Genomic DNA, 139,830 nt, shown 5'->3' on the forward strand with positions numbered 1-139,830 from the left:
GGCAGGCAAGTGCAAGCTGCCGTCCCAGGAGCCAGCTCAGGAAGGCCCTGCCACTTACCCACCTTGCTCTCAGGGGGGCACAGCTGGGCTGACAACACGGCACTTGCCACCAAACTTGACAGCCTGAGTTTGAGCCTCCAGTCCCACATGGTGGCTGGAAAGAACCGATTCCCACAAGTTGTCCTCTGATATCTACGCACATACTAAGCACATGTTTACCCATGTACATACACACACACACACACACACACACACACACACTCCAACCGATCAATAACTAATTTTCTCAATTGAAGAAAATAAAAGAAAGAAACAAGTGGTAGGTTCAGGGTGGTGATCCCAGTCCACACGTGCAGGGCACAGGCAAGCCCTGGCTTGTGTGCAGAGATGCCAGCAGGGTCAGGCAATTAACGAGACAGCGGAGGAAGGCTGCTACGGCTGACCACAGCACTGCACGGGCAAATTATACCACACATGCGCTCCAGTATGCTTGGCATAAACGACACCCGCTCCTCCTCACCAACCTACTCACCTAGCGACTTTCACCTGAGCAATAAAAACTGTTATTGGCCAATTTATTACCAATGGTTTCCCACCCAGGGGAAGACCACCCAGGGCCTTCCCGTGGTGAGCTGTTCTCTCAGCTCTGCTACTGGAGACATCTATTTTCTGATAAGAATCAGTTTGGGATCATTACCTGAAATTATGACATCAGGGACACCGGCAAGAGGATTTACTACATGCAGATAATTTGTGCCCTGGCCCCCAGATGACAGTGGAGATTACTACGGACTAAGTGACATGCTGGCATCTTCCTTCAGCCTGTGGGGTCTGAGTCTTAGATACCCAAGGACGAGAGGTGGAAAAGAGGTGGGTGGGAGGCTTCATTCACCCATGGAGACAGGGAAGAAGGCCGGGTGTGAAAGTGGGGGTGGGGGAATGGGGAAGGGGAGAGGGTGGGGGGTGCTGAGGCTGAGCAGGTGGAGTGTACAGCAGTTCAAGGAGGCCACACATACATCCTGGCTACCAGGCTGGCCTCAGAGAAGACAGCTCTCTGGTCCAGGAGGGAAGGGCCAGGGGCTGAGAAAGTGTCTCAGGTGAGCATCTGTGGCAGAGTGAAAAGAGAGGGTGGGCTTAGGCCTAGTCCCCCTCATAGGCCTGTGGCTGAGGGAGGTGAGGACCCCAGAAACGCAGGCCTGGATGCTTTGAGCATGCCCACTTTTGGCACATGCCCCACAACGCTGAGGATGGGGGTGGGGGATGAGTACCTGGGAAGAGGTGGCCACCTACTCCTCCTCCCCACCCTCACCATGTCTTCTGCGTCAGTCAGTTCTGCATACCTGGTGATCCCCCTGGGGACAAAGTGGCAAGTGTTCTAGAGAGGAACAAAGGCAGGCCTAAGGGAGGGTGACACTCAGCTCCAGGGAGCGGGAGGTGAGGAGGCCAAAGCCAGCATGCTGCAGAGCCTCTCTTCCCTGGAGGCCCTCAGAGAGCGCATTTCGCATTTCGCTATCTTTCTCAGACAGAGCTGCATTCCTCACATTCTCTGGCCCCCTCTTTGGTTTTCAAAGCCAGAAATATAGCATCTTACACAGAGGTCACATGCCTGTCCTGTGCCATGGGGAACCCACCAGGCAATCCAGCATAACTGAAAAGCCCAGTTAGTCAGATGCCACCTACAGTGTCAGGGGCTTGTGGCCTCCATGTCTTCAGGGGACGCTCTTCAGCTCACAATGGCAGAGCAACCACAGACACTTAATAAACACAGGACCCTGGCCAGACCGGGAGTCTGGTTGTGTCCTAGGATGGCTCCCTCCTTTGGCTCCACCTGCTTGCTGTTTTTAGGAGGATGGAGGCCAAGGGAGCTATGTGAGTCTTGGGGGACTCAGAGGAAGGGAAGGGGGTGTTCTCCAACCTCCCCAAGGAGTCCTGAGGACTGTGTGGCAGATATGTGCTGACATCCAGGAGCTCCCCCACTTCCTCAGGGCTTTTGTCGGAGGTGAGCTGTAAGAATGTTCTGGACCAGTCAAACACACGCTAGGGATTGAGGTGGCAGGGATGCTCTCTCTCGGCATCACAGTTGCCTGGGGCACAGGGGGGTTAGGCAGGGGAGCCGCTGTGGTCGGAGTGCCCCATCCTCAGTCATGAAGACACCAGGATGGGTTGCTGTGTGGCAATGTCCACAGCAAATGTCACCAGCTGTCCCAGGAGTGTGGCTTTTGCAGACGTTAGAAAGTTTGGAGAAGTACAGCAGACATGTGTGGCCCGGGAGATGGCTGTGTCTCAGACGCTGCCCCTCTGCCATGTGGCCATCGCTGGGGCATGCTGCTCTTTGTAAACTACTTCCTGCCTTCCCAGAGCCCACGGCACCTGGTGAAGTGGCAATGGTGGATTTCCCACGTGGGGCTATCTGCCCTCCTTACCCAGTGTGCCTAGCTGGCCAGGAACACTTAGCAGGGAAATGGCAGGTAAGGGTACACTTGGCAATGTCTGCAGACCTTCTCTGGTTCCTACAGTTGGGGAGGGCCAGTGCCGCCGGCCTCTAGTGGACAGAAGCCAGGCATTGCTTCACGCCCCCCCAGCCCCGCCCTGAAAGTCATTAACTCCCCCAATACACTCAGAAGACAGGGCCTCTCTGTGTAACAGCTTGTTCCTGAGTTCTTTAGAACTCATTTTGAAAACTGCTGTCCTTGGAGGGGCACCTGAGGGAGGAGCACATGCGTGTCAGGGGGGCTCACACCTCTGTCCTTATGCTAATGGGTGTCCCGAATGAGACTGCTGCAGTTTTCCTGTATGAGCCTTGGCACTTCCCATGCCCAGGAGTCATGGCCTCTGAGGCTCAGAGAACTTGGCTTTCTCTCAACAGCCACACAGGCCAACTCCCTCTTCCAACTGGCAGCATGGCTGACTAGGCTTCTCTCACCTCATGTATGCTGGAATTTTCTGGAACCCAGAACTTCACGCATCTCCGTTCTCAAGCAAGCGAGGTTTGCTTTTCCTCGGTTCCCCTAAATGCCTAACCATTTCTGGGCTTGTAATTGTAATTTTTTTCCCCTCTGCCTCTGCTTCAGCATTCTTGAGTACTGGCTGGTTGCTCAGGCTTCTGGTTGGACATGGTGGCGCACGCCTTTAATCCTAGCACTGGCAAAGGCAGGTGGATTTCTGTTGAGTTCAAGGCCAGCCTGGTCTACAAATCAAGTCCAGGACAGCCAGGGCTACACAGAGAAACCCTGTCTTAAAAAAAAAAAAAAGAACAATTCAGTAAGGGGAGAGCTGCTAAGAAGATGACGGGGCTGGGATGATGCAAGGTGCAGAAGACGGGACAGGAAAGAAAAAGAAGGGGGCCACTGTTGTGTGCTGCCCTGGCCGCAGGGTCACGTGACAGGTGGTAAAGTCACTCTGTTCTGGCTCCCGAATGAACAGTGTAGCCTCCTGGGAAAGCCCTTCCTCAGCATCCAGAAGCCAGCTCAGGAAAGCGGACACACTGTGGCTTGTGGTTCCTTTTAATCTTCCCTGAGAAGCCACGGTTAACACAGCAGCTAAGAGTGGCTCCCTGTCAGCCTGTACCAAATCCACCCAGGCCCCTTCAGATGAAGCGCAGGCTCAGAACAGACAGGGCTGCTGACCCGGGATAGCACACTCCGAGAGTGCACAGAGCCTGTCCTCTTCCAGTGTCTCCTACAGTCAGCTTTCTTGCCCCTCGTTGTCACTCTCCAACATGGCCTCACTCTTGTCTCTTCTCACTCCTCTCCTTCTTCCTTTTATTTTTGAGGTTTGGTCCCACGAAGCCCAGGCTTGCCTCAAACTCCCTGAATTCCTGATCCTCCTGCCTCCACCTTCTATGTACTTGGATTGCAGGCCTGTGCCACCATGCCTGGTCCTACATAGGGCTATGTCCTCCAGCCCACACTGCTGCCATCTTCAAGAATTTGCCTGGGTCTGCTTGCCAAGGGTCATCACAGCTGGGCTTGTAGCCTCTTAGGTTCCCTCTTGGAAGGAAGGAGTGGGAAGGTCATGGGACCCTCGTCTGAATATCTAGACATTTCTTCAGCCAGATGTATGCAATTATACCCCAGCTGCCCTGGTGTCAAGGCCGCTAGGGACAGCTAAGGGACACAGGTGGAGAAGGACTGGGGGACGGCGACACCATCCACGCTGGGTACAGACCTATCATGGCTGCTTTAAGGTCACCCGTGTGCTGGTAACCCCTGACCCACACTCAGTAAGTAAAGTCTGATAGACCCAGTCTCCCCAGTGCAGCTGGTGGAATCGCATGTTGGTTTGTCACTGGGACTGTGAAAGGAGTGTTCCAGTCTCCCAGGGAAATTTTAGCAGCACCTGGCTACGTCTGTCCCTGCTTTTTAAAAATATTTTTAAAGATTCATTTATTTATAAATATGAGTGCTAGGAGTGTTTTGCTTACATGTATGTCTGCATAGCACATCCATGCCTGGTGCCCTCAGAGGTTAGAAGAGGACACTGGATTCTTTGGAACTAGAGTTATAGACATATAAACAGTTGTGAGCTACCTACCATGTGGGTACCAGGAACCGCACCCAGAAAGAACAAGTGTTCTTAGCCACCGAGCTACCTCCATCCTTGCCTCTTAATGGTCTTTAAATTTAAGTACACTTGAAACAATTACTGGTGTTAAAATTTATTTTGTCGGGGCTGGAGAGATGTCTCAGAGGTTAAGAGCACTGGCTGCTCTTCCAAAGGTCCTGAGTTCAATTACCAGCAACCACATGGTGGCTCACAACCATCTATAATGAGATCTGGTGGCCTCTTCTGGCTCTGGTGTGCAGGCAGAAGAGTGTACATATAATAAATAATTTTTAAAAAATATTATTTTGTCTGCCAGGTGGTGGCACACACCTTTAATCCCAGCACTCGGGAGGCAGAGGCAGGCAGATCTCTGTGAGTTTGAGGCCAACTTGGTCTGTAAAGTGAGTCCAGGACAGCCAAGATAACATAGTTTTGTCTTGTAAAACAAAAGCAAAATTTTATTTTGTCTGCCTGGCTTTTCATTTTTTAATAAAATGCCTAGCATTCTATGTGCCTTGGCCTTGATAATAAAGCTTAAGAGTAGCTGCCTTCTACCGTGTGTATATGCCCCAAACAGGATTTTCCTTAAGACCACAAGCCAGTGGAATAATGACATGGGGACCTTATGGCACTCTGAGCAGATTCTCAGAGACCTTAACCTGACTGTACCGGCCTGGCCTGTGTCCCCACATGTGGCCCGTTAATCTTAGTCCCTACTCCCTGTCTCTGCTTCTGCTCCATGTCCCGTGTGCTGCCTGAGAGTCCTTCCCCTGGCCCTGGCCCTCCTCTCTGCACTGTGACCCACTCCCTCCCTGGGATGGGAAAGCCAGCCCTCGCTCTCCTGCCCAGCTACTGGCTGTTCAGCTCTTTATTAACCAACCAGAGACGATGGAGAACGATTTTTCCACAATGCAGAGGCAGCAGATACATCATAGAAACGCCTACATCAGACTGTAGCCAGGCCTCTGGGCACTGAAACCAGCATCTGAATACACGGTGCACACGGCCATCCCCCAACATGAACACCTTAGTTAATCCCCCCCCCATGCATCGACAACCCTAATGGGGATCCCTCTCTCGCTCTCTGGGCGCTGACTGGACTGGTGGATAGATCAGGGCCAGTGCAGATAGCGAGTGGCAGCCACAGGGAGGAAGATGAGAGCGGGGAAGCGCTCCCTCCTCCACTGAGACCTCCGTACAGGTCCTCCCACCGCCCACCCTCTTCTTCCTCTGTTCCAGCCACTTTCTGCAAATCAGCCTTCCTTCCCCACAGCTCTCACGGCTCCCCGCTGCCCAGTCACTACGGAAACACCTTCCCTTGGGGCTCGGTGTCCAGCGGATCCCTAACAGGTGCGCCCCAGAATGGAAGTGAGGAGGAATTACTCTCTTTCTGAAGAGACTGGAGCGCAGGCCAGGCAACCTCGCAGCGTACAGCATGCTCGACAGCAGTGCTGGGCTCGGGGAGGCCCCTCCCCCTCCATGGCTCTCCATGACACATCTCAGCTGTCAGCCTCCCTCTGATCTGAACTGATCCTGTGACCAAAAGGACAGAGGTGATGATGCTGTGATTTCCGAGACGAGGTCATGAGGAGATCTGCCGTCTCTTCAGCGATCTCATTCTGGGATGTTCAGAGCCTAGCCGTAATGCTATGCGCAGCTGTTGTCCATGCACACGCCACAGTGTGCCCATGCACCCATGCACACAGACAACCAAATTAACAAATGTAATTTTAAGAAAATCAAAAGTGACTGGATTGACCTGGGTGTGGTGGCGCACGCCTTTGATCCCAGCACTCGGGAGGCTGAGGCAGATGAATAGCTGTGAGTTCGAGGCCAGCCTAGTCTACAAAGTGAGTCCAGGACAGCCAACGCTACACAGAGAAACCTTGTCTCAAAAAAACAAAAAAAAAAAAAAAAAAAAAAAAAAGTGGGGGGGGCTGGATTACATATGGGTCACACTATTAATCCCAGCACTCTGGAGACAGGCAGGCAGATCTTTGTGACACTGAGACCAGCCTGGTCTACAGGTGAGTTCTAGGCCAGGGCTACACAGGTCAAAAAAGAGGCGGGTTGAGCCAGGTGTGGTGGCGCACGCCTTTAATCCCAGCACTTGGGAGGCAGAGGCAGGCGGATCGCTGTGAGTTTGAGGCTAGCCTGGTCTACAAAGTGAGTCCAGGATGGCCAAGGCTACACAGAGAAACTGTGTCTCAAAAAACCAAAAAAAAAAAAAAAAAAAAAAAAAGAGGCGGGTAGGAGGGTGTTGGGGTCACAAGTTTGAAAACCACTATTTTGCATGGTCCCTTCAAAGCGTAATGACCTTGTTTCTTCAGCCCTCCGGACGCTGTCTAAGATAAACCCACCAACTATCAGCTCCCTGAAAACTTATCCTACCATGTCTTCCCTCCCCAGCAAGGCTCCTCATCCCTGGAAGAAGGTGGCAACTGCAGATTATGGCCCAAGAAAGTGGTGTGAAGGCGTAAGACAGTAACAGCCCAGACCCTTGCTATGTGCACAGAAAGAGGAGATGAAGGCCCAGCTGTGAGCCTCCGTGGGAGGAGATGAAGGCTCATGCTGAGTGAAGTGCGCCCCTCGAGGCTGTGCACGTGACAGCGAGGCCAGTGTAGCTCATCAGCTCTCCAGCCTGGACGACTTCGTCCTCATCCTATACGGGACCTTCAGAAGCCTCTACCCACCTTCTTCCTCCCTCCCGCTCCCTTCAGAGGAAAGGGGCTACATGTGGGTCTGAGAACTGCAGGGGCTCTTGCCCCAGACTTTCCAGAAGGATCCACAAACAACCTGGCCCTTGTGACAGGCAGACAAACCCAGGTTGGTCACTCTGCTTGGCAACAGGAAAACCTGCAGGCTGTAAATGGCAGGGAAAGGGAAGTGGAGCCCACAAACAGCTCCTGGACCCGTTGAACATCAGAGATTAAAACAGGGCCAGGTTTCCCCTGCCCCCAGCAGGGACCCACCACAACCCTGCCTGCCAAGCCATCAGGACAATGGCCGTCGAACCCCCTGGTGCGCCCCTTCTGAGAGCTTCTAGAACCTGCCAGGCATCCTGAGAACAGGGAAACTGTGGGGAGCCCAGAGCATTGTTAGACTATGCAGAGGAGGAAGAGCCCTGTTTCTGACCTGAAGACCTGGGGGCGGAGATTAAATGGCTGTGTCGCATCCCCAGAGCACACATGATGGCGCACACCTCCAAGTCCAGCACTCGGGAAGGGGAACTCATCTGAGTGTGGGCTCTAGACCACCCTGGCTACACAAACCCAGGCTCTGACTCAAAGAAACCAAACAGCAACACATCAACTGCATAAATGGACGAAAACGATGAACGGTGTCCTGGTGGCCCAGGATCCTCTGTGCCCACATGAGCAGAAAAGAGTGCTAATTTAGTCACTCAACAAACTGTGACTCCCCTCTGGCTGGCAGGCACTCAGACACAAGAGAAAGGGTAAACCCCTGTCGCTGCAGAGTATCTCCAACACTCCTAAAAGATCTACGTAAGCCGGACACACTTGACAATTACCTAGTGAGTGCCCACTACACGCTAAGTGCCTGGTGCAGATGCTATGACAGGCACCTGTGACCAGGGACTCAGCCTGGTGAATCCTGCAAAAGCTAGGACCGTACGAGGCCTGTGGCAGGCGGCTAGACACGGAGTCAGTGAAGCAGGCTTACCTTTACCGCACGTTCGTCTTCATCTGTCAGTGAGCAGAAGCTGCTGAGTGAATGCCACGTGCATACCCACACCGCTGCACGGTACTGCGGGGCAGAAAGGAACCAACATCGGTGACCAGGCAGTGCTGGGGTCCGAAAAGTGTGCTAGGACGTTCTAAGTGGACACCCAGTGGGACTCAAGAACTAGTGGTCCCATATGATTGTGAGGGTGCGCACACGCGCACACGCGCGCACACACACACACGCGCACATACACGCACATGCACACGCGTACACACGCGCGCGCGCACACACCCCTACCTTGGAAGGCTGTCGATCTCAGCCTGAGTCAGCATATATTTCCCAACCCTGGAAGGATCCTGCACTTCCCAGCAAGCCAACACTGGCTTTGCTGCTCCTACTTGGGTGGGGCACAAGGAACTAGCAAGGTGAGGAAGAGGTGATGCCCAGCACCCTCCAGCTCGTAAGAGGGAGGCCTTGTGTCACACCCCAGTCACCAGCTCTAAGTTAGGAAGGCCACGGGAGAAGATGCCTGAAACCTGATGCTGGAGGCCTGACATCCTCCAACCAAGTACCTAGCTGCCCTCTGACACCCTGGAATCCAGCTGCTACGGCAAGCCACCCCTCCCCTGCCTCTAATGGCACACAGACACGCTCAGCAACATCAAACCATCTCCAAGAAACAGCCACGGGGCAATCTGGGACGACATGGCACAGGCGAGGGCACCAGGCACAAGGCTTCGGACATAAGACAAGCCAGGTCCTGGCAGGACAGACAAGCTTGTGTGGCTGCTGGGTAGGGAAGAATGCTCCCAGTGGGGACAGTGCCATGAGGCTAGTTCTGGCATTATCAGACAGATAGACAGACAGACAGACAGACAGACACACACACACACACACACACACACACACACACCCGCCAGAGGCACCAGAGGAGGGCACAAGAGTGCACCCACCCATCCCCTAATATGCAGAGAGAAGCACTCTGAGGAGGTGGGCCTCGACAGCACAGGACTCAGCTGAAGCCGATGGAAGGCACAGACGGGTCTCACACACCTCCTGAGGGAATAAGCCTCATTGTACCAGGTCATGCCGGGCTCAAGCCCTGGGGACAGCTTGCACAACAGGTGAGCAGCTTGTTCTGTCCAAAACAGAGGTCTACCAGCTTCCCAGGCTAGTCTCCACACCAACCATCCTATCAGGCCTTTGGGAAGAGGGTCAGGGATGGCAGGTGGAGCTGGGAAGACGTACAGCAGCTGCTTTCCCTGGGTGGCTTGAAGCCCACACCATAGAAAAGCTCCCAAGGCCGGGCAGTTGTGGCACGCACCTGTAATCCTGGCACTAGGGAGGCAGAGGCAGGTGGATCTTGAGTCCAGCCTGGTCTACAGAGTAAATTTCAGGACAGCCAGGGCTACATAGAGAAATCCTGTCTTGGAGGAAAAAGAAAAAAAAAAAGTCGCCAAACACAGCAGAGGGTCAGCCCCGTAAACTATGGAGGTGACAGGCGATGCCACTACTGTCCACCTCATACACTGACCACAGGCACTGACCCTTGATCTGCAAAAATCACCAAGTGGATGCACCCAAGGAAGCTGATTGGCCAGTGTTGCTCGGCCTTAAAAGGCTCTACCAGGGCTGGCCCTGAGCTGTGCTCAAGGCTCCTACGTGCCACCTCAGCACAGAGCACAAAGACAGGACAGCAATAGACTGCTCAAGGGTGGTAGGTAGGTAAGGGACTGGAGGTGGCTCAGAGGTTAGGAGCATTTGTTACTCTCGTAGAGGACCCAGGTTTGGTTTCCAGCGCCCATGTGGTGGTCACCATCTGTGACTCCAGTCCTAGGAGATCCAACACCCTCTGAGGGGACCGAGTACACATGGTACACATGTGGTGCAGACATAGATGTAGGCAAAACACTCACACATAAAAGAAAATGAATAATGAAGTCTGGCAGAGGCTCTGGGGAGCCAGAGACCCAACTAATGATTGCTAAGCACTTGACTGTACCCCCTCAAAGATGACCCAGGTGGGGTGGTGTATCCCAGCCAGCAATACCAGCACTCAGAAGGCAGAGCAGGAAGACTGCCATTAGATAGGCTAGCCTAGGCTACACAGTGAGCTCAAGGCTAGCCTGGACTACACAATGATACTGTCCCAAACCTAAAAGGGGGGGACAGCTAGGAAGTGGTAGCGCATGCCTTTAGTCCCAGCACTTGGGAGGTAGAAGCAGGCGGATCGCTCTGAGTTCGAAGCCAGCCTGGTCTACAAAGTGAATCTAGGACAGCCAAGGCTACACAGAGAAACTGTCTCAAAAAAGGGGGGGGGGGTAGAGGGGACAAGATGGCTCAGTGGGTAAAGGCTTTTGAACCTGAGTTCAATCCCTGGAACCCAAATAATAGAAGGAGAAAACCTGACCCCTCCCCCAAACTTGTCCTACACACTCACACAAACAAACAATGTAAAAGAGAGTTGCTGTTGTTTTCAAACCTTGAGAGATGTTTTTCATAGGAAGAGAAGATTCCTTCTAACCCTCTCCACTCCACACACACCCCCGTTATTGCACAGCGGGGGGGGGGGCATAGGAATCAGTGGAGGCGAGACACCGCAGGCCAGCCACAGTCCTACGGCACACGAAGATTACAAAGCTGTAAGGTCTGGTCAAGCTGGTTCAGTTGGCTGCCTGCTGTGGCTCCAGAAGGCTGCCTGTTCTGTGGCCAATTCTGTCTCAGTGACAGAGTGTGTGATCCTCAGAAGAGGAGACCTAGAAACCTGGTGCCAGCACAACCACGGGCTCCCGCTTCTAATATGAGAGTGGGTCACATTTCCAGACTCTTCAGAGATCAGGTGGGGTAAGAACAGAAGTGTGTTCTCTCCCTGAGGACGGATCCAGGGGTCCACAGCCTACGAAAGGGGCTCAACCACACACACACACACACACACACACACACACACACACACACACACACACACGAGACACCACCCATGTGCCTGGAAGCAGCCAGCTCCTGTTCCCAGTTAGGCCTCGCTGGTGCAATCCCACAGCCTGCCCAGGCAGAGAGAGACCACACCTGGGCAAAGGGAACGTCAGCTGCCTCTCCCAGCCACAGGAAGTAAAGCCGCCCAGGAAAAGGAAGGAGAAAAGGCGCCAAGGGACCATATCCAGTGACCAACATGTGTAGCACATTCTGTCAGTGAAAGACAGGAGAGACACACGCAGTGGCTGGTCCAAGACATCAAGACTAAAGGAAATAGATGCCCAACATCCCCAGGGCTATCAGTCCCACAGTCCATTTTTTAAAAACGCAAACAGGGAGAGGGAAAATGTATTCTGGAGCTGGTGAAGTGGCTGAGCAGGTAGAGGCGCCTGCCCCCAAGCCTTGAGGACCCGAGTTTACTTCCAGAGCCCACAAGATAGAATCAGGGAACCAAATCCCAACTCCAGTAAGCTGTCCTCTGACCTATACACACCTACAACCACCCCACATCCACAAATAGATGTAACTTTTACACACACACACACACACACACAAAGCATCCAAGAGACAGTACAGGGAGGAAAAGACAAGTTGAAGATCACTGTCATCCCTGGGCAAAGGTTCTGGAGAATTCTCTTAGCTCTATAGGATACGGCAGCACGTGGAAGGGGGGGAATGCGGGCAAAGAGAGCTTTAAGTGACACGGTTTAAATAGGCTCCATAACGTCCCAAATGAATCCTGTTTCCTGGAAGGGGAAAAGAGTTACATGAAGCCTCCGGCTACCGCTGGCGCACACCCAACTCAGAGCCTCTCTCCCCAAGGGTTCCTGGAAGTCAGACTCGTAAAGGGGAAGCACTGTAAAGCTGAGATTACAAGGGCCTACCAACTGGACATGCCTCCCACTGCAACGAAGCCCATCGCGCATCTCTGGGCTGTCCCCGAAGCAGAGGCAACCTAGAAGCGAACTGGTCAGGCGACAAGAAGTGAAAAGGACAAGACTCCTACCAAAAAGAGCAGAGCCGGGCAAAAGCAGGGCCTCTGCGGGTAGCCAGGATAGAAGAGGCTCCTCGTATAAACCAGACGGGCTCACAACATCCTAGGGAAGATGGGGAGGGATCGGTCAACCGCAGAAGCTGGGGACGGAGACGGGAAGAGAGGGCAATGACCCACAGGGCAAGGATGGGAAGCTGACGAGTGAGGCAGGAGGGAGGCACTCAGGACGGAAGGGTTCCATGAAATCGGGGAAGGGGAGATGGAGCCACGGGACCCCAGAGGGGTCAGGGTGAGTGGGAGGAGGCAGGGATCCCGGCTTGGAGCAGCCACAGGGGTCTAAGCATTGGGTACCCCGGCGGCGGCGTCTCAGGGCGCAGGCCGAGCGTGGACAAGCCGCGGCCCCGCGGAACGTCGACCGAATCCCACCGTCCACCTCGCCCCGGGCCGCGCTAACCTCTCCCGACCCAGCACGGACCTGTCCCGGCCGCCTCTCGCGCCGCCGCCGCCGCCGTCCCGCAGGCTCCGCAGAAAACCCCTGCTCCTGCCAAAACTTTTCCCATTAATCCCCAGCTCCGCCGCGGCCTGCGGCGTCACACGCTCCTAGCCCCGGCCCCGCCCCCGTGCCGTGACGTCACCGCGCCGCTCCCACCCACCTCCCCCCACTCCCGACCCCAGCACTCGCCCCGCCCCCTTCCGCCAGGGCAGCAGCCAATCGGCGCGCCGCCTGGAGCCGGTCCCTTGATTCCCATCGCTCCGCCCACCACAGCGCTGCCCCCTGGTGCGTCTACAGCGCCCTCTGCAGTCAGATGTGGGAGCGGCAGCTGAGGATGGCGCTGCGGGGGCACGAGCTAGGGCTAGTCAAACGAGTCCAGCAAGTCTCCCAAAAGGAAGCTTAAAGCTAGAAAAGAAGGTAGAGCTACCACATCCTCCTCACGCTTCTGTGACTTGAAGCAAGAAGCAAAGCTAAGGGAGGCGGAGTAACAGGAGTAGAGACAAAATTTAATTTTCAAAAAAGCGCGAGGGTGGGGGAGGGGGAATAGGGGGAGACCAGGGAATGAAAATACATAAACAGAAGCTGGGCACTCCGGGAGGCAGAGGCAGGCTGATCTCTGTAAGTTCGAGGCCAGCCTGGATCTACAAAGTGAGCGCAGCACAGGTAGGGCTGTTACACAGAGAAACCCTGTCTCGAAAAAACAAAAAGAGAAAAAAATAAATAAAAGAAAACATATACACAGGCACATACATTTAAAAAACATTTACCCGTTTTTGTTGTTATAGTTGTTTGTTTTTCAAAACAGGGTTTCTCTATGTAGCCCTGGCTGTCTTGGACTCACTTTGTAGACCAGGCTGGCCTCAAACTTACAGCGATCCGCCTGCCTCTGCCTCCTGAATGCTGGGGTTAAAGGCGTGCGCCACCAAGCCTGGCACATTTACCTATTTTTATATGTGTGTTTTGTCTGCATGTCTGTCTGTGCACCACACGTGTGCGGTGCAGCAGAGGCTGGAAGCCGCCGTTGGAGCCCCAGGAAGTGGAGTTGCAGATGATGGAGAGCTTCCATGTAGGTGCTGGGAACTGAAAAGCAGCCCCCTGCAAGGGCAGCAAGCACTTGTCACCACAGACCATCTCTCCAGCTTCCCAATTTCATAATTGAAAAAAAAAAAAACCAGAAAACCAAAACTGGGTGGCTTGTTTGAGGGCTCAGCAGGTAATCCTGCTTTGCCTCCAAGCCTGGTGACTTGAGTTCAGTCCCTGGGCCCCACATAGTGGGAGAAAAGAACTGCCTCCCGAATGTTGTCCTCTGAACTCTCCACACCTCCATGTGCACACTTGTACACACACACACACACACACACACACACACACACACACACAAAACAATGTAATAATAATGTTAAAAGGAAAAGAGAAAGAACGGGGAGTCCTGGTGACACTGTCACCCCAGCACTCAGGAGGTGGATGAGGAAAAATAGCAAAGATTCAAAGTCATCCTTACCTAAGTAGAGAAAGTTGTAGGCCAGCCTGTGCTATGCGAGACCCTGCCCCGACAGGAAAATAAAGTCAAAAAGAACTTTGCTCCCTCTTGAGATTTCTGTCCCTAGAAATTCATGGGCCTGCATCTTTTGTCCGCCTAAGTCAGGAGCAGCCTTCCCTGGGAGAGGAAATTCTGCTCTTGCCTAGAGGAGAGACCTGTCATCCCAGCTCGCCCCTTACCATATATAACACATACCATATATACCATATACACCATATATACCACATACACCACATATACCATATATACCATAAGGGGGTATGTAGCCAAAGGCAATCTGGCAGGAGCTGGTTTCATCATCTTGGAAGGAACAGAACTTGACAGGCAGGAACAGTCGCCAGGCACTCCCTCCTCTTCTCCTCCAATACAGGTTACCTCTGCCCTCTTCTGGCTCTCCTTACACCACATTCTCAGCTGATTCCCACATCATTTCTTTCTGCTGTGCGTATGTGCGTGCGTGCGTGCGTGCGTGCGTGCGTCGGCTTGGAGGAGAGATAAGGGTGTTGAGTGTCCTCCAAGGATATATTTCCACATTGTTCCTGAGGCAGGGTCTCTCGTTGACAGGAGCTCTTGTTTTGTGGGAATGGTCATCAGGCAGTTCACTGGTCTGGCTCTGCTCACTGGCCTGCAGTTAGAGGGGTGCTCAGACCCACGGCACCCTGCTTTTCCTGCACGCTGGGATCTGCGCTCCGGCCCCCCGCGCCCTGCGTGTGCATCAGGCACTGTTGACTTCCGAGCTGTCTTTCTAGCTCCTTCCCCCGCCCCCCACCAGACAGAGTTTCTCTGTATAGCCCTGGCTGTCCTGGACTCACTTTGTAGACCAGGCTGGCTTCGACAGAGATCTGCCTGCCTCTGCCTCCTGAGTGCTCGAGTGCGCCACCATGCCAGGCTCTCTAACTCCCTTTTATTGCTTTGGAAATGAATTTGTATTAATTTGTTTAGATGTCACCTTCCTTGTCCTCTGAGGCTGCAGTAAAAATGGCTGTGGAAGTCAAAGATTTATGCCTTTGTTGTTGTTGTTTGTTTGTTTAGATAGGCTCTTGTGTGGGGTCTCTGGCTGCTCTTGAACTCCTGACCTTCCTGCCTCCACTTCCCATGGGCTGGAATCCTCTTATGCCTAATGACACTGAATATAGAACAGAGGGCTTCCTGCATCCTAAGCAAGCACTCTATGGACTGAACTACATCTCTAGGTCTCCTTTGGATCCCCCCCCCCCCCCGGGCCCCCCAAAAAAAAAAAAAAAAAAAAAAAACCAAGATTTCTCTGAAGGATTTTAAAAAATATATTTTTGTTAGTTTTGAGAATTTCATACTTGCATAGTTTGTATTTTGACCATATTCACCCTCAGTCCTAACTCCTCCTTTTGTTGTTGTTGCTGCTGCTGTTTGAGACAGGGTCTCTCTGTGTAGCCTTGGCTGTCCTGGACTCACTTTGTAGACCAGGCTGGCCTCGAACTCACAGCAATCCACCTGCCTCTGCTTCCCGAGAGCTGGGATTAAAGGCGTGCACCACCATGCCTGGCTCTTCCTTTTTTAAAAATTATCTATCTGTCTGTCTGTCTGTCTGTCTACCTATCTAATGTGCATTTGTGTTTTGCCTGCCTGTATATGGAATTACAGACAGCTGTGAGCTGCCATGTGGATGATAGGAATTGACCTGAGATCCTCTGGTAGAGCAGCCAGTGCCCTTAACAGTTGAACTACCCCCCCCATATTGTATTTATTGTGTTTGTGTGTGTGTGTGTGTGTGTGTGTGTGTGTGTGTGTGTGTGTGTGTGTGTGTGTGTGTGTGTGTGTGCGCGCGCCTTGCAGGACTCAGTCAGTCTTCCCACCATGTGGGTCCTGAGGCTTGAAATCAAAGCTCAGGCTTGGCAGCAGCGAGCACCTTTACACCCTGAGTCACCTCACCTGCCCCCATTTGGTTCTTAACCACCCCACCTGGCCTCTTTTGTGTTCTTAATTATTCTGTTTATGGGCTGGTAAGATGGTGTGGTGGGTAAAGGTGCCTGCTGCCAGACCTGTTCATTCCTCTGGACCCATATGGTGGAAGTGGAGAACTGGTTCCTTCAAACTGTTGAATGGCCTCCACGCTTGTGCCACGGCAAACTTGCTCCCTTCCACAAATACATAATTTGGTCAGTCTGCTTCTGTTACTTGAATCACAACCCTGACTGAAACAGTGTCCCCCAAATCTTTCCACTGGCTAGATTTGCCTTTGGGCCAACTAAGTGGGAAAAACAGGCCCAGGTTTTTATGACCCTTTGAAGAGAGCCAGGGATCTCAGCAACCCAGACCTGCCCAGAGATGCCCAGAGAAGTGTAGTTTGCCAGAGTACCCTACTCAAGGCGTTGCCAGCCTCTGGCCTGCAGGTGGCGCTGGATCACTCCTCTTCCCCCCCTAAGACACCTGTGGCACTGCGGGCCCATGTCCCCACCCATCCGTACACAGAAACCACACAGAAGGACATCTGAAACAGAACACACTCTCCTCTCAAGATGTTGGACAGGATAGAGTTATTTTTCTAACTTTGGGACTAAAAAAAAAAAAAACTAAGAAATAACTTCTTCTGCCCTCTCCCAAAGTGTCCCTCAAGATAACATTTTCCCACGATGCTCAAAATTAGATCACATTCAGACATCATATGCTCCACCTCTCCCTGATATGTCATACCTCAACCATGCCCCACCACAGAACACCGAGGAGCCCGGAAAAGACTCCGCTTTACCACTGGAGAAACTGAGGCACAGGGGGTGGAGTCTAAATTCTTCACAGGGCTAGGGATGTAGGAAGGCCCCAAGTTTCGTCACAGCATGGCAAGAACACAAGCTGGCCTTCACCACGCCCACACCCCAGCACTGAGGAGATAGGGCAGAAGGAGCCGGGGTTCAGGGCTAGCCTCAGCTACACAGTGAGCTCCAGGTCAGTTTGGGCTATAGGAGATTCTGGCTCAGTAAAAAACCTTCCAAATAGCAAACTTTATCTGAGGTAAGGTTGATGATCCAGCCAGTCATGGTAGGACTACAATACATGGTAGTACATGAAATTCCAGCTCTGGGAAGGCTAGGATTTTAAGTTCCTAACCAGTCTGGGCCATAGAGTAGGATTTTGTCACAAACAACAACAAAAACCATAAGATTTATAAACCTAGTAATCAACTCAACTGTCTTAGGGTTTCTTTTGCTGTGATGAAACACCAATACCAAATAGCAACTTGGTGAGGAAAGGATTTATTCGGCTTACAAGTCTGCAGTATTATTCCTCATTGAAAGACGCCAAGACAGGAACCCAAGCAGGGCAGGGACCTGGAGGCAGGCGCTGATGCAGAGGCCGTGGAGGGTGCTGCTCACTGACTTGCTCCCCATGGCTTGCTCAGCCTGCTTTCTTATTGAACCCAGGACCACCAGCCCAGGGATGGTACCACCCACAACACGGTGGGCCCTCCCCATTGATCACCAATTGAGAAAACACCTCACAGCTGGATCCCATGGAGGCATTTCCTCAACTGAGGCTCCTTCCTCTCTGATGACTGCAGATGGCGTGTCAAGTTGACATGAAACCAGCCAGCACATCAACCAATCAACTCTGCCTACCTTTAAAGAATCTCTGCAATCAGGTCTTCCTTTACCATTTTCCCCTCTTCTCTGTCTCTCTCTCTGGATTTTTTTTATTTTGATTTTACTTTTTGGGAAAATATGTGGGTGAGTGGGTGGGTCTCACTCTGTTCCTGGCTGTCCTGGAACTCACTCTGAGGGCCAGGCTGCCCTCCTAGAGATCTGCTTTTGGTTTTTATTATTTCCCTCCCCGCCCCCCTTTTTCTGTTTTGTTGTTTTGTTATTGTTTTGAGACAGGGTTGCACATGTTCCGGGACACCCTCAAACTTCCTCTGTAGCCAATGATGTCTTTGAATTTCTGGCCCTCTTGCCTCACCAGGCAACTTACCATCATCGTGTGTGTGCACGCATGCACATCCACAAGGACAAGGTCGGAGGACAGCGTCCAGGGACCTTGAACTGATTTTTTTCCTGGATAGTTTATTCTGGAAAAGAGAATGGCGGGTACAGGGGTGGCCCGCCTTCTTTCGGGAGCAGAGAAGCTGAGATTGAAGGCGGGAGACAGTTTCAGTAGCTGGAGCTTGGGAACTACTAAACTGATTTTTTTCCAACACTTTGCACTCTATAGATTCCGTTTTCTTTTTAAAAAAATTTTTTTAAATTAATTTATTCTTGTTACATCTCAATGGTTATCCCATCCCTTGTATCCTCCCATTCTTCCCTCCCTCCCATTTTCCCCTTATTCCCCTCCCCTATGACTGTTCCTGAGGTGGATTACCCCCCCTTGTATATGCTCATAGGGTATCAAGTCTCTTCTTGGCAACCTGCTGTCCTTCCTCTGAGTGCCACCAGGTCTCCCCCTCCAGGGGACATGGTCAAATGTGAGGCACCAGAGTACGTGAGAAAGTCATATCCCACTCTCCACTCAACTGTGGAGAATGTTCTGACCGTTGGCTAGATCTGGGTAGGGGTTTAAAGTTTACCACCTATATTGTCCTTGGCTGGTGCCTTAGTTTGAGCGGGACCCCTGGGCCCAAATCTGCCTATCATAATGTTCTACTGGTAGGTTTCTAGGACCCTCTGGATCCTTCTACTTTGCTATTCTCCCATGCTTCTCTCATTTAGAGTCCTAATAGGATGTCCTCCCCTCTGTCCCAGTTTCCTGGTAAGTGAAGGCTTTCGTGGGACATAGATTCCGTTTTCATTAGAAGAACATTAATCCATCAATCGTTACCTGCTTCCAACAGCCAACCTGCGCATGCGCGTACATGTGCACGCGCAGAAACAGAGCAGTGGAGCCCCGGGCGGTCTCAACTCCTATTCCCAGCGGAAGCTTCCCTTGGCTTGTTTGGTTTTTCCCACAGCACTCGGGAGTTTGGACTTCAGCACCCATTCGTCAGGTCTGCACCCTCTCACCCTGGCAGCTGTTTCGTGATGCTTTAAATGTCACAGACTTCCTTGAAAGAGCACAAGATGCACTTACAGGAGCTGTGGACTTTGCCATCAGGTAGCAAGCGCGCTCCAGGGGGGCAGGAACCCCTTCTGGATACCAGCTCACCCTGAGCATAAAGGCTGGCCCTGACTCACCGAATTCGATGAGGGGCAGGCTTGTGCCTCAGTCTCATCAATGTCACCTTCTTCTAACCTCACCATACCCAGTCATGCGTCACATTTATCCAATCCATTTTACACAGCTTCCTCACAAGGAGGCCCGTGTCCGGCATCGGGAGCAGTGTTGAAGAAGATAATATCCTTGTTTTCAAGGACCTCCAACGTTTAGTTACACATGCTGTGACATATACAATGAAAGCTGAGGCTAGCTCCCTGAGGCAAAACTGCAGCGGGTCTTCCTGGGTAGATTACCACAAGTGAGGGTTCGTGAACTTGACCCCCCCAAAACTCACGACGCAGGTCGAGGGTGACACGGTTCAGTGAGCAAAAAGGCGCCTGCTGCCAGGCTTGCTGACTTGAGTCTGATTCCTGGGGCTATGTGGAGACAAGCGACGCCTGAAAGCTGTCCTCGGACGCGACGGTCACCATGGCGTACACGCGCGCACACACATGCACATATAATATTAACTCCTGGATATGGCTAAGCGCGGTTGTGCCTACCTGTAATCTCAACCCTTGACTTGGAGGCTATCCTGGGCTATAGAGTGAGATCCTGTCTCAAGCAACAGCACACAGTTTTGGACAGCACCCAGAGGCTGGGAATGAGGAGTCCAGAAAAACACCTGCATTTTGGAAATCCCATCCAAGCAGCAGGAGTGGAAGGCACCGCTCCCCCTCCCCCCACCCCGCCCCCAGGGAAGCTCTTATTTAATTAGGAGCTGACAAAGACTGGCATAAGGCCCTGGCCAGCAGACATAGAACCACAGGGGTAGGCTAAGTGTGATGACCCTGAGAGTCCAGTTGACCGGGCTTGGTGAATTTAAACATGCAGCCAGATAGAGGGTTGAAGGAGGAGTCTCTGACACCAGCGACTGAACGGGTTTTTTTGGTTTGTTTGTTTGGCTTATGTTTTGGAGGGCTCACTCTGTCGTGGCAGGGAATGGGTGGTGAAGCAGTTGGTGGCTTCCCCCAAGATGCTTTTTACATCCGGGCAGGACAGGAAGCAGAGAGCATAGAGTGACCCAGTACCCAGGAGAGTCCCACCTGCTTGCTAGAGACTCTCTTGTCTGAGAGAATACGGGATGTAGCAAGTTTGGACTGCTTTGGAGGAGCTATCCCCCATCTGCCGGAACCTCTATCACTGTAGTTATACTGATCCAGCACTTAGGGGAATGAAGTCCTATGTGGGTGGCCTTGAGGCACACAGCAGATGCTCAATAAAACACTTCAGAGCCTAGCAATGATGATGCTTGCTACTGCGCATGCTCCTCACAGGCCCGCCACAGCGGGACTTCGGTCGCCTCCGTCAACCAATGAAGTTCACCATGAGAAAGCGGCACAGCCAGGTTCGGCCCACAGTACATGCTCCTTACCACCTCGCCACACCTACTGTCTCTAGGAAGGAGGGAGGGAGAGGCAGGAGCAGCCGGCACATGGGGGGCAGTTTTATTTGGAAGAAGGCCTCCATGATTCGGTGATAGTCTGAAGGGATAATGACCTTTGGTTTGTTCGCTTTTCTCTCCCAGCCCTGGTGACAGGGTCCTTGAGGCGGAAGCACAGAGTCATATTTTCAAGTATGAATATCCCACACATCCTCCACGGTCTGGGCCTGCTAAGAATGGCAACCAAGTCCTATCCTCGGACTGGCTTCTGGTCAGCAGGTGGTAGCACCAGGACCTTACCAGAGTGGGCGGGGCCACCCACAGGCCCGCGGCGGGGGGCCGGTCCGAGGAGACACAGCGTCGGAAGAATGAGGGGTCAACAGAGGCTAATTTTCTGGCGCTGGATCCCGCTTATCTTCCTGAGAGGCAGAAGCCAGGGCAGGGGTCTCACCCCCACCACTGAGGGACTTCTGTTCACTGCTGTTGGCCGATAGGGTTCTGCTGCCTTGGGAACCCCAGCGGGTCAGGCGCTTTAGAGAGGAGTCCCGGCGGGCAAGGGCAGAAGGCTGGAAGCCTGTGAAGGAGCTGCTGGTGGTGGGGCGCTTGTCTGGCAGAGAAAAGGGAGGCAGGAAGGAGAAAAGTGAGTCGGGGTAGGAGGAGTGAGGCTCTTGCCTCAAGCCTGGGAGAGAGGAGGTCTTTGGCCTTCAGTTCCACCTTTGTGACCCAGGAGATCTGGGCAGCGCCCCCTTTTCTCCCAAGACAGGGAAAGCTCACCTCCGGGCTCAATTGGGTGCATGAGTCTGTTCATCTGGACGTTCCAGTGTTTCACATTGGTGCTGGCCTGGCGCAGCTTCCGCTGGGCAGCCTGTAGGGCAGGGTGGTGGGAGTGGGTTAGAACTGCCGTCCATGGCGGTGGGGGGCTGCTTGCCCCAAGAGTCCGATCACCTACTTATCACCTCCCTAGGAAACTCCTGCAAGGCTGGGCATTCTAATGCTAGCACTTGGGGCATGGGGGAGGAGGGAGCAGGGCCTGGGCTACACAATGAGAGGCTAGCATGGACTACATGAGATCCTGTCTCAGAAAAGGGAGCCTGAGAGACGTCTCAGGGGTTGAGAGCACTTGCTGCTCTTGCAGAGGAACCAGGTGTGGCTCCCAGAACCTTCTGGGCAGCTCATAGCATCTGTAACTCCAGTTCCATGGGATCCAGTGCCGCTTTCTTCTAGCCTCCCAGGACACGCACATTCACATCACATAAAATACATTGATCTTTAAGAAAACAAAAACGCCAGGCATGGTGGTGGCGCACGCCTTTAATCCCAGCACTCGGGAGGCAGAGGCAGGTGGATCGCTGTGAGTTCGAGGCCAGCCTGGTCTACAAAGTAAGTCTAGGACAGCCCAGGCTAACACAGAGAGACCTTGTCTCGAAAAAAACAAAAAACAAAAAACACTTATAACTCTTATCTACAGATGTTCAAACTCCAAGTAACGTACAAATTTAGGGCTTAAAGGTGTCGGAGCAGGAATTCTTCACCAGTCAATAGGACTGACAAAGGGTGTGTTGGCATTTACATACTAACTGCCATGCATTAGCTTGTTTCATTGTGCTAACAAGAGTTATGTTTCCTCTCCCGGAGGAGAAACTTCGGACAGAGGTTAGGCAGTTTGTAGGCGGTAACGCAGCCAGCTGAAGACAATGAAAGTTTGAAGAAAGGTAGCTCGGCTCTGGGGTAGGCGCAATGACATACTGGCCTCTCCTGCTTCTACCGGTTCCCGCCAGTGCCTCACCTCCACGTCCTCGTCCGCCCTCTGTCGGTTCTGCCGCACCTCCTCCAGCTGCTGCTGGGCGCGCTGCAGGGAGCGGCTCTGCAGCGCCATCTCCTGCTGCAGCTCCTGCTTCTCCTGCTGCGCTTGCTCGATGTAGCGCTCTTGCTCCTCCTTCAGATGCATCAACTGCTTCAGCCTCTCCTCCTCCTCCTCCAGGAGCCTGCCGGGGCACCGGGGACACCTCAGAGCTGAGGAGGGAGGGTCCGCGCAGGCGCCGGCGGGAAGGAACCCCAGTCCTCGTGCCTACCTGGTCTGGGCGAGGCGCACGGCCTCCTCGTCCCGCCTAGCTTTCACCTCCAGTTGCAGGGCTTCCTGCAACCGCTGCTGCATCTCTTCCAGCTCCGCGATGCGCTGCCGCTGCCGGGCAGCCTCTTGCTTCTTCAACTCCATCTCAGCCTGCATAGAGGCGCGGGCCTGTGGGGAGCGCAGAGCAGGTCAGGGGGGCACTGGAGGAGAAGGACCCGCTCCTGGCTCCCCAGCCCCCTGGCTCTGCCTGGTTGTGGGTATGAAGGGTCTTTTGTTCAGGTCTCCTGATCCGACCTGTCCAACAGCCTGATACCTCAAATTATTCTTTCCTAGCACTGGCCTTAGAAACAGTAATTAGGCGCCTGCTGGGGCTGTAGCTTGGAGGCAGAGGGCTTGCCTACTATGCCCACAGCCCTGTGTTTGCTATCCAGCACCTCACACAAAACAACACGTTATAATTACATGTAATTAAACATCATAGTGTGTTATATTACAATAAAACAACATATTAAATGAAGGTAAGCCCTTCCTAGCTCCTACCCTAACAATTATAATCCCATTATGGCGGGTGTCAGGGACTGCAACTATTATTATTATTATTATTATTATTATTATTATTATTATTTTGATTTTTCAAGACAGAGTTCTCTGTGTAGCCTTGGCTGTCCAGGACTCACTTTGTAGACTATGTTGGCCTCGAACTCACAGCGATCCACCTGCCTCTGCCTCCCGAGTGCTGGGATTAAAGGCATGCACCACCACTGCCCAGCTAGGGACTGCAATTATTACAAAACCCAAAAGTTACTGAACTCTTCCCCCCACTCCCCACGAAACAGGGTTTCTCTGTGTAGCCCCGGCTGTCCTGGAACTCTCTGTAGACCAGGCTGGCCTTGAACTCACAGATCTGCCTGCCTCTGCCTCCTGAGTGCTGGGATTAAAGGAGTGAGCCACCACTGCCAGCTTTTTTTTTTTTTTTTTTTTTAAGTTTTTATTGTTTCATGGGCATGGGTGTTTTGGCTGCATATATATGTCTGTGCACAACATGTGGACAGTGTCCACAGAGGCCAGAAGAGGGCATGGGATCCACTGGCTGGTTATGAGCTGCAGTGTGGGTGCTGGCAGTCCGAGCTGGGTGCTCTGAGAAAGCAGCCAGTGCTCTTAACTGCAGGGCTATCACTCTAGCCCCACTTTGTTCTTTTGAGACAGGATCTCAGGTAGTCTAGGCTGGCCTCCCACTCACTAAGTAGCAAGGATGACCTTGAACTCTTGATTTTTCCTGTCTCCACCTCTTCAACAGATTGCAGGTGTGAGACACCCTGCCTGGCTCTATTGAATTCCTTACAACCGTTTCTTCACCAATCACCAAGAACAGAGATCTAGATACTGATACACACTTAGTGCGTGTCTGAGCTCATACAGCTCTGAAGGTGGAGGCGTGCTGGGCGCACATGCCACAGCATGCCTGCGGCAGTCAGAAGGCAATTTTGTAACCCCATCTTTTTGGGGTTGCAGGAAGAGAACGCAGGACGTTTGTGCGACAGGCGCCTTTGCCCGCTGAACCAGCTCTCTATGGCCGAGAATTGAGTTTTCTCATATTTTAAATTCAATTGTTTCTTGTGCCCTCCACGTGCATCCTACCTACCAATCCTCCCCAAACTGGTTTTGTTAAATTTTAGTTCATATCTAGATTGATTTCATTCCAAACGACTTGCAATCACGAGATCTTCAGCAGCTTCTTTGGCCCAAGTCCTGCCCCGGGAAGAGGTTTCTGGACTAGCTCCCATTCTACACCAGGGGTTTGCCCTAGGATATACCCACTGTTCCGGCCCCACCCCACCATCCACTAGGCCCCACCCACAACAGCCTCCACTCTATGGGCTCTAACGTTTGTCCAGGACCCACTCCAAACTATTCCCCTCAGACCCCCTCAGGCCCGCCTACAACATCCTTCCGCCTCTAACCTCCGACCGGCCTCTAGGTTCCACCCTATCTAGGCCCCTCCCCTTCAGACTGTAGGTCACGCCCTATACCTAGGCTTCATCAGGTACCTAGGCCTTGCCCTGGTCCTCTTCCCGTCACGCCCATATCATGACCCCTCCCCTGACCACGCCCCCAGGATTCTCGAGTCCCACCCCCACCCCGCCCAAGGCTCCACCCTGTACCCTAGTTCTGCCCCTAGTGCTCGCCCCGCATCTCAGAATTCTCCGGCCCACAGGCTCCGCCCTCTGCCTAAGCCCCGCCCCTCTGGACCAGGCTCACCTGCTCCGCCTCCCGCAGCTGGCCCTCCAGAGCCTGCTGTAGCTCTTGATGCTGGCTGCGGCGGCGCTCCTCCTCCTCCTGCAGCAGCCTCTCCGCCTGTCGCTGCGCCTCCTGCAGCAGCTCCAGCTCTTGCAGCTTCCTCTCCTTCTCCTCCTGCAGCTGCTGCAGCCGCAGCAGCTCCTCCTCCTTGGCTACCCGGCGCCTCTCCCGCTGCTCCCGCTGCTCCCGCCGCTTCTGCTTCAGGTCCTTGTGCAGCGACGTCTTCCCCTCAGCCTGCAGCCGGATGGCGGTCTGGATGGCTATGGGCAGAGTGGCACGTAGTCAGCCCGAGCCCAGGCCACCAGCGTAAAGGGAGTCCAGGGGCCACTCAGATGAAACGACCGAGGTCCAGCTAGATCAAGGCCGGCACTCACCGGCCGTCCACTCCTGGCGCTGGCGTGTGTCCGAGGCGCTCATCTCATACGTGCGGCTGGCAGTCTTCACACAAAACATGCAGCGCTTTCCTTCGCGGTCCGGAAGCACCTAGGAGATGGCCGGGCTGGGTGACTTCACTGAGATGGGGGCCACACCTGCCCCAGCTCCTCCTCCTAGCTGACCATCTTCTATGGGACCTTTCTCACCGGGCCAGAATGCAAGGTCTGGGACAGATGGTTAGCCCCGGGATGTGTGTATGCCATTTTCATCTTGGTATGTCTCCACAGCTGCTGATTTCCACCTCGTCTCTCGAATGTTACTTGCTCTTCAAGGTTTTAGGGATAGTGGTAACACAGGGGTGTGTCTGGCGCCCTTGCCCTCACTAGCTGCCTTCATTAGCCTTCCTTTTCTTTTCTTTTTTTTTTTAAAGATTTCTTTATTCATTATTATGTGTACAGTGCTCTGCCTGCCTGTATGTACATCTGCAGGCCAGAAGAGGACACCAGATCACAGTATAGATGGTTGTGAGCCACCATGTGGTTGCTGGGAATTGAACTTAGGACCTCTGGAAGAGCAGGCAGTGCTCTTAACCGCTGAGCCATCTCTCCAGCCCTTTCCTTTTCTTTCTTTTCCTTCTCCTTTCTTGTTTGTTTTTCAAGACAGGGTTTCTTTTCTTTTTTATTTTTTAAATAAAAGATATATTTATTATTTATACAGTACTCTGCCTGCCACAAGAAGCCACCAGATCTCATTACAGATGGTCATGAGCCACCATGTAGTTGCTGGGAATTGAACTCAGGACCTCTGGAAGAGCAGACGTTGCTCTTAACCTCTGAGCCATCTCTCCAGCCCCAAGACAGGGTTTCTTTATGTCGTCCTGGCTGTCCTGGATCTCGCACTGTAGACCAGGCTGGCCTCCAACTCAGAGATCCACCTGCCTCTGCCTCCCTAGTGCTGGGATTAAAAGTGTAGGCCACCACCGCTTGCCTGGGTTTTTATTTTTGAGGCTATGTGGCCTTGGCTGCTAGTAACTCACTATGTAGGCCAGCCCTGGCCTTGAATTCACATAGTTTCTCCGGGTGCCAAGTGCTGGGATTAAATGGTGGGCCACCACTCTCGGCATACATGTTTAATGTAAAAACAACAAGAAAAAAAAAAAAAAAGCCTGTAATACCTGGATCCCATTGGTGAAAATATCTGATGATGTAACTGTTGAAAAGATTGGCATTTCCTCAAAAGCTAGAATAATCACACGGCCCAGTGATGGTGTTCCTATCTAAGCAAGCACCAGAGAGAAATGGAAATATACCCAACAGAAACATAGCCAGAGCCGGCGGCGGGGGCTGGATCAGTGGTTCGGGAGTTAAGAGTGCTTGCTTCTGTCTCCTGAAGATGGTCTGGGTCTGCTTCCCAGCACCCACACGGCTACTCACAACCATTCTTAACTCCAGTTCTAGGAGATCTGACTCCTCTTCCTACCTCCTCGCGTTCTTGAACACATACATACACTCAGGCACACATACAATTAAATGAACATTTAAACGTAAGAGTCCAGTGCCAGCTGGGCGCAGTGGCATATGCCTGTGATCCCACAACTCAGGGAGGCAGAGGTGGATCTCTGTGAGTTCGAGGCCAGCCTGGTCTACAAGGCGAGTCCAGGACAGCCCAGGCTACACAGAAAAACCCGTCTCAAAAAACAAAAACCAAGCAAGCGGGCCGTGGTGGTGTTGGCACACACTTTTAATCCCAGCACTCGGAAGGCAGGGATAGGTGGATCGCTGTGAGTTGGAGGCCAGCCTGGTCTATAAAGCGAGTCCAGGACAGCCAAGGCTACACAGAGAAACCCTGTCTCCAAAAACAAAAAGCAAGCAAGCAAAGTGCCAAGTGTTAGTTACTTTTGGAGTTGTTGGCCAATGGAGTGCCATGACAGGTTATTGGAATTCGTCTTCAGAACCTGACAATAAGACACACGTTTGAGCCTTAGGACACAGCAAAATCAAGCTGGTATGAACCTGGAAGCTTCATCTCTATTGGCTAGCTTTCATAGTGCTGTAAGGAGCATGATGCTGGCCCGAAGCCTCCATCAGCCATGCTCAGCGGCGAAGCTTTCAGGTTACAGTAGGAAAGCACACCCACTGGGGGCAATAGTGGTGCGAACGTCATGGGAGTGACCAGTCATGTTCTAATTAGCTCCAAGTCCCACTTTAAAGGGTGAGACTCATACCTGACACCATTATTTGGCTACCTACAGCTACATGGTCATAAGCCCTAGAGGGGACTCCACTGCGGCCATGCTGCTAAACGGACAGGGTATTAAACTGACTCCTAATGACTCAATGACTCATTCTTCCCATAGGCCAGTGCATCTCTCATCCCTCATTGAAGGAGCTTCTGGTCCCAGTAGATGGTGCCAGAGAATTGAGAGGGGTCAGGGGTCACCTCAGAAGAGGGCGGGAAGACTATATAAGCACTGAGGTGGCTGATGACTACGAGACTACGAGGAAACATCGTTTTCTGGACATGGTAGAGCCGCTGCACAGACGAGCTCACAGCAGTGGTGACAGTGTGTACACAACCTGTACACGCCCAAGCCAGACACAGTCCCAGTACGGAGAGCAGAGGTGGGCACACTCTCCCAAGCCCAAGCAGTGGGGCTACTGGCAATTGTTAGCTGCTGGGAGAGGAAGAGCCTGTTTTCTCTTAAGAGTCAACCACTCTCACAGCCAGGCGGTGGTGGCACGCGCCTTTAATCCCAACACTTGGGAGGCAGAGGCAGGCGGATTGCTGTGAGTTCGAGGCCAGCCTGGTCTACAAAGAGAGTCCAAGACAGCCAACGGCTAAGACAGGGACGGACCCTGTCTTAAAAAAGAAAAACAAAACAAAACAAAACGAAAACAACCCAAACCAAAAATCAACAGCAACAACAACAACAAAAACTAAAGTAGATAGTTCCTAAGGAATGACACCCCAGGTTAAACTGTGGTTTCCATATATATGTGCATGTACACCTACCAAAAAAAGTGCAAGTAGCCGGGCAGTGGTGGCACATGCCTTTAATCCCAGCACTTGGGAGGCAGAGGCAGGAGGATCACTGTGAATTCGAGGCCAATAGTCTAGTCTACAAATCGAGTCCAGGATAGTCAAGGCTACACAGAGAAACCCTGTTTCGGAAAAAAAAATGTACAAGTGCATCCACAGAAACATGCGCAAGTGTGCACACATGCACAAACACACACACAATCCCAGTATTTGAGAGGTAGAAGCAAAGGAATTAGGAATTCAAGGTCAGTCCTGACTTTGTAAATTCAAGACCACACTAGACTACAAGAAACCCTGCGTCAAAGGAAAACAAAACAAAACTGGGAAGATCTGCTGTGGAGTGTAGCCATGACTCATGGCCTCTGAGCTCTACCGAAGTCTCATAATCCACCAATGATTTCGCATCTGCTTGGTGGCTTTAGTCTTTTTAAAGTGCTGACGCTGGGCTTGTATGGCAGAACACCTGTCAGTCATGAAGGAGACCCCAGGTTTGACCACTTACACTAACAAAAGGGAAAAAAAAATGCCAAGGTGGATGAGAAAGGTCTCAAGGCAGCCATTCTGTGTGTCTGAGCTACGCAGGCCTAATCTAAGCGGAAACGCCACAGTGATGTTCTCTTTTCCTCTACCCTTGCTCTTGACCCCCTTGTCTGCACCCTGTGCCCTCACCTCCACACAGCAGTGAGCATCTAGGGGGATGGTGCCTCTCTTCTCTTTGCAGTCTTCACTCCCAAAGTAGCAGAGGCAGCTGGGTTGCAGCTGGAACCAGCGCTCCGCCCAGTTTCTCCTCAGGTGCCCTCGCTTCCACAGATAGCCCTGCGGCCAGAGGCAAGTCAGTGAGTGAGAAGCCTCCCCGATCCCAATGGTCCTCCCAGAGCTCCTGGCTCGGCTGACCTGTTTTAGGATGTCTTGGATGAGCTCCTGGTAGACTTCTTGGATGGCTATGCTGAGGGAGTCCCGCCCCACACCCCGCAGGCAGCGGCCTGAGTTGAAGAGCTCCAGGAACTGCCAGACGCTGAGTCCCCCCGACGTCTGCACTGCTTGGGCATCCTGGGCCAGCAGCTCCTCCAGCTCGCCCAAACTCATCTCTAAGCTCAGGCTGCCCAGAAGCTTCTTCAGCAGATATTCAACCTGGACGGGGGAAGGGAGGCCGGGTGACGTCAGCAACCACTCCATGGGGCGGAACAAGGGCTCAGGGAACCAGGAGAGAGGATTGGGGGGGCCCTGTAACACTAACCGCACCCAGACATCCTCGCTCTTCCCTGTCCTAAGACCAAGTCCTTTCTGCCATAAACTAGAAGTAGGATCATGTTGGGCTTGGTGGCATATTCCTTTAATCCCTGTGCTTGGGAGGCAGAGGCAGGCAGATCTAGGATCATGTTGGGCTTGGTGGCATATTCCTTTAATCCCTGTGCCTGGGAGGCAGAGGCAGGCAGATCTTTGTGAGGTGTTTTTGGGTAGGGCAGGGGGAGGTTTAGACAGGGTTTCTCTGTGTTGCCCTATCTGTCCTGGAACTTGATCTATAGACCAAACTCAGAGATCCACCTGCCTCTGCCTTCCAAGTGCTAGGATTAGTGGTGTGTGCCACCATGGCCTGGCCAAGATCTCTGTCAGTTTGAAGCAACCCTGTTCTGCGTAGTATGACCTGGTTTTGATAAATTAATTAATTAAAAAAAGAATGGGGTCAGGTAGAATTTGAGAGGCCAACCAGAGTGGCAAGTCACAGCGACAGAGATGGTATAAGAAACCTCTTACCGGACTGGAGAGATGGCTCAGAGGTTAAGAGCACTGTCTGCTCTTCCAGAGGGCATGAGTTCAATTCCCAGCAACCACATGGTGGCTCACAACTATCTATGATGTGATCTGATGCATACTGTTTACATAATAAATAAATCTTAAAAAAAAAAAAAAAGAAAGAAACCTCTTACCAGCCGAGGATGGTGGCACATGTCTTTAATGCCAGCACTCGAGAGGCAGAGGCAGGCAGGCAGATCTCTGTGAGTTTGAGGCCAGCTGTAGCGTGAGTTGTAGGGCAGTCACGGCTATACAGAGAAACCCTGTCTTGAAAAACAAAGTAAACCAAAAAAGAAAAATAAAAAAGCCGCACATGGTAGTGCATGCCATTAATCCTAGCATTCAGGAGGCAGAGATTGTGAGTTCGAGGCCAGCCTGGTCTACAAAGTGAGTCCAGGACAGCCAAATCTACACAGAGAAACCCTGTCTTGAAAAACCAAAACACAAAAACAAAACAAAACAAAAAAAAACAAACAAAAAAAAAGAACACTGCTACCCAATGCCCTCAACTTTCCATATGACAAAAACCAAGGACAGTGTGGTAAGTGACTCACTTTGAGTCCCACAACAAGTGAGAAGTGGCCAGTGCTTCATTTGGATTTCTGATTCTAAAGCAACCCCAGGCCCCTGAGACCCTTCCCTGTGGGAGGGCCGTGGGACTAGGGCTGGGGGGTGTAAGCAGGGCGGGCACAGGAAACCATGGTGTAGGAACAGGAAGTGGTGGTTGGGGTACATCCTGCTGCAGTTTGCTCTCACAGCAGCAAGAGCCTTCCTACTCTCTGAGGGGCCCCTTGCCCCAACTGGCAGGGACCTGATGTCACACTGGCCCAGCAGTCTTGGGAAACTCTCTTTAGGGGTGCCATGGGGGGATGGGTAGTAGAAGGCATTAGTTCAGACCTCGGAGTTCCTCCAGAACTAAGGAGGCAAGGCCCAGACTCCTGGTCTCTTCCCCCAGCATGCCCTATATCTTTGGAGTCTGTTGGGCTCTCCAGTCGAAAGAAAGAAAGAAAAAGAAAGAAAAGAAACAAAGAAACAAAGAAAAAGAAAAGAAAGAAACTAAGTCTGAGGCCAGACTTGGTGGCCCACCTTGAGCTCCTCCAGTCTGCATACGGCTCTCCTTTATCTTTTTTATTTGTTTTGTTTGCTTTCGGAGACAGGGTTTCTTTATATTATCTTGGCTGTCCTAGACTCACTTTGTAGACCAGGCTGACCTTGAACTCACAGCAATCCGCCTGCCTCTGCCTCCCAAGTGCTGGGAATTAAAGGCGTGCACCACTGCTGCCCGGTGCCTCCCTTTTTCTTAAAGCACCTTCCTAGGTAACCACGCGCCTAGTGCTGCTGCTGCATCAAATCCTGCTGTTGGACCCAAATGCTCTTCTTAAACATGCTCTGCTGCCGGGCTGAGCGTGTGCTGCATTTACATCACTGCAGAATCTGAACTTATTTCTCTCCCCCCTCGAGAGCTAGCAAAGCCCCCTGATGGAAGCGTGGTTTTGCTTCTCCTGGAGGAAGGCACTGATGCTGTGATGTGGGCAAATCTCAGGGTCCAGAGAGAGCTAGGCGGGGACTAAACCAGCATAGGGTGCTGGTGAAGACAGGGGCCATGGGGAGACACAAGGACACCCGGGCCCTGAATGACTCAACTCCTAGGTCTGACGTCACCCTTACCTCATCCACAACCATGACCAGTGGGTACTTGTCCTCAGACAGGAAGTTGAAGAGACACCAGAGCCGGAAGGCATCCTGATTGGAGAGCAGGCTGTTTCCGTTGCTGTCGGTGCGGTAGTTCTTCTTGGCCGTCAGCGTCCAGCACAGCTCATCAAAGTGCTCCTTAACGAAAGCCCCCTCCTCCACCTCCCACCAGGCCTGCGAGTTAGCCAGCTGGCTTCTTGGGTTTATCTAGAAACCCCACTCCCCTCTCCTGCCAAGCCCAAGGCTAAACTCAAGCTGCCTCAGGCACTTCACCAATATCTCCCACCTTCACCCCTTAATTTCCATGGCAACTGTGAGACTAGTTTCTTAGCCCAAGGGAGAAAAGAGGGAAGCCCCCAGGGGGGACAGGATAGCCAAGGGCAACCTGCACGGGTGGTGGTAGGTGAGAAGAGGGGGGGTGGAGGTCAGGGTGGGCTTTGGCCCGGAGATGGCGAAGCTAAGACAGAGGACAGACAATAGGGCACAGGTGGCTGGGGTATCGGGCAGAGGTTGAGGAACAGGGTTAGGCAGATTGGACAGAGATGGGAGTTTACTGGGAGGCGGGGTGGGGAGTTGGAATAGAAAGCTAGGTATTAGGGTGCTGGCGAGGGAAGCACCTTACCTTGTCTAGGATGTACTTGTTGAGGTAGGGCATGTAACCTTGACTGGACACAGGGCCATCGTCATCATCCCGGAAGTGCTCCTCCAGGGCCACAGGGTCATGGGGGATGTGCAGGACAGTGTACAGGTTGTGGGACAGCACCTTGGACAGAGCAACAGTTCACTTCCCTGCTCTACAATATGAGACCTTGACCGAAAGGCTGACTCCACCTTGCCCACCCGTCCATCCCTACCCTGCCCTAGCTGAGTTCTCCACGGGCGCCATCCCATCTGACACGCCCGCACTTTGCACCATTCACAGCAAACTATTCGTGTCCCCAGGTGACGGATGAGAAACCTTGAGGGCCCCCCTCACCTAGGCCACAGCCCCTGGAGGACACCTTCCTCGCCTTACTTTGTTACTTGTTGGTAGCCAGGACTTGGAAGCTCCCGGGGCGGGCGCTCAGTGAGTGACCAAATGGGAGTTTGGGATTCCAGGCTTGTATGGTAAGAGGCTGCCCACAAATGCCAGGCTATCTGCGGGGAGGCAGCAAGCGGGCTGTTCCAAGGCAGGACCCTTGACTTGACCACTTTTAATCAAAGCCTAGGGATTCAGGATGCTATGTGCACCCAGGGGAGTCTGATCTGGGACGGGAGCTAGGGAGGGCTCAAAGACTGCTCATGACAAATGGCCGTGAAATGGAGGAATAGGAGTGACAGTAGCCATGTGTGGGGGTGGGCACAGGCTGAGCAGATTTATGATGCTAAAACAAAGGGGTTGAGGTTGGTAAAAAAAAAAAGAAGGGGAGTGGGGAAAGTGGCTTTGGAGAAACTGTTACATTGTTTAATGAGACAGTGGGAGTGTTTAAAAATAGTCACTTATTGGGTACTGCACAGTGGTGAACCTTTAGTCCCAGCACTCAGGAGGCACAGGCAGGTGGATCTCTGTGAGTTCTAGGCCATCCTGGTCTCCATAGAGTTCCAGGTCAGACAGTAAGACCCTGTCTCAAAGGCGGGGGGGGGGGAACCCACTATTGTATACTTGCATTCCCTATGTACCAGTGATTTAAACTAACTTTCTTTTTTTTTCCTTCTTCCTTTGTTTTTGCTTTTTGTTTTTTGAGACAGGGTTTCTTTGTGAAGCCTTGGCTGACCTGAAACTCTGTGGACCAGGCTGGCCTCGAACTCACAGAGATCTGCCTGCCTCTGCCTCGTAGCCACCCCTCCAGGTGCCCCACAGACCATTTTAAATGAGAGCCTTACTTATTCCCATCTGCTGAGTCTCTCCTCCAAGTGCCTCCTCCTTGAGGATGTTTCCCGCAGAGCCCCAGCCAACCAACTCCTTTCCGGTGAGGGGAGGGGACAGGAGAAGCCAGGGACCTTCACTTTCTGCTTGTAGGGTCCCTTCATGCTCTGAGCCTTCGTTTTGTTTTCAATACAATGGGCCATAGCTGCTGTGGACCATGAAGCACACAGGATGACAGAGAGCCAGGCCCAGAGTTGCACACAGTGGATGTGAGTTCCTGTCCAGTGTGGAAATACTGAGAAAGCTGGGGAAATGGGGGCTTTAATATCCTACTGCCAGAGCATGAATATACACACCACATACACACACACACCACATATAACATACAACACACACACATAACACAACACACATACACACACACACCACACATAACATACAACACACACACATAACACCACACACACACACACACACACACACACACACACAAACACCATGTAGTCAAGGCTGGCCTTGAACTCACATTTAACCAAATATAACCCTGAACTCATGATCCTCCTGTCTCTACATTCCAATGCTGGGAACACAGGTAGATGCTGCCATAACCGACTAAATTAGACATCTTTGTGGTGTTCAAGAGTCTATCAATTTAAAATTGGATGTGGACTGGAGAGATGGTCCAGTGGTTAAGAGCACTTGCTGCTCTTCCAGAGGACCAGAACTCACGGCTGCCTGTCACTCAGAACATTAACTCCTCTCCTGGCCCCTGAGGGTTCCCACATTCGTAACTACACACATCATCATCAGTAATAAATTATATATACTAAAATTGGTTATGATGTTTGACCCAGTATTTCATTTCTTTTCTTTCTTTTTATTTTATGAAGATTTACTTTGTTTATGTTATGTGATGTGATGTGTGTGCCTATGTGTGGATGTACGCTCAAAAGTGTGGGCCCCTCAGAGGCCAGAGGAGTCACCAGACATCCTAGAGCTGAAGTTACAGGCTCTGAGCCATCTGACATGGGCGAGGGGAGTCAACTTTGTTTGTTTTTCTTTTCTGTTTTGTTTTGTTTTGTTTTGTTTTGAGACAGGGTTTCTCTGTGTAGTCTTGGCTTTCCTGGACTAACTTTGTAGACCAGGCTGGTCTTGAACTCACAGAGATCTGCCTGCCTCTGCCTCCCAAGTGCTGGGATTAAAGGTGTGCGCCACCACCTCTGCCAGGCTCATTTCTAGGTCTTAAATACTGGACTCACAGTTGTGAGTCACCATAAGGTTCTAGGAACCAAACCCAGGTCCTCAAGAAGAGCAGCCAGCGCTCTTCAATGCAGAGCCATCCCTAAGGTGTTTGTCTGTTTTAACATTGTGTGTGTGTGTGTGTGTGTGTGTGTGTGTGTGTGTGTGTGTGTGTGAGAGAGAGAGAGAGAGAGAGAGAGAGAGAGAGAGAGAGAGAGAGAGAGAGAGATACACACCTCAGAGAGCTCAGCAGTCACTCACATTCAACACAGATCCAGGGAGGCCATCAACTGAGCTCTGGGGAAAGGGTTTGGCTTAGAGGTTCTTGTCCTGCCTGGTATGGTGGCGCTCGCCTTTAATCCCAGCACTTGGGAGGCAGAGGCAGGCAGGTCGCTGTGAGTTCAAGGCCAGCCTGGTCTACAAAGCAAGTCCAGGACAGCCAAGGCTACACAGAGAAACCCTGTCTCAAAAAACAGAAGACAAAAAACAAACAAACAAAATCTTATCCTTAAGGCATGGGTGTGACACCCAGAAGTACAGGAACAGGAGGAGACAGCACATAGTCATTTTTTGGAGCCACTTAATAACTAGGTGGCATGACCGGAATGCTTAATGGTGCATTTTGTTTTTTTAAAATCTATTATTTTAACAGCTCTTGTCTGAAGAGCAGAGGAAAACTCATGGTTCTCTTCTTCCAACAGGCAGGTCCAGAGATCAAACTCAGGGTGTCAGGCTTGGCAGCTGGTACCTTAGCCGGATGCACTATCTCACTAGTCTACCAGTTTGTTGTTCAAGTCTGGACCATATACTGCCTTTATGCCAAAGAGTTGAAGAGGCTCCCTCTCTGTAGCCTAGGCTGGCCTCCCACTTCTTCTACCTGTGTCTGGGATTGAGAGTCAGTACCATCTTGCCTTTTGTGGGACTGGCCTAACAGAAAGTTGCTAGTCACCATGTAGGCCCTCTGCAAGAGCAGCCAGTGCTCTCAACCACTGAGCCATCTCGCCAACCCATTTCTCAGAGGAGCTGACCTCAGACTGCTAACCTTCCCTAGGCGTGTGGGGGTGGGGTGAGGGGGAGGGATCAGGCAGAGGAGGAAACAGCAAGGGTGGAGCTGAGCTGGGCAAGAGCTCACAGCAGATCTCAGTCAGCCCTGGGCCAGGAGGTAGGGACTCACTATTGGAGCTTCATAGGTGAGGAAATGGAGGCTCGGGAGGAAGTGACTCGCTCAGGGTCTAGCTCCGAGGCCCCTTCTGGGTCTCCATGGGAGCAGGTGAAACCGAAAAGCCTGCCCCTCGGTGACCTACTGACTCAGAGTTTCCAGGGGTGGGGTCTAGGTGTCTGTTTTCCATACACTGTCATCTGGACTCCCTCACTCACCCCTTGGCTCCTTGGGTCTAGAAGGTTCTGCGTATCTACCCTTCCCTCTGTGGGTGTCGGGTGGAGCTCTTCTCCCTGGGGACCCAGGTCCAGGGAGAGGTTGGCTGTCATGACAACACTGACCACAAGAAATGGAAAGGTCTGTCTGCAGTGCCCAGCCTTCAGATCCTGGGCAGGAGACAGAGGCACGCACACAGTGGGAGCCCATGAAAGCACCAGGCAACGACCTCATAAGGCATAAGTAATCTCTCTTTTAACTTTTCTTTTTTTGAGACAGGATCTTAACACTGTAGCCCAGGCTGCCTCAAATTCTCAACAATCCTTCTGTTTCATCTCCTGAGTGCTGGGATCATGGGTGTGATCTCCGTGTAGGTTCCAAGTCGTCCTTTTAAAAGACACAGCCAGGCATGGTGTCACAGGCCAGCACTTGGAGGAGGCAGAAGGATCTCTGTGACTTTGAGGCTAGCCTGGGCTACACTGAGTCCTGGGACTAAAGGCAAGATACTATGAAGAGAACTCCCTGTCCCCAACTCCTAAAGGTTCAATCTGAGTCCATTTGGGCAGGAGAACTCTTCTTATTGCTTTATTTTCACTGCTCACAGCAAACTAGACAAAACCCATTGTACTTTCTAAGGCAGAGGGCCTGGGAGAAGAACAGCTCAGCAGGCAGAGGCACTTGCCCAGGCCTGACCGCTGAGTTCAACCTGAGACCTGATGGAAGGAGAGAGCTGGCTTCCTAAGATGTCCTATGACCTTTACATGCACAGTGTGGGCCACATATACCTACACACATCCAGCACACAAGTAAATGCAACACAATTTAAATAAATAGCTAAATAAACAAATAAGAGCCTGGCAGTGGCAGCAGCAGAGGCACACACCTTTAATCCCAGCACTCATGAGGCAGAGGCAGGTGGACCTCTGTGAGTTCAAGGCTAGCCTGGTTTACAGTTCCTGGATAGCTATGGCTACACAGTGAAACCTTGTCTCAAAAAACTGAGTAAGAAGACAAACAAACAAAAACCACCACAATACACCCACCCCCTCCTACCCACCCACACTCCGACCCCCCTCAAGAAAACCAATAGGAGACATTATAGAAGAAATTGTGCTTCTCCCCCCACCAGCCTTGTATTCTCTAGGAAAAACAAAACCATTCTTCATCCTTTGGACTTGTTTGCTTGTTTTGTTGTTGTTTTTGTTTTTTGAGACAATCTCCGGAGTGTCCTGTGTCAGCCCTAAGTACTGGACTCGCAGGTGCACGAGCACAGCCTCATGGGATTTTCCCAACCCTTCCTTCCCTTCCTCTGGCCGCTATGAGCACCCCTCAGGGTGGAGAGGCAACCCACAGACATAGCTCGACCTGGAGGGGTAGTCTCCTGCCTGCCGCTAACAGAGGGCACAAAGGCTACAACCATATTCATAAGACCAGCTAACCCTCCGCTCAGTGCCACGTCTACAGAAGACAGGGTGAGCCCTGCTGGTGTATCTGTCTCCTCGGCTTCTTCCTCCGCCTCCTGACCACTTCTCCATTACTCAGCTGCCTCTCCCCACCTCCAGCACTATCATTACTTCCGAGCCCAGCATCCACCTCAGTGGGCCTGGGGAAACCCACCCCTCTCATGCAAAGGCCCTGACATTTCTGCCTCACCTCCACATGGCCCAAGACTCTCAGGGTTAATTTGAGAGTGGGCAGTTCAGGCAGATGTGACATTTACTGTTGATTATGTGTGGCCAGCGATATCACTGCAAGTGGGCTCGGCCTGAGCTGTGAAGTGCAGAGTTAAAGGGTACACATGCCCAGAGAATCTTCCCCAGAAATATTCAACCTGTGGGGATGGCGGGGGTGGGTGGGGGTGGAGAGTGGTGGGGTGGGACTGGGGCCAGTCAGAAGTTGGGAGGCCTTCCTGACTGATCTCACACACACACACACACACACACACACACACACACACACACACACACACACACACAAAAAGGGAACTATTTAAGGGTTGCACCCTCTGCACACAAGGCACACAGAGAGCCGGGAGAGGTGTCAGAGGTCACAGACATAGAACATAGCATCTCGGAGTAAGAAGCCATGTGGTGGGGTATTACAGAAGGAGGGTGGGAGGGAGGTGGGTGTGGGGCCCAGTGTCTACAGGATTGGTGTTCAGATGATCCAGTGTCCTTTCTTGGGTGGAAAATTCAACTAGAGGACATGAGCTGGGTGACACAGAATGGAAGGGTTACCCTGCCTCCCTAGGGGACCATGGGTGGTACTGGATTCTCTTTCCAGGGGAAGAGGGGCATTATCCGCTAAATGCTCACAAACCCAGCTAAGGGAAAGCCTGGGACAGATCTAACCGGAGCATCTAAGTTCATAGGACCCAACTCCAGCAATGCGACGGAGGTGGGACAAGCCTATCCTGTTCCATTTGCCTCCCAGGTTTCCTGTCTGGGTCATTAACAGTGGAAGTTGTGAATACACCCTCTTTTGAGGAGAGAGTGGGAGGAGGGAGAGACAGCCTTGCCTCGTGTTGGCCTTACAGCCTCCAGTGGGGCACTTGATTAAAAAAATTTACAAGAGTGACTAGATCCCTAGCAGGGTCAGAGAATGGGGTGACCTGACACGTTGGCTAACTCTCCTGGGAAGAAGACGCCTACTCAGGGATGAGAAAGGGTTTCTTCGTCCAGGCCTGAAGGCTTTAAGATGGCAAGAATGGGAGAAGTGGAGGTGGGTGGGAGTGGGGTTTGAGGGGTGGTCACTGATGGGGCTCTTCCAAGCCTGGCTTCCTTCCCTCCCCTCGCCCAGCGTGAGGTCTCAAGGCAAAAGACAGGGCTTGCCAACCAGTTGTGTTCCTGAGACCGTAGGTGGAACAGGATGGTGAGCCATGGGGCAACTTTGGCCATGGTCCCCCCATAGCTGATCCACATTACTGGTTCAGTCGCTGGCTTGCTTTGCAAATGGAGGAGGCTCTTGGCTCCAAAGGAAGTCGCTGGCAAGCACTAACTGTCTTTCTCCAAAGCTGTGAGGAAGCCACAGGGAGGAGCAGGGTACGTGCCCAAGCTTGACGCCGCTGGGGAGCCCGCAAGACGCTTGGGGAAGGGGCCTGGCTACTGACTCTAGGAACCTCACGATGCCACCTCTACTGTCGTCGGGTTAGGGTACCTGGTTCTGGACAGTGGCTCTGATGACACAAACCTGGGGCCTCTGGAAGCGTCCACTGAGCTACGTGGGCTCTGTTACCCTGTGTCAGCACTCCACCCAGGGCCAAGGCTGCAGGGTGGCAAGGTGCTTCCATGGCTTCCACGGCTGACTCTCGGGGGATGGGAACCGGTGTGGTGGAGCGCCTCCCCCAGGCCCCAAGGATGCCCCTCACCTTGAGTTGGGACTTGGAGACCTTGCCGCTCTTCTCCACATCCAGCGCTGTGAAGGCGTACCAGACGGACTTTAGCAGCTCCTTGCGCAGGGCCATGGCTGAGGCGCCCGCCCCGGCCCAGGGGCGGCTCTCACACCAAGATCCGGTTTCAGGAAATGCAAACGGCTGCAGACCGCAGAGAGGCCCGGGTGCAGAGTGGAGCGAGAGCTCCACCTGCCTGCTCCCTGTGGCTTCCAGGGCTGGCCTGTTGCTCTGGCCATAATGTGTAGCGGATGTAAACATGTTTTTTGTTTTGATCCCAAGTGTGGGATGTAAAATAGACTCGCATAAGGGTGTACGGTGTTTTCCCGCTGAAAACAGATTTGTGAGAGGACAGGTGATGTCTGTACACTGGAAGAGGAACCGCCCTCTTGTGGGGGGGGACGTGGTCTTTGCCAACTGATAAACATCCTAGTACGGACTCTGAGAGGATATGTGTGTGTGTGTGTGTGTGTACACACATATACATATATACATACATACACACACACACACACACGTGTGTGCCCCAAACAAGAGGCTTTTTGGTTTTGACTCTTCATCACTTCCCTTCAAGACGCTCCTAGAGAGAACTGCTCCACGGACCGCTCCAGATTCCAACTGCTGCTCTGGGCTCTGGCTGTTGCTCCGGGTTCCAGCAGCTGCAGTTACAGTCACCTTCGCTGAATTGCTGGTTTACTGTTGAACTGGTCTATTGAAATCCTGCCGACTATGCCAGTGGAATCGCTCCAGGGAACTGAGTCTAAAAAAGAGGTCTATCTCTCCCGTTCCCATTAACCTCTCTTCCCTCCTGTCTAGGGCAGGTGGGTTGGAAGGGAGATGGAAGCATTAAAGAGCCCAGGCAAAGCAGGGCTGGGAAAGGTCCAAGTCTACAATACTGCCTGTCCCACTCCCTCCAGGGGACCAGGGGAACCTTCCCAACACGGAGCCACCACTTTGCCTGGCCCTGGCTCCTTCGGCACAGGTAGCCACTTTTGAAGCCTCCTTGTCTCAGAACCTTGCCAGGCTCCCAGTGGTGGCTCAAGAAGAGAGAAAGCATGCCCACCCTGGCCTGTCCTGACTCAGAGGGACACAGGACGTGCCCCTTGCTAAAGCTGACCACATGGAAGAGCCTGCAGAAGCTAACCCAGTCTATTCTTAGCAAGATGGCCAGTTCCCACCTCACAGAGCTGTGTGGATGCCTGCGGCTGGACATATAGAAAGCAGTGGGCTTGGGACAGGGCGTTTCTTTTAGGGCCACCTAGCAGGATCTCAGTGCTCTAGCCAAGCCAAAGAAACCCAACTGGAGAATGAGACCAGCCGCTTCTCCAGGACGGGGTGACTTGGCACTGTGGTTTGCTCTTTCCCCTTCCCTGTGCCTGGGCTAAAAGAGACTTCAGAACACTGCCCACTTTGCACCTGAGCACTTGAAGATATCGGAGCCTGTATCTAAGCATACAGGGCGACCTTGACAGTGAGGTGACCTTGGAAGTCACGGCAGGGACGGAGCCCTCTTCAGCAATGCCTTCGCTTACCCCAGTGCAACGTCCACACCGATTGGGACGTACTCACACCACGGTGGCCACTACATTTCAGGGAGGTCTTGCTGAGACTGACTCTGGGAGGCTCCCACCCTCAGGGGAGCAAGCCCAGCCCCTCTCCTTCCACAAGGCAGTGTCCAGAGATCATGGGAAGTGGAGTATGGAGGCACACACTGTAGCTCCTCACCTGAAGTTTCCAGAGCTTAGGTTGAGTTTGAGGCACCCAGGCTACAAAGCACAATTCTGTCTCAGAAACAAACTAACAAAAGTCCCCAAACAGCCAATAGCAGCTGTGAGCTTCCTGGGTACCTGGTGGGGGTCTAGGGGAGTACACTTGGCCCTTGATGTTCTGGCTCTGTCCTCAGGTGGCAAGAGTGGGCTGAGGACCACTAAAGCCTCACATAGAGAGAGGGCTGGGAAGGGAGGAGGGCACCCCAGTTCCTATAACGTTCCCACACATCTGTGGCCAGACTTACAACTGTTCTCCATGAGGTGCGGCCAGTGTCTGTCCCATTGTGGCTACTCTGGCCTCTTCTCAACGTCTTTGAAATCCCACACCACGGGCATGGATGTCCTGCCCCCTTACCTGGGCCACAGAGCTGGGATGTCAGCGCTGGAGGATTGGAGTGGTAGAACCTTGGTGAGGTTCCCTGCAATACGCTCACCCAGGGCTTTGTGTGTGGTGGGGTGTCTGGAGAGGAAAGGCTCAGGCTCCATTCAGGGAAAGCAAAGCAGGAGACGCAGAGTTCTCTCGGCCCAAGCATCCCCAAGGTCACTCTGTCTCTGTTGGCATAGGTGTGGGCAGAAGCTACCAGCCGCTTTTGGGGCTCACCTCTCCCAGGGCCACCTCCTACCTGGAGCTGTGGAGTGCTGCCTAGCTGCTGGGCTGTGCTAGGGAGGCAGGGTGCATCTCGGCCAGGCCTGCCACCAGGGCCCAGCACTGAAATGACGGAGGAGCCCACATGGAAACTTGCAACTTTTATTAAATACTCATTCCCCCGTTTGCCGCCACCACCCAGAGCAGGAGAAAAATAATTATCAAAATAGAATTAAAAAACCAAACCACAAAACAAATGGAACCCAGTCCCCAGCAGTCTAGGTGCAGGCCACTCTCTGTCTCTCTGCCACAGACAAGTGAGGAGCCACTGGGGAGCCATGGCGCAGACACCGTTACTCCAGCCACAGGCCCCTGAGAAATGAACTCTGACTGTGGTGGCAGGAAGTCCCTGATGCCAAGTGGCGAGGCATGCCCCGGGAGATGGTTATTGCTGGGAGGCACGGGGCTGAGGAGCTGTTGGCCTTTTCCCTGGTGACCAGTCAGGGTAGAGGCCTGTCCTTGTCCACCTAGTCCTCCTCTCCCTGAGAAAGAGAGTGGACAGAAGCCTGAAAAATGTTCTCCCAAGGGAGGGAAACAGGTGTCTGGGGCAGCCTGGTAACCAAGCTGGATGTCTTCGGCACCAGTGCCCGCTGCCTGGTGCTCATCTTGGGTATGGCCCACAGTCCTTCCCTCCAGAGGCCATTTTCCTGTTGCCTTCTCACCCTAGAGGCCGAAGTGGCCACCATCTTGGGGTCAGCCACAGCCAGGGCCCCAGGAGGCAGGGCTGCCTGTGAGCGTGCACCTTCTCCAGCATGGCATGGGAGCCGGTCCTCTTGGGCTCAGCAGCCGCTGCCGGTGGTTTCCAGGGTCACAGCCCCTTGCTGCATGGCCGCAGTGGCTACACTTATGGCCTCCTCCAGCGTCTGCTGTTCCTCCAGCTGTGAACAGGTGCAGGAGGGAGCAGTGTAAGATCTTCCTTTCTGTCCCTAGAGGTGTGTGCGGTGCACCTGTTCTTTTCTTGTTTTTGTTTTTCCCAAAACAAGAGTTTCTCTGTGTGACCACCTATGCTGTCCTAGAACTTGATCTGTAGACCAGGCTGGCCTCAAACTCACAGACCTTTTCCTGTCTCTGCCTCCCGAATGCTAGGATTAAAGGCCTGCACCACCACAGCTGCCACTACCACTACCTGGCCTCACCTGATCTTATTAGGGCTTCTAATAGAGGGAACTCCTGATAAAGAGTTCTATTATGCCAGGCACAGTGGTGCATGCCGGTAATCCCAGCACTTGGGCAGGCAGATCACTGTGAGTTCAAGGCCAGCCTGGTCTACTAGGAGAGGTTTGGACAGCCTGGGCTATCACACAGAGAAACCCTGTCTTGGGCATTGGGGGCTATGGCCATAAAACAAACCAACAAACCCCAAAACAAAACCGGAAGTCCTACTAGGTAAAGCCTGGTAGGGCGCAGGGTCCGCTGGGAAGGTCCTTACAGAGTGTGCTCCAGCTTCCTGATCTCCCGAGTAAAGAGAATGACTCAAGCAGAAATGGCTTCAACCACAGGCCGCTGCCTCAGTCACCCCCAAGGCAAAGGGCTTCCCCTCTGCGCCTCTGTCAGACGTGTGGGGGCAGGCGAGGAGGATCTCCTTCACCAGATCCGCACCTAGTCCACCTGGCCCCACTGCCCTTCTGGTCAGGAACCCCATTTCCTCCTCCTCTTCCTACCCACCTGCACTGCGATGTGGGTTCCGTTGGCTGTGGCCAACAGCGCCACCTGCTGATGGTGAAGAGACGCCACGCTTGACTCCTCAGTCACCAAGGTCCCAGAGGTAATGATTGTGACCTGCAGACCCAGAAGCAGAAGACCTTCCACCCACCTGCAGCTCCTATCCTCTCCCCAGAGGCTGGGAGCCACACAGAAGGGACCAGAGGACGTTACGGGGGTCAGACTAAGTGGTCTGGGGTTCAGAAGTCATCAGGTTGGAGTTTTTCGTCAGTCTGCAGGATTTTCTGGAGGTTGGCCCTGTGCACAGTAAGGCAGGCAGACAAGGCCAGCTACTTCCATCGGCCTTTTGTGCCTGTGTAGTTTCTGAAGCAACTCGCCTAGCCTGAGCCTGAGCTGCCGTAGCCCCGAGTGGCTGCAGGCCACCATGCCTGGCCTGCACACTGTCTGGAAATGTCTGCAGAAGGGTTGTGGTTTTGGTTTTGTTGTTGTTGAGACAGGGTCTCTCTGTGTAGCCTTGGCTGTCCTGGACTCACTCTGTAGACCAGGCTGGCCTCGAACTCAGTGATCCACTGCCTCTGCCTCCCGAGTGCTAGGATTACAGGTGTGAATCACCACACCTGGCTTTTGAGGGGGAACTTTAAAATTTGGGGAGGGGACTGGGAATTGAGTCTAGAACTTCCCTTATGCAAACAGTAGCTCTGCTACTGAGCTGTATCCCACACCTTTCCTGCTGTAGTATGAGACAGGGTCTCACTAAGTTGCCCAGACTGACCTTAAACTTGTGCCCTCCTGGCCCCCAACCCCCACCCCCGCCTTAGCTTCCCAGTAGCTACAATTCCAGGCCCATACAAGGAGGCCTAGCAGGGAGACTTTTCATGGTGACTTTGTGCCATGAGAAGTCACGGTTGCTTTGGTCTGTACATTTAACGCCCACCATGAGAAGGAATCAGAGAAAGAGCAAACTGCCTGATCATACGGGCTGAGTCTGGGTGCCATCGGCGCTGACCATGGTGACCGTGTGTGTGCCGGATGTGGCCAGCTCATCCTGGTGACTGGGGATGGTGAGGGTGGTGTTTCCATGCTGCGCCACCACACTGATGGCATTCCCCAGGGCCTGCAGGTCTTCCGGGGACAGGCTGACCTGCCAACAGGAGGGATTTAAGCTGGAGCACCGGGGAGGTCCACCTGCTGCCCTAGATGAGCTACAATCAGCTTCTGGTCACAGGGAGGGGAGTGTTGGGCCGGGGACAGGCACACAGCACAGGGCCACGGCCACAGAGAGCAGTAAGGACAGCCCTCTGACACACGTCTAGTCCCCATTAATCTGCCTCTGTGACCTGCAGCACGCAGTCAGAATCGCCATTTATCTTATCTTTCTGATCAGTCTGGAAGGAAGAGGCACACGACAGTGAGGTGTGGCCGGCAACACTGGCAGACTCCTGGCTGCCATACCTCATCATACACTGACGAGACCCTCTTGAGCACATGCATACCATTCAGATGAGGAGGCTGAGAGGAGCAGGGCTTGGGTGACACACCAGTCCCCTCAGCTACAGGGACCATTCTGAAGTTGCCCCACCCATCCCCAGGGGCCTCTACCTGCTGGGTACCATCCTGAGTGATCAGAGCAACCTGAGGGGCCCCATCCTCCTCCGTCACCATGGCTACTTGGGTTTGGATGCCATTGCTCTCTTCCTTCACTTCCGAAAGGTAAGCAATGTGGGCTCGTTTGGGTGGTGGGCTTTCCTCAGCAGCAGAAGCAGCTAGGAGAGGAGATCCTGGGCTGTCACTTGCTGCCAGCCGCCGGGAGCAGTCCAGTGGCCCCTCCCCGCTTTCCGCCCCCTTACCCTCCAGCTGCTGCTGCTCATACAGGGCCTGCTCGCTCTCCTCAGTGGCCTCCAGCTCCCCGTGCGTGCTGCGCTTGTGCATGGCCAGGGTGGAGGTTTGCCGGTAGGTCTTGCCACAGCTGCTGCATGTATAGGGCTTGCAGTGCGTGTGCACCACGTGGTGTTTGTACAGGCTTGAGTACTCGGTGAAGCGCTTTCCGCAGCCTGGCACCGTGCAGACGTATGGCTTCTCCCCTGGGGACACTGGGCTGTGAGGGGGGTGGGAACTGGGGCTGGCAAGGGGGAAGCCAGGGGAAAGGACAGGGGCTGAGAACTGAGACTGTGTGGCAGGAGTTGGGGAAGATGGCCTGTGGAAGACAGGAGGGCACGAGAGTGGGACCTCTGCACCCAGAAACAAGGAAGAAAGAGTAAGGCCAGGCTTAGAGACGCAGAGTGAGGTAGGGCACTGCGCTGTTGGGGTGTGGTAAGAGGAAAGGGTAGTGGGGCAGAGATGAAGTGTCGGAATGAGAGAAATGAGGCACATGGTTGAGAAACGCCGTGAAGCTGGACAGGGGTGTGACGCTGGATGAGTAAGGACACAAGAGTCATATGCACAGTAGATGCTCGGAGGGGAGGAAGGTGACATTTCACTCTGGTTCTTCAGACCCTGGCCTCCGTCAAGAGCTCAGTGGATGGGGAGACCTCAGAGGGGTATTGAAGTGTGGCTAGGAGCTGTCCAACTCTATGGGGCGGGGCAAGACCTGAAGACTAGACCCAACTACCAATGGGGAACTGCTCACGGTTGGTGAGATAGCCATCTGGGGTACCCACCCCAGCCCAGCCTGGAGTGGCCAGCAGAGAAGGGCTGGGGCTGACAGGTGGCCCAGATCAGAAGTCTACATAAAAGGGGTCTGGGGTGTGGGGGAGGGTGGCCCTCACATGCCAGTTGGCCCACCTGTATGGATGCGCACGTGGTTCTTGTAGTTGGTGGCACTGGTGAAGCCACGGCCACAGTGGGGCTCGGGGCAGGTGTAGGGCCGCTCGCCTGTGTGGGTGCGCACGTGCACCTTGCGGATATTCGATGTGGTGAAGGAGCGGCCACAGCCCTCAAAAGGGCACCGGAACGGGCGTTCACCTGTGCAGATAGGAATTTGAGGGATGGCTCTGGTAGCTGGGCAGAGTGAGTCCCTATGGATGGGGTGGGGGGGTCCCACTTACCTGTGTGGGTCCGGACGTGTTTCTGCAGGTCTCCTGAGGTCTTGAAGGCTTTGCTGCACAGCTCCTCTGGGCACTTGTATGGTTTCTCACCCGTGTGAGTACGGACGTGACTTTTTAGCCCGTAGCCTGTCCACATATGGTGGGATTTAAGGCGAGCTGCCAATGGAACCACGTCCCTGACGGCTCTCTATCCTAAGTGAGGCTCCAGGGGCCCAGGACAGCTTCTGTCCCACCCTACCCAGGAAAAGCCCACGGTGCCCTGTGACACTTTCCAAGGCCAGATGGAGACACTCCAGAACATGAGACTCAGGAATCTTAGAGCAGCAGGGCCTAACGTCCTTGTTTCACAGAGGAAACAAAGGCAGAGAGGCCACAGCCCTGAGGGACCCACAGCCGGTGGCTACCAGAGCTGCCATGCTGCTCTACCTGTGCCCAGGCCTCGTTGCCTTTGAAGAGGTTCCCAAGTGGATCTAGAGCCCTTTGCCCACAACTGGAAGCCAAGCTTGTCTTCATCCAGCTAAGTTACCTGTTGCAAAGGCCTTTCCACAGCTGGGGAAGTCACACCTGTACGGGCGGTCACCTGTGTGAGCTCGTTCATGTACCTGTGAGGAAAAGCAAACCCATAACTCAGTGTGGGATGGGGCTGGGCTAAGTTCTTGGGTCCTCTTCCCTCCCACACTGTTGTCCCAGGTGACATGAGGGCAGAGCCAGGCAGAGAGGAGGACAGGGCTAAAGGCCGCCTGCCAGCCCTTACCTTTAAGTGATGGGCAGTGGTGTAGAGGCGCCCACAACCCTTGTAGCCGCAGCGGAAAGCTCTGTCTCCAACTTGCTGCCCTTTGCCATTATGGGGAGCTTGGCTGTCATGCAGAACCTGAGGAAAAGATCCTGGTGTCCCTCTGTGCACTCCCTGAGGGGTGAGGGTGTCCCTCTGTGCACTCCCTGAGGGGTGAGAAGGGAGGAGACAAGCCCAGCTTGTAGCTTGAGACCCAGCGAACAGACTAAGACGGCATGGGCAGCAGCAGGGATGTGAAGAGCTCATGTGTCCCACACGAGCACAGGGCAGAGAATAACTTCAAGTGGTGTGAGGCTTTACATCTCAATGCCCGTGCTTAGAGGCACTCTTCCTGCTGCACATTCCAAATGTCCCCCAACAGCTTCACCAACTGAGGGCCAAGTGTTCAAGCATTCCTATCAGACCCCACAGCATGGCACGGCTCCCTGTGGCCAAAAATACACCAGTCCCTTGAGCAACGTGTTTAGAACTGGAACTTCTTTGAAAACTTATTTTTATTAATATATAATGTGTATCTTGTCTTTGCTACTTTGTGAGTTCTCTTTCCCACTCTTTATCCCTACCCCTACACCCCGCCCATCTCACCCCTATACTCCCCCACTCCCCATCACCCCATATCACTACATATGAGAGAGAGGGATAGAGCGGGAGAGAGAGAGATTCTTGAATCTAATTTCTTTCTTGTTTCTTCTTTGAGCATGAATACAAACAAACCATGATCCCCCTCCCCCAATGGCCAACCACCAACCCCACCTATGGGGTCCTAGCATTCATGTATCCTCTGAAACGTTCCCAGGACTCCAAATGTCACACAATCGCAGAAAACGATCTGCAGCTGGCAAAATCACGCCTCTGCTAGAGCACGAGGCAAATCACAATCTGCTACTGCAGACAGTCCGAAGCAGCCCCACATCCCCACACCTGACATTAAAGCGAAAACATGTTCTTATAATATCCCTGTGTTGTTTTTGGTTGGTTAGTTTTGTTTTTTTCAAGACAGGGTTTCTCTGTGTAACAGCCCTGGCTGCCCTGGACTTGCTTTCTAGACCAGGCTGGCCTCCAACTCACAGAGATCCACCTGCCTCTGCCTCCCAAGTGCTGGGATTACAGGCATGCGCCACCACACCTGGTTTTTTTATTTCTCTGTTTTTAAAGAAACCAAAATTCCGGAATTCTCACTACAATAAAGTGTGTGAGAAAGTACATTTGAGGCAAACAGAGACTGACACGCAAGCATGCTATATGAGAGTCGGGGCTGGCGTGCAGTCATGGTGCCGCCCTTACGGGTGAGGGAGGGTCCATGTTACAGGGCTCTAGCCGTATCCCCTGGATAGCAGGGTGTGCGGGTAGCAGGGCTGCGTGGAGCTAGGTTGAGTTAGAACCCCCACTAACCACACACACCTAGGAGGCTGGGCTGCAAAGCAAGTCTCCCAGTAGGAGATCCTGCTGAGGAGCAAGCACAGTGGTTGAGGGATTGGTGTCATCAGAGCTGAAGTGATTTCTGAAATCACCTGGTCCCATTCAACTTGGATCTGGGAGGCTTCACCCAAGGCTGGACCAGGTAGCGTCAGAGCCAGCATTGACCTCAAGGCTCTTGCTTTAACTAAAGCTTAGGTCTCTGGCTCACACTTGGGAGGTATGGGCCAAATGTGGTAAGGTCAGTGCTTCCGTTTAAAGAGATATGAAAATTTCCTCTGTTCTCCTACAGCTTAGAGCACTGACCCCTCCCAGCCTGCAGGTTTACCAGTATTTGGGCAACTCTGTCCCAGCCATCCAAGGCTGTGGGGTCCAGCCCACTGTGCAGGCACACCCATGGCTCACAGGTTGCTGTCCTCAGCAGGCAGAACCACAGGTCCAGCAGAGACTGGGAGAACCAGGGCCCTTCTCACCAGGCCTCACGTCCCAAGGATCCCAACTGCTCTGGTGCACACGCCTGCTCCCTGCCTTCCAGGCTGATCTTCCCATGTGACTGAGTAAACCTCAGAGAAGCAACAGACACACAGCACCTTACTTCAGGAGAGGGGCAAATAATGAAAAGACACCGACAGAGCTTTCCCAAAGGCCAGAGGGTTGCCAGCAGCAGCCTACAAGGGGCTGGGCCTGAACTCCTGCCACAAAGAAGCACTGTTCCTTCCTTACAGCAGCCTTCCCTCCTCAGACAGCATAGACAAAGCTAAGTGCACAGCTATCTCTGAGGAGTAGTGGGAGGGAGCTGGGGTAGAGGGGCTGAGACGAGGGTAGCCCTGGTCCTGCCCAGGCATAGGCCTGTCCAGTGCTCTCTAGAGAGGTGGAGTCCTGTGTTTGGTTTTGGTTTGAGATGGGCTCTTGTGTGGTTCACGATGGCGTCAAGCTCCTGTCTCCACACGCCAACGGCTAGAATTCCAGGCCGGCCAGAGAAGTAGGGTTTGAGAGCGTCAGGAGGTGGTGCTCACCTTGCTTGCATGCTGCTCCAGGGCCACCACTGTGTCTGTGCGGAAGCCTTCTTCATCCTCTGCTGCCATGTCCTCCAAGCCCACCTCTGTCTGCACAGCCAGGATGGTGCTGTCCGATGGCACAGGCACGGGATGATGGATATAGGCAGTGGAGCCATCTTCCAGCTGGACAGCTTCCAGGGCGCTGGGGTCATAGCCCTCTACAGGGCACACGAGGTTAGTCCTGATGCCACACAGGGGAGACCCAGCTGAGACCCTGACTTTAGACCACTTGCGGTGAGCACACCAAAGGGCTTTCAGTGTGCGGTCTCTTCAGACGCCCATTGTGGTGACTTCCTCTCATGAGGACACTGAGTGGGACTCGTTGGCTCCATTTTCATTTCAACCTAGGTTACCCCACAGGCTTCCTGCCCAGTGGCTCCTCTCCTCGGCCCCCACCCGTTCACCAGAATCTCTAGTCTGAAGAGCGGGCGCACTCTGCCTTGGTTCCTGTCTCGCAGGCCTTGTTCTGGTGGGCAGTGGCTGGATGTCTTCCTTGTCAGGTCACCTCCCACACCCACTCCTGCACAGGCTGGTCCTGGCTGGAGTGCCAAGGCCAGCAATTGCTCTTCCCCTGGCTCGCAGCTGTTCAGACTGTGGACAGTGACCCACACATGGGTCTACTTAATTGAATGTGGGACCTGTGGAAAACTGGGCATCACCAAGCGTTTCTGAATATGCAGTGGCTGAAAATGGATTCAAAACAAAGCGTGCAGTGAATCTGAGGTGTTTCTGGGAGTGGCTAGTGGTGCTCACATGACCTTCCTGCAGGCTCAGTTCTGAACACACAACACGCACCGCGTGTTCTGCTCTCCAGCCACACGACACAAGGCAACGAATGGCGTCTGAAACACCACAGACCAGATCCTGTGCTATCATTAGCAGATTCCTGCTCTTACAGAACCATAATTGTCTAACAGAAAATTAATATAATGTCTTTCTATTGTCATCGCCAACAAGTACCGGATCAGTTTACTTTTGGACTGCATTGTGTTATAAGTTTGATTTTTTTTTTTAAGTGTAGTTTGAATTGATTTGAATCTCATAAAGATTTCTCAGTGAATTCTGGCTTGGGACGAGGACAGAATTTCCAGCCCCCTTTAAGATGGCTCCACACACACTGCATGGTGTGAAAGGGCACTTAGTGTCACTTTACAATCATTACCGATACCAGTCACTGAAATGTTGAAGATGCTGGACATCACGCACCCATCATCATCCTGTGGTCCAAACACTCAGTCTAGAGCTCAGTGCGCAATCTGAATAGTTGTCTTCAATAACAGTGAAATCAGAACTGCCAAAGAACTGGGTTCTTTTAAGATTAAAAAATGCATGACCCAGCACTCGGGAGGCAGAGACAGGAGGATTGCTATGAGTTCGAGGCCAGCCTGGTCTACAAAGCAAGTCCAGGACAGCCAAGGCTACACAGAGAAACCCTGTCTCAAAAACCAAAAAAACAAAACAAAACAAAACCTGTACGTGTATGTATGAGCGCCTGCGTGAGCTTCTGTGCATCACTGGGAACACTGGGTCCCCTGGAACTAGAGTGATGGGTAGTTGTGTGCTGCCTGACGGTGGGTGCTGGGAAGCAAGCAGTGAGGGGTCCTAACTGCTGTCACCCCTCCAGCCCAGGAACCGTCAATTTCCTTTTGATTCATTCTCAGTGGCTGTTTATTTGTATAGAAGTTTTACATAACTACCTGTCTAGGGCCATTAAAATCTCTTGTGCAAAAAAAGGGGCGAGGAGGTGGACAAGCTGAAGCAGCCTGGTTCCCGGTGAGTGGCTCCCCAAGTCTGCTCCCTGTGTGCAGCCAGTTCCTCCCTGACAGCCAGCCTGTACTGAGGAGGGCCCTGTCTGACGAGGCTCTGCTGTGATGCTCCAGCACCAACACAGTGCCTAGTGTGCACCTGACTAAGCGACTGTTCTCTATTATGGTGAAAACCTTGCTCTTGTGGGTCTCTGAGACAGCCTCGTTCCACAGCCTTGGTTTGCCCAGAACACACTAGCACAGGCTGCCCTTGACCTCCTGGAAATCCTGCCTCAGTTTCCCAAGTGCTGGGAGTATAGGTGTGAGCCACTACCCGATTAGGACGATTCTTTCCCCTGCCCTCTTGGGGGGAGCAGGTGCACGGCTGTTCTGAGGTGAGCGTGGTGCGTGTGCTCACCCCCAGCCTCTCCCGCTCCCTCCTCTTACCCCACCAGCATGAGGGCCACTGGCCCACCTTTGGGGGTGTGGTGTATGTAGGCCATGCTCCCATCCTCCAGCTGCACAGGCTGACCATCTTCAAAGGAGAAAGACTCTGAAAAGAGAGCAAGGCCAGCCATACTATTGTGGCCTGGGACGGGCCTCCGTGGGGCAGCCTGGCCTCCCACCGCACAGGGGGTGCTGGGGCACCTCACCTTTCTGTATCGTCACCTGGTGAACGTAGGCTGTGGTCCCGTCCTCCAGCTGGATCACCTGCCCTTCAAGCAGCTTCTCTCCTGGGGAGGTGGAAACAGACGTAAGCCAGGCCTGGCCAAGGTCTACGGCACGCGTGCCTGCCACAGAGGATGCCTGCTTGAGTCTCTGAATCCTTGCTGTGGCCTAAGCATGGGCCACACCCACCGTGTTCCCTCATTCACCACCTCTTAAGCCCCATTCTGGAGGCTCTGAGGGAAACCAAACCAAACCAGCCTGCCATGGAGTAAGGAGCCATATGTGTCCCTTCCAGTCGCCCCCTGAGGAGCAGTTTCCTTAATTATTATAGCCATGCCTGTGAAGACGTAGACCTCTAACCTAATAGTGGGGTACTGAGATTGAGCTAAATGGAGAATGAAGAATGTCCTGACATCAGGGGCGATCCCAAATGCTAACAAATTCAGAGACAGACTAAACTAACAAAATTAAAACGTATTTCCTCATTTCCCCCTGTAACAGTGAGCCCAACCCTGGGGCCTCAGCCAAAGCAGCTTTGGCATGAACAGTGGGCTCTAGAGCCAGGGCCAACCTCCCAAGTGTGGAGCCCAGGCCCTGACTCACTGTGTGGCCCTGGGCGATTTACCCAGCCTGGGCCTCAGCTTCCTGTTCATCTTCTCATACTGTGAGAGCTGAGTTCGCTGGGAGCACCAGGTACATGGTTGGCCCCCCATAAGCTTCAGGGTTCACTCTAGTAAGTCCAATGGGCAGTTTGTTTGTTTTTGTTTTTCGAGACAGAGTTTCTCTGTGTAGCCTTGGCTGTCCTGGACTTGCTCTATAGACCAGGCTGGCCTCGAACTCACAGTGATCCACCTGCCCCTGCCTCTCGAGTGCTGGGATTAAAGGTGTGCGCCACCACGCCTGGCTTGCACCTAGCTTTTAAAAGATTTATTATTATGTATACAGTGCTCTGCCTGCATGTACACCTGCAGGTCAGAAGAGGGCATCAGATCACATTACAGATGGTTGTGAGCCACCATGTGGTTGCTAGGAACTGAACTCAGGACCTCTGGAAGAACAGGCAGCACTCTTAACCACTGAGCCATTTCTCCAGCCCCTGCACCTAGCTTTTTATGGGGCACTGACAGTTGAACTGGTTCCCATGCTTATGTGCTAAATGAGTGAGCCATCTGCCTAGCCTAAGTGTGATGATTACTGTGTTATGTCTTACCTCACTGTCACTTGATCACATTTCCTTAAGTGATCGTCACCATCTTTAAAAAAAAATTTATTATAGTGTTTTGCCTGTATGTACACCTGCACACCAGAAGAGGGCACCAGATCTCACTATAGATGGTTGTGAGCCACCATGCGGTTGCTGGGAATTAAACTCAGGACCTTTGGAAGAGCAGCCAGTGCTTTTTTTTTTTTTTTTTTTTTGGTTTTTCGAGACAGAGTTTCTTTGTGTAGCCTTGACTAATCTGGACTTGCTTTGTAGACCAGGCTAGCATCGAACTCACAGCAATCCACCTGTCTCTGCCTCCCAAGTGCTCGAAATAAAGACGTGCACCACCGATGCCCGGCTGCAGCCAGTGCTCTTAACCTCTGAGGCATCTCTCTTAAGCCCCACCTCCACCCTGATCTGAAGCGTCTCTGGAGCCAGGATCTTGCCATGTAGCCTATGCTGATGCAGTATTTGCTACCCAGGCAAATGGAGATCTCAAAGGAAGGTAGACGCTCCAGTTCATGCAAGAGATGTGTTTGCTCCTTTCCTTAGAAGTTTCCAACTTAGGAACTTGAGGCCTGTAAGTCCGGAGAAACACCAGCTGGCTTCTGCTGACATAGTCATCTGCTGATATTTCCCCATCAAGGGAACCCCCAAGCTCACCCCTAAAGGGGAGCCTTTTGCGGTTCTGTTATATATTATATGGCATGATTATACACAGCACAGTTGTGGCTCATCAGTTTTATAGTTATCCATAACCTTGAAGAGCAAATGCTCTCCTGTTTTGGAAAGTTCTGGAAACTATAGAAGGACCTACTGGGAGAAGTAGGTCCCTGAGGTCACGTGGTGTGTGTGTGTATGTTCTTTTTTCTTTGGCTCTTTTCTGCCTCACTTCCTCCTTCCTGTTTGCTGTCTCCCACAACTCAGAAGGCCCTGTTTGCCATGATGGTCTCCCCCCAAGCACATGGGCCCAATGACCATGACCGCCTTAAAACCACGTGCCACAGTCACTCTTCTCTCTTTTGTGTCATTTCTGTGCGGCATCTCATCACAGCAAAGCAGAAGCAACTCACACAGAAACAGATGCCAGAGGAGAGGGATGTTGGCTGTGCCCTGACAGCGTGGGTCTGAGTCTTGGGGACTCTCTGTGGGAAGGCTGTGAAGTTTGGAGAGGCTGCGAGAAGACGCTTAGGCTGCTTATGCAAAACTTAATGAGCAGTTCTGTGGGAGTTCAGAAGCCCGGGGTGCCAAGAGGAAGTGGCCAGTGGAGACCACACTCCCGTGGTTTTGGAGGGGAACAGGGACTCTGGTAGGAAAGACACTGGAGGGCCATTCATGGGACATTCTAGCAAACAGCATTGTGCGTGTTCTAAGATGTTGAGTAATGCCAAATTTATTTATTTGTTTGTTTTTATTTTTTTGTTTTTTAGACAGGGTTTCTCTGTGTCGCCCTGGCTGTCCTGGACTCACTGTGTAGACCAGGCTGGCCTCAAACTCACAGTGATCCACCTGCCTCTGCCTCTGAGTGCTGGGATTAAAGGCGTGCGCCACCATGCCTGGCTAGTAAGAATGAATTTATAAGTAAAAAAGTAATTACTCTGATGGAGGAAATTTTTAAACGGTATTTGTGTGTGTGTGTGTGTGTGTGTGTGTGCGCGCGCGCGCGCGCGTGTATGTACATGAACACACACGCACGCACACACTGCAGTGTGATGGAGGAGAGGAAACAGACCAGAGAACGACGGAGAAAGACATAAACACGGGTGGAGGAGGCGAAGACGTAACTTCAGAAGAGAAGACTGGAGAACATGGCTTCTGGGTCAGACAGCTCACTTTCTTGTTGTTTTGCTCTTTGAAAAGGGTCCCACTTTGTAGCTCAGGCTAGCCACAGCCTCCTGAATGCAGAATTATAGGCATGTGCCTGGCTACCAACCGTGCTTATTCACTGGCCTGTTGAAAGCTAAGCAGGAGAATGAGCAGAGTTCTAAGGAGCAAACATGGCCCCACCTAGGAACCTTACATTCTTTCTCTCACACACTGCACCTGAGGGCAGGACTGACAGGAATTCACTGGAGAAAACACATTCTCAGGAGAACAGAGACAACAGACAGTTGTGACAGGCCTCCCAGAAACCCCACTACCTCAAGAGCTCACACACAACATCTAGGGGAGGTCTCACATCATCATCAAGAAGCAAAATTTTAGGCCAAGCATGCAATCCCAGCACTCTGGAGGCAGAGGCAGGTGGTTATGAGTTCGAGGCCTGCCTGGTCTACAGAGTGAGTTCCAGACAGCCAAAGTTACACAGCGAAACTGCCTCAAAAAACAAACAAACAAAACAAAAAAGAGAGAAAAAGAAAAGAGAGAGAAGGGAAATCTTTCTTCCTTAAGTGAGATATCAGTACACAGGCGTCTGAAAACTCACAATCTGCAATGCTTGAAGTCCTACCAAGCTTTAGGTAAGGAATGTGCAGGATAAAGTCCAGGCAAACATTCCAACCCTAACACATGCCTGCATGGGGGATGCCTCATCGTTCTTAACGCTTTTTAAATTTTATTTATTTATGTTTTTTTGAGACAGGGTTTCTCTGTGTAGCCTTGGCTGTCCTGGACTTGCTTTGTAGACCAGGCTGGCCTCGAAATCACAGAAATCCGCCTGCCTCTGCCTCCTATATGCTAGGACTAAAGGTGTGCACCGCCCCGCTCCACCCCCGGCCACCACCTGTTCTTAAGTACTATGGCGGATTGTTTTACTGTTTAATCTATAGCTATAAGCACAAGGGCATGGAGATTTGAGGACATACACTACAGAAGAATCTGTTACCTATATGCAACTCCCATTTCTCTATGAACCTGGAATGTTGATGTGGCGCCCACTGGGTGGCCCGCTGCACCCAGGGTATTCTGTACGTGGCAGAGACTCAGGACGGTAGCCCGGTGCCCACCCGTGCTTCACTCAGAGGTGAACTGCCTCTGTCCAGGAAGCACCGTGAACTGGAACGGTGGTGTCTAAAGCGGGAGGCCTCATTCTCGCCACAGATGTTATTCTAAGAGTTCCCTTTTCATCAGGTGCACACAGAAGACACCCTCCCGTGCACAGCGGGCTGCAGTGGGTGGGGCCAGCAGGCAGGAGAGCAGGGCTGGCCAAGGGGCAGGGTTCTGAGGTCCTCAGCAACACTCACCTTTGACAGCTTGCTGGACGTAGGCTACCGTGCCATCACTGAGGGTCACCGTCTGCAGCCCCAAGCTTTCCATGACAAACTGCCACTTGTGCCTTCAGACATGAAGTTGGCTTCTGGCTACCACTGAGCTCAGAGATTTCCTTCTGGGTCACCAAGCTGAGAAAATAGACAATGTCATATTAACAAAAAGTTTCACAGCTTCCTCTGGCTGCAGGCAGTTAATGAGGCCAGCCAATGACACACAGACACGTTTTCAGAGAACTAAGTTGGTTCCTGTGGAAAGTGTGTGAAATACACACACGGAGTTCTAAATGGTGGGTACAGAGCCATGCCAGTCAAGCTGCTTATGAAGTAAAACTCTGCTGATCTAAAGCCTTTGAAACTTGTGTCCTGTTAGAGCTCAGCCAGCCGGCAGCCTGGCACACTTTGCTCATTCATCACCTGCTGTGTGCTCGGACCCGTCGGGCCACTGGCACTGTAGACACCCTCAAGGAACAAGTCCTTAACAGCACTCACAACACCCCCATGCCAAGGACAGTGCCTCCACCCACCCAGCAGCGGGTCACCCGAGGACTCTCCTCCTGAAAGCCAGTCTACTTATCTCAGGCCTCTTTTCTAACAGGCCGTGAGCACCAGGACAAGGAAGGGCTTTAATCAGGGAGGCCGGGAGCAGGGCTCACCTGCTTCAGCATGCTGTCATGAAACCTGTGTCCCACCCAGGGCTCCTCTGGCTCTGGTTGCTCCAGGCCCGCATGCTGTACGCTGTGATGGGAGTAAACCCCTACGCCCTAGCAATGTGGAGCAGGCTCCGCGGTGGACCCCATACTGTGGCCTGTCAGGAGCCTGCAGCATCTGGTCTAGTTAAGACTCTCTCTCTCTCCCTCCAAAGAGGCATATTCCTTCCTCACACTTACTGACGACCTGCAGGGAACTACCTGCCTTCTGCTATGTGGGTCCCAGCTATCAGTCTTGGCTACAAGTGCCTTTACCCACACAGCCATCTTGAGCATCCTGATAGAGATTCTCCCAGCCTGCCTGTCGTCATCTCACAACCCCAGGTGATACTGTTTTCACGCTGATGTACCCAGAGGGTGTTTTCATGTCACACAGCACATGTACGTGGCTTGAGGCCAGAAGTGACAGGTGAGGGCCTTGGCAGCCTCCAGGACTGAGAACATCAGTATCTCGTTGTGACCACAGTCCACCTGTGACGCGCTGGCTGTGATGCTCCATGCCAAGCCTGCCGTCTTTACTAGAACAACTCACTCACCGAATGCGCCACCTGCATCGGCGTCTCTACACTCTGGCACCATTATGTTGCTTAGTTTAAAGACATCTTATCTCTTCCGAGTGTGTGTGAGTGTGTGTGTGTGTGTGTGTGTGTGTGTGTGTGTGTGTGTGTGTGTGTGCATGCACGCATGTGCACATGGGCATGTGGAGGTCAGAGCACAACTTGAAGGAGCTGGTTCTCTCCGTCCACCACATGGGTTCTGGGGACTGAACTCAGGTTGTCAGGGTTGGTGGCCTTTGTCCGTGGAGCCATCTTGCTGGCCCTATTTTCTCTAGTTCATAGTTTAGTCCTAAGACATCAAATAACTTGCTCAGGGTTGTGCCCACTAAGTGTGAGAGGAGGATGCACACGCACCACCTGGTACAGAATGAGAAATCAAGTTCTCTATTAGGCTGCCAAGCGCAGAGACTCTCCTGGGGGTTAAAAACCCTGAGGCCACTAAACTCTACTCTTGTGGAATACCGGCCTATATACATATTTTAAAGCGGTTATCTAAGGCTGCCTCGGAGCAGAGCACACAGGAACTGACACCTGAGCCACCTTCTCTAGAAGTGACCCACCCTGGCTCCCATCTCTGGTCCTGACTTGTCCTGGGCCCCTCTATAGCCCCCAACTCCCATCCTCTTGTTCGGAGGGAGATTTTTTTTGTAACCCATTTTACTATAACTACAGTGAGAAATAAGGACACATAAAAGACTTGGTCTAAATACAAAACCGACCACAGGTTGAAAGGCAGAATGGCCTCCAGCTTCCTCGGCTGGGCTTGTAGCTTCTACAGGGACAGGTGGTTTAACTCTGGGTGTCTGCTCTCCCTGGAGTTCTGCAGTCAGATAACCTTCGTTCTAAACCAGGCACTATCTCTTAGAAGCTGTGCAGCCTGGGGCATATGAATGACCCTCTCTGAGCCTCAGCTACCACAGCTGGGTCAGCAATGACATTGCTTCCTAGGTTACTGTAAGGGTTACTACTGTACTGTTAGTCAGCACAGTGCTAGCACATGGCAAGCAACCCAGAACGGAGGCTCTGAGAAGGGAGGTGTGCTTTTTAGTTCATGTCCTCATGAAGGGAACGGATGGTTCCTGCCTTAGTTTACCTCTTTGTCTGCCTCCTTACCCGCTGGCCCTGCTGGCCCCACTGGCCTGTCATGCTGCTCAGGTTAACACATTGATGACAGACACACCTTAATGTATGCCAGGCACTTCTCAACGTGCTGGTGGGCACTGATCTTTTATGAGGAGGCGCACACAATCCCTTGCAGATGAGGCTACTGAAACTAGGGGATAAAGTGATCTGCTCAAGGTGCCAAAGGTGGGCTGGCTGGCCGAGGTGTGGGTGACCACACTTCCTACTGACAGAGTACAGGACTGCCAGGACCCAAAGCAGCCCAGCTTCACCCCAGCCTTCTCGGTCAGCCACAGGGGATGGGGTGGGGAGGGGTGGGGTGAAAGAGGAAAAGCTAGGAGCCAAAATGACCTAAAGAAACCCAAATCTACCCTTCCTTTTCTTCCTCTTTTTTCTCTTACCTTTCTCCTTCTCTTCCTTCCTTCCTTTCTTTTTTAGTTTTTTTATGATTTCTCTGTGTAGCCCTGGCTGTTCTGGACTTGCTTTGTAGACCAGGCTGGCCTTGAACTCACAGAGATCCGCCTGCCTCTGCCTCCTGGGTGCTGGGATTATAGGCGTGCGCCACCACGCCAGGCCCCATACGAGTCTAAACAGAGCATCAAGCAAAAACTGAGCCCGTGCTCCCCACCAGCTGCTTAGCCCAGCAGGCTAGTTCTTTGCCTGCTGGTCCTGAATGGAGGCTGAAGAGCCTGGCTTGCTCCCTCTCTCTCCTCAAGCCTCTGGGTCACACCCTGGAAGCAGCTCCCGCCTCTGAGGCCATCCTAAGGCTTGTGACTTCCCTCTTCTTTCTTTCTTTTACTTGAGATATGGTCTATGTTGCCCAGGATGGCCTTGAACTTCTGTGCCTTCTGAAGCTGGGATTACAGGTCTGTGCACTGAGTCTTGGGGCATCAAGTCTAAGGGGTGAGAGCCTTGACTGGTAGCCACCTGCCTTTAACCTGTAAGCTGCAACCTCCGTTCCTTTCTGTAATCGATGGCTTACTCTCAACCCGGGCAGGCAGAGCAGAGGCTGTCTGCACAGTTCCTGCCTACACTGGGCACTGCAGACTCTGAGGTGAACAGGGAGAGGTTTACCAACTCTGCAGTGATCTGACCTGGGTATGGTGAGAGGCAGCGGGGAGGGGGAGTGGGACAAGAGTGCAGATAGAAGGCCAGACCTAAAGCAAGCACTCATGGCTTCCTCAAAGCAGCATCCAGCCAAAATCTGTTCACTCCACTTTTTCAAATGAATTTAACCCCCATGTCATGACGTGTTGATGCAGTGCCTACCATAAAGGCACCAATTACAGACACCAGGGGAAGCAAGCTTCCGAAAGCCTCACAGATGCGTGGATTGTCTCTAGGTCCCTCCACAGAGCCAGCGCTGAATAAACTGTCTGCTCAGAGTAGACAAATAAAGGATGCGAAAACCAGGAGACAAAGGGCACACGTGCACTTGTGCTCGCCACTCTGCAAAGGTTTAGATCTGATCTGGTCCACAGCCAAACTTCTCACAGATGACAAACATTAGCCTGGAAGGGACAAAGGCTGATGGGGACACGGGCAAAGAAATCGGAAACAGATCTGGGAGAGTGTTGGTAACAAAATGACTCTATTTGCTACTACAGAAAAGGACTTCAGTGCACATCAAGACCCATGCCTATTCTGCGGCTGTCTAAGCGATGAAGAGAAAACAGGAAACTACCAACAGAAAATTGCACCGCTCAAAGCATCATGCACACATCTCTGCCAAAGGCGTGCTGGCTTTAAAAGCCCAGCTCCTTCTTGCATGGTTATGTGGCTGCTGAAACTGTACAGGTGAGAGCTAGTCACAGTGAGCAGGCAGAGTTCCAAAGGACAGGGAACGCAGGCCGTATCCTCACAGAACAGAACCCAATTCATCTAAGACAAAATCTTAGTTACACACTTAGTTACACTAGGTGGATTTTAACACCTAGACTTATGAACACCCAACCCCGGTGATCACGGCTCATGGTGATCTTACCCTCACTTTTAGTTCAGGAAAGTCCAGAATCATTTGGAAGATTATACTAACTTTGGGTGGAAAATTTGAACCAATAAGCAAATCAGAAGAGGTACGGACTAGGGAGTAGCAGAGCATGCCTTTAGTTTTATTTGTTTAAAAAATTCCCATCCACCCCCCGAGCCAGGCAGTGGTGGCACAGGCCTTTAATTCCAGTCTAGGAAGCAGAGGCAGACAGATCTCTGAGTTTAAGGCCAGCCTAGTCTACAGAGTGAGTTCCAGGACAGCCAGGGCTATAAAGAGAAACCCTGTCTCAAAAACCAAATAAATAAATAAACATAATAAACAAACAAACAAATTTTTTTTTTTTTTTTGGTTTTTGGAGACAGAGTTTCTCTGTGTAACAGCTCTGACTGTCCTGGAACTCACTCTATAGACCAAGCTGGCCTCGAACTCACAGAGATCCACCTGCCTCTGCCTCCCAAGTGCTAGGATTAAAGGCGTACGCCACCACACCCAGCATATATACATATATATATTTCACTAAACATAAAGAAACTGAGCCTCACCCACTACCAACTACCATTCACAGTGTTAGAAGGCGCTCACACACTGTAGCCCCGTGAGCTACAGTAACAACCTGCTACAGTGCACCCACTACCAACTACCATTCACAGTGTTGGAAGGCGCTCACACACTGTAGCCCCGTGAGCTACAGTAACAACCTGCTACAGTGCACCCGTGGTGCAATAGTGGCCAACGTAAGGGAGAAGCCACTCTGCTTCTGCTTTGAGCATCACCTTTAATCCTAGAACTCAGAAGGCAGAAGCAGGTGCATCGCTGTGAGTGTGAGGCCAGCCTAGACTATACAGCAAACCCAGGCCAATCAAGATACATAGCAAGACCTGGCCAAAACAAACAAACAAAGCAGAAAAAAGAAGAAGAAAGATAAAAAGACAGAAAATATTAGCAGACAATGATCAAGGTATTCACCTGTGGCCATCACTGCCATTTTATAAAGACAGACATATCTCATCAGCACCAGAAAGGGCGGGTACCCCATTAACACACCATTTCATCCAGACATCAAAGTGGGGCAACATGAAAAATATTAATAAGGAAGAGAAAGTAGTTTTCACCTTCAGAAGGAAACAAAGCCAACGGATAAAGAAGCTTGTTAGGAAAATCAATAGTTGGGGACATTTTTGTTTGTTTTTTTGTTTTTTTGTTTTTTCGAGACAGGGTTTCTCTGTGTAGCCTTGGTCATCCTGGACTCACTTTGTAGACCAGGCTGGCCTCGAACTCACAGAGATCCGCCTGCCTCTGCCTCCCGAGTGCTGGGATTAAAGGTGTGCACCACCATGCCCAGCCTTGGGGATATTTTTAATTAAAAAGGCTATAGCATATATTAAAAACATAGACACAGCCAGGCATTTTGGCGCACGCCTTTATTCCCAGCATTTAGGAGGCAGAGACAGGTGGATCACTATGGGTTCGAGTCTAGCCTGGTCTACAAAGGAGTCCAGGACAGTCAAGGCTATCACAGAGAAACCCTGTCTCGAAAAACCAAAACCAAACCAAACCAAACAAACAACCCCCCCAAAAAAAACACAGGCACACACTGGGTGTGTTAGCTCATACTGTACTCTTACAAGGTGATACAGGAGGGTCCCCAGGACTCAGGGTCGTCTGGCCTAGACATAAGCAAGGCCACAGAGACCTATCTTGATAAAACAACAAAGGAGACAGAGGATTCAAAGAGACACCTTAACAGAAAGATGTACCGGAAAGCCAGCTGGCACTGAAAGGCCATAAGAAGGGTAAGCCCACCAAGAAGAGACTTGATACCCTATGAGGTCGCCCTCAGTCACAGTCACAGGGGAGGGGAGTAAGGGGAAAATGGGAGGGAGGGAGGAATGGGAGGATACAAGGGATGGGATAACAATTGAGATATCATATGAATAAATTAATAAAAAATATTTTAAAAGGGGCTGGAGAGGTGGCTCAGAGGTTAAGAGCTCCGCCTGCTCTTCCAGAGGTCCTGAGTTCAATTCCCAGCAACCACATGGTGGCTCACAACCATCTATAATGTAATATGATGCCCTCTTCTGCAGATAAAGCACTCATATGCAATAAATAAAATAAATAAATCTTTAAAAAAAATTTTAAAAAGAAGGGTAAGCCCTTCCCTCCTGAACGGCCAACTTAGAACCCCAACAGCACCAAACACAAGCCAAGGATATGGGCTGACAGAATCCCCTGTCGCTGGCAATGTGAGGGTAGAGCCACTGTGGAAAACAGTTTGGCAGCCACTTAAGTTTGTGCTGGGCACAACCTTCCTGTGTGATTCAGACATCACTCCTTGTCGTTTATCCAAGTGAACGGAGAACACAACCATGGAACACGTGCCCAGGCTCACAGAAACCCCCTGACAGGCAAACCACGGAGCATCTCTATGATGGAATATTTGAAGTTTTAAACTGTGTGTGTGTGTGTGTGTGTATGAGAGAGAGAGAGAAAGGAGAGAGTGTGTGTGTGAGTGTATGCACAAGTGTCTGCGTGTATGTGGAGGTCAGAGCCTGGAAGCTGACATTAGTGTCTTCCTGGATCCCTCTGGACTTCCCTTTTTGGGACAGGGTCTCTTGGGAACCTGAAATTCACTGATTGGCTAGACTACATGGTCAGCATGCTCTGAGGACCTGTCTGTTTCCAACTCCCTAGTTTTGGAACCACAGAGGCAAACACTGCACCAGCTTTTCTGTGGGCGCTGGGGATCCTCACGCCTGTTAGTAGTGAAGCTAACTGATGGCTCATCTGTCGTGTTCCAGGAGGGCAGGTTCAGCCTCCAAAAGCACACCCTCAGGTGACACTGGCACGCCACGCACAGAGGATGCTCCCTGGCTATTTCTTATGGAGGACATGGCGTGGGCAGATCTCGCAGGTGCTGAAGTGCGCCCACTACCCCGTGCACTTGCCATCTTGTTTAGTCTAAGCCTTAACATCATCACCACTCACAGTGGGAGTCAACATGGCAGCTCCCTTCTAGCCAAAGTTGGTGGTTCGGAAGGGAAGTCAGGAACTGTGGGTCACACAGTTACCTGGTGGCAGAACCCAGACAGACCCCTAACCTTCTAGTTTCCCTTCTCCATGCATCTGTTTCCTGGCGCTGGGAGAGCAGATAGTAAGGTCCCAGAGATTTGCATTGTGAGCTGCTTAGAAACAACTCTACCTTGCTGTCCAAAAATCTCTCACAAGTAACATGTTTATTCCAGGACAGCCAGGGCTACGCAGAGAAACCCTGTCTCAGAGAAAGAGCAAGATAAAACAAAACAGTGTATTCCCATATTAAAAGAAAACAAGTGAACCCTAGGGCCAAGGATGTGAACCAGGTCTGCAGTTCCACCCCTCAGCAGGTTCTGAGATCATGGAGTACTGAACGCTCAGTGTATCATCCTGATACACAGTAAGCTGGGGCCCAGCCTGGGCTTTATGAGCTCAGACAGGAAAAAAAAAAGTAAGTTCCTAATCTCCTTTCTCACAATCTGACTCTTCATCTTCCAAGTCGCCCAGGCCACAGTCAATCCATTCCTCTGTGGGTACCTCTTTTTAAGCAAGTCCACAATTCAACAATTTCTCTCACTTTTATACTTTGGATCCAAGCCATCAACTTTTCTGGACCACTGTAGGAGCCCCCCCGCCATCAGTTCCCACTGTAGAAGCCCCCCCCATCAGTTCCCACTGCAGGAGCACCCCATCAGTTCCCACTGTGGGAGCACCCATCAGTTCCCACTGCGGGAGCACCCCATCAGTTCCCACTGTGGGAGCACCCCATCAGTGCCTGTCCTTCCACTCTGCCCCAGTACAGCTTATTCTCAACATAGCAGCTACAGTGACCTTTCAGAGCAAAGGTCAAATCATGTCACTTATCTGCCTAGAGTGCTCTGGTGGCTGGTGGCCTGTGAGACCCAGTCCCCTTCCCCCCTCAACAGCTCTCGCACCTTGTCAGATGGCAGCCGTTTGGGCTCTGCAGCTGTACCGGCTTGCTCCTCATGTTTTTGGAATATATTGGCTTATTCTACCTCGGGGCCTTTGAGTTTGCTTGTCTACTGTGATGAAAATAAACTTCCTCAGATATCATCCTAACTTCTTCCAGGTCTTTGCTCAAATGTCACCTTTTCAGCAACAAGTTCCTTGCCAATTGTGTCTAAAACAAAAACCCTGGGCCACTCACATCTCTACTTAAAGGTTTCAATTGTTTTTTTGTTTTTTTTTTAATTTTTGTCTGTCTCTTTGACTATTCCCCAACAGGTGAACCCATCCTCTATCCCCAGCACCTAAAAGAGTGCTTTGCACACAGCAGATATTAATCAGATACTTCTAGAATGAATGGATGGATCGGTGAATGAACACCCAGGCCTTCAAGATGTGCAAGGTCAGAAGGAGACAATCCTTGCTGAGTCTAGTCTCCCTAACCCTGGGAGAGGGTTGGGGTGCCCTCCAATTGCCTCACCTTTTTTCCAGATCCAGTCCAGCTGTTTACCACCAGATACCATACCTGAGCTGGGGAGGCAGCAGGGCAGCGCCAGGGCAACAGGTTCTCATTGCTAGGATAGTGCAAGGCCCAGGCCACCAGCACAGACTTCTGCAGAGTGCTAATTTTTAAATGTGATCTGATCTCTCACCAACAGAAGAGGTCAGATACAGGTCAGGGCTAAATAGCCTACTAGCCTCGGTTTGCCCCGGGAGCAACAGAGGAGCATTTGGCTAGAGGTGTTTTCCCAGGAACAGGGCTAAACTTGTACATATTCATCTTGCTGGTGCCCCCACCAACCTCCTGTTGTAGATTTCCAACATACACAAAAGTAGAACAGCAGTATTGAAACTGTTCACAGGCCTGACAGTTCCCAACAGCTAGCTAGCAACGTGGTTTCCTGTCCTCCACTCTTACCTAAGCAGTTCATGTAGCCCTTTTCTTGAAAACAAATCTATAAGAGGCCGACTCTTGACTCTTAACAGACCCTTACTCACTTTTAACTATTTATTCTGTGTGTGTGCACTCGCATCCACAAGCATGCCATGGCATTTGTGTGGAGGTCAGAGGGCAACTTGTGGGGATCAGTTCTCCCTTTCTCCCTGGGGATCAAATGTAGGTCACTGGGCTGTTTACCTGCTGAGCCATCTTGCCTAGATTCTAGTGTCTCTCCAACATTTTGGGGCTTACTCACCCAAACGCAAACAAACCCGAAGCCCAGCACTATTATCCAGTCCCTTAAAAGAGCAATGACTAAACAAAGAAGCCATGTATGTTCTGCAGCATGTGACCTGTCAGCACGCTTACGGGGGCTCTGGGGAAGCACGCAGCCACACGGCGTGTTTTACTTGCTTGTAGGTGACACAGAATTTCAGAGTCCGCTCAGTGCAGTAAGCAAGGGCTGACTACCTTCTACTGAAAGGGGGGGGGGGGGGAGATCAAGGTGACAGAAGATAAAAGGACCGGGCCTCTGCTCTCAAGGAAGGCACAGAGAGGGTGGCCTGTGGGAAAAGCACACACAAGGCAGAATATGTCCTGTACCCTACGAAAAATAAAAGCAGCCTGGAGTGGGAGGTCCTTCTGAGATCCACCCATGGGACTCTGCCATTTTATACTCCGTTAATTGTGGCTATGCAGCCAAGATTGAGACGTGGGTGACCCTAACGACACACTGATGGGCCTGGTTTTTAAGGTAGCATTTGCGGACTGGAGAGATGGATCAGCGGTTAAGAGCACTGACTACTCTTCCAGAGGTCCTGAGTTCAATTCCCAGCAACTGCATGGTGGCTCACAACCATCTGTAATGTGATCAAATGTGCACTGTATACATTAAAAAACAAAACAAAAAAAGGTAGCATTTGCGTCCAGTGGGAGGTGAGCCTAGGGCTTGGGGAACAACAAGACTAACTCAATGGGTGCCAGGGGAGCTGACCACACACTCCAGCCTCACAGGGTCTGCAAAGAAGCAACTTGAGGAAGAGGCTAGGTACAAGAGTGTGTTCAGGAGACACAGCCAGATCCATCCAGAAGGACTGCCAAGGGCTCTCTCCTTATTCTGGGGGAGAGCAGCTCTCAGGACAAATAAAGAGGTTTAGGATGGCTTCACTTCCGAACTGAAAGCCACAGAGCCAGCAAGAACAGAGCTGAGTGAGAGGGGAGATACAATATCATCTATTTGTTACCAAGGCCTGTGGTAAGGGTGCTTACTGACAGAACTGAGGGAGGGGCCTGTGCCACAGAGAGGAAGCAATGAAAGGAAACTTGTTTGGGAAGGATTCTGGATGAGAGTGAGTGGGATGAGATGCTGGACCTCAGTAGGGGTGTGGGCAGAAAGGTGGGCGAGCGCACAGCTGTGTGAAGTGACTGGGCTGGGGATGGTGGAAGTTATGGGAGGAGCTAGAACACAGCTGAAAACAGGTTTCCCCGGCATAGGGACACACAACACAGATTCTTCAGGCATGTATATGCACCAGGGGTGGACTGGGGGTAGTATCAGTGACATCTCTGAATGAGGGCTGGGAGGCAAGTGCAGACACACGGGCTGGGAATACGGCTTAGCGGTACAGCGAACTCAGCGGTACAGCGCTGGCTTAGCATGACAGGAGTCAGGGTTAAGTGGGTTCAGGACATGCCCCAAACGTGGCGATTTGACGGCATGAGAACCAAGGTCTGTCTTATCTTCTCTGAAACATGTGGTGGGTGTCCCCGTTACCCAAGGGGAAGAAAACATCCTTAAAGATGCAGGTCACAGGTAAGAAGCTTTGGAGCTTGCTATGCCACCCCCATTTATCCTACTCTCTGGGCCTTATATTTTTCTTGAACTATTAATCTTCGCCAAGCCTAGAATAAAAATGCACAGGTTGGGGCTGGAGAGATGGTGCAGTGGTTAAGAGCACTGACTGCTCTTCCAGAGGTCCTGAGTTCAATTCCCAGCAACCACATGGTGGCTCACAGCCATCTGTAATGTGATCTGATGTGCACTGTATACATAATAAATAAACAAATCTTTTAAAAAATGCATGGAGCCGGGCGTGGTGGTGCATGCCTTTAATCCCAGCACTTGGGAGGCAGAGGCAGGAGGATCGATGTGAGTGCGAGGCTAGCCTGATCTACAAAGTGAGTCCAGGACAGCCAAGGCTACACAGGGAAACCCCGCCTCGAAAAACCAAAAATAAATAAATAAATAAATAAATAAATAATGCATGGGTTTAATCTTCAGGTCTTCACCTCCTTAAAGCTTCCCATTAAAAGCCACCTTTACCCTGAGACTCTCAGGAGGCTGGGGCAGCTGCATCTCTGAGTTCGAGACCAGCCTGGCCTACAGAGTGAATTCCAGGACAACCAGGGCTACACAGAGAAACCCTGTCTTGAAAAAACCAAAAATAAATAAATAAATAAATAAGGATGTATGTCCCTCCCAAAGGTGCAGGGATCTTAGGGGATAAGAGTTCAAAGGCCATGAACAAGGTTAGAAAAGTCGCTAAGTCTGGGCTGGAGAGATGGTTCAGAGGTTAAGAGCACTGGCTGCTCTTCCAGAGGTCCTGAGTTCAATTCCCCAGCAACCACATGGTGGCTCACAGCCATCTATAATGAGATCTGATGCCCTCTTCTGCAGATAAAGCACTCATATGCAATTAATAAATCTTAAAAAAAGAAAGAAAAGTCACTAAGTCATAGGACAAAGAGGAGTAGAGACCTTTTGGGGGACTGAATGAGCGGATGTTGAATTTAAAAATTACTAGACAGTGAGGAACCAGGGTCCTCGGAGAGTTTGGGAAACGAGTATGTATGAGAGACAGTGGAGTGCCTGGGTTTTCTGAGATGGTTCAAATGCATGAATTCCAGATTCTTTTATTTAAAGTAGCTCCCGGGAAAAGGCGGGAGTGGTGACAGATGTAACTAATACTTCCAGCTTGTGAGAGGTAAAGTTAATTTATATGAAGCCTGACAGAGAGTAACGGCCGGGGGAGGGAGGATAGTAACTAAGGAGCTACAGAAGGTTAAAGTGAGAGGTGAGGCGCCCGCCCTCCTCGGACGGACAGGGGTGCCAAGATGTTGGTGGCAGTGAGTACTATGGACCATGTGCCTGTTGTCTGTGGAGTCCCTAGCAGCCAGGACAATTAGACCTTCACTAAAAACAACTGCCACAGCCGTGGGCCAGCAGCAGTGCCGAGTGCTCTGCCCTGCTTAGCTACCACAGGCATTTTAGCATCCTCCCTTGGCAGAGACTGAGGGGTCGGAATGGCTTTACATGACATGCCAAAAGGCCACAGCCGAAGAGCCAGGCTTGTGATGTCAACGTCCCAGAAGGAAGCTGTCTGCTACCCTGCTTCACAAACTGACAGAGCCCAAGCAAGGGGAAGGAGTGTGGCCAGTTAAGCATAGGGTCACTGGAATGAAGAAAAACGGTTCAGTGACGTTAAGTGGGCCCTGGGTGACGTTACATTTCTGGGGCTGGTCAAAAAAAAAAAAAAAAAAAAAAAAAAAAAAAAAAAAACTTGGCTATTTTGACTTGACTAAGAATCGCAGACCTTTAATTGGAAGAAACAGTTGGGATCACCGAACTCAATCGTATCACCATATTGATCAGAAACCGGAAGCCCAGCGTAAGGAAAGGACCTCTCCCGGGTCCCCCAAGCCCAACATGGTAAACCCTGAAGTTAACCACACACTCAATCCAGAATCCTTTGATGCCTCAATTGATACTTCGTATTCACACAGCCTTCAGCACCACCACGGTGGTGGCGGTGGGGGCTTAACTTATGTGCTGATTGACACTGGAGGCTGGTGGGGGAGGGGTCAAAGAGGGATGTCACTGGGGTGAAGATGAACGTGGTGTTACAGGGCGAAGATGACGGGAGTTACGTGGATGAGTGGATGGGAAACTACTGGAGTGTGCTTTGCAGTAGCCAGGAGAGGTCTGAAGGGGTGTCCGCAGAGGGCACTTTAAGGGGTCACTAGGGACCGAGGGGGGATCTTGGAGTAGTGTGATGACGGTATCAGAACTGAGGTCTGGTGGGTCCAGAGCAGGGCTGGGGTTAGCAGTCAATGAACCTGGGGTCACCTGGTGAGGGTTGGGGTCAGTGGGTGAGGTGTGGGGGGGGGTAGGTGAGGGGGCAAAGGGGTGGAGGCGGGCGCGGTCTCGGGGTGGGGTTTGGGAGTCCTGGGGGAGGAGTCTCAGGGCGGAATAGAGGGGCAGGGACCCTGGGTGGGGGTGGGGCCAGGCCGCCGTCCAGGGAGGCCCAGCCGCCCGGACTGGACCCGAGGAGGGTGGGCACGACGGGCTCGGGACCTTCCCGGGGCCCCGCGTCCGCCCGGCCTCCCGCCTCGGGGCACGGTGGACCCACTCTTCCCGCGGCCACCAACCTGACAGCCCCCGAGGGCGACTCCGCCGACAGACCGCCATGCACCGGGCCCAGCCACCAGCGCCGGCCCCGCAACCCGCCTGCGCCATAGCCCGCCCGCCCGCGCGCGGCTTGCCTCGCGCGATATCCAGGTTCCAGGGCGGCCGCACTTCCCTCTCGCTCCCGGCGCGGCCTCCGCCGGGCCCCGGAACCCGGATGACCAGCGCGGGGCCACGCTCCAGCCCGCCCCCCTCCGCCGCGGCGGCCGGCCTGCTTTATCCCGGTTCCCGGGCCCCGGAGCCCTGGCCGCCGAGTCTCCTCCGGCGAGCCTCGGAGCTCCGCCCCGCTCCCCTCTCCGCTGGCCGCCGGGTGACGCGGGCGGCCTCGCCAGCCCCGGGCGCCCGGGGAGGGCGTGGTGACGTCACGACGCCGTGCGGAGGCCGCGGTCACCATAGCAATGGGGAATGGATGCGCGGCGGGAGGAAGCCACTGCAGGTATCTCTAGGTGGTTACTGCCGAGGACGATGCCGCCGAGGAGCCTCGAGGGGATGGGACTCCGAGGGATGGCGCCCTGACAGTCATCTCGGTGGGACGGTCCTCCCTACGGTACTGACCTTGCGCGGTGTTCTGGGGTATCAGGGCCCTGAGGAGCGAGTTTGTGAGGGATTCTGTGCCTCTTGGGACGCCCCTCCTGGCTCTCAAGGAAGGGCCTCTCTGCTGCACCCATCTCCCAGGAGGATGATCCTCCCTGAAGTACCGTACTGCCCGAGGGAAGGTGCCCTGACAGCCCTTGCTGAGAAATGCATACTCCCTAGAGTAGTGCCTTCCCTGAGAGATTTCATTTTGATGGACCGCCCCCCCCCCCCCCAGGGACAGCCCCTGACAGTCTTCTCCGGTTTTCTTTAGTCTTTTTTTTTCCTTTTTTAACTCAGTATTATGAAATCCCATAATACTTGGGCTCTTTTTGCCTCAGCTTCACAGCTAGCATCCAAGCTTAAAGTTCTCTTAGCTTTTCCTCTCCAAGCAGGGAAGGGTTATGGCTTATGATATGTGCAGAAACTTGGGAGAAAATGGAAAGGAAATGAACTTCCAGTTAAAAATAACTGGATTGAAAAAAATAAGTAGATTGAATGGGAGGGCCCTTGGCATGTGCCTGTTATCCTGACGTCTCAGTGTGGCACCAGGATATCCACCCCCTGCCCCACTGTGTCCCTAGTAGGAGCCAGCCCTGCCGTCCTATTGCAGCAGGCACGGGACCTTTCCAGGGTTTTACAGTGTACGCCTGTCATCCCCTGCACTGGGGAGGTGAAATCGGGAGGGTCAAGAGTTCATAGTCAGGGCAGGCAAGCCTGATACCCTGAGTTCAGTCCCTGGGATCCACATATTCGAAAAAGAAAACCTGTTCCCCTTAGTTGTCCTCTGAGCTCTAAAGGCATACTTACACACATACACACACACACACACACACACACACACACACACACGCACTCATGCACATACACACACATGCACACTCACGTACACACCATAACATTGCTTACATACAAACACACATGGTGGCATACATACACAGACACACACTCACACACAGAGTGGCATGCTTACACACATGCATTTGCATGCACACACACACACACAATTAAAAGTTAAATATCTTCAGTCACTGGGTAAATTCAAAATACTATAATTCAGAAGGAACCTTTATGTCTGCTCAACTCCACCACTTTTTACCATATAAGTATACGTCTCTTCTTTGCCGACAGCACTCCATCTGTTACACGTCTAACTCCCACTACTCATTTATATACTCCAGTTACATGTTTAACAAAAACGCAGAAACCACGTGTCCGAAGTAACAGGTTTTTTTTGGGTTTGTTTGTTTGTTTGTTTGTTTTTTTTTCGAGGCAGGGTTTCTCTGTGTAGCCTTTCTTTTTTCTTTCTTTCCTTTCTTTTCTTTTCTTTAAGTCAGCATCTCACTATGTAGCCCCGGCTGACCTGCTACTTAATTACTTGGTACATTAGGCTGGCCTCAAACTCACAGCGATCTACCTGCCTCTAATTCCCAAGTGCTGGGATCAAAGGTGTGTGCCACCACACCCAGCCAAAGCGATGAGTCTAAAAAAATGTCAAGCCCGAAGAATTGGTGAGGAAGATATTGTGGAGGAGAATTTAGTTATTTTGGTGCTAGGAATGAGACTCAATGCCTCCTGCATGCTGGGCACAGTGCTCTGCCACTGAGCTCCAAGCATAAGTAAACGGTAACACAGGGCCACGGGCGATGTCAGAGGACAGCTCTCAGCTGCTGTGGTGCAGCCATCTTGGATCTAGTTCTCAGTTTTGTCAATTCCCCTATTTCTGTCACCCTAAATCAAATTCACAGGCGGTTAGTGTGTACAAAGCAGAACGCCAGTGCATGCCACAGTGCATTCTGTGGAAGGGATTCCCTCACTTGTTGAGAAATCTGCATGGGCTGGTCAGGTGGAACTACAGTTACATGCGTGAACTCTGAGCATGGCTATTGTTTTCAAGCAATGGCAGGTGAATCACAGCACTTGGCACATCACGGCAGTTCATGTTAAAGAGAAAGTTCAAGATTCTGGCGGGTCGACCCAAGGCATTAGCTCAGGCCAGTCCCTACCCTGCCCCACACCACTGTTTCCCAAGCCATACTCTGAAATAACTACATATACTAAGTTGAGACTGTTGTCTGTAGAAGGCTGGGAATCGCCTGCCATGCCTACAGGCGGAGAGATGATGGTAGTAGTTGACTTAGCTGTAGTTTAGGGGTTTGGTGTCCAAGAAGAGCACAGTTGGGCAACCATCAGTGCTAGGGATGGGACACCTTTTGGTTTTTTGTTGTTTCAGTTTTTTGAGACAGGGTCTAACTGTGTAACAGCTCTGGCTGTCCTGGAATTTTCTTTGTAGACCAGGCTGGCCTCCAATTCAGAAATCTGCCTGCCTCTGCCTCCCGAGTGCTGGGATTAAAGGCATGCGCCACCACTGCATGGTGGAAGGGGACATGTGTCCGAGCCACTTATCGCCTAGACAGCTTCTGTAGACTGTACTGTGGGTAAGAAGAACAGTCCCAGCCGGGCGTGGTGGCGCACGCCTTTAATCCCAGCACTCAGGAGGCAGAGGCAGGCATCACAATGTGAGTTCGAGGCCAGCCTGGTCTACAGAGTGAGTCCAGGACAGCCAAGGCTACACAATGAAACCCTGTCTCGAAAAACCAAAAAGAGAAAGAAGCGGTGGGTGGGTGGGAACAATACCTTAAAGATTTTTTAAATTTATTAAAATTTTTTTTTGGTTTTTCAAGACAGGGTTTCTCTGTGTAGCCTTGGCTTCCTGGACTCACTTTGTAAACCAGGCTGGCCTCAAACTCACAGAGATCTGCCTGTCTCTGCCTCCCAAGTGCTGGGATTTTAAGGTGTACACCACCACCGCCTGGCCAAAGATTTTTTTTTTTAATTTATGAATATGGGGCTGGAGAGATGGCTCAGAGGTTAAGGGCACTGACTGCTGCTGCAGAGGTCCTGAGTTCAATTCCCAGCAACCACATGGTGGCTCACATCTATCATGTGATCTGATGCCCTCTTCTGGCCTGTGGGTGTACATGCAGGCAGAGTACCATATGCATAATAATAAATACATCTTTTAAAAAATTTATGAATATGTGTGTGTGCAGAGACCAAAAGATGGCTTTAGACCCCCTGGAGCTGAAGTGACAGGCAGTAAAGCCACCTGCTGTGGGTGCTGGGAGCTGAAATCGGGCGCTGCAGAAGACCTGTCGCTTCAGCCCCAGGAGAATAGCACTTTAACCACCCTCTCTTTTTAAGACAGGTTTCCATTATATACCCATGGCTGGCCTGAAACTATGTAGATCGGGCTGGTCTCAAACTTGAAGCGATCCTCCTGCCTCTGCTTCCCAAACACTGGGATTAAAGACATGAGCTACTGAGGCTGGAGAGATGGCTTAGAGGTTAAGAGCACTGGCTGCTCTTTCAAAGGTCCTGAGTTCAATTCCCAGGAACTACATGGTGGTTCATAACCATCTGTAATGAGATCTGATGCCCTCTTCTGGTGTACATGCAGGCAAAACACTGTGTATTTAATAAATAAATAAGTCTTTGTTTTGTTTTCTTTTTTTGTTTGTTTTGTTTTTTGAGACAGGGTTTCTCTGTGTAGCCCTGGCTGTCCTGGACTTGCTTTGTAGACCAGGCTGGCCTCGAACTCACAGAGCTCAGCCTGCCTCTGCCTCCCGAGTGCTGGGATTAAAGGCGTGCACCACCACCGCCTGGCTAAATAAATCTTTAAAAAAGATATGAGCTAGCAGGCACCACAAGGGACTGTCCCTGACATGGCTTTGAAAGGAGGGAGTAGCCTGGTCTGGTCTGGAAGTGATAAGACACTTTTGACTATTTAGGATTTTCCTTGGCGACAGGACAAGTTGTGGAGATAGAGGAAAGAGGAGTGCCATACTGAGGACTTTTATATTTTAATAATATAAAAAAGACAATACAAAACCCAAACATTCCTTTTTACAAGTTCAGATACATAATTTTCCCCAAGTGCAAAATGCTCTACGAGCCACACTATTGCTGTTTACTGTTGACTGGGGTGCTTGCTGCCTGGGTGCAGTGGAAGGCAGGTATAAGTACAGTGCCTGGAGAGTTTCTTCTGCATTAAAAAGAAGAAAAAGAAACCTTCCACACGATGATTCTTCTTTGAAACTTCGACTCACAGAGAACAAAATTTTCAGCTTGTCCAAACTGCTACCATTGTTTTGTCTTGGTAAGCTGACAGCAGATCGTCCTTCTATTCCCTCCAACTCTTAAAGGATTTCTAGTCCCAGTAGCGGCAGAAGTGCGGACGTGTGCTAGCTTTGAGACAGGTCCAATGTACAAGTTTCCTTTCTGGTGTCTGCATAGGAGAGAAACCAGGGCAGGGAACACGCTCTGCTTGGGGTCAGTTACACGTTGCCTCTGCTCCCCTGCTCTGAAGCCCAGCAGCAAACGCAGACCCCTGCACTGGCAACAACCTTTCCTGACACTGAGATATAACTCCCTAGTCCTCAGACACGCACGTGGAATACACACTGCAGATTCACACAGATTCATGGAACAGACTGTACCGCTGAACTTGAAGTAACAAATCCGTCCTTTCTACATCCCAGGGGCACTGAGCCCAGTGAGGGCTTGACGGCGATCCTCTGAGGAGCGCTGAGGGCATCGGTTGGGCAGCTACAGTCCAGGCTCTGGTCAGCTTTCTCCTTATTCTGAGAATTACCTCAGGCTTAGGGATTGACTGGCCTGACCACCAGAGGCAGAGGGCTACAGAGGCATCGTGGTACTGCTGCTAGGGATCTCAGTGCCTGCTTGAGGTGTGTCACATGGCGCTGGAAGCCCTTTTGGAAATGACTTCCCATACTGGGACTGAGCTCAGAGCAGGGTTTGTGCTAAGATGGATGAGGTGCCACGGTTATGTGGCCTCACAAGCTTCTGTTCCGAGTCAGTTCATGAAGGGTTCCTGTGTACGCCATCTTCCCTCCCCCGCCCCTTCCTCCTAGAAAGCTCTGTTGTCTAACCGTGCAGTCCTAGTTAGTCCCTGAGTTGTTGACCCCTCCATCGATCCACTTCAGCCCCACAGCTCGGTGCCCCAGGGCCAGATCTTCTGTGAGCGCAGCAGCAGCTCTGCCTGGACTCCTGACTGCCAGCTTGGTTGACAGCAGCGGGTCCTTATTTGAGCTCCTCCATCTTGATCCCAGCTACGCCAGGGGCCAGCTCTCTCTGGACCGTGGGACTCATGTGCAGTCCCCTCAGCCACAGAGTAAGTGATTAAAGATGTATCCCTGTGTATGGTGTGACAGGAAAGAGAGCAAGAAGAAACCATACCCTAATGGCATACGCTGGGAGGGACTCTCACTGTGTGGCTTTCCAGGAGCTGGGCAAAATGGCAGGGAGAGAGGACTCTCAAAGTTATCCTTGCTTCTAATAAGACAGCCAAAGTTGCTTCAGGCTGCCCTAGGGTACCTATGGGGGAGTACAGACGTTCCCCCTGTATGCCGTTTCACCCTGTATTTAACGGCCTTACAATAGCTCTCCATCCCAAACAGACAGCAGACCCCCACCCCTCCCCACGGTGTTGACAAACAGATGTCCAGGAAGCTAGCTTTGTTTCTGTTGGCTGTTATGTGGCAGTCAGACTATTTAGTGTTGAATCTCTTGGCAGTCACTTAGCGTTGGGCCTGAGGAGTCCTCGGTGGCTAGTGACTGTCCAGGACTACATCCTGGAGAATAAGAAGGAGCAATTAGAGACTTTACGGCCACAGCTGGGTGAAGGGCAGAGCATATGCAGAGCCTGGCCTCGGGGCATGCGCTCCATTCTTCTTTTTGAAGAACAGTTGCTGAGACAGGCCTGAAGTCAACTGGAAGAGGCAGGCAGCCATGTCAGGTGCATAACTGGTTCTCGTTCCTCCACCAGCTTCATACATGGCTAACTGCCCTGTTCTAGGCTGCTCCCGCCTTCTCTGCAGAGCTGACCCAGCCCTGGAGTCTGCCCTGCTCTTCCTCCATGTACACGCCAGGGGGAAACATGAAAGCTAGGGAAGGACCAGGCTCTCCCTGGCTGCGGCAGACCACTGGCCAATTCCATCTGCCTCTGTGACCAGGAATCCAGAGAGGCCCGAGGACAGCAGGGGAGGCCCACTCCACAGCCTCCCCCTCCTACACTCTGCGGCACTGCAATCCTCTGAGGGATTGGCCTGGCTCTGAGGTTCCTTGGTGGCCTCAGGTAGGACAGGGAGCTGAGATGCTCCTGAGAGGCAAACTGCTATTCCCCCACTCCCAACATGCTCTTCTCTCATGGAAAGCTATAAATAGGGTTATTCTAAGAGGAAAAAGAAACAAAAACAAACCCCCTCCCTCCAGACGACATAGAAAGACTCAAAATGATTGCACTTCTCAGATGTGGGCAGGCAGCCTGCCAAGGGCACACACGCATTCCTCTTGCTGCCCACAGCCCGAGGCCAGAGGTAGGCAGCTTCAGGCTGGCTGCAGAGTGGGGTCCTCTTTGGTGGAGCCCACAAGCCACCTGGGGCTACAAGGGAAAAACAACTGTGGAGCCAGGTATAGGCTGGTGAGGGTCAATGGCCAGGTTTCTTTAAGGACAGCACTTAACAAGGGAGTAGGCCTCCCCCAGGGGGCACTTAGGTGGGGTGAGGGCATGGCTGGGCCAGGGAGGCCTGGCAAGAAGAGGGTTAGTGTTCGAGGCTGGCTTCTGCTTGTTCTGCAGTCAGGTGCTTTCCCTGATACATTTTCTGTTTTGGGCAATGCTTTAAACCCCTGCTTTCTGTCCTGGGGAGCTATTTGAGAGCACTGTATGTCGGGAGCGCCTTTGGGACCCTGGCACACAAGGAAATGCCACTGCTCTCCATTACTCGGCCGGGGCTTTCTGCCCAGTGGTATGGAACACTTGTAAACTCTATGGAGTCAGCCCCAGGCAGACGGGAGCAAGGGGCTGGCTCTACAGATGAGAATGCCAACTGTGGGCACCCCAGGGCTCAAAACTGTGTGCCCCAGCAGCCTGGCATTGGCATAAAGTTGCTATGTCAAAGGCTTCTTTGTCGTGACTCTGAAGAGTCACTCTGGGGAGCACAGCAGGGGACATTTTGACTCCTGGCTAGCAAGGCACAACCCTATAATGGCCGAGGCCTTTCTTACCCACCCCTATCCCTAGCAGACCCGTTCTTATTCTGGGCCCCCAATACCCTTCCAGACTGATGGGGGGATTGGTGAGCTGGGCAGAGGAGAGAGAGCTCTATTCCTCACCCCTGCGCAGGGGGGCAGAGACAGCACTGAAGGGCTTTTCCCGGCATCACGGAAGAAAATAGAGGCTGAGAGAAGGCATGCTAACTTGAAAGACAGAAGGGGAGAGTGCCTGGTGTAGTGACGCTTCTCCGCCAGGAGAGGGCAGTTTCTCGGCTGAGGTTGGGGTACCAGCTCTGAGGAGGGCCAGGGAGGTGGGAGCTCCAAAACCTGGGTCTCTGGGCCACGGGCACTATTTGTAAGGCCTCAGGAAGCTGGAGACCTTGGAGCGCAGCAGCTTGATGAAGGACTTTGGCAGCATCTCCTTGTGTTTCTCCGTGTACTTGAAGTAGTTTTGGGGGTGGGCCAGCACCTCAAAGAAGGCCTTGATAAGCTTCTTGTCCTGGAGAAGACAGTTGGTGGGTGGCAGTTGTCAGCTTCAGTGGCACAAGAGGAGGAGCAAGGCTCAGCCCCTCCTGGAGTCTAAGAGCCCCTCCTGCTGCCCTGGGCTGCTCCTGCCGTCCGCTCTGCCCCTCAGGCCCAGTCTGGAACTATCTTTGACCCCACTTTGCCACAGCTACAGCAGACTGTCGAGTCTCAGAATATACCCAGGGTCTGGTTAGCTTGCCGTCTCCACAGCCACCACATCGAGCCATGCCACCGTAATCTCTCACTTGAACTATTTCAACAGCTGCTCTGTTCCTTTTGTTCATGTGGTCCTGAGCGCTGTGCCTAGGGCCTCATGTATACTAGGCTAGTGTTCTTTTTTCCTTTCTAGATTTACTTATTTTATGTGTATGTGTGTGCACTACATGCCTGCCTGGTGCTCCCGGAGGTCAGAAGAGGGCGTCGCATCCCCTGGAACTGGAGTTATGGGTGGTTATGAGCTATTGTGGGTGCTGGGAACTGAACCTGGCATCTCTGCAAGAGGTAACAAGAGCCCTAAGCTGCTGAGCCAGCTCTCCAGCCTAGCCCTAGGCAGCACTCTACTGGTGAGCTGTAGCCAGCTCTCCCCATCTACTTGAGATGGTGTTTCACTAAGTTGCTCAAACTGGCGTTGAACTCACTTTGTAGCTGCAAATAACCCACAGCATGCCATCCTCCTGCCTCAGCCATTTGAATAACCAAGACTAGAGGTGTGAGCCACTAGGCCTGACCTTAATCTCCATGTTTTTATCCTTGACCCACCGTAGATTTCTTTCCTCCTCACAGCAGCCATGGTGGGTGTTTAGTCAGTTGACGTCATGTTTGCAATACGTTTTTTGCTTCTGCTCTTTGGTTTTCCTTCCCTGAGATGAGGCTCTCCTACCCTGTGTGGGGTAATCTTTGTTTGTTTGTTTGTTTGTTTGTTTTTGTTTTTCGTGTAGACCAGGCTGGCCTTGAACTCACAGCGATCCACCTGCCTCTGCCTCCCAAGTGCTGGGATTAAAGGCGCGCGCCACCACAGGTAATCTTAAACCCCTGCGATTGAGCGATCCCTGCACTTGCACCACCCCAGGAGCAGATCTACAGGCAGGTACCATCATGTCTGATGAAAGTTTCTTCTTTTTATAACAATGCCAATAACTGTAGTGCCAGGAACTAAACCAGGGTCTCGTGCCTGACAAAGATTTCCCCGACACTGATTCCACGCCCAGCCCTTGCACATTCTTTCCTCATTCACAGGGAACGTCAGGTCCCTTGTGTGGCATGCTAGCTTCCCCTCAGGTCTTCCTCACCCTGTGGAATAACAGGGTCTCAGGGTCCTTAAACACAGTGTACTACTGCCGGACTCCCCGCTCGGACCCTCCTCAGCCATCAGCAGCGCCTTTCAAGTCTTCGCATAGCCTCTCCTGCCTGCCTCTACAGTGCCAGGCACTGCCTTGAACTCTCCAGGGGCTGGCGAGATAACTCACCAGGGAAGGCCCTGCCACCAAGCCTGACACCTCAGCTTGATTCCCAAGACCCACGTGGCGGGAGGAGAGAGACAGCCCCTCCGAGCTGTCTTCAGCCTCCACGTTTACCCACACATACACAACACCCATAGATCCCGACTGATCTAACAACGGACCTCCTGGCTTACAGGCTACACGAAGTTCTAAGCTAGGTGGGGCTCCCAGCCTCTCAGCTCCACTTGAACAGAGACCCTCGCACTATACCAGCCTTTTGTTTTGAAACAGAGTCTCACTATGTGGCTAGGGCTGTGTAGACCAGGCTGACCCAAAACGCACAGCGATCCAGTCGCCTCCTGAGTGCTGGGACCACAGGTGTGCGCCACCACGCCCAGTGCAGCTGCAGTACTTTGTGAGATACAGTTGCACCCTACATTTGATTGGCTGCGTGAGATGGAGTCCAGTGTGCTGCCCAGGCCGTTCCCTTAACTCTGGGGCTCAAGTGACCCTTTCACGTCAGTCCCTGAGCAATCAGCACCATATGTGTGCACCGTCACACCCAGCTACACGAGGTGTAAAACGACGGCTCAGGGCTGGTTAACAGTATATACTGTTCTTGCAGAGGACCTGGGCTTCCAGCACCCACACTGGGTAGCCTCTGACCCCATCTCCAGGGGGACCTGACATCTCTGGCCTCTTAGCATTCACACAAACGTATCCACACAAATACTGGTAATTAAAAACAGTGAAGTTCTGTCCAGGCGTGGTAGCAATTGTCTTTAATCCCAGCACTCGCAGGCAGAGGCAGGCAAATCGCTGTGAGTTCAAGGAGTCTACAATGTGAGTCTAGGACAGCCAAGGCTACACAGAGAGACCCTGTCTCACAAACAAACAAACAAACAAAAAATACTAAAGTGGGGCCGGGCGTGGTGGTGCACACCTTTAATCCCAGCACTCGGCAGGTAGAGTCAGGTGAATCACTGTGAGTTCGAGGCCAGCCTGGTCTACAAAGTGAGTCTAGGACAGCCAAGGCTACATAGAGAGATCCTGTCTCGAAAAAACAAAAAAAAAAAAAAAAAAAAAAGTAAAGTTGGGGGGCAGGAGAGATGGCTCAGAGGTGTAAAAATTCCTGGCTGCTTTCCCAAAGGTCCTGAGTTCAATTCCCAGCAACCACATGGTAGCTCACAGCCATCTACAATGAGGTCTGGTGCCCTCGTCTGGCCTGTTGGCTCACATGCAGGCAGAATACAGTATAAATAATGAATAAATCTTAAAAAAAAAAAAAAAATGAAGTTGGCCAGCCATGGGGGTGCACCTTTAATCCCAGCACTTGGGAGACAGAGGCAGGAAGATACAGTGAGTTCCAGGGCAGCCAGGGCTGCTCTGTTACATAGAGAGACCTTCTCTTGAAAATCAAAAAGAAAAAAAAAAGAAAGAAAGAAAAAAAATTTGGGGCCAGGTAGTGGTGGCGCACGCCTTTAATCCCAGCACTCGGGAGGCAGAGGCAGGTGGATCACTGTGAGTTTGAGGCCAGCCTGGTCTACAGAGTGAGTCTAGTACAGCCAAGACCACACAGAGAAACTCTGTCTCGAGGAAACAAACAAACAAACCAGAATCTTTGGAAGGGTCTTACTGTGTGTCTCTGGTTGTCCTAGAACTCCACATATAGACCAGGTTGGCCTCAAAGTCAAAGACCCACCCACCTCTGCTCCCTGAGTGCTGGGATCCAAGGCGAGGGCCACCACACTGGGCGAGCCTCACATGGGACCCGCAGCCCACAATGCTGCTCGTGCCTTGGCAGCGTTGTGGGTGTTTCTTTCTCTCTAGGCCGATAATGAAAGGCACTTAAAGGGGAGAGAGGGTGGAGGAACCGAGTTCAAGGCCAGCCTGGACTACTAAGACCCTGTCTCAAAAAAGTAAACAACACATTGTTCTCCGTTTTACCTCCCCTGCATCTCGTGGGGGACTAGGCAGGGGACTCTTCCTGTCCTCACCTTCTCTTTCCCCTCCCCTGGGTGTGCTGCAGTGTGGTGACACTAGTTGTGTCAGGTGGACTCAGCTCAGGCCTGCCTCAGGCAAGCCCTGTACCTCTCCCTCGGGAAGTGGCCATGGAGAAAGCACATACCTCAGAGCCAGGAAATAGAAGATCAGAAGTGCTGGCACTTAGCATCGTGCCAGCACCTTGGTGCATGCCCACTTACATTAGCTGCCTGGGAGAATGGCCACTTGCCTTTAGGATCTCCTGGTGGTTTTCAGAGGCATAGAGCCGGCCGTCCCGAACTATGTCTTCCACTAGTTGCTCGTAGTCCTCTGTAAAGTCAACCAGGGTTGGGGGCTGAGGGGGGGAACTCTCTCTGTTCTCCTGGCACCCTCACAAGGCCCGCTGACCCCTCCCCCTCTCCCGCCCTTGCTCACCATCGTAGGTCACGTAGGGAATCTGGAAGCCACGGGCGCTGTTGGCCTCACTGGTCTTGAAGTTGATCCAGAGTTTCCTGGACCGGGCCGTGAAGGCAATGGGCCGCTCATAGGTCTGGCAGGTCTCGTAAGTGGTGATGGAGGACGGGGAGGCTGGCAAGGTAAACATCAGGTCAGAAGAGCACTGGGGCTGTGACACACAGGCCAAGTCACGCTGGCAGAGGCTCCCTCTTCACTGCGTGACGGTGTAGTGTACTGAAGTTGACATTTAAGAGGTTGGACGGCAAAAAGGCTGGGGCTGGACTCCAGCAGCACCAGCATCCTGGGCCCCCCCCCCCCCCGGCCCCACCGCTAGCTTCTTCACTGCTCTCCCCGAACCCGCACCTTTCACCATGCTAGCTTCAGTCCCCCAAGGCTGCTCTCATTCCTCCCAATGGTCCCACTGCCCCAACTCTTCCTCTTTCCCAGTCAGATCCCAGCTGCCCTGCCCTGAGCCAGTTCTGCAGTCACCCACAGTTCTTTCTCATGACCAGGACGTCCCCACACTCGTCCTCGGATGGTAGGAAGATCTCGGGGACCACGATAAGGATCTTGCGCTTGGGTGGGGGGTTGATGTTCCAGATGCACTCCACGCCGGCTGGGTAGTTGCCCGGGTAGTTGGGAGACTCGATGTAGCCAGTAAATTCGCCTAGCTCCCCACCACACTGCCGGTCTGCATCCACACACCCCAGCGGACAGAGCAGGAGGGAGATGGAGAGAGCCAGCTCAATGGTTGGAACGTGGAGGACAGGCACCGCCACCACGCTAGCTCACCATTGCTCTACAGGTTCTGGGTCCAACCCCCTCCAACCTCCTCCCTGCCCTTTTAGTATCTGAGAGGGTGCTGCAGGCCTCAGCCTGACACTGGCCTAGAGCGGACTGGGACCGTGTGGAGGTTGGACTTGGCTGCCCATCCACCCACCCACTCACCAGCCCTGCTTCCTGCTGGCTGGCTTACCACCACCGCCACCCCCTCCCCCACCCCCACGCCCACGTGAGTGGCTCCAAGGTCTCTCTCCATCTCCCACAGCCTGGCCTGCTACATACTCTTGCACTGGGCCACACTGGTAGAACCATCAAAGTCAGTGCTTGTATTTCCTGGGCAGCGGGTACAGAAGTTCTGCCGGAAGTCCGGCTGGTAGGAGCCCACGGCACAGCGGATACAGCGATGAATGCTAGTGTTGTAATAGTGGCCCGGGGAGCACTGGACTGCAGGCAAGAGGGAAGGAGGCATGAGCTAAGATGGCAGCAAGATAGGCAGCTGGGCCATGGATGGGCAGGACACATTTGTCACCGACGGTCGGGAGATCAAAGACCCCCAAGTTTCTCCAGGGTCCCTCCCTACCTTTCCCAGCCATAATCTGAGGCCAAGGAAAAGAGACTTTCCTGAGTGGCCGGCCTCAGCACCCTCCTCTTCCTGCAGGCACTGAGAAGTGGCAGGCTGATACAAGAGCTCAGCGGGGGCTTGGGGGGGCCACCCAGTCTGCAAGGCAGCCTGGACAGTGGGGCTGTGAGGGATTTTGTCCCCAGGTTGTGCCCAAGGGACAGCTCTGAGAACAAGACTATGTTTGGTCAGACAACTGAGTCCTCCTCTCTTTGGGGGAAAGATGGTGGGATAACATCCTGAGGTCTGTGGAGGGGGGTGTTTTGGAGGGCAGCTGAGTCAAGGAGGCCCTTGTGGGGTGGGAACCCTGCTTACCTTTGGTGTCGCAGTCCTGGAAAGAGACTGCCCCCTCATGCTTGGTAGTGAGGCCTCCACCACAGGGGAAGCACAGGGTCCGTCCCGCTTCAGGCTGGTAGGTGCCACGTGGGCATGGCTGGCAGGGCTTAAACCCGTCTACTGAATGGTGGCCAGGCGGGCACTGACCTGTAATGAAGCAAGGACCCAACTCTGATGGGGTGGGTCCTGAGTCACTCTGTGGGGTCACCCAGCCTTAGGGAGCAGAGGTGCATGAACAGGGCATCAACTAGGAGAAGAGCCTGGAGCCTGGGCCTGCCCTTTGGGAGATCCCGTGCCCGTGGGCATCCCAGTGCCCACCCTAGCCCAGTCTGTGGTGTTTGTTCCCCTGGCACCTGCACATGTGGTGACGTTGGTGGCTCCGAGAGGCCCGTGGGCATCACTCCCAGGGCAAAGGTCGCAGGAGAGCTGCCCTTCCCTCTCCTGGAAGGTGCCCGCTGGGCATGGCACACACTGCTCCGTCTGGCCGTGGTAATACGTTCCCTGCGGGCAGCTGACTGAGGGAGAGTCGGCCGCGCTAGCCACCCCCCCCCCCATCTCCCACCACCCAGGCCTAAGACTCCCCTTCCCGCTCTTCCAGATATGGGGGGAATCTATCAGGGGACTAACAGAATCCTACGTAGAGAGGTCGAGTCAGTGTGCAGGAGGGCTGCCAGCCCTGCCTGGGACCAGGAGAAAACCATGGGCAGGAGTGTCTTCGCTGCCTCACTATTTGAGAACTGCACCTGAGGCAAAAGGTCCTGCTCTGCTCTGAGCCAGGACCGAGTTGGGCCTCCCCCACTCCCCCCAGCACCCTTGCTTCCCAGCAAGCTCCCTTACCACACTTGGTGCCTGCTCGGTGCTGCCCGGGCCGGCAGACCTCCACTGGCTCTGCTCGGTCCCCAGCTACCAGGCCCGGCTTGTGGGCTAGCTCGTAGTCAAGGCCTGCGAGCCGCAGCAGGAACCGGTCCTGGTTGATGGACTTTCTGAGCATCTTCAGGGAGCCTTTCAGTCTCCGCTCCATCCGCTGTCGGAGGCAAGGCAGCCCACAGCCAGCTGGCAATGGGTGGTCGTATAAGTCAGAGAGTGGTGTGGGGGAGAGAGCAGTCAGAGTGTGAGGGCAAGGGAGCAGTGGCAGATGAGATGCAGTGAGAGGGGCAGTCCAGAGTACAGTGCGCCATGTCTGTTCCCGCCCCTCTCCTCCCAAACCTTGCTCATCTCTCTCAGACCCAGGCCGTGTGCCCTCCTCTCTGGCCCTCCACCCAACAGTGTCCCTAGGCCCACCTGTCGTTTCTTCGGCTCTGACCTCAGCTTCTAATTCCAGGGTGAGCCGGGTAACCTCCTTGCCTGGAGGGGTCCGGGCCCGTCGGCCCTTGCCTTTCCGAGAAGAGTCACACTTAAGGTGGATGAAGGTGACCTGGCAGTCAGAGCAGGGGGCACCACCTAGAAAGAGAGGCCTTGTTAACCTCACACTTGGGGGCTCCACCCCAGATAGCCCTGAGCCCATCTCTGGCTGCACCCCTCTCCTCCTCTGGCCTACTCGGTGGGTAGGGATGACGGGGGACATCCTGGGTCTTAGCCTACAACAGCTGCCCTATCTTTTCTGTCCGAAGTTTGGGGTACAGGTGAGTCACAGGACAGAACCGGGCAGAGGGTAGAGAGTTTGTTGGAACCCATTGGAGTGAGGTGCAGACCTGGGCCTGGGACTCTGCTGCCTTCCTCCACTTTGCCTCTGTTTCGCAGATGCAGCCGGCATTTGGCGTCCTTGATCTTGAAGGAGGCCCTCTGCTTGACCGGGAGCACTGCAGCCTCTGGAGGGGCGAGAGAAGCTCAGCACAGCTGAGGCCCTGGGGGCAGGGGTTCAAAGCTGAGTCATGAGGTTTAGCTGGGAAGCAGGATGGTGGAAACCCAGGGCACCAGATAGGAGGGCCAGGGAACTAGATGACAAAGCTAGAGAGTTATAGAGTGTGAGGTATGGGAGAAGTCGGCCAGGGATGAGGGCAGAACTGCGGTGCTTAGGAGGAGAGGCCGCCTTTGGGCAGGTGCTCACCGTGGCAGTGGTTGTAGGTGGCATTATTCCCAGGGTGGACAGCTCGGGCTGGAGCGGCTTTAGGGCTGGGGGTCCCACAGCTCACCGTGAAACCGTTCTCTGACTCTGAGAGAAGGGGCCTGTCACAGCTCTGACCTGCCTCCCGAGCCCCAGTGTGGAGGAACCCAGGGACCAGGAGCTGCTGTACGGCCAGTCTCTCCTCCCTCCTCCCCAAGCCTTCCAGTCCCCTCCTCCCTCATACCTGGCAAAAATCGGGCCCGAGAGGGGCAGGTCAGGGCACAAGTGTCCTTCTTGCCAGACCGATTGCAGCTGAGCATGGCTTTTGAGGCCCCAGGACTGTTCTGACATTTCACTGGCTCTAGGAAGGGGAGCAAGGCCTGAGGATATGGAGCATGCCTTGCCCACCTTCCCCCTTAGACCTCAGACAGGTAATGCACAAAAAGAGGTTATTTGTGTGCCGAATTAAAGATGTGCCCAAGGAGACGGCCCATTTTAAACCAGAAATGTCCTGTCCCCACTCTTCTCCCCCCCTACCTTCCCACCAGATCCCAACCTTCCCCGGAAACAGCACTGCCAGGTCTGTCCAGCAGAGGGCGCCACACACCTGTGCAATCCTTCCCGTTCCAGTGCAGGCGGCCCTGACCGGCTGGGCAGGTACACTGATAGCTGCCGGGGGTGTTGATGCAGCCAAAGCGGCAGCCTCCCTTATTGATGCTGCATTCGTCCACATCTGTGGGAGGAGTAGGGAAGTAGACAGGCAGTGGTGGTGGAGGAGCAAGAGCCAGGGACTGGGCTGCACGTGAGGACCTTTGGTGAGTGCCTAGACACACTGAGTTACCCATGGTGATTGAGTAACTTGGAGGTCTACTGTGTATTTACAGTGGGCGGCTCTCATGTTAATGTCTTCACAGATACTTAAAGGGTTCTCTGGACTGCAAAGAGCTCAGCCTTCTGCCCCTATTTTCTCCATCCCCAGCCAATAGCAGCCGTTAAGCAGGAACCAACCGACCAGACCAGCCTTGCACCCTCACCCTCTCACTGGGCTAGAGGGTGGGTGGCTCTCTGGAAACAGCGACTGGGATGGAGGGTAGAATTAGGAGGCGGTCTGGGCATGGTGGGAAGTGAAGGCAGGAGGATCAGGGGTTTAGGGTCACCTCTGCGAACAGTGGGTTCGCAGCCAGCATGGACTACACAAGACCCTCAAGCATCTTGCTGACGGATGCCGTCTGCGGACATCGTCCCCCAGCTGGCCTCAGGAAGCTGCCTTTCATTTTATCATGTTGGAGGGAGACTTGACACATGCACCCAAGCGCTGCCTTTACCGCCAGCCGGCACAGGACATCAGACATTTGGAGGGCAGAGAGCTGAGGGGCTGGGGCTGGGAAGCAGCAGGGTGTGAGCTTGCTGGCTTACCCCCGCAGTGGGTGACACCGTATAGTAGGTAGCCTCGATGACAGAGACACTGGAAACTTCCTGGTGTGTTGACACACATGTGGTCACAAGTTCTATCAAAGGAGCATTCATCTATATCTGCAAGAGCAAGGATTTGAACCACTGAGTCTTGGGCCGCCTGACCCATGCCCAGGTGAAAGACTTCGGAACTGAAAGAGACCTTAAGTCATGCTAGAGTTATGGCTGAGTGGGGTCAACTTCCTCTGTGCCCTTTGTCTGAGGATTTGGATGGTTTTTGTTTGTTGTTTTGAGAGACAGGATTTCTTTGTTTTTATCCCTGACCATCCTGGACCATCCTGACCATCTGTAGACCAGGCTGGCTTCGAACTCACAGAGATCCACCTGCCTCTGCTTCTAAGTGCTGGGATTACAAGTATGTGCCACCACGCCCAACCTGGAGTTTTTGTCAGGAACCTGGGGGCCATGACCTCGTTGTTGCAGGCCACATTTGGAAAAATCTGGTCTGGGAGAAGGAAGGACTACCATTGCTGTCTACAGCGTAACCCTGCCCTAGACACACTCCCATGGCTCCTGGGCTGCTTAGAGTCTGGCACCACTGAGCTCCCTGACATCTAAGAACCACTCCAGGAGAGATCCCACCCCCCCATCCCCCCGCCCCGCGGCCCAGGCCCGCTCACCCTGGCAGCTCCTTTCGTTGATGAGGAGCTTGTAGCCTTTCTTGCAGCTGCACTCAAAGCTGCCCACTGTGTTTCTGCAGATGTGGTCGCAGCCCCCGTTGTTCAAACGGCACTCGTCTATGTCTGGGGCAGCCGACAAATAGAAGGAAGGACAGTAGTGAAGGCTAGGGCAAACAGGAGCCGGGGAAAATCAAGGAGGGCCCTGGCCTGTCCCTTGTAGCCTGGCTGTCACCCTCTGTCTCCAAGTCTGGAGACTTCCCTGTTTGGGGTGTCTGGCCATTAGTAACACCACCTCTTCTGAGGCTGAGTCAGGAACCACCGAGGGCAGCAGGACACAACTGCCTGGAGTTAGGGGAGCCCCAGGCGGGTCTGCATCCCTGACTCTCCAAGACCAAAGGCAGGTTCCTCTTTCATGTCCTGACTCCTGTCACAAAGGCTGGGTCGGGAGTCCTGAGCTGGTGGCCGTGGTTCTGTGGAGAGCCTAAAGGGTAGCCTTCAGGGAAGAGGAGCTAGCCGGCAGAGGCCAGATAGAGCTTCCAAGAGAGGGCGAAAAGCTGAGGAGACGTGGGGACAAGGGGCCGGGCAGGGGACTGGGCTGGAGCCATCTGGAGAGCCTGGCAGCTTTGACACTGGAGGGAAAGGGGCGGGTGAGCAGCTTCCTTCCTGAGGTCAAGTTCCCCAAGCTGGTGGCAGACAGGGCCCAGGCAGCTCACCACTTGTGGAGAGGAGGGGGCCTACCTGTCAGCAGTCCTTCCCAGCAGGAAACCTCTCAAATGTGGCTGGCTGACCTGTGGCCCCAGCTCCCCCCCCCCCCCCCGCCGCCATGAGTCCCCACTCCTCATAACTAGGAAACAGATGTGAGGAGTCATCACTTTCAAAATGGCTACGCTGCCCTTTTCTTTCTCCTCTTCCCCAAATCCCGGCTAACTGGAAGGAGGGCAAACAGAATGGCTACTGTGGACATTTCAGCCATAATGACAGCTACGGCAGAAGGCTCCTGTGGGACAGCGCTGGTCATTCGTTTACAGCTCATCCATCCACAGTGCATGGAATGAGCCAGGTGCAGTGGAGGAAACTGCGACACCACAGCATGTAGTGGCCATCCAGGCTCTGGTGTGGGTGCTGCTAACTCGCTAGTACAGCTTTTCTAAGGGAGAGATTGTTCCAGACCCACTGGGAAGCTCTGAGGAACACAGGTTGAAGCGTAAAAACATCTGTGACGGAGACTCAGAGTCAGGTCAGCTGTCCTTAAGCTCGGGAATGGCAAATGTTCCCCCAACTCGGGCAGGGTTAAGCGGAAGGACCAGGGAAGTTGGCCAGGAGGCCCCAGAGTGACAGGAGAGGCCCTGGAGCCTCATCCTGGGTTCTTTGTAAGGAGGAGGTTGAGCTGTGGTGCTGAGAGCTCTGTCCCCACCTCACCCTCCTGGCGGAGGTCTCACCTTTGCAGGTCTTTCTGTCTGGCTGCAACATGAACCCCACAGGACAGCTGCAGTGGGCGCCCGTCGCAGCATCGTGGCACTTACTGTCGCAGCCTCCGTTGTTGACGGCACAGGTCTCTGTTGAAGGAGGTGTGGGTGGTAATGGGGTTACTGGCCTAGAAGGATGCCAGGCTCCGGTAGCAGGGGCCTGAGGGAAGGCCTCAGCCACCTCAGGGGGGTTGCATTAAGCGGAAGCTCCAGCCTCCAGCCTCCCCTTCCTCCCAGCGCCCACCCCTCACAAGTGCAGGAAGGGCTCCACATCCCTGCCCCCTACTTGATTGAAACAAGGTGGACAGCAGTGAGGCAGGTACAAGCCAGAGCTGTCAGGCAGGAATGTGCCTGGGGCTGGGGGTGGGGCTGGGGGCGGGGCTGGGGTGGGGCTGGGGGGCTGGGGGTGGGGTGGGGGCTGGTGGTTGGGGGGGGGGGAGGAAGGGAGATGAAGCTAAAGGAAGGGTTGTGCCTGCCAGGGAACACAAGGGACAGACCAGTTCTTCCCTTCTTGGCTGTGTGTGTGGAGGGGGGTCATGGTGGACAGTCTCCTAATAGGTCTGATGGGAAGAGTTTCTCAGGACCCTAAGGGCTGCCCAGCAGCTCCTCTGCCTTGGACATTACAAGTCCGACTCCCTCCCTGCCTTGGAGGAGATGGCTGAGCTGGGTCACTCCCCCTTTGACTGCTCCTGAAGCTGGCTGGTTCTTTTAATTTGCTGATGAGATAATGTGCGGGGGAGGGGGGGGCTGGTGAGGGGTGTGGGGGGCTGGTGAGATGGGGGGCTAGTGAGGTGGGCTAAGGAGAGGAAGAACCCAGAGAGAGAAAGTGGAAGAACACAGAGAAAGCGCAGCACCTTCTCAGCTAAGACTCCTGTCAGCTCAGTCTGCTGAGAGACCAGAGCAGAAGGAAGAGAGATGTAAAAGGCTGCTTTGGAGAGTCCATGGGAGAGCAGGAGCCTGGCACGGGGACCTGGAGGGATGTCGCCTGTCCTAGGCACAAGCATTTACCCGTAGCATCCCAGGGCCTCCCTGGAGCAAGAGAGTTGTTCTCAGTACCAAGGTGTCAGGCCTTCCCTTGTCACCAAAGACTGCAGTGTGCCAGGGCTCCAAAAGAAGCCCACCTCTGCCTGGGAGTCCCCGGCACGTCACATGTCCTGGTCTCAACGCGGTCTCCCTGAGGTCTCCTAGACCATCAGGAGCTCAAGTCCAGGCTCCTAGTCCCCCAGAAGTGCTCTAAGTATGGAAAGCAGGCTACCAAGGCCTGGGTTAGCATGGGGGGGGGCACACCTATGACAACAAGACCCTGTCTGCCCGGGATGGGCACAACAGAACTGGCATGATGTCTACCCCAGGCTGGACCAGGAAGCTGGGCAGAGCTGCCCACCTCTGCAGGACCCTTGCTCAGAGCGGCAGCGGGGAAGGTGGCAGGAGGGCATAGCTTTGCCCTGTCCTGTGTGCAAGGCATTGACCACACACTACACTCTGTTTTGATAGTCACAGCTGAAGGAGGACTATCAGCTGTGGGCTGAGGACCAGTGCAGTGGGAGCACACTCGGGCCGGCTGGTGCTGGGGACCAGCACAATGGGAGCACACTTGAGACCGGCTGGTGCTGGGGACCAGCGCAGTGGGAGCACACTCGGGACCGGCTGGTGAGAACACAAGCCAGAGCCAGGACCCAGACTCAGGTCGACTGAACCCAGGGTCAGGCAGAGATCAGCAGCTGATGTCAGGTGATGTGCTAATGGTGGGAACCCAAGAAAGACAACCCACCTCTGACACACCTCATGTCAGTGGTAGAGTGGAGATGCAGGTGCAGAGGGGTGCAGATGCCTGGGAAGGGACTGGGGTGTTGAAAGGTGGTGTAGGAGGAGGAAGCAGAAGTGGAAGAAGAGGGGTGACAGGAGCCAGGAAGATGATGAGTGTCAAAGTTCCCAGGCCCCATCTTAGGGACTCAGGTTTCCTGCCACCTGATGGTGCCAGAGCCCACACACTGCCAGAGGAGCCCTGCTGGGCATGCGGTTAGTGGGAGCCCCCGGCAGGCCGGTTAGCCCTTCCCTAGCAAGCCGGTGAGTGCGAGTGGAGAGCAGACATATTTACCATTAGAAACAGCCTGAGTGGGCGCACGCTGCTCTAGCCGCCTTTCCCCTGTTTGACATTGTAAAAATGCTGTTTAGATTGCAGGGCAGGTCCCACTGAAGCCCACGGGGTGCCCCAGGCCTACCCCGCACCCTCTACCTTGAAGGTTCAAATGCTGAACTTCGGGACCCCAAATTAGCCTCATTCCTCAGCTCCGCCCTGCCTGATACCCTCAAAGAAGTCAAGCCCCCACAAGTGGCTCTAAAGCAGAGCTTCGGAGTCTCAGAGCGAGCAGCTGTGGGTCTAGCCATACACAGCACATCAGAAGCAAAGCTGGCAGGAGACGTCAAGTCTCACGTTTGACCACCTCTCATCTCGCTTCTGTCTTAACTACAGTACACTCCCAGTCTCCCCACTCAATCTGAGGGTCCCCATGACCCCAGGGACATTTCCTCCTGCCAAGGCTGGCAAGAAAAATTAGCTACAAGGCAAGGAGGCTCCTTTCCCTCAGAGCAAAGGGACAAGAGTGGGGAAGGGCAGGCTGGCTCGCTCTGTCCTGTCTTGCTGGCTGCTGTCCAGTGGGTCAGGGTTAGAGAGCAAGTCCAGTGTGATAAGGGCATTTTCAAAAAGCAGCCATGTTTGAGAACACCTGAACAGAAACTCAAGGGAACCCTCCCTCTTCCCCCATGGGCCTCTGCCCTGCCTCCTGCCACTGCTCCCTAGGGACCACATGCAGCTTCTTCTGGAAGAATCTGGGGGGTATGTGAGTGTGCCCAAGGGGTGGTGGGAGGTTTGCAAAGCAGAAGAATTAGGAGGGTATGAGAGGAGCTGGAACAGCCCAGTCAGAGAAGGGAACACGGAGATGTGAACAGAGAGCAGCAGGAGAGCGTAGGTGACAGCAGCACGTTCCAGCCACGCGTGTCTGGCCGGGAGCCCTGTATGAGCCCTGTTGCTGCAGTTAAGAGAGCTGGGTGCAAGGGACTGCCTGGACGCAGGGCTTCCCAGAGCCACTGTGCTCACCTTCTCTTCTCCAGCCTGCTGTGGCTCACCAGACGACCAGCCCTCCACAAGGACCAGTGCCCATACAACAAGCACGTCCACCTCCGCCTGGCTGGAGACCCTGCCTCGCGCCTAGCCAGAGCCTGCCCTTTCGTTTCCCACTTCTCTAAAGAGACACATGGCCAGTCACCTCACCACTGAAGTAATAGCAACATAAGGAATTCAAGGGTAACTAAAGGGCGTAGCTCATTCACAATGTCTGGAGACCCGGGTCAGGCCCAGGAATTCAGAGGAAGGATGGAAGGCTGCATGTAGCAGGTGAGGGGTGTGGGCAGCCACAGGCCCAGTGAGGACCAGTGCTGCTGGGTGCTGGGTGGGAGGTGGGCCTCGAGGAAGGGGGTTTGCAGGGGTGAAGGAGGGAGGGATGCCTGAAACCACCCTACCTGTCCAGCCCAAGGCTAACTGCTCTAGGAATAAGTACCGTGTCCTGACATCAGTTCCACAGTGGGGACACTGGGCTGTGGCAGTTCCCACCTCAGCCCCACTGGTCAACAGGGCCTGGGTCAGCTGCTCGGCTGGCCTCCCCAGAGCTCCTCAAGTTATCCCTACGGCCTTGGTTGACCAGCATCTCTGCTAATGGTCCCTAATTTGGTAATGTTTCAGTCTTAGAGGAAGAAGAGGGCGAGGCTCCTGCGGAGGGCAGATGGTCAGGTGTGCCCTTTAGTCTCTCAGAGCCATCCCCCAGTAGATGCGCCATCACATGACCCTTCCTTCCCGCACTGTTACTCTATCCAGCACCTAGAACCCCCGGGATTTCCCCTCCCCCCAAGTCCCCTGTCCCTACCCCCACCCTGTCACAAGTGGCTCGAGTTGTCCCCTGGCTTCACCCACCGATGCATGTCTTCCCGTCACTGTGGAGCACAAACTTGACATGGCAGCCGCACCGGGGGCCCTGCTCTGTGTCGTCACACGTGTGCTGACAGCCGCCATTACCGTAGTTACAGGTCACTGCAGAGGGCAGGGGGAGAGGGGGGAGACAGGAGCTGTCAGTCTCCTTTTCCCTCTTGCTGCAGGTCTGCAAGGCTGGAAAGCCACCCTCTTTCCTCACCGTGTCACTGCCTGTGCCCCCATGCCCCCAGTCTCTCTCCCCCCATCCCTGCCCTTTGGCTACTGAGGCCCCACATCCCTCTTGCCCCTGTATGTCTCACATTTACAGTCCCGTTGGTTCTTGGTGAGCTCGAAGCCGGGGCGACATTCACAGGCAATGCCCCCCTTGGGCGTCTCCCGGCAGATGTGGGCACAGCCATGGTTCCTGTTCATGCAGTTCATCCCTTCTAAAAGGGGAGGGGACAGTGACGCTGCTCCTGCACCTGTGCGTGCCTCAGGACACTAAGAGGGTCAGTGGAGCCTGCCACCTGAGGCCTAGGACTTAGGAAGGGCCCAGAAAAATCTAAAACAGCATCTCTCTGCTCCAAGAGCTTACACTGAGACTAGAAACCTGAAGATTAATAGCAACCAGATTGATAATTCAGTAAGACCATTACTAAGCCCTATGCTGCTTGGTTTTTTTTGGTTTTTGTTTTTGGGTTTTGGGTTTTTTTTTTTTTTTTTTTTTTAATAGTGTTTTTGGTTTTTTGAGACAGGGTTTCTCTGTGTAGCTTTGGCTGTCCTGGACTCGCTTTGTAGACCAGGCTGGCATTGAACTCACAGCGATCAGCCTGCCTCTGCCTCCCTAAGTGCTAGGATTGCAGGGGTGTGCCACTACACCTGGCTATGCCACTTTTTTTTTTTTTTTTTTAAAGAGACAGGATTCTCTTCATACCCCTGACTGTCCTGGAACTCACTCTATAGACCAGGCTGCCCTCGAACTCAGAGATCCACCTGCCTCGGCCTTGACTGGGATTAAAGGCATTGGCCATCAGGCCCAGTTTGGCCACAAATGTATTAAGCTCCTACCACTGGCAGGGCAGCACGCTAGGTGATGGGGACACACAGGCAAAGCAGATGTAGCTTTTTCCCCAGGATATCATAGTCCAGTGAGGGAATGAGCCGCAGACCCAGGCAGCATACACCCCGTGCTGCCTGCTGCCTGACAACTTTCGCCACCCACCCAGGCTGTGGAAATGGGACCAGAAACAGCTGGACCAGAGAACGCCCCCAAATAGCCTCAATTCCGTACTGACCACAGATATATTCCCTGGTCTTTCCCTAATACAGTGTCTAGGCTGTGACTAAATTAAGGGGTAGAGAGGAACAGGAGTGTGAGACATGGAGTGAGTGTTGAGGGCCAAGCAGGGCGGGGTGGGGCGGGGCGGGGCGGGGCGGGGTGGCTCCCAGGCCCTGGGCTGACCTTCTGGCCGCTGGATACAGGTGTGCTGGTTGTCGCTGAGGAAGAAGCCTTCTCGGCAGTGGCATTCATAGCTGCCCATCATGTTGACGCAGCTCTGCTGACAGCCGCCATTGCCTTCAGAACACTCATCTACGTCTGTGCAAGAGAGGCTCATTGGTGGGGCTGTGGTGGCAGCACCAAAGGCAGAGTGCAGACTCAGGAGCCCAAACCCCCTGCCCACTCCCACACACACAAAAGCCCACCTTTAGCAAGCAGGTAGGGTGAGAACCATCTGCATCTGGCCAGCCTAGGTGAGAGATGGCTCGGCCATTACGAGCACTGACTGCTCTTCCAGAAGACCTGAGTTCTAGTCCCAGTGCCCACGTGGCAGCTAATTGCCCGCAACTCCAGTCCCAAGGAACCCAGTGTCCTCTTCTGGCCCCTGCAGGCCCCGGAGGCACGGGGCACAGAGACACATGTGCAGGCAAACACCGTGCACCTCAACTCTCAATAAGTGAAAGAGCCTGGGTCTAAGCACAGAGGTCAGGATGAAAGCCAGAGTAAGAGGACTAGTGGCAAAGACAGGGAAGGGTACCAGTCGCACTGGCTGGCAGTAGCGGATTAGGCGTGGTAGCTAGCTGTGGTGAGCAGCCAGGGGTCAGGGAACCTGGAAATGGCTCTCTCCTCAGACAGTAAGCAGTGTGGCTGTGCTCCTGAAGATGGAGGGAACAGCCCAGCTACAAGCCCTCAGGGCAAGGACAGTTCTGTAGACAAAGCCGCAACCTCAGCTTCCTCCCCTCCCCCAGGCCGGGGTTCACTGCCATGGGTGGGGAAAGTGCCAGGCCACGCCCTGGATGGTAGAGGGGGAACGGTAGGGGTCCCCCAAGCCACCATTCCTAGAGCCAAGCTCACCCTGAGGGTCTTCACTTCTTTATCCTGACTCCATCTCTAGGCTGGCTACTGCCCTCCCACCCTCTACTTCTCCCTGGGGAAACTGAGGCCCACAACATGGGTTCCCTAAGAGTTAAAGGGATGGATGGTTGAGGCTTTGAACCCTCCCCCTTAAACAGACTTTTGTAACTCTGACCCTCTCAATGCCTGTTCTTTCTCTTGTTATGGTCAGATCATGGTGATAATTGGGGCTCGAGAGACCCAACGGAGGCCAAAGAATTAGAGCACCCCATTCCTCTACCCAAGTAGTTCACATCTTGTCCCTACAGAGTCCCTTGGGTGACAGGGCAGAGAAGGCTCTCCCATAGTAGCAGAGGGGCCAGGGAGGCAGCCATGGGAAGGGCCTGCCAGGAACTCGGATAGGAGGGTGGCTGAGATGGTCACATGCAGCTCAGCAGTAAAGGGAGGGGGGGCTGGGCCCTGGTGCATCTGGCAAACCAAGTTCCTGTGCTGATCCCCAGCTTTGAAATCTCAAATCTTGTTAGAAGCTTCAGATTGTCTACATAGGAGAAACCCTCACTTGGTCTGAGTAACTCAAAACCAAGGTGAAAGCTGAGTTTGGAGGTCCAGGGATTCTACCCATAATAGAGCTGCTGGGATGGCATCTCAGGCCCGATTCAGGCTTGGAACCCGAGAGAGGCTGAGACTAAAGACAGGAGAGGTGGCAAGGAGCAGAGGCTTCCAGTGCCCAGGGCGGGGCGGGGGGCAGGGGGGAGCATGCAGCATTAGCAACAGTGCTGCTCACTCAATCCCTGCTCCGAGCTGAAGCTGCACAGGGCATTTTACACATGTCTATGTGATCAGTCGCCCCCCCTTCACCGCCCCCCCACAACAGCAGCCTCAGAGAAGGTCCTAACATCCCCCCCCCCCACACACACACACTTTAGAGATGAGTGATCTGAGATTCCCAGAGGCAGAATCAGGCTGTGTGTGCAGCCAAGTTATCCCTCCCAAGCACGCAGCTAAACCCGCCACCCCATCCCCTTTCCTGGGAGCTTCTTAGCAGTGGCTCAGGCTCTTCAGCCATTGCAAGGCTGGTTCATCCTCCCCAGCCGGCCTCATGGCAGGGGGCTGGCTGCCCTTGCTACTTTTTTTTTTTTTTTGGTTTTTTAAGACAGGGTCTTTCTGTGTAGCCTTGGCTGTCCTGGACTCACTTTGTAGACCAGGCTGGCCTTGAACTCACAGATATCAGCCTGCCTCTGCCTCCCAAGTGCTGGGACTAAAGGGGTGTACCACCAGCACCCGGCGTCCTTGCTCTTTTTGACCACATTTTTTTCTCCTTGCCTGAGAAACAATGAAGCGACCTGGTTCCCTACCAATGCCAGCCAGCCATCCCTTGCTCACCTAGACAGTTGTGAAACGGCCTGGTTCCCCACCAATGCCGGCCAGCCATCCCTTGCTCACCTAGACAGTTGTGAAACGGCCTGGTTCCCCACCAATGCCGGCCAGCCATCCCTTGCTCACCTAGACAGTTGTGAAACGGCCTGGTTCCCCACCACTGCCGGCCAGCTGTCCCTTACTCACCCAGACAGTTGTGTCCATCATGCGCCAGATGGAAGCCGTCATAGCAGGTACACCGGTAATTGCCAGGGATATTGACACAGTCGTGTACACAGCCTGCATTGTCCTCCCGTTCACACTCATCCACGTCTGTGCACAGAAAGAAAGTACACTGAAGGTCATACACAAACAGCTGTGTCATTTTACCTTTATGGTTTTGTTTGTTTTCTGAGACAGGGTTTCTCTGTGTAGCCCTGCCTGTCCTGGACTCACTTTGTAGACCAGGCTAGTCTCGAACTCACAGAGATCTGCCTGCCTCTGCCTCCTGACTGCTGGGATTAAAGGCATGCGCCACCACCACCCTGCTACTTTTATGCTTTTAATTATGCCATTTCATATAGAAGACTTGACCTTCTTTAATTGGAGTATTGGTGTGTAGGGGTACCATTCTTGAACCAACACCCCTCAGGTCCCAGGGCACAACTGTAGTTCTCAGTTTATTATTTCAACAGGAAGTACCATGTACTTTCTCCACAGAAGCCTCACTGGTACGCAGGGTCACACACTGAGATCGCTAGTCCTCGGCTACTTTGCAGTGTTTTTATAGCAAAAGATAGCCCTGTTTGAGGGTGAATCCTACTGGGGTGCTCTGGTCCTGTCCCCTGAGCATAAGATGAAGGGCGCAAGTACAGGCTCCTGCTTCAGGGATCTTCGGGCCTTAGTTCTGTGACTGAAGGGCACCCACCCCAGACACCTGCGTGGCTATGAAGTGTTCAGCCCAGCCCGTCACCTGCTTTAGGTAGTGCTCCCTCTGGGAAGGTGTTGCTGTCCTCCTTGGCCCCAGGAACTATGGTCCAGCCCCCGAGGCAACAGCATTAGTCCCCACTTCCCTGTGGGCTCCCCTCAGGGCACCCCCAGCCTCACCTTTGCAATGTTTGCCGTCCCCCGTGTAGCCAGACTTGCAGATGCACTTGTATGACCTTGGAGTGTTCTGGCAGATGGCATCGATGTGGCAATGGTCAGTCCCTTCCACACACTCATCCACGTCTGTCAGGGGCAGAGGGGGACACGTGAAAACAGATGTGCCTCACCCAGTGCACCCCCCCTTGAGTTTTCAAGGTGTGTTCCTCAAAGGCACGGTCCCCTCTTGAAGGCAGAGCAGTGCACATCTGAGCCCCCCTCCCCCTGCCCACTGCTCTGAACACTTCATAAATTCAAATGAGCCCTCACTGCCTCGAGGACATTCAGACAGCAGCGACAGCTCCAGGACTCTCTGACACATCCCACTTCAACCTGAACAGCACACCCGATGCGTTAGACATAGGCAGCCCAGCGAGATTAGTTTATCTTTCTCAGCAACAGACTAGGGGGAGGGAGAGGCACAGAGTCACCGGGACACACATAGTCCAGGCTGGCCTTGAACTCATTACACAGCCGAGGGTGGCCTTCAGGCCCTGAGCCTTCTGCCCAGCGCAGCTGGTCACTAGTAATTAAGAAAAGGAGATGGGGCACTCGTGGGAAGCTCATCCATCTCCCAGCCCAGCGTCACATCTGGTACAGCTGTGTACATCAGTGACCCTGCACTCAAGTACAGCAGTTCACACCATGATCCTGGCACTCGGAGACCAAGGCACAAGGATCAGGCTAGATAGTGAGACCGTATCTCAAAAACCCAGACCATTAATCCCAGCACTCGGGAGGCAGAGGCAGGCAGATCTCTGTGAGTTCGAGGCCAGCCTGGTCTACAAAGCAAGTCTGGGACAGCCATGGCTACACAGAGAGACCCTGTCTCAAAAAACCAAAAAACCAAACAACAAAAAGCCCCCAACTAAAGATCAAGCCAGCTCCGCCTTATTCGGGCACCAAGAAGCCTCAGAGGAACAGAGTTCCATGTGGGAAGACTAACCTCGGCCCCGAGCTATCAGTGGAAGGGCCAGGAACTGCCACTTGTTGGCCTGGCAACCCTAAGCTTGGTAAGGGCAGTTCTCTGAGCTACCCCACTGACCAGGCAGCCTCTCCACCCCCCACCCTCAATCCTTCTGTTCCAACACCAAGTGCTCCCTCTAACAGGTGTGACTGACAGAGTCACACTAAAGACAGAGGCTCCTCCAGGCCCCCCCAAAAAAGAGGGTGGTTAAGAGAGGACCTCGGGCCGGGCAGTGGGTAGAGCATGCCTTTAATCCCAGCACTTGGGAGGCAGAGGCAGGTGGATCCCTGTGAGTTCAAGTCCAGCTTGGTCTACAAAGTGAGTCCAGGACAGCCAAGGCTACACAGAGAAACCCTGTCTCCAAAAACCAAAAAAAAAAAAAAAAAAAAAAAGAGAGAGAGAGAGAGAGGATGGGGTAGGGGGCCAAATGTGGCAGGGCACCCCTTCTTTGGGAGGCAGGCATGGAGGTTTCCAAATTCAAGGATAGACAGGGCTACACAGAGAAACCTTGTCTCAAAAAATCAAAAATGAAAGAAAATAAAATAAAGAGATGGGGGGGCACATCAGGAAGCTGTGGACAATAGAGTGGCGCCCATGATGAACTGATAAAGAGAAAGCCTCATTCGGCCCCAGGGATTTCCTGTCGGGAGCGGGGGGGGGGGGGGCATGAGGGGATGTAGGGGGGGGGGGGGGAGGGGGGGGCAGTCACTACATTCGGCATCACACTGGCAGATAGACAAAAGACAGAAACCAGAAGCTGGTGGGTGCCATGAAGCATTAGGGGTGAGCCTCAACCCAGGCTGCAAAGCAGAACCAAGTCCACTAAAAATGCCCAAGGCCCCAAAGACTGTAGTCAACACGCCTGGGCTGGGCCCTGACAATCGGCTTCCCTTCCAGATGCTTCTAATAGGTAGCTGGGGTTGAGAGCCTTGTCACAGCCTGAGGAGGAAGGCACCATGTCTCTCTATGAACTAGAAACACATCCTACGGATTGAAGTCTGCCAGTAAGCGAGCGGGGACCTGGGAGCAAGGTAGGTGAGTCCCCCAGGCTGTGAAGTCGGCTGCTATAATGCAGGTTCTCAGGCCTTACCGGCCACCCAGGGAATACAGCTCCTGAAGACGCGCCAGGCAGAGGCGCACATCCTGTACACACTCAGAAGCCAGTGCGAGATGCAGCCATTTGTCCTCTGTTTAGATGCTTCCAGAAGCACTGGGGGGTGGGGGGTGGGGAGTAGGGAGTGGGGCAGAGCTGGAGTACCCAGGGGCTGAGAACCGAAACGGGCACAACTCACACACCCAGCCTCAGAGCCACCCTCTGGCTCTGTTGGGCTATCTCGACCCCTCAGCTCTCCTTGTCACTTGCCATCCCAACAGTTCTGAGTGCCAGGAGGCGGTCTACATGTACTGCCCACCTCAGCCGAGCTCGGCAGTCACATGCCGGCCCGTCACCAAGTGGAGGGGTGGAGGGGAGGGGCATGGAAGCCAAGGCCATAAGCCGAGTGAGAGTGGCCTTGTGGGTGGCTAGAGGCCTGTTGCAGAACTAGTTTGTCCCACTGGTGGAGCGCGTACAGAAGCAAGAAATGTCCCGTCACAGGAAGGCCACCTGCAGCAGCGGGGACAGCCCCAGGTTAAGATCCGGCTCCACCACTTCCCTGGGGAGGCTCTTCTTACGTTTTCTTTTAAGAGACAAGGCTTTCCTATGTAGTGCAGACTAACCTCGAACTCACAACCCCCTGTTCCAGCCCCTCCCTGGTGTTGGGATGGCAGGTGTGTGCCACCGCTCCTGTCCTTAGATTTCCCCCATAGAATGGAGTGACTGCACCTCCTCAAAAGAGGCTGTGAGCAGCTGATGGGGGCCAATTCATGGGAACCGCCTGATAAAGTGCAGGCAGCTTGAGATTACGAAGCTGAGGGTTGAGCAATAGAGGACCTAAGTCTGTTCAGTCCACTGTGTGGCCATGGATCACACGCGGCCCTTTTCACTTCACCTCAAAGGCAGCTCCTCAGCCCCACCAGCCACAGGCCAAATGCTTGTGGTGGGCTGTGCAAGAGGAGACACCCCAGCGGCACAGAGCTCACGGAACAGTAGAGCTCAGGGGGTTCTAAAGGACGAACACTTCCGGGTCTGGCCCAGAAACATGGAGGCTCCTCCAAACGACCCTCTCTGCAACCATCTCAGAGGAGTCTGTCTCCCTGTGCTGGGGCTCGCCTCCTGTGCCTCCCCTCAAGGGCTCCCCGAGACTAGAGCCTGTCTGCTGGTTGCTTCAGCCACCTTCCCACTGGATACACCCTGCTCCTCGACCCTCAGCACCACCTAACTGTCCACAGCATCCCGCACATGGCCCGCCTTCCCGTTCACGCTGCAGGCTCACCCTCTTCACCCTCTTCAGCTTTTCCACCCTGGTTCATTGTGTGCCCTGTCCCCAGTGAGCCCCGGAGCCAGGGCACTCAGCTTGCCCTCGTGTGTGTGTGTGTGTGTGTGTGTGTGTGTGTGTTTTTCCTGCTGAGCCCCTGATACTCCGAAGCTGTCTCAAGTAATACGTCCCACTTCCCGCGTGGCCGGGTGCCTGTTGGAGAAGGGACCTTCCAACTGTGTGCCTGAAATCTGAAGCAACAGGCCTGAGGCACAGAGAATGGCACCAGGGCCCCAAAGCGTCCCCAGCGCACCTGCCAGCCCAGAATGAGCCCTTGAGGGGACTTCCGTGGCACACACGGGCAACCTCAGCTTCGTCCACCCTCTCAGGGCACAGCTGTCTACCAGCTGCAAGCCGAGCGATGCGCTTGGCCATGGGTTGGTTTACACTGGTGGGTCTCGGCTCAGGCTACCCGCCAGAACCTGGGGACCTCTGAAGGCCCACCAGGTCAGGACCTCCAGGAAAGCCTGGGGCTACCTTTCTTTTCCAACTCACATAAATGAGCTATCTTCCTGAGCTAGGAGGCTCTTCGGAGGCAGCATCATGACACACTTGGAGGTTCTAGACTGATGCTACAGCAACTCTTAGTGCACGCTTAGCTCCTCTTTAGCCGCTGAGCATACCCAGCTTCCTCTCCTGAAAACTCATCACAGTACCATCCGGGGGTGGGGGGCACTGCTACCAGCATCAAGTCGGTCAGCACCCACCAAGCACTGGGTGCCACAGTGTGGACACACAGCGAGTGCTCAACACCAGCTGTGTTCAGCTGCCCAGCCACCCAGGATTCCCTTGGATGCTTGCTCCATGTAAACTTGCGTACCGTGGCTTCCGGATCTTTGAACCCATGATACCACTGGCAAAGCCGTACATACCTGAGCACTCAGCAAATGGCCACCAGGCACCCGCACGGGGGCAAGCGCTGTGCCAGGTACTGAGGGCTCACTAGTCAATGAGACAGGATGCCCGCATGTGAGGGGTCTCTGTCATTATCTGTTAAACCTGGTGGGTGAGACCCTTACCCGAGGCACACCCCAGAGAAGAAGCCTGGCTTCTCTACTCCCCTGTGACCAATCTGGGATCAGGGGGCTCCCGGGGGCCTTATTCTGAGAAGTAGAGTGCAACTGTGAGGGCCTGGTCTAGAACTCCCCGGAACTCACATTCAGCAGCGTGAACCTCTAAAAGCAAACGCTCCCACAGCAAAAGGGGGAGGCAGAGACAGGAGAGTCCCCAGCTTGCCTCGCTTGTGCAGTGCTAAACAATGACAGACGCGGCCTCAAACAAGGTGGAAGCTGAGAGCTGCCGCCTGAGGTTGCCCTCTGACCTCCACATGTGTGCTGTGGCAGTGTGCCTGCACTTACACACACACAGGGGGTTTTATTGTTTAGTTTTGTTGTTGTTTTTGTTTGGTGTTTTGTTTTGGTTTTTTTTTTTTTTTCAAGACAGGGTTTCTCTGTGTATATAGCCCTGGCTGTCCTGGACTCCCTTTGTAGACCAGGCTGGCCTCGAACTCACAAAGATCCACCTGCCTCTGCCTCCCGAGTGCTGGGATTAAAGGTGTGCGCCGCCACCACCACGCCCGGCTCACACAGAGATTTAAGAGAACATTGGGGGCCTGATGTACCCAGGGCCAGCGGTGACTGGGCGGGGCGGATGGTAGGATCTTGGGCTCCTTCGTCAGTCACTCTCGGGGCGCTGCAGCCATGTCTTATTAAATGGATGGGGGGAACCCTTAGTGAGGTTATCTTGGGAAAGAGCCAAACTCATCCCTGGAAGTCTCCTTAAAGTATGGAGAGATGGCCCCCTCCCTCCTCCCTGTCCCCCCAACTCGGCAGTTAGTTCTGCTTACAGCAACCAACCAGCACAGAGCGCTGAGATGGGATGGAACTGGATCGGACTGGCGGACTGGCGGTCAAAGCCAGCACAGCCCGAGGTTCTGAGGCTGAGGAGGGGACCAGGGTAGACAGGGAGTGGGCAGACAGGCAGGCAAGAAGGGTAGGGCAGGCAGGCGGGCGCAGTGGCAGGCAGGTGTCAGCCATGGGATTCACTACTCTGGGGCCTTAGCAGCCTGTCAGAAACAAAAACAAACACCAGGGATACAGGTTCCTGCTGTTAACAGCCTCAAACCGCCGGAGGAAAACTCCAAATAAATATAATTAGAAACTAGTAAAAAAAAAAAAAGTCCTCTCTGTAAACCTGCCCCCCAGGATCTACCATTTAAGCACCCCATCCTTCTACAGCCCTTCCCTTGGCACCCACCTAGCCTGACTCTGTACATCACCCAGAGATTCATTAGGCCTCTTTTCTCATCCTACACCCTTCCTATGGGCCAACAACCTCGTCCTCAGTTTGCCACTGTCAGTAACCAGGACCAGAAAGGCCCAGGCACAACGCTCTGAAATGCAAAGCCCACAGCTCTCTGGGGGCTATGGTTTGTCACAGAGGAAAGCCACTGGTAAACCAAGCCCTCCAGTGCCCTGTTCGGGGGTCATCACCCATATGTGAACAACAATTGTAGATCCAGCTCCAACCCCAGAGCAAACCCTTGACCTGAGGTGGGAAGGGCTGCTCGGGGCGCTAAGGGGAGCCACAGAGTTCACTCTTGGGCACCACAGGGTGAACACAGAAACTCACCCGTGTGCTCCTTGGGCTACTTTCTTGGTGCTGCTTGCCTGACCAGGGGCTTTCAGGAAAAATACCAAGTGACAGGGCCTCGGCAGGCAAAGCAGAACAGGGTCCAGGTGGAGAGGGCCTTGCCTTGAGGTGGAAAACCTGGCCAGGTGGGGCTGCAGGACTGAGGCTCTGCAACATGAACCAGTTCAGGACCCCAGAGTTGCCGGGAATTAGGGTCTGCACTAGCCAAAGCTCAGACCTTGTCTTCCACCCACCTCGGGTGCTACCTGAGTCAAGCAGAGTGGTGGGGGAGAGAGTGGCTAGTCTCCAGACAGAAAGTCAGTGTCCTTTCTCTGCCCAGGTGAGTAGGCCATTCATACATCCCTGGGCTGGCTGACTTCACCTCTCCCTCAGCTCCAGCGGTCCACTCCTTCTCAGACTCCTGTCTCCCCAGGTCTGGGCCTCCCGTGAGCACTGCCAGCCCCAGAGCCTCAGAGCCGGCTCCGCAGTTTCCAGCCCTGACAGGAACTCTTTCTTACCGAGTGGTCATGTGCTAGGGGTATGGAGGCCCACACCCGCACATCGAAGTGGGCCGGGCAGAAGAGACCAGGGTGGGTTCTGGCAGCAAGCTCCTCCACCTCTGTCTTCAACATGGGATCTGAGGCCGTGCCCTCCCTTCCCCCACCCTCAGGTCAAGGCGCTGGATCAAACCATTCTACCCTTTTCCTTCTCCAACTAAGACAACAGACACATTCCCCACTCCCTTCTCCAGAGTGCCACACACATGTGCTCATACACCCAAGTGAATGCACGCCTCCCATTCCCAAACTCACACTTGTGTGCCTCCACTTACAACGGGTCCTAGCCGCTCACATCTCAAACTGGATCTCATGTCCTCAGATTCCAGAAGGTTCCAGAGGACAGTCTTATCTGAGGGTCCCTGGCTGCCCTCTTCTTCCTCTGCCTGTAGCGGCTGTGGCTCCCAGGTCTTCTGGTCCCCTCTCCACTCTACCCTACACTACAGAGACTCGGGAATGGACGGGTCTCCACACCTAAGACATGCCCTCAGCAAGCCACAGACAGAGGTCAAAGGGATTTCTGAGAACTTTCTTAAAATTGGGGCAACCTTAAGGAAACCGATTAAAACAAAACAAAACAAAACAAAAAAACAGGCTTTAAGAGTGGGGTTGTCAGTTCATCCGTCTGTCTGTCTGTCTGTCTGTCTGTCTGTTCTCTCCAGTAGGGCCTCAATGGGGCACAAGCCGGTAGTGGCTGCCCGAGGAGCCACCCGCACCCGCTGACATGGTTACGGGTTTTCATTTCATATTTCGGAGGGAGGGGCTAGGAGGAACAGTCCCCTCACTGTGGGAGCTGGCCACAGGAGCCGAGGGAAGTAGGCAGGAGAGGAAGCAGAGAGGTGGGGGAAAGGAGAGAGACACATACTCCCAGACAGAGACCCAGAGACAGAGAGACACTGTTTGCTGCCAGATGACCGCTCGCTCTCGGGCTCAGGGACGGTGTGAGGGACGGTGTGATTTCTAAATGGGTGACTTTCCCAAAACTCTATCCCTAACAGGGAAAGAAAGTTAAACGGCCAAGCTGGCTGTCCCAGAGCCTGCCTGGGGACAGGACCAGCCCCCCTGGAGGCCCTGAGACCTTTTCTTTCAGCAGCAACCTGAGCCCCTAAGTGAGGATTAGGTCTTTTTTAACCAAGGGTGTCCTCCCACCTCTACCCCACCCCCACCCCACCCCCAAAAGCAAGGCAAATTAATGCTTTTAAGTTTACAATTATCTTGGTTATCCAGTCTGTCTACTTTAAGACACACAGACAGGCACTTGAAAACTACTCAAGACCTTGTACCCGGCAAGCTCACTCATTTCCAGTCCCACGGGCTGACCCGCCTGCTCGGCCATGAGGAGGACGCTTTCAGCACTCCTGGCTAAAGACACAGCGGGCCAAGGTGTCCCACGGTGTTGGTAGGAGTGCATCTTCTGTCTGTCTGTCTGTCTGTCTGTCTCTCCCTCCCGCTTTCCTCTTCTGTACTTAAGCCCCTGTCCTCCTTGTCCTCCGCCCTATCATTGCATGGCTTTGACTCTCCCAGAGACACAGATGTCTCCCCAGAGGTGCAGCCGCTCTTCTCAAAGGTGCTGAGGGTGACTGTAATTTTTACAGACCCTCCAGAGCGCCACTGCAAAAGTGCGTGCCATCAAAGGCAAACTTCCTATCCTAGCCCTGATGATAGATGGCAGATATGCCAAAGGGGCAGGGGAGGCCTCCGGAAGCTCACAGCACTATGGGTAAGCCTGGGAGGCTCAGAGCGAACAGTTCTCATCCTGCCTGAAGCACCTACCTGCACAGTGGCGTCCAAGGGGCACTCTGTATTCCAGCAGGCCTGTTGTTAGGCAACCTTTGATGGACAGGGCTTCACAGGTTTCCTGAATGGTGGGGTTAATGAGAGGTTCCATCCTAATCTAGCTAGACTCAGAAACCCTAAGAATGTGTGTGTGTGTGTGTGTGTGTGTGTGTGTGTGTGTGTGTGTGTGTGTGTGTGTGTGTTGCAGTTACTGCCCCTTCATCAGGCAGGTGTAGCCCAGGATGGAGATGAGCAGGAGCCTTGGGGGTACCACATCCACTCCAGCTAAGTGTCCCCCAACACCGAGTGGGGTGTCCAATAAAAGGAGGTGCCCCTGAGTACCCTGACTCTTTCTATCCCTGGCAGATGGCCTGGTCTCCAGGCTTGAGAGCCTTAGTTTTCCCACACCTGTCCCGTTTAGGGGGTGTCCAGCTGCACCTGGAGCCCCTTTAATAGGCTGCCCCCCTTCCTGCCCCCCTCCCACTAAGCCGCCGCAGACACTGGCTCCAACATGAAAGAACCCCTTATCTCGTCTCTAGATTACTGCGCGAAATCTGTTCCTTCCTCAGACTAAACTCCCTAGCTAATTCCATGTTACGAGTAAGTCAGCTCGCACTACAAAAGCCAGCTTTGTTTACGGAAAACACACAAGCGGATCCACAGCAAGGAGAGGGGCTGTTCCAGGCAGCCGGCTGTCGGGAACCAAGGCTGCAGAACGGAGGCTGGGGTGGGGTCTGGTACTTGACAGCTGAGGGACTCTGGCGTTTAGTTAGTAACTGGCCAGGTTGGAGGTGCCAAGGGAAGAGGCAGTGTCCTGGGAGAAAAGGGAGCTGTTGGTCTAGCACAGTGAGACTCAGGCCCCTGGACAGTGAGTGCCAGACACTCAGACTTCCCCCAACTCCCAAGTTCAACTTTCCTTTTTGGCTCAGACTCTTCGACATCTCTGGCTGGCTTCAGGAGCCCCTAGGACAATAAGCAGAATCTACCTCCCGGGCAAAATCTTGCCAAAAGGAATTTTCTTTTTGTCCATATAAATCTCTTTTGGGTGAGGACAACGTGGGGGGAGGGGTGCGGCAGGTCATGGGGGAGGGGAGGCTGTCCCCAGAGAACTGTGGGACACCAGCCTGGTTTCTGCAAGCGCAGCCTTGGGACTGGCTGGGCAGTGAGCTCGGGGTCAGGGACCGGGGGCAGGAGGGCCTCCCAGTCTAATTCCTAGAGGGATCTGTCAGAGCTCCCAGCCTGGAATTTTACCTTGTTATTTTAATGCAATTCTGACCTGGATTTAAATGGAATTGGAAACCCCAGGCCTTAATAAATAAATATTATGATAAGAAATGAAAGCCATGCGAAACGAAAGAGATCCCCGCCTCCCAAGGCAGAAACGCAACGTTCGTGCCAGAAGTCAGTCACAGACATTTTCTCCTCCTGCCCCCTACCACCCCGTGACAGGCAGTCAGTTTCACCACGAAAGAGCCTGTTTTCTTTAACATCTTTCGACTTGATAAGACGGCGACTTCGAAATTTCGGCCTGACTCCGCGCGCGGGGAGGGGAGGAGGGTATGACACGCCTGAAAACTTCCTTCCCTCAGTCTCAAGTCCCCAACTGAAGTCCCAGGCAATGTTTGAGAGAAGATTCTCCGACCTTGGCGGAAAATGCTGGAGGTGGCAGGGAAAGCCGGCAGAAGTGCATGCTCCCGTCGGCGGGCCACCCCCAAGGCTCCTCCAAGCGCAATGCACAGAGGTCTGGCCCTGGGCGAGGAGTCCGGGCACCCGGCCGGGTCCTGACAGCCACGCACTTCCAGGCACCTGCCCCGGCTCGGACCCCGCCGTCCCGCAGCCCCGCAACCCCACGCCGCGCCGCGCCTCCCTTACCTTGCGCAGTCTTGCCATGCTGGGCGGCGCGCGCGTGGACCAGCAAGACGAGCAGGCAGAGCCCGGGGACGCGCCCCGAGCCCATGGCCTGGAGCTCCGCGCGGCGGGGCCGCAGGGGTGTCGCAGCCCCGGGGAAGGCGCGCGAGGCCGAGGGGGAGGGGACTGGAGGGAGCCCCGCGGGGGCTCGGGGCTGGGCGTGGGGAGCGCGCGGCGGGGAACGCGGCCAGGCGCGGGGCGGCGGCCCGAGGGGCGGCCGGGGCTATCGCACCCGACGCCCAGCTTCGCCCGCGGGGAGCTGTAGCCCGAGAGCGAGCGCGCAGAGCCGAGGCTGGGACCTGAGAAAGGGGAGGGGTGAAGTAGCGCCTAAACACGCCCTTTCTGCTTCTTTCTTCCTCCCTTGCTTTCTCGTCTCCCTGGCTCCGTCTGTTTTTCTTCGCCTTTCTCCTCCTCCTCCTCTTTCTCCTCCTCTCCTTGCTCCTTTTCGTTTTCTTCCTCCTCCCCTTCCCACTGCCCCCCCCCCCCCGCTTCTCTTCTCCGTCCTCCTCCTCCTCCTTTTTCGTGCCTTTTTTTTTTTTTTCTTTCAAAGGGGGCCTCGGCGTGGCGGCCGCTCCCCCTGCGCGCCCGGGCGCGCGGCCCCCTCCCCAGGCTGCCGGGCCGCTGCCTGCAGGAATTTACAATCCGGCGCTGGGGGAGCGGGCCCGGTCTCCATGGAGACGGCTTCCCCGGGAGCAGGGAGGTCAGGCGCAGACCGCGCACAATCAATGGATCAATGCAAGCCCCCGCTCCGCTCCAGACCAAACAGCACCGGGGCTCCGGCTCGTCCGCTCTCGCGGTGGGGAGGTAGCGGGGGAGCTGAGGGTGCACCCCCCCATCCCGCCCCGCGCGCGCTCGCCCGCCAGGAGGCCCGAGCGGCGCAGGTCTACACGCGCACCTCTGCGGGGAGACAAAGAGGGCGCGAGGTGTCGGGGAGGCTGGAAGTGCAGCACCTCGCAACAGAGATGGGCTCACACTCCCGGGCCAAGTAAAGTCCTTCGAACTTTTACCCCTAAGTCACTACCACCTTCTGGACACAATCCTCATACTCAGATCTGAGCCCATTCTAAAACTGTCCCGCTCCAGGGCAGGCTCTGTAGGCGTTAAAAGTACTCCCCTGAGGTGCCCTTCTCCGTGTGGCTCCTGTGTGTGCACTGTTTCGGTGTGGCTCCTACGGAGGTGCTCAGCACACCGGCCGAGGCTCACCCACGGTCACCTTGGGCACACACAGAAGGCCCTGTACACTTCCTCCAAGCCGGCTACCGCGGCTACCCTCACAGGCAGCAGAGACACACTGCTGTAGGAGCGAGTTCCCCCTGCCCCCATCCCTTCCATTGCTCTGACTGAGCCAACTGTACCAGGCCTCAGAGTCCTGCTCCAGACCCAGTTTTGTGCAGGACAGAAACTATCATCCCAGGGTACCCAAGAGAACTGGGCAGTGACCAAGGTCTCCTTAAAGATGACTCAGTTCTGAAATCCTTGACATTGGCAGCCGGCATCAGCTGGGGTGGGGGTGGGCTCTGACAGCAGGCGCCTTCCCACCCTGGGGACGAGTTGAGCCCTCCCTTTAGCAGGGATTAATGGAAACGTAAGAGAATGAACAGGCTGAGGCTTTGGATTTCCTGTCCTGGCTCCTGAGACCGAGTCCTCTTGGCTTTCAGTCCCATCCCGACTTTCCTCAGTTTCCTCAGCTAGGATAACGGGGAGGGTGGAGAGGAGGGCGAGGGAGTCGGGGTCGCGGGGGGCGGGGCGTGTGGGGGGGGCGGCACGGAATCATTGGCTAGGTGATGGAGGGGACACTGCCCTCGGAAGGCTGGGAAGAGGAATCCTCGAGGCCCCTTGTGTAGTGTGAGAGATGGCGTGGGGGAGGTGAGCACACGGGTCATGGGAATAGTGTGGTGGAGGCCACAGAAAGGTTGGTCAGATGACCCCCTACAAGGTCCCTCCCAGCCCTGTCGCTCTTGAGATTCCTCCCCCCCCCCCATTCCTCTGGCAAACCCCTCCTTCTGTAGCAGCCTTGCCTGCTGCCACCAATTATGTGGAGGCTGCAAGACAAGTTCAAACTTGTCATGCTTTTTGTCCCAAACAAGAGAGGGAGAGGAGAGAGAGAGAGAGAGAGAGAGAGAGAGAGAGAGAGAGAGAGAGGAGAGAGGAGGAGGAGAGAGAGAGAGAGAGAGAGAGAGAGAGAGAGAGAGAGAGAGAGAGAGAGAATTGGAGGTAGCCAGACAGTGCCTAGGGGCACTGGAGAGAATTGAGGAGCCCCAGGGTGGGGAGGGAATTTCGTCTGGGCCTGGCTTGCCTTCACCTCTGCCTTCTTTGAGTATTAAATGTGCACCCTCCTGCATCCTGAGGGGGGGGTGCTGCCAGCCCACTCCTGCCCCGCGGCTAAGGTGGGCATGGAGGCTCTCCAGCAGTTTTCTGGGGCCTTCTCCACAGTTCCCAGACCCCCTCAGAGTTTAGGGTGGGGGCACAGCGCCATGCCCTTCCAAGGCACTGCATCCTCTGGGGGCCCTGATGTTTTGTGGCAGTCCCTTTTTCTCTTTCCACTTCCCAGTCTCCCTTTGATCCTCCTCCCTGCTCCCCCACAACCCAGGGAGCTTCCCCCACACATCTGCTCCCTGCCCCCCCCACCCCTGACCATCCACTCCCTCAAAGGATCGTGTGGGGGTAGTAGCAGGGATTCTAGCCCTGGGCACAATGAGTTTGGGTGTGGCCCCATTGCCCTGTGCTCTGTCACTGTCTGCAGGGACTCGCTCAAGGACTTGAGACCTCTAGGAGGAACATGGAGACGTCAGCAGCAGATGACAAAGTGTCCAAGTGTCTGGTGTTTCCTGGTCCTCTCCCCACTCACCTCTCAAGTGCACTTTAAAAATTTACCTTTAGCTGTGCCTTGTGGTGCACACCTGTAATCCCAGCACTTAGGGAGGCAGAGGCAGGCCGATCTCTGTGAGTTAGAGGCCAGCCTGGTCTACATAGTGAGTCCAGGACTCAGCCTTTGCTTAACTTCTCAATTCCTCGGCTTTCTCTTTTTTTGTTTTGTTTTTTTGTTTTTGTTTTTTAAGAGAGGGTTTCTCTGTGTAGCCCTGGCTGTCCTGGACTTACTTTGTAGACCAGGCTGGCCTCGAACTCACAGAGATCTGCCTGTCTCCGCCTCCCTAGTGAAACCAATCCATGCTGCTAGCATGATGGACAATAAAGTCTACAGAGAGCAGGTATAAACCGGTATTGGCTGTCAGTATCAAGCCTTGGTCACCTGGTGACCAGGAAGACAAGGTATTTATGGTGCTACTGCTGCCGTGAACTGTATAGCTTAATTACTGTGTAGGTGAGATCTCAGCCCAGTTTCGTCTGTGTGTGTGTGTGTGCAAATTCGCACATGTTTAAGTGGTGGCCAGAGGTTAACATCCCGTGTCTTCTTTAACTGCTCTCAATATTTATTTTTTTGTTTATTTATTTATTTTTGGTTTTTCAAGAAAGGGTTTCTCTGTGTAGGCTTGGCTGTCCTGGACTCTCTTTGTAGACCAGGTTGGCTGTGAACTCACAGAGATCCGCCTGCCTCTGCCTCCCGAGTGCTGGGACTAAAGGCGTGCACCACCATACCCAACTTTCTTTCTTGCTTGCTTGCTTGCTTGCTTATTTATGATCTTGTTTTGTTTTGTTTTGGTTTTTGGTTTTTCAAGACAGGGTTTCTCTGTGTAACAGCTCTGGCTGTCCTGGAACTCACTGTGTAGACCAGGCTGGCCTTGAACTCACAGAGATCTACCTGCCTCTGCCTCCCAAGTGCTGGGACTAAAGGCGTTCACCACCACCGCCCGACATTAATCGTCTTTTGAAAAAGGGTTTCTCTGTGTAGCCCTGGATGTCCTGGGACTTGCTCTACAGACCAGGCTGGCCTCCAACTCAGAGATCCTCCTGCCTCAGCCTCCCAAGTGCTCAGATTAAATGGGGCGCATTATCACTGCCTGGCTTTTTTTTTCCCCTTCACTTTATCTTTTGAGGCAGGGTCTCTCTCTGAACCGGGAGCCAGCATGTCTCAGGCATCCTTTTGTCTCTGCCTCTGCTGTGCTGGGACTGCGGTGTGCACGGCAACAGCAAACCCTTATAGGAGCCATCTCTTCAGCCCTCAGCCCTGATACCTACACGGCTTCTGACTAAAGCATAACAGCCTCGCAGGGAGTGCAGCACTAGTTCAGTGAGGTGATATGTGCAAAATATCTGGCTCACAGAGCAGACATCTGATAGAGTTCATGGTTGCTACTTCCACCACCAGGCAGGAACAAAGGGCCACAGTGTGGGATGGCTGACAGGTCCGGCAGAGCCTGGGATGAAGCGGCCTGGGGTCAGGCTAGGCTTTGGTGCTTGGGATGCTGGCAAGGTCAACGGGGTTTGAGTCTCACCACCCCTAACAGGTTCCTGTCTGTCACACATTCCTACTGAGAAGGTTCTAGAAATTCCACGCATTCCAGTGCACAGCCCTTATCTGTAGCCTTCCAATTTTATGGAGCGTGAAGAAGGGGCTCACCTTCGGGCACCGGGCCCTGCCCCTCCTTCCTTGTGCCCTGCTCCACCTGAGGAAGATGCAAACCACAACCCCCAGTCAGTTCTCACCTGCTGACCCTCCACCGCATGCTCCATCCAAGGCCTGGGAGGCAGGAATTTTAATTAATTCCGCAACACTTCATACCCCTAGTCCTGGGTGTCGAACTCAGGTCTCCCATGTGCTAGGCAAGCTCCCTAACGCTGAACCCTCTTTTTTTTCCCCCGTTTTATTTTGAGATATCAGCTAAGTTGTTGAGGCTGGTCTTGAACTCCCTCTGCAGCCCACGATAGCTTTAAGCATGTGGTCTCCCTGCCTCAGCAGAGTAGCTAGGGTTGCAGGCCCGAACTACCATGCCTGGCTGTGGTCCCGTTTGTATTGATGGGAAAACTGAGGCTCAGACAGATCAGCTTCCGTAGGATACTACAAAGGACAGAAGCTGGGGGCGGGGCACAACCACTACCTACATCAGGTGATGAGAGAGGTCATGTGATAAGGCCAAGGTCACACCTTGTATATAAAGGTAAAGGCGGAAGCAGACCACATCTCTCCTTAGATCTTAGGTCAGTACTCTTTGCTCCGATGTTCGGAGCTATCAGAACCCTCTTCATGCGCTTTGACAGCCACCTGTCCACCAGTGCTGTGTGATGCCTGTCTTATCCCTTGTGGCTATGCTCCACAGCGCTTGAGAGAATCAGAAAACGTGGTCCCTGGCCTGGGGCTCAGTGGGTAGAGCCTTTTCTGTGTATCTATAAGTTCTTGTGTTCAATCCCCAGCACCAAAGCAAGATAACCCCTGCCTGTCACCACAGTGCACAGGAGGCAGACCAGACAGGGGTGGAGTGGGGTGGGGGGTTGGAGTGAGGGTTGGGGGGTTGGGGGGTTGGGGGTTGGGGGCGGAGACGGACAGATGGCTCAATGGTTAAAGGCACTTGCTGCTTTTGCAGGGGACCTGACTTCAGTTGCCAGCACCCACATCAGGTGTCTCACAACTGCCTGTAACCCCAGCTCCAGAGGCTCTAACACCCCTTTCTGGCCTCTGAGGTCACTTACTCACCCACATCCATAGGCAGGAGATTAAAGATAAAATCTTTAAAGAAAGAGAGAAGGGAGAGAGGGAAAGAAAGTCTGGCTTACCTCTACTTCCTCTCTCTCTCTCTCCACTCTTTTTTTCTCTCTCTACCCTCTTCTTTCTGTCTCTGTCTCTCTCTGGGGTACTCCCTTTCCCCTTTTCCTTCTCCCCCCATGCCCATTTAATAAACTCCATATAACATAAAAAAAAAAAAAGAAAGAAAGAAAGTCTGGTCCCCACTGGAAGTGGCTCTTCACCCTCTGAACCCCAAAGTCTTAGTGGGTGGCCAGGGTCTGGATGACTTGGAGACATAAATGCACAAGTAGAAATATGAACACAAATTAATGATGGACAAATAGAAGCAGTGGCCAAAAACAGAATGAAGGATGGGTGGGTCCTCTATTAGGTGGCCCTTTGGGTTCATTCAGATCTGGGATGGCTCAGATGGGTAGGGTCAGTGTGTTCCAACCCTAGGTTCTAGAATCCACTTGCCCTAGCCCTTAGCCCTTAGAGGGGTCACAAATAGCTCTACCAGGATGTGGCGAGGGGTCAACCTGGTTGCCACACTTACATCTGTCCTAGCTTCCCCTATGGACATAGTGACCACCTTTGGTCTAGTGCTTACGTCTAACTGTCCTCCCTGCCCACCCACCCCTGTACGTGAGTCAAGGTGCCAGACTTCTCCCCAGGAGTTTGCATGAAGAAAACAGAAATCTCCAACCTCCAATGGCCAGGCGTCTCCAACTCTCCAGAGCAAGTGCCTGGCCCCTAAAGCATGGTAGAACTTCGGTTCTCCCCCGACCCCTGACGCCGCCTCTGCCACCCCTTGCCTCCTGGTACCCCAGACAGCATCCTTCACCAGCAGGGACATCCCATTCCCCCCCCCCCCCCCCCCCGCCTTCCCCCATCACTGGGACTGAGAGGGAGGTCCTTCCTCTTAGCCAGTACCATGTGCACGGACCTGCTCAGCCCATAGACTAGTTTTGGTGCAGCTCCCTGCTGCTCCTACCACAGCACAGCCACAAATCCATGCCCATCTCCCAGGTTCCCAGGCCTGTAGCAGGACCCTGCTTGCACCCAGTCCTGACCCAGCCATCCCTCACTCCAGCGTAGCATGGCCCTGGTGCTGCTGCTCGGGAGCCAACGTCTCTAGTGGTCTCACACACATTTTCACATTCTGGGCTGCCTGCCAAGCCTTATCAGCTTGACTCGATGACTGCGTCATCCCAAGGCCTCTGGACATTTTTCTCTCCCATCGTGGAAGCCTCTCCTTTCCCTGGGTCCTTCTCCTGGCCAGTTTCATGGTTGGCGTGTGGAACTTGGACACCTTCTAGCCCCCCTGCCCACTCTCCCCCACCTCCCCAACCCTCCACCCCACCCCCTCCGACACAACCTTTCATGATAGAGAGACATGGTAGTGAAAGGAATTTGGGCCGAGCTATCAGGCAGCCCTGGGCTTAAATCCCCACCTAGGCGATTTGGGGGAGACCCTTCTACTCTAATCTGTGCCTCATTATCTAGGAAATAGATCAAACTCCAACCAGACATACAGGCTACTGGGGGCAGGGGAGGGGGCTCAGAACAGGGCTACAGTGTATGGAGACCTTTTAGCCCCCCAACTCCAGCCCCTATCTCTAAGTCCCCTGACCTCCTGGCTCTCAATCTGTATGTCCAGTTTGCAGGCTCCTCTCTAGGTCGCCCCCCTGCCACCCACCTTTTTTGGTCAGGTCCAATATTTCTGCCTGCTTATAGTATTTTTCTTTTTCTTTCTTTTTTTTTTTTTTTTAATTCTAGAGTATTTTCCTAATTTAAAATTTTAAAATATTATTTAGTTATTTTGAGACAGAATCTTGTTCGTTGTTGTTTTGTTTGTTTGTTTGTTGAGACCATGTCTCTATGTAGCCCTGGCTGTCCTGGAATTCACTATGTAGACTCAGAGTTCCAGCTGCCCTCTGGCTCCCGTGTGCTGTGATGAAAGGCATGCGCCACCACACTCAGCCTTTGAGACGGGGTCTTCTGTTGTTGGCCAGGCTGGCCTCTATATAAAGCCTTTCTTATGCTCTCCCTATGCCTCTCTCATGCAGGGACTGTAGGCACACACCACCACACCTGGCTTCAGAGGTGCTGGGGATGGAATCCAAGGCCTCATGACATACAAGCATTCTGCCAACCGAACCGCATGCCTATGCTTCAGTGATATTTAGGGCTAGAGAGATGGCTCAGTAGTTAAGAGCACTGTCTGTTCTTCCAAAGGTCTTTAGTTCAATTCCCAGCAACCACATGGTGGCTCACAACCATCTACAACGAGATCTGGTGCCCTCTTCTGGCCTGCAGTAGTACATGCAGGCAGAGCACTGTACACATATAACTAATGCAATTAACATACATTAATAATATATTACTATAATTAATATACATATAATGTATATAATTTATACATGTATATAAAGAAATCTTAAAAAAAAAAAAAAAGAGCCGAGCTAAGTGGCCCCATTACCTTCTTGGTGGTCACAGCTGACAGGACTTCTGACATCCTTCAAGTCCATCTGTTTTCTCTGTCCCCTGTACCTGCTGTGTCTCCCAGGGACCATGCCAGGCAGGGTGAAGTTCTGGTGCCTCAGCGTGTGCAGGTGGCCCTCCGTGCTGGTCTGAACCATTCTCTGTGGTGATGTTTGATGTGGCTCGCCTGAGGTCACTTCCCTCCACCCGGGCCACAGCATACGCAGCACGTAGCAAGTCCCGTCAGCCAGGTGACCACTGCCCTTTAAGATCCAGCATTAGGACCCCAGCAGACCGGACCTCAGATGTCCTTGACACATACACACCATGAAAGCCCCGTCCACCGTCCGCAGGTCTGGCAGACCGCTCAGGGCAGAGCTTCATTGGTCTCCACGTAACCTCAGCCTCAAGCACATCTCGGACTGGTTATGCCGAACGGACAGTTGTTGACTGATAGAAAGGATAAAGGAACAAATGATGGTGGTGGGGCGTGTCTGTCACCTCAGCAACGGCTCAAAGTCGACCAGATAAATCATGAAGGAGCAAAGGATGTTAGTGGGAACCCTCAGCAGAGGTAAAGCCGCCCCTGACATGGTCTCCCTGCCTCCCACCACCTTGGAGATGGCACAGGTGGCCTAAAGGGCACAGGGCAGAAGTGGGCCCATGAAGTGGAGGGGCAGTGAGGAGACCCCCCAAGCCAAATGAAAATCACAGGGTTTTCCAGAAGATAAAGATAGAGACTCTAGAACCTTCCAAGACAGCGGCTAAGATGTCCCCAAAGTTTGGAGAACTGGATGATGGCAGCCTGCATCCAACAGTCAGAGGCAGGAGACTGGACATGAAGAAGCATAGTGCCAGAGACCTGGGGTCAGAGAAGACAAAGTGAGCGACACAGGCAGTTCCCAGCTGAGTTACGGGAGACAGAATCCTAAAGGGGGGCCCTCTGAGAACCCCCGCTGCTCTGCCAAAGATCTGCATACTGGGACTTAAAGTATCGCTGCAGAACAATCCTTTTCTGTGTCCGAGAAGGCATCTTATGTATCCCAGGCTAGACCCCCCAACTCCCTATATAGCTAAAGATGACCTTGAACTCCTGGCGTTTCTGGGACATGCCACCACAACTGGGTTTATACAGAGCTAGCGGTCCACCCCATGGCTTTGTGCATGCTACAAAGACCAAGAGTCCTTCTAGAAGCATCTGAGAACCAAGAGAGGAGTTGTTGGAGTGTCTGTCAGAATGCTCAGGATGTTGGTATTCCAAGCCTTAGCCCCCCACCCCCCCCCTTTTTTTTCTGGCAAGAGGTCTCCTTATTGACTTAGTACTTATTTAATTTATTTTTCTTTTGAGACTAGGTCTCACTGTCTAACCCAGGCCAGCCTCGGCCTCAGCCCCACCCCCGCCCCGCCCTGGGATGGCAGATGAGTGCCCTGTATTCTGACCCACTCCTCGGACCTGACTTGGCAGAACTGAAGCTGAGATTCCCTGGGGTCCTGCTCTGGTCTAGGAAAATCCAGTCAGCAGGAAGTCACGGCGGACTGGGGAACAAGCTCTTCCGGGTGTCCCTGACCCCGTGCACTGCGCTGCCTCCGGATCAGGGGCAGGAGCTCAGCTGTGCTGGGCCTTCAGCCTTGGTCTGCCACCACCGAGCCGCCGCGGAGCATCTTCTAGGCTGCAATGCCGACTATCACCAGCAGGTGCCGCTGTCCAACATTCCATCCTCCAGCCCCATGGTGAAGATTTCAATGAGACCCCCAAAACCTCCCCCTCAAGAACCACAGGCCTCAAACACATTTGCAAGTGCATTTTAGAGATGAATGAGGTACACCCACACTGGGGAGGTGAAGGTGCCTTAACTGCGTGTGTTGCTTTATAACCATTGCTTGGTCTTTAACATGTGTGCCAGGGTGGGATTCAGTGACAGGGATTCAGGATGACCCCATGGGTAGAGGAGAGAGAGAGCCACACACACACAGGACTAATTAGCCTATGAGGCAGGACGTGATGGTGTCACGGGGCTTAAGGGCGGGCAGTTTATCTTCAGAAGCACTCAGGATTCCCACCTGTGCAGCTCAGCAAAGAGGGGAGGGTGGCGGCGAGGCAGGAGCCAGGTGAGCAGCGTTTGTGGGCAGAGAGTGTCTCCCAGAAAGTAGTAACAACGGACTCAAAAAGATATGTGTAGGCCGGGTGTGGTGGCGCACACCTTTAATCCCAGCCCTTGGGAGGCAGAGGCAGACGGGTCGCTGTGAGTTCGAGGCCAGCCTGGTCTACAAAGCGATTCCAGGACAGTCAAGGTTACACAGAGGAAAAAAGAAAAAGAAAAAGAAAAGAAATTAAAAAAGACAGGTGTGGGCCTGGGAATGCCCGGTGGTTAGAGAGCTCCCCTAGTGTGCGCAGAGACCTGGGTTCCGTCCCCAGCACCACAGAAGGCTGGTGTGGTGGTGCACACCTACAATTCTCACGCTGGCTGAGGCGGGCTGGGAGTGAGGAGGGCAGGAGGATCAGTTCACAGTCATCCTTGAACAGTTTGCTGGCTGGCACTCCTGGATCAGCTTTGGAAACTTCACACTACTATTTCCCAGCGCTCAGGTGGCAGCGTTAAGTGGGTCTCTATGAATTTGAAGCCAGCCAGGGTCACTGAGTTAGACCCCGTCTCAAAACAAACAACTTATCCTTATTGTGTGAGTCTGGGCAGGGTGTGTGTGTGTGTGTGTGTGTGTGTGTGTGTGTGTGTGTGTGAGAGAGAGAGAGAGAGAGAGAGAGAGAGAGAGAGAGAGAGAGGACAGCTTTCCCAGAGGAAACTAGTGGAGCGGTTTCTCTCCTGCCGTGTATTGAACGCAAGACTTCACCTCAGGCTTCCCTGGCAGCGCCTTACCTGCTGAGCCATCTCGCTGACCCCCTGGTGGCTTCTAAATAGAAACTGGACAGGCTTGAGCCATGGATTTGATCTATGCTTTTTGTAGGATCCTAAAAAGTGAGTTCACTTCATCCCAGGGAGAAGTAAAGAGACACCACAGGTGGGAGGTCACACATGGGGCACAGAGAGATGGGCAGGAGGCACTGCGCTGGCTTCTCCAGCCCCAGGCTTGGCACACGTCTTAGGTGCAGTGGGTTTGCACATGCCGAGTCTCCAGGCTTGTAGGATTCCCTCGTGAGGGTTTGTAGGTATCAGAGCTAGATTTTGGACGTCCGTGTGAGAGGCCTCTGTGTGTGAGTAAAGGGCATCTGCAGCTTCTTCCCTGCCTCAACCCTCAGTTGTTTAATTTTTTTAAATTTATTTATCTTTATTTTATGTACATTGGTATTTCACCTACATGTATGTTTGTGTGAGAGTGTCAGATCTTGGAGTTGCAGACAGTTGTAAGCTACCATGTGGCAGATTTGAACCTGGGTCCTCTGGAAGAGCAGTCAGATCCCCTAACGACTGAGCCATCTCTCTGGTCTCTAGCTGTTTAAATTTTTAATTGATTGCATTTATTTGAGGAGGGGTATGCACAGGGTCAGTGGATGTCGGTGCATTTGTGGACAGTGAGTGTGTGGACAGTGAGTGTGTGGACGGTGGGTGTGTAGACGGTGGGTGTGTGGAACAGTGAGTGTGTGGACGGTGAGTGTGAGGACGGTGAGTGTGTGGACAGTGAGTGTGTGGACAGTGAGTGTGAGGACAGTGAGTGTGAGGACAGTGAGTGTGAGGACAGTGGGTGTGTGGACGGTGGGTGTGTGGACGGTGGGTGAGTAGACAGTGAGTGTGAGGACAGTGAGTTTGTGGATGGTGGGTGTGTGGAGGTGGGTGTGTGGAACAGGGGTGTGTGGAACAGTGAGTGTGTGGACAGTGAGTGTGTGGACGGTGAGTGTGTGGACAGTGAGTGTGTGGACAGTGAGTGTGAGGACGGTGAGTGTGTGGACGGTGGGTGTGTGGACGGTGGGTGAGTAGACAGTGAGTGTGAGGACAGTGAGTTTGTGGATGGTGGGTGTGTGGACGGTGGGTGTGTGGAACAGTGAGTGTGTGGACAGTGAGTGTGTGGACGGTGAGTGTGTGGACAGTGAGTGTGTGGACAGTGAGTGTGAGGACGGTGAGTGTGTGGACAGTGAGTGTGTGGACAGTGAGTGTGAGGACGGTGAGTGTGTGGACGGTGGGTGTGTGGACGGTGAGTGTGTGGATGGTGGGTGTGTGGACAGTGGGTGAGTAGACAGTGAGTGTGTGGACGGTGGGTGTGTGGACAGTGGGTGAGTGGACAGTGAGTGTGTGGATGGTGGGTGTGTGGACAGTGGGTGTGTGGACAGTGGGTGTATGGACAGTGGGTGAATAGACAGTGAGTGTGTGGACGGTGGGTGTGTGGACAGTGGGTGAGTAGACAGTGAGTGTGTGGACGGTGGGTGTGTGGACAGTGGGTGAGTAGACAGTGAGTGTGTGGACGGTGGCTTTTGGGAATCTGTTCTCTCCTTCATCTTGTGGGTCCTCACAGCTCTGGCTCAGGTCATCAGGCTTAAGATCATTACCCACTGAGCCAGCACTGTGGAGGGGAAGACAGGTGGAGCTCTGTGAGTTCGAGGCCAGCCTGGTCTACATTTTAAGTTCCAGGCCACCCAGGACTACACAGTGAGACCTTGTCTCGAACTAAAAAGGGATCTGGAAGCTAAGAGAGAAGCGCCTTTTCCTCCTGTTTAGAATATTTCAACCCCTCTCACTTTTATTTTGGGACAGGTCTCAGTAGCCTGGCCTTGAATGTTCTATGTTGGTAACCTTGAACTCCTGATCCTGCCTCCACCTTCCACGTGCTGAGATCACAGTGAGCCAACATGGCCACCTGTTTCAGCTTGTGGGTTCCCAGGGAAAGTCTTTACATCCCTTCTTAAAATGGAAACACAGTGACCCTGGTAAGTCATTTACATGTGTGTATAAGTTGGCAAATGCTGTCACATAAGTGTTGAGGTGAGGCCGGGTGTGGTGGTGCATGCCTTTAATCCCAGCACTAAGGAGGCAGAGGCAGGCGGATCTCTGTGAGTTCGAGGCCAGCCTGGTCTACAGAGTGAGTCCAGGACAGTCAAGGCTGCACAGAGAAACCCTGTCTCGAAAAAACAAACAAAAAGTGTTGAGGCGATTGGGACCTCCTCTCCAACACATACAAAATTCCATGACACATTCACCCAAAGTTAAGATTTAAAATGCATAAATAGGGTACGAAAGGCCACTCCTTTCCCACCTCCGCCCTCTGGTTGGTCAGCTTGACCTCTAAGATATCCTTACTGTCCTCCTTGGAGACACTTCTCTACCCTCAGACCTCCCACCATCACCATGACCCAAGGACGGCTTTCGAGGGAAGGGAGTGGGGGAGCAAGCGCACAGCCCTTTAGCTCTGGGCTGGTTTATCTGCCTGGCAGTGAGCGATGGCTCTTGGTGCCCATGGGGCAGTCATAAGCTTGCTGGGAGCACAGGACACAACCCTCCCTCAGTACCTGGATCCTCAGCAATTGCACAGCATGCTGGGGGGTCAGGAAGGAACGGTGCTGGGCTGGCAGCAGCTGGAGAGAGGGAACCCCCTCAGCTTGAACAGCCCCACCTTCTTTGAGTTGTAGCAACATCTCCAAAAGCCCCCTGGAGGGCCGTAGGTGGCCCGTGTAGCCATCCTAACATTTGGGAAGCAAGGCTAGCCTTGGCTACTTAGTTCTGGGTCAGCCTTGGCTACATGAGACTGTGTTTCAAAAACAATAAAGAGGGAGGGGAAAGGGAGTAGGAGAGAGAGAGAGAAGGGAAAAGGGGAGCAGGCTAGGTAGATGGGTCCTTTAGTAAGTATTTCCCATGTGAGCATAAGGACCAAAGTTTAACCGTCAAACCCAGGTTAAAAATAACAACAGCCGGGTAGCAGCAGTGGCAGTGGTGGCTGCTGACGCCTTTAATCCCAGCACTGGGGAGGCAGAGGCAGGAGGATCCCTGAGTTAGAGGATAGCCTGGTCTATAGAGCAAGTTCCAGAACAGCCAGGGCTACCCTGTCTCAAAAAGACTAACTAACTAAACCAACCAACCAACTCACTAACCAACCAACCAACTCACTAACCAACCAACCAACCAACCAAGTAACCAACTAGCCAACTAGCTAACTAACTAACTAGCTAACTGTCTTAGGAAGGGCAAGTGGAAAGCATAGAGGAAGACACCAGACTTCAACCTCTGACCTTGTGCACGTGTGCACACAAAGAACGAAAGGCTTCTTGGGAAAGGAGTTGGGATTGTGGCAGGCAGCCAAGGGAAAGGGAAGGTTGGAGGAACATGGGGTGGGGTCCAGGTGGGCCAGCGCTGTGGCTGCAACCTGTTGCCCCTGCCCTGCAGTCTCTCTCTACTTTACGTGGATTACCGCCATCAGGCCGATCCTCTAGGGCCCAGCGAACCAGCTCTGTGACCGCAGAGGAAGTCAACAGACTAATGAGACAACGGAGGAGGCCAGAGGAGCAGGGCCCGCCTCCATCCTCCCTTCCTCTCGATGTGTGGCCTCGCCCAAGGCGGGACCCCATCGAACCTTGTGGCCTCCTTTGGAGAACAGTTAGCATTACCTGCCATGTTAAGAGGAGAGATGAGGTCATGCTTGGGCCACATTCTGAGCTTTGGAGACAATGAATGTATTCTTGCAAGCAGTAACAATAATAATAATTATGGCAAATCTAGCCAGTAAATACACCCGGAGCTGCAGCGGGGGCCCCTTGGAGGGATAACAATGAAAGGTCTGGGGTTGTTCTTTAAGTCTCTAGGTGGGGGAGTTTTTTGGCCCCATATTGATCTCTGGGGTTTGTGCAGTTGATACTGTGGGAGGGCTTGAGGCCTGCGGCAGTCTCTCAGTTCTATTCAGTGGCATTTGCTGACTTTTCCTCTGTGCTTGCGTGTCACCCCCCTCCTCACCCCCCATGGCCTTCAAGTTCCCTTTTTCTTCCTTCTTTTGTTCCTTATGTTCTTGTTTTTCCAAGACAGGGTGTCATGTAGCCCAGGATAGCCTAAAACTCGTTATGCAGCTGAGGTTGCCCTTGACTTCCTGATCTCCCTGCTCCCCCCCCCCCCCCCCCCCCAGGAACACAGATGTGCACCACTTCCTCACTAGAAAATGGGTTCTAGGATTTCTCAGAACTCCTCCAGCAGCCAGTAGTATCCCAGCCACTCAAAGAGACAGCGCCCTGGCTGCCGGAGGCCCTGGGCATTTATTTGAGCCTTAGCCACAAACTAGCCTGGACTGTGGGCACCAAGTCTCTTCCACCTGTCCCTCTTAGTGGGGCTGATGACAAGCCAAGATGTGGCATACCCGGGGTAACCCCAGTGCAGCCAGCTGGGTGCTGTTTGAATTTGGGCTTTTATTAAGTCATCAGCCTTCAGCCATGTGCTGTGTGGTGACTGCCGGCAGCAGGTCCACGCAGGGTGGAAGTTGGTTTGATAGACAGAGGACAAGGGTGCTCTGACAGAAAAGCTACTGCGGGGGGAGGGGAGGGATGTAGGCTCAATTTTCTTAACCAATATATTTTATTAACAACTTAGTGACCGAGCACACGTCACTTATAACCCGACTAACCAAAACAATAGGAAATGAGGATTAATGGACACAATAACAAAACCGTAAGGATATCAGTTCTGAGGAACAATTCTCCTGGTGTAATCAGCAGGATTTCTTTTGCTGGAACCTGGAGTAACCAGAACCCGGAACCTCAGCAGGAGCCGGAGCCCTGAAGCCTTCCCTCGAGCGGTTCTCTCTAGGAACATCTCAAAGTGCAGCGATGAACAGCCAAAACTATCCCAAGTCTCCAAAGGCCCTGCCTCCTAGTCTGGGCTCATGTATATCTCTCCTCCCAGAGTCTGTTCACAGGATCTTTTCAGCTGGCAACAATCAAGCTCCCGCACGAGGTGGTCGGTCTCCTAGTGGATTAACCTCACCTGTTCTCTCACAAAACCGTTCCAATCCCACACTTGGGATCCTAAATAACAGGTTTATTTCTCCTTCAGAGGGACATGGCTCGGCTTCTTTAGCAGCATGAGGCCCCTAGTGGCACAGCAATCCCAGCACCAGGGGTTGAGACAGGGTGGTCATGAGTTCAGGGTCATTCTTAGTCTATGACTGGAGGTAAATTCCACACTCTAGTTCCTAGGAAGGTCAACTGTCCTTCAACACAGTGCCAGGATAAGACAGGAACTCAGCGAAGACTGGACATTGGTGCTGGCTTGAATGAGATGGCCCCACAAGTCTTGGGCGGGTGAATACTTGGTCCCCGGTTGGCACTCTTTGGTGAGGACTAGGAGGTGTGGCCTTGTGGGAGGAAGTATGTCACCAGGGGAGGGGCTTTGAGGTTTCCTGCTAGCTCTCTCTGCTAAAGCTGGGGTTCTAAACCCTCCTGACACTGCCGCCCTTTAACACAGCTTCTCAGGTTGTGGTGACCCCAACCATAAAATTATTTTTGTTGCTACTTGATAACCGTAATTTTGCTACTGTTATGGTCATAATATAAATACCTGATATGTAGCATATCTGACCTTTGACCCCGGTGAAAGGGTCATTTGACACACCCACATACCTCACAAAGGGTCACATCCCACAGGTTGAGAACTACTGATTTAAAGGATAGTAATTCGGAGGCAGGCGCTCTCAGGATGACCTCAGCTTGGGAGGCAGCAAGTGGGGGTAGAGGGGAGTGGGGGGAGGGGACACACACGCATGCACGCACGCACGCACGCACGCACGCACGCACGCTATGGAAGACGCAGATTAGCTTCCCACAATGGGCAATCGGGGAGTGCAGATAGGTCGTGGCTCCCGGCACTCAGGCGGTTGAGGAAGAGCCAGAGTTTGAGGCCAGCCTGGGTGACACGTCAAGATGCTCTCATAAAAATAAAAACTAAGGGGCTGGAGAGATGGCTCAGTGGTTAAGCACACTGCCTGCTCTTCCAAAGGACCCAGGTTCAATTCCCAGCACCCACATATCAGCTCACAGCTGTCTGTAACTCCAAGATCTGACACCCTCACACCAATGCATATAAATTAAAATTGAATTTAAAAAATATTAAAAATAAATAAAATAAAAACTAAAAATAAGTATATCTGTATGCACTGCATATATAGGATTTAAGTTTAAGGGGAACCGGGCCCGAGAGATGGCTCAGTGGTTATGAATACGGCTGCCCTTCCGGAGGACCTGGGTTCAATTCCTAGCACCTACATGGAATCTTAGAACTTTCTGTAACTCCGGTCCCAAGGGATCCAATGCCTTTTTCTGGCCTCCTCAGGTACTAGGCACACACATGATGCACATTCATATATGCAGGCAAAACATGTATATAAAATAAAAGTTATAGCTGGGCGTGGTGGCGCACGTCTTTAACCCCAGCACTTGGGAGGCAGAGGCAGGCAGATCGCTGTGAGTTCGAGGCCAGCCTGGTCTACAAAACGGGTCCAGGACGGCCAAGGCTACACAGGGAAACCCTGTCTCAAAAACAAAACAAAACAAAAAAGAACGAAGTAGTCAAGTTCTTAGGCTATGCAGGCCATATGATCTGCTTTGACTACCCAACTACACAGACAGCAGAGAGAACAGCGAGAGCCATGATTTGTCCAGGAAAACTTTGTTCATAGGAACCGGAGTGGGCCTAAGTTTTCCAGAAGACACAGCCATTGCCTTAAGATAAAATGGTTGGCTGGGAGTGGTGGCTAATGAATTAATCCCAAGGGGCTGGAGAGACAGCCGTGGGCAGGGAAAACAGCTTGGGGTGCAGCCCGTTCCTGTGGGGTGCAGCCCGTTCCTGTGGGGTGCAGCCCGTTCCTGTGGGGTGCAGCCCGTTCCTGTGGGGTGCAGCCCGTTCCTTTGGGGTCCTTGGACACCACATAAAAACCTAGATTCTAGGGGCTGGAGAGGTGGCTCTGTGGTTAAAAGCACTGGCTGCTCTTCCAGAGGACCCAGGTTCAATTCCCAGCAACCATGTGGCTATTCACAACTATCTATAACTCAAGTTCCAGTGAATCTGACTCCCTCATACAGACATACATGTAGGCCAAACACCAGATGTACATTAAAAATAAATAGGGAAAAAAAAATAGGGCTGGAGAGATGGCTCAGAGGATAAGATCACTGGCTGTTTTCCCAAAGGTCCTGAGTTCAATTCCCAGCAACCACATGGTGGCTCACAACCATCTGTAATGTGATCTGGTACCCTCTTCTGGCATGCAGGCAAAATACTATATATGTAATAAATAAATAAATCTTTTTTTTTTTTTTTCATTTTTCGAGACAGGGTTTCTCTGTGTAGCCCAGGCTGTCTTAGAACTCGCTCTGTAGACCAGGCTGGCCTCAAACTCACAGCGATCTGACTGCCTCTGCCTCCCGAGTGCTGGGATTAAAGGCGTGCGCCACCACGCCCGGCTCTCAACAGAATTTTTTTACTGGTGCGAAGAGAGGAGGAACACTTTGTGTTTTCTTTCAGGTTTATTTTGTGTGTACTTTTACATTCCGTGTTTTGCCCGTCTGTGTGTCTGTGCACCGCATGAGCTCCTGGTGACAAAGAGGGAGTCAGAACTGGAGTTCCAGAGGGTTGTGACCCACCATGTGTGTCCTGGGAACCAAACCCAGATCCTCTGTAGGAGTAGCCAGTGTTCTTACCGCTGAGCCACTCTCCAGCCCCAGGGGCACTTTCATTCTCTTGTCACTGTCAGGGGCCCCAGCAGGAGAGTGCCTGTCACTCATTATTACTTGATGGCTGAGAAATAAATGGTAAAGAATTGCCCGTTCGGGAAGCCACGAGAATGTTCTTGTGCCTCAAGAATTCTCTGTCCGATGTGACTCGGTGTTCGTTCCTCCAGCATGCGCGAGATCCTAACTTCCATCCCTAGTGTTGTGAAGGGGGGGGGGGATGGTAGTTGAAACCTGTAGTACCAACAGTAAGGTAGATGGAGAGTCAGAAGTTCAAGGTCATCCTCAGCTACGTAGTGAGTTTGAGGCCAGCCTGGGCTTGCAGGGTCAGTCAGGAAGGCTTCCTGGCTGACTCAGGTTTGATTTCCAACTCAGACACCCCCTCTGGGGGGCGTGGCCTCGGGCAGGCCCTTGACCCCTTCACACCACAGAAGGGGTCGCTTGAGCAGAGTGACAGCCACAGAAGACAGCAGAACCCCACCTGCCCAGACACATCCCTCTCCATCTGCCTCAGGCGTGGTCTCCAGTTACCAGGCCAGTTTCAGGCGCCGCTGTGTAGCCTTCTCCGCCCCCTCCCCGCCCCCGCATTGCCAAGCTCTCTAGGGATGACCCTCCACAGCCACCTCCTCCTTCAGCTGAACCCTGAAGCCTTGCTGACCCCTCGCCCCTTGCCCTGGTCCCCAACAATGAGAAGTGAGTACACGGAACACTGAACAGGTCTGACTTAGCGTGGGGACAAGGGGGACACACCTCTGGTTGCGGAGGGTGGCATTCCGTTTCTTAGGCACCTACAGGCACAGAGCAGATCCTTGATTACTCTCACCCTCTAGACAGGCCGGTTAAAAGGCAGGTGATTCCTGGAAGGAAGTCACCTGTGTGCAGCTTCTTGTCTGGAGTCAAGCCTCAGGGCTCTCTTGGTCTAACACTGTAGAACTAAGGCCTGAGTTGCCGCCCTGCCCACCCTCAGAGTCAGGAGAAACCCCAGCTTTCTCAGTCAGGCCTGTGGGTAGGAGTCTTTCCCCAGGACTCTCCACTGATAGAACATTAAAACAGAATAAGCCAGAAGGTGTTCAGGGCGTGAGAAGTCACTGCTCAGAGGACTGGCACCTCAGCTCCTGGCAACTTCAAGGTCGGCCCACCTCCTCTCCTTTGCCTCCTCCTTTTCTTCCTCTTCCTCTTCTTCCTCCTCCACCACCACCTCCTCCTCCCCACTCTTCTTTTCCCATTCCTCCTTTTTCGAGACAGGACCCCATGTAGTCTAAACTAGCCTTGAAGTCGCTGTGCAGACCAGGCCAGCTGAAGCCTCCTAAGTGCTGAATTAAAGGCATGCGCCACCATGCTGGCAAGCCTTTTAACTTTACAAATGGGGACACTGAGGCCCAGAGGGAGGGAGTTGCTCAATCTGACACAGAGAGAAGACTCAACACTGAAAACTAGTCTCGGGTGGGGTGGGCAGAAGTGGGGGTAGTCAGGGGCAGGGGCAGGGGCAGAAGGTGGCAGCCTTCCCTGTGTTGTGGGAAAGGGATCATCTTTAATACTGACCTTTCTGAGGGGACAGAGGGACGTCCCAGGCTTGACCAGCACAAACACATAGAATCTGCTGTCCTCTCATCCAGGCCGAGTGCCACCTCCACTTGCCTGCAGCCACCCTGCTGAAGGAGGCCTCCCATCCCTTGGCCCAGGGAGAGAAAGTCGGCAACAATGCATTCAAACCGAAAACATCTCTGTCTTTCTCCACAGAACAATGGCCATTAACAGGCGTGGAACTGGAGTGAGGAGGGAGAAGAGAGCTGCAGAGACCGAGAGCCTGGAGGGCTGTGGGGTATAGGGGTGCTGGGGAAAGCGTTTGTCCCAGGGCAACCACTGGACCCTACCCCACACACACTCTCTGAGGACGCAAGCCTGCAGAGGACTGGTGCCCCCATGCCAGCCTCTCGCGCTGGACACTTGCCACCCACCGGGAAGTAAAAGACTTCAATAAGCCAACAATTTAAAACAGCTCCTGCCACACACATCCCCAGCAGGGTTAATTCTGTTCCAAGAAGCGCAGCCTTGACTGTCCTGCTAGAGGTGACACGACCTCAGGCATGCCCTAAAGGCCAACGGCGGGTCCCCAGTTCCCTTACCATGGGAACCCCACCAGCCCAGGCCCTTTTTTGTTTGTTTTCTTAGGGGGGTAGCTGAGACAGCGAGTCCTTGTCAGAGCGGGAGATGACGCATTTTTCTGCAGCCGCAAGCCACTTTTGACGGGTCCGCCCCATCGGGGAGCAACGGAAACCTCGTCCCACCCAGCACGGCTTTTGTCTGCACCACATATTTCTCTTATTTGGAAGATTTTTGTGGGTTTTCCCGTCTTTCTCCAGTGCATACTGCCCTGAGGGGGACGCAGGCCATGGGGGCAGGGGGGAGGGGACAGAGGGAAGGGTGAAGGGAGTTCTTGGGGCTCTATGCCTGGGAGTTACAGCACATTCAGGGTGGGGGGAAATTTGTCCCCCCCCAGCAACCTCTGTGCCCCACGAAGATGCTAGAGACCTGGCCACACCACAGCCCCCAGGCCTGTCTCTTCTGGGTTTCTCCTCAGTACTTGGGACGAAGGGTTTCAGGTATTGCAGGCTTGCCTGGAGCTCGCTGGGTAGTGGTGGATGACCTTGAACTTCTGACCTTCCGCTTTCTCAGCTTCCCTTGGGTACCCCCATTTCTGCAAAAAATCCTCCGTCCTTCTTTTCAAAGACAGGGTCTCCTGTAGCTCAGGCTAGCTCTATCTCTATGTAACTGAAGCTAGCCTTGAGCTCCCAATGCTGTCTCCACCTCTCAAGTGCTGAGGTTACAGGCTGGAGCCTCGAAGCACCACATAAATGCAGGTGCTCAACAAAGCCAGGAGAGGGCACCAGAGAGCCTGGTGCTGGAGTTTGGAGGGGATGTGAGCCACCGGATGCAGGTGCTGAGAACTGGCCCTCTGCAAGAGCAGGGAGCGCTCATAAGCGCCAAGCCTTCTCTCCTGCCAGTCTCCACGTAGTTCCGACTGTGGGGGTGTTCTTGCTCGTGCTGAGAGTAAACTGGCTACCTTCTGACTTTCCGGCATTACTCTCTGCTAGGCCTATCCCAGGGGCTGGAGAGATGGCTTAGTGGTTGAGGACGTGTGTCATTCTTGCAGAGGACTGAAGTTCAGTTCCCAGCACCCACATCAGGCAGCTCCAGGGCATACCCCTAACCTCGGGCACGTACACATATGCAGGCACACACACATGCACACGTAAATAAATAATAATAAAAATATTCCAAAAAGAATGTTCTAGTGTTTTGCCTCTCGTCTACAGTCTTGCACTGAGGCTGTCTCTTCCTGCCTTGTTTCCTCTCTCTTACCTCCGCCCTGTTCAAACACAGAGTTGCACCAGGCCGCTTTTTAACTCACTCTGTTGCTAGGGCTGATCTCTAACTCACAATCCTCCTGCCTCAGCCTCCCAAAAGCTGGCACGGCAGATAGGCAGCACCACACATAACCCTCTGCGGTGTTTGTTTTTTCTTAAATGGTTTTCCTTTGTTTTATGTGTGTGTGTGTGTGTGTGTTGCCTGCGTGCATGTCTGTGCACCGTGGAGGCCAGAGGAGGGCATCAGATCCCCTGGAACTGGAGTTACAGAGGGTTGTGAGGCACCATGCGGTGCTGAGAGTAGAGCCCCGGACTTCTGGAAGAGCAGCCAGCGCCCCTAACCGCTGAGCCATCTCTCCAGCTCCTGCAGTTCTTTCTTCCTTCTTTCTCCCCTGGGGTGGTGGGGGAGAGTTCCTATTGTGCTAGCTTTTAGCGCCCCATGCCCTGGGTGACCACAGGTTTGGAGTCCCCTTCCCATGCTGGGCCCCTCTCCAAACTCCGCACAAAAAAATTCCCTCTGTCTCTGCATCCACAGAAGGCGGCAGCCTCTCAGAGGGGTTCCCTGCCCTGAGCAGAATCATCTGACAGGGCAGGGGACAGGGGGGAGATGGGGGTACAGGGCTGCGGCTTTGCCTGTTTCTAGTTGTGCTGAGCAGCCCTCCCCCACACTGTGGGAGGCACAGGGCATCCCCTGTGGAGGCCTGTCGTGTTGTGTTCCACACACACCTCAAAGGCCGTCTCCCAGCCAGTAGTGTGTGTTTTAATGTGGCCATTCAGAGGGCTACCTGATGTTTTAGGCCAGAGAGGGTGACTCACTGTGGCTTTTCAGGCAGTGAGATATTTTGGGACAAGAAGCCTTGTAGTGGCTGGCCGGCTCCCTGGCCCCTGTGGGCAGTGGACAGCCTCCAGCCCCAAGCATATTTGCCTAAGGCCAGGTAGTCCTCAAGGGGCTGTCCCTTCCAGACCCCAAGCTCATCACATGCAAGCATGGCTGGTCTGTCCTGGGTGGGGCACAGTCTTTCTTTCTTCAAAATTTTATTTTTTATAAGAATTTTTAAAAATTTAATGTGTATGATTAGTTACCTGTACTGTGTGTGCAATGCCAATGAAGCCAGAAGGGGGCACCAGACTTATATGAACGGTTACGAACTACCACCGCATGGGTGCTGGGACCTATATCTGGGTCCTTTGCAAAAGCAGCCAGTGCTCTTAATCACTGAGCCATCTCTCCAGCCCTCGTGTGTGTGTGTGTGTGTGTGTGTGTGTGTGTGTGTGTGTGTGTAGGTGTGTGCATATGTGCGCAGGTGCCCATGGAGGCAGAGGTGTCAGATCCTCTGGAGCTGGCTGTTAAGAGGCAGGTAGGAGCCACCCAGTGTTGGTGCTGGGAACTGAACTTGGGTCCTCTCTAAGCCTAACTGCATCTCCATCCCTGTCACTGTCCTTTCTCACCTTTCTCACGCATCTGTATCTCTGATGAGTGAGGAGTTCCCATAAAAGCGTGACAGAAATCTTTAACATGTTCTTGACCCAGTCCTGAAAAAGAACCCCCCCCAAAAAATGAAAGAAAATCACTGGCTACCTATGGGTAGCAGAAAAGCATGGTTTCTTCTTTCCTTTTGTAGATCAGGTGAGCCATTCACCGGCCTAACCCTCCTGTGTACTAAGACTGTAGGTGCACCCCACACCAGCAGAATGGAGGGGCTGTCATTTGCTGTTTTCTGTGTCTTGTACTATCCTGAGGTCCCCTGAGTGAGGGTGTCGGCCCTTCTCTGAGGACTGCAGGCTCACCGAGGACGGGAGAGGGCCAGTGCCTCCTGAGTATCCTTAATGCCTAGTTGTGACTGAACAGTGTCGTGTGTATATATGTTGGGGGGCTTGACTTTCGGGGAGACGTCCTAGGTTCCCCAGACAGAGCTCAATGACAATGAGATGCTCGGTGATGTACAGCTGCTGGGGTGTGACGTGGTACATCCATGCCGCCTTGTGAGTGTTCCTTTTTCAGTAGTGGGACTCAAACCTATGGCCTCATGCCTGTTAGGCAAGTTTTCCACCACTGAAGGTCCTCCCCTGGTCAGTGACTAAAGCATTGACTGATTTACTTATTGAGAGAGGATATCGTGTACCCCAGGTTGACACCAAACTTGCCTGAGGTCAGATAGCAGAACACAGTTCTTTTCAGGGGTCAAACTCAGGTCATCAGGCTTTTCTCTCCTGCAAGCGCCCTGTGCCCGCCCGGGAGCCAAGCACAGCCACACATAACTCTCTGCAGGTCCTTCCCTTCCGAGATGGTTTTCCTTTGTTTTACGCGTATGGGTGTGTTGCCTGCATGCGTATCTGTGCACCAGGGAGGGAACCAAGATAGGCAACACCTGGGTTTCCTTTTAAATTGTCTGTGGGTGCCTGTGAGGGTGCGTATGCACTCGCTTGCTCGGAGGCTGGGGCCAGCGTCGCATGCTGGGTGTCTCTCACTTTATGCCTCACTGAACCGGAAGCTCGCTTTCCAGCTGACCGGCGGCTGCCCGACCAGCCCCAGAAGCTCAGCCAGTTCTTCCTTCACAATCTCTGTGGTCATGGGCATCCACACCAGGATTTGTGTCTGGGCTTTGGCGTCCAGAACCAGACACTCTACCTTGCACAGCAAGTGTTCTCACCCACTGAGTGGCTCCCCAACCCTGAACCTGGGTTTCTAATGGGCTCCCCAATATCAGCTTGAAAGATTCTGATCTTTTTGGCCACCCCTCAAACAAGGCAAGACGAAGACAGTTTTATTGCCCAGGTAAGAAAAATGGGAGCCCAGAGAGGGAAATCCAATGTCCTAAGGTCGCACAGCAGGATGAGAGGGATGCAGAGGGTGAACTGCACCCCTCAGAGTCCAGCTGGCTTCTGGGACCTGAGCAGAGAGAGGAAGAAGAGGAGAGACCCAGAGAGGCCAAGGTCAGCCCTCCTCAGACGGAGCAGTGACATCAGATTGGCCAGGAGCCCTGTGGTTCCGCCACTGGGCAGCCAGGCCATGGGGCCTGCCAGAACAGGGGGGCCCGAAGAGGATCCCAGTACACAGCCGGGACAGCCTCTGTGGGTGGAAATGACATTGCTTGCCTTTAAATAGCTGACTCCCGAGCCCCGGAGCCTCAGTGGGGCTACTAACGCCTGCTTGCTGGGGCCCAACGTCACTCTGTTTGCCTAGGTTGGACATTTTCCTGGTACCTGGCGTCCCACTCGCAGCAGGGCTCCGATGACTCCTTTACAAGGGGCTGGCTATTTCTGGCATCCGGGTTTGAGTTGACCACAGGTGTATTTGTTTTATTGTTACAAAGTGACGCTGCTCAAGCCAGCTGAAGTCCTGGGCAGCCGGAGGGCAACCGCTGTCTCCACAGTGGAGGGAAACAGATGTAGGCCATGGGGCTGTCTCCGGGCACCAGTGTGCTGACTTAGTGAACCCCACATGTGTGTTTGTGGTCTTGTTTTGGGCTTTAGGTTTTTGAGACAGGATCTCATGTAGCCCAGGCTGCCCTCTAACTCGGTGTGTAGCTAAAGTGTGTAGCTCTGCTCCTCCTGCCTCGACCCCTCAGAATGCTAGGATGACAGCTGAGCACTGTCACTCCTGGCTCTGTGTTTTCCTTCTCTTAAAAAAAAAAAAAGTTTTAGTGGGACGTAGTGGTGCACACCTTTAATCCCAGCACATGGGAGGTGGAGGCAGTTGAGTTGCTGTGAGTTCAAGGCCAGCCTGGTCTACAAAGCAAGTCCAGGACAGCCAAGGCTACACAAAGAAACCCTGTCTCGGGGGAAAAAAAGTTTTTGTTAACAGCTTGTTTTTACCATCAACCAAGTGGATTCTGGGAGATTGAATGTCCACCATCAGGTTTGGTAGCAGACACTTTTGCCTGCTGCCCAGCCAGCTTAACCATGCTGGTGAGTTCCAGGTTCAGTGGGAAATAAGGCATGGGGCGAGAGTTCCAGATCATCCTGTAAAAGGTATTTGAGGCTAGCCTGGGCTACATGAAACCATGTCTAAAAAACAAACAACAAACAAGCCAATGATGGCTCAGTGGCTAATAGCAGTACTTTGATAGCTCCCAAGTGGAGGATGGATAGCACGTTCCCTGGACTACTGCTATTCAGTGGTGAGAATAAATGACAGACACCAACAACAGTGTCGCAGATGTGATATTAAACAAAGCTTGGGAGGAAGAAAGACATCCTATGGAGCCATCCCCGCAACTCCCAAAGCCAGCTTGCCAAAGGAGTTCAGGCGGGGCTGCCCGTGTGGGCGGCATGCTCAGGCCGCGAGGCTGGCCCGCTGTCGTCATGTAGACTCGCTCGTTACACAATCCGAGATGGCTCAGTCAGTGTCATGTTCTCTGTGCGAGCAGCAGGACCTGAGCCCAGATCCCTAGCACCCACATGAGTGCCCTCAGTACTGACTGGAAGGTGGAGGCAGAGACAGATGGGTCCCTGGAGCGCATCGGTTAACCGGTCAGTGAGTCCCGGGTCCCGAGAACGCGTGTCCGGGTTAGCCCTGCCAGATGGGTCCCTGGAGCGCATCAGTTAACCAGTCAGTGAGTCCCGGGTCCCGGGAACGCGTGTCCGGGTTAGCCCTGCCAGATGGGTCCCTGGAGCGCATCGGTTAACCAGTTAGTGAGTCCCGGGCCCCGGAACGCATGTCGGGGTTAGCCCTCCCGGCTAACTTCATACAGCCTGAAAGGAGAGGCGGAGCCTCCGAGGAGCAGCTGCCTAGATCAGGCTAGTCTGTAGGGGATTGTCTTCACTGTCAGCCCACTGTGGGCGGCATCATTCCTCAGGCAGGTGGCCCTGGGCTGTATTTAAACAACAGCTACGCATGAGCCGGTGAACCAAACAGAACGGCATTCCTCCACGGTGGCCGCTTCAGGGTCCTGTCTTGAGCTCCTGCCCTGATTTTTCCTGTGCGCTGTGACTGGGAAATATAAGGTGAAACCCTTTCCACCCCCTAAGTTGCTTTTGGTCAGAGGGTTTGAGCACAACAGAGATGTAATTGGGAGACTGGAGAGCAATGGTAGATAATCTATACTGATTTCTCGTACCCAGGAACACACACACACACACACACACCAGAAAATAAAACTTAAATAAAAATAAACACACAAAAAAGAAAACCCTCGAAGCTGCTCTTCCTGGTCCTCCTCCCCAGCAACCTTCTGCTTCCTGAGAGTTCTGGGAAAGGTCCTGGGCGAAGGCAGCATGAAGGAGCCAGGGAATGGAAGCCTGGTTTCCACAGGGCCGAGCCTAAGGGGCGGCAGGCACTTGGGACTTGTAATTCTCGGCACCACTTAAGAGTCGCCTGGCCCCTCCCCCGGCCTCTGGGAGCTGGAACCAATTAGATTTTGACCTCACCAAGGCAGGCTTTCCCACGTCTTGTTTTGGGGGAGGGGTGGAGACCCTGAAGGGAAGTGGCAGCCCTGACCCCCACTGTCACCTTGGGCTTTCGAGTGCATGGCCACAAACAGCTGAGGTTCCTTCAAGTCCCTCCTGTCTCCAGTCAGAGAAGAGCTGCTTGCAGATCTGGGGACACAGTTGATGAGGAACCCCAGGGCTGGGGCCTGGAGGCATCTGTGTTCCTGGAGGCACACTTGCTGACTGTGGAGGAGACCCGTGGCCTGGCCTGGGCTGTCCCAAGGTGACTCCTGGTGACAGTTGGAAAGCCTCTGTGGTTGGGGCTGGTGGGAGTGTGTGTTGGGGGGGGGTTGTTTTATTATTTTTATTATTATTATTTTTGTTTGATGACAAACTGGATAGATCTGGCTGGGGGTTTTGGCTTCTCCTCTGCTGACCCATATGTTGGCTGACTGACTCAGTGGTGGGTTATTTTGGCCCTGTAGGGGGCCTAGGCTCAGTCACTTCTCCTCAGGCCCTCTTTGCTGTTGGCTCAGCCTCCGCTGCAGTGCTAGGCTTGTTTGCCTGGCTGTCTGGGCCCTGAGAACTGAGCATGCAGGAGGCCTTTGTTGGACTGAGTGTCCAGGGTCTGGGTACTTGGCTCTGGGGCACCTTTTAACTGTAGCCTTTGTCCCTCTGGTTCCCCTCCTCTCTAAGGGCCGCTGGGCCTGGGCCCCCAGCCCTGCAGGATGCAGCCACTCCTGGCTCCTGTTACAGATGGTTCTAGACTCATGAAAGTTTCTCTGTGTAGCCTTGGCTGTCCTGGACTCTCCTTGTAGACACTGGCCTTGGAGCCTAGATGTCCCCATAGTTGGAGAGTCAGTTGTTGTCACCCCAAGTCCATTTCCTCCTAGGTTCAGATGTGGTAGCTGTGGCCTCAGTGGCTACCTAGGCAGTGAGGTAACTCTGGTGCTGGAAGTTGCTAGGGTGGGAGAGCTGGAATTTAGGAGGAGCCAGAGGTACCAGTGCAGATTTCCCATCCAGGCTTCTAGTTTTGGGTTTTTTTGGAGGGAGGGGGGCTTGGGTTTTTTTTTTAAGACAGGGTTTCTTTGTGTAGCCTTGGCTGTCCTGTACTCGCTTTGTAGACCAGGCTGGCCTTGAACTCACAGCAACTCAACTGCCTCCACCTCCCATGTGCTGGGATTAAAGGTGTGAGCCACCACACCTGACTCCTGTTTTTGTCTTTTTTTTTTTTTTCCCCAGAGACAGGGTTTCTCTGTGTAGCCCTGGCTGTCCTGAAACTCACTTTGTGGACCAGCCTAGCCTGGAACTCACAGAGATCCGCCTGCCTCTGCCTCCCAAGTGCTGGGGTTGGTTAAAAGCATGTACCACCGCTGTCCAGCTTTTGTTTTTTGTCTTTTTAAGACAGGATTTTTCTATGTAGCCCTGGCTGTTCTGTAACTCACTCTGTAGAATAGGCTAGCCTCGAACTCAGAGCCTCAGGCCTCTGCCTCCCAAGTGCTGGAACTAAAGGCGTGCGCCACCACAGCCAGGCTAGACTTCATTCATAGGAGAAATAAATGTCTATATTGATTCAGCCACTGATACCTGACTTGTTGTTGCCCGGTTGGTTCTCTGGTGATTGGCATTCTCTTCCAGGCTTCTTGGGCTCGCCACCCCTCCCCCACCACCCACCATTCCCACCTTGTTAACTGGGTCCTCCATAAAGTGTTTTCTGTCCCAGTGTTCTAGAGATTCAGCCGTTTTCCACACACATCCTACCTGGGGTAAGGGTAGGGGTGGGGTGGCGGGGACAGGGGACAGGAATGGGGACCAGAGGGGTTAAGTAGCTTGCTCCAGTCATGCAGCTGTGTAGGATGGGGTGGTCCACCTGACCAGTGGCTCCGCTCTCAGTGTAACTACACATGTAACACACAATACCACAGGCAGAGGCAAGGAGATCAAGGGCAGCCTGATCCTCAGGTCGAGCCTGTCTCAAAAGGAAAAGTCACAAAAAGAAGCTGGATGGTGGCGCACGCCTTTAATCCCAGCTCTTGGGAGGTAGAGGCAGGTGGATCTCTGTGAGTTCAAGACCAGCCTGGTCCACAGAGCAAGTTCCAAGATAAAGTCACAAAAAGAAACATGCATTGGGGGCTGGAGAGATGGCGCAGAGGTCAAGAGCACCGACTGCTCTCCCAGAGGTCCTGAGTTCAATTCCCAGCAACCACATGGTGGCTCACAGCCATCTATAATGTGACCTAATGCCCTCTTCTGGCCTGCAGGTGTACATGCAGGCAGAGCACTGTATACATAGTAATAAATAAATTTAAACAAAAAAGAAACGTACATTGTTCTTAGCTGCTATAACTTTCTGAAAACAACTAGCCTGCTGGAGAGATGGCTCAGCTATCAGGGTCTGTGGCCCTTGCTGAGAACCGGAGCATTTCCTGGCACCCACTGTGGTGGCACACCCTGCAGCCCCAGCACTCTGGAGGCAGAGGCAGGGGGTGAGAGGTCTAGGTTTGGTCTCAGCTACATAGTGAGTTCCAGGCCTGCCTGGACTGGATGGGACCTGGGCTTAGCACGGGATTTTTTTCCAGGTAACATGTTTTTGAGACCCTTCCGTGTGTAGTGTGGGCCAGAGCAGTCCTTTTTAACAGCAGAACTGGATTTCACTGGATTCACCACATTCTGTTGGCTGACACTGTCTCAACCCCTCGGGTGGTGACGAAGGTCACTCGCTGTGCCACTCATGCCTCTTGGGTGCAGGCTATTCTGCAGAATGCCCCTCTGATCTTGGGTCACACGACTGTTCCCCCTTGGGATTTGTCAGGGCCACCGTGTCCTCTAAGCCACACAGCTGCATCTCGTTGTCTCGGATTCCACTGTTGGCAGGTGGAACCGGAGGCAGAATGTCTCACCTCCAACAGTGTGGCACTATGACCCTGCCACTGCCCCCCCCCTCCATGAGCACAGAACCTCAGAGCTATTTCAGGCCCCTCTGTGGCAGACCTGG

At 53.3% G+C, this 139,830-nt stretch overlaps 5 protein-coding genes across 7 annotated transcripts in view; all 5 read right to left on the reverse strand.

Annotated features, from left to right (window-relative positions):
* The window catches only part of Ppard (peroxisome proliferator activated receptor delta), a 65,039-nt gene extending 56,728 nt beyond the window's left edge, over window positions 1-8,311 (reverse strand). The window contains exon 1 of the mRNA XM_051153445.1: window positions 8,230-8,311. The gene's annotated coding sequence lies outside the window, so the exon portion shown is untranslated. The remainder of the gene's footprint in view (window positions 1-8,229) is intronic.
* The window catches only part of Rpl10a (ribosomal protein L10a), a 105,452-nt gene extending 87,856 nt beyond the window's left edge, over window positions 1-17,596 (reverse strand). The window contains exon 1 of the mRNA XM_051153446.1: window positions 17,589-17,596. Within this exon, the coding sequence (XP_051009403.1) occupies window positions 17,589-17,591 (3 nt within the window). The 5' untranslated portion in view covers window positions 17,592-17,596. The remainder of the gene's footprint in view (window positions 1-17,588) is intronic.
* Window positions 17,597-21,120: 3,524 nt separating this feature from the next.
* On the reverse strand, window positions 21,121-40,001 carry Def6 (DEF6 guanine nucleotide exchange factor). Its single transcript, XM_051153447.1, has 11 exons — window positions 39,870-40,001; window positions 32,665-32,805; window positions 32,019-32,204; window positions 29,451-29,687; window positions 29,226-29,372; window positions 25,517-25,625; window positions 25,104-25,402; window positions 22,846-23,012; window positions 22,560-22,758; window positions 21,548-21,638; window positions 21,121-21,380 (listed from the first exon to the last, which is right to left on the reverse strand). The coding sequence occupies exons 1-11, from the start codon at window positions 39,963-39,965 to the stop codon at window positions 21,160-21,162; spliced, it is 1,893 nt and encodes a 630-aa protein (XP_051009404.1). The 5' UTR covers window positions 39,966-40,001; the 3' UTR covers window positions 21,121-21,159.
* Window positions 40,002-42,376: 2,375 nt separating this feature from the next.
* Znf76 (zinc finger protein 76) lies at window positions 42,377-71,087 on the reverse strand. 3 transcript variants are annotated; one of them, XM_051153448.1, is made up of 14 exons: window positions 70,852-71,087; window positions 57,079-57,234; window positions 52,677-52,757; window positions 52,499-52,576; window positions 50,237-50,436; window positions 47,766-47,918; window positions 47,538-47,613; window positions 47,012-47,137; window positions 46,749-46,928; window positions 45,815-46,048; window positions 45,567-45,730; window positions 44,944-45,108; window positions 43,971-44,084; window positions 42,377-43,183 (listed from the first exon to the last, which is right to left on the reverse strand). In XM_051153448.1, the coding sequence occupies exons 2-14, from the start codon at window positions 57,149-57,151 to the stop codon at window positions 43,085-43,087; spliced, it is 1,743 nt and encodes a 580-aa protein (XP_051009405.1). In that variant the 5' UTR covers window positions 57,152-57,234; window positions 70,852-71,087; the 3' UTR covers window positions 42,377-43,084. The 3 variants fall into 3 exon arrangements, with proteins under 3 accessions (XP_051009405.1, XP_051009406.1, XP_051009407.1); XM_051153449.1 differs by having other exon boundaries at window positions 47,766-47,882; window positions 70,852-71,085; XM_051153450.1 differs by lacking the exons at window positions 52,677-52,757; window positions 57,079-57,234; window positions 70,852-71,087 and having other exon boundaries at window positions 50,237-50,459.
* Window positions 71,088-78,717: 7,630 nt separating this feature from the next.
* Window positions 78,718-107,552, reverse strand: Scube3 (signal peptide, CUB domain and EGF like domain containing 3). The gene is made up of 22 exons (XM_051152512.1): window positions 107,438-107,552; window positions 99,060-99,182; window positions 98,160-98,285; window positions 95,706-95,840; window positions 94,564-94,689; window positions 94,247-94,363; window positions 90,253-90,369; window positions 88,814-88,936; window positions 88,137-88,253; window positions 87,328-87,453; window positions 86,965-87,081; window positions 86,724-86,828; window positions 86,368-86,484; window positions 85,958-86,116; window positions 85,514-85,729; window positions 85,030-85,191; window positions 84,656-84,823; window positions 84,004-84,165; window positions 83,432-83,629; window positions 82,918-83,070; window positions 82,733-82,812; window positions 78,718-79,034 (listed from the first exon to the last, which is right to left on the reverse strand). The coding sequence occupies exons 1-22, from the start codon at window positions 107,550-107,552 to the stop codon at window positions 78,885-78,887; spliced, it is 3,012 nt and encodes a 1,003-aa protein (XP_051008469.1). The 3' UTR covers window positions 78,718-78,884.
* Window positions 107,553-139,830: the final 32,278 nt, after the last annotated feature.

Source organism: Acomys russatus, chromosome 11 (genome assembly GCF_903995435.1).
Source record: "Acomys russatus chromosome 11, mAcoRus1.1, whole genome shotgun sequence".
NCBI classification, from domain to species: Eukaryota; Metazoa; Chordata; class Mammalia; order Rodentia; family Muridae; genus Acomys; species Acomys russatus.

What these genes read in the sequence shown, in the direction of transcription:
- Def6 (XM_051153447.1), bottom strand. Translation starts at nt 39,965, where the DNA reads ATGGCCCTGCGCAAGGAGCTGCTAAAGTCCGTCTGGTACGCCTTCACA. An exon ending in TCCAAGACATCCTAAAACAG is followed by an intron (nt 29,373 to 29,450) that starts GTCAGCCGAGCC and finishes CTCTGGCCGCAG; the next exon opens with GGCTATCTGTGGAAGCGAGG. An exon ending in ATGCTCACTGCTGTGTGGAG is followed by an intron (nt 25,626 to 29,225) that starts GTGAGGGCACAG and finishes GCCATCTCCTAG; the next exon opens with GTGCTTCCGGACCGCGAAGG.
- Znf76 (XM_051153448.1), bottom strand. Translation starts at nt 57,151, where the DNA reads ATGGAAAGCTTGGGGCTGCAGACGGTGACCCTCAGTGATGGCACGGTA. An exon ending in TGGAAAGGCCTTTGCAACAG is followed by an intron (nt 47,138 to 47,537) that starts GTAACTTAGCTG and finishes ATATGTGGACAG; the next exon opens with GCTACGGGCTAAAAAGTCAC. An exon ending in GAACCCACATCGCAGTGCAG is followed by an intron (nt 43,184 to 43,970) that starts GTGGGTAGGAAG and finishes ACCTGTTCACAG; the next exon opens with CTGGAGGAACAGCAGACGCT.
- Scube3 (XM_051152512.1), bottom strand. Translation starts at nt 107,552, where the DNA reads ATGGAACCTCTCATTAACCCCACCATTCAGGAAACCTGTGAAGCCCTG. An exon ending in AGACAGAAAGACCTGCAAAG is followed by an intron (nt 88,937 to 90,252) that starts GTGAGACCTCCG and finishes CGGCTGCCCCAG; the next exon opens with ACATAGACGAGTGCCGTTTG. An exon ending in CACCTACAACCACTGCCACG is followed by an intron (nt 86,485 to 86,723) that starts GTGAGCACCTGC and finishes TCGCCCCTCCAG; the next exon opens with AGGCTGCAGTGCTCCCGGTC.